The sequence below is a fragment of the Barbatula barbatula genome (assembly GCF_947034865.1).
Source record: "Barbatula barbatula genome assembly, chromosome: 13".
NCBI classification, from domain to species: Eukaryota; Metazoa; Chordata; class Actinopteri; order Cypriniformes; family Nemacheilidae; genus Barbatula; species Barbatula barbatula.
Genome location: NC_136776.1, coordinates 20,395,034 through 20,539,212, shown reverse-complemented (window position 1 = coordinate 20,539,212; position 144,179 = coordinate 20,395,034). Strand labels below are relative to the sequence as shown.

The window sequence follows — 144,179 nt, the reverse complement described above, 5'->3', positions numbered from 1 at the left end:
TCACAAAATAGCCAAAGATCAAAGGGCTATCGTATTAGGCTGATAAATAGAATGTCAGTAGTGACGTCATCTCCAGCACGAGATACTGAAAACTGTGCGGTTTACCATCACTGACAGACCCGCGGATCTTTAACAACTACAATCTCTTTCACACAAGCTAAGCATTCAAAACCATGCGCACATAGGCGTGGAAGAAATTAAGAAATGCTTGGGAAATGTGTGCATTATTAGGGGTCATTAACATCTTAAACTCCTGGAAAGCAAGGGACATTTTTAGTCATAGGAATAAACGTTTTTTAAGTGTAATGCACCACAATAGCCAAGTGACCTTCCATATACGCTACCGTGAGAGGTGGAGATGTGAGTTTCTTGGGAATCAAACCCATGAACATGGTATTCATAGCATTACGCTCCACCAGCTGAGATATGAACGAATTCAATAATAATTTTTCCACATACAAATATAAGATCATGAAGTATACTCTAATATCAATGAAACATCAGAGGGTAAACCTGCGTAAGGGTCTGCAGTGGCAATATTAGAGGTTAGCCGAGTAAAAGAGTACGTGTGTGTGCGTCTTATGAGATTTTAAGTGGTGTTCATCTTACCCCATTGCGTCTCCACCAGATTCTTGTTTCACTCCCATCGTTCCGATATCGGCCTCTGGATCTCTCAGGATATTAAACAGACAATAATGAAGGCGCACCTTTTTGTGCCGTCAGATTGGCACGGCAGGTGGCCATCTGGGGCCACAAATGTCCTGCGTCTACTCAACATTGTGCTGAATACATTTCTTAACCATCTACAAAGTAATTTCTTAATTCGCATCTGATGCCATAGGTGGTAAATTGAGATTTGGTTTGGTGTACGTTATTAACGTTAAGAAAGAGAGAGCGTAATGTCCACAAGGACACAATATAATCGAATGCAGGATTCATACAAGATGAAACGGATGACCTTATTATTACCAAATGAATATTCATTCATCTTTTGTGGAAGGCCACAATGTGACATCATCGTTATGACACATACGCAATCACACGTATAGAGCTCAAGCATATCATAGACGTAAAAACTATTAATTTTACTTTAATAATCTACAGGGTTTCCAAGTATAACTTCCTCAAGACAGCGAAACCCTGCGCAAAACAGTAGTTTATAAAAGTTGTGGCCCTATGGATTCTAATATCGTCCTTGATTACAAACCGTATGCACTACGTACTAGTAATGACACCAACATATCCATCCACATATCCATTCTGTTTGGCTCCGTGCTGGGAATATGAGTCTCTCGTGTAAATATTAAATACGCCTGCTGCTTCGCTCTGGTGCGGCCGGAAGAATAACGGACGGATATGGCACCTGCCGAGCTGTAAGCGGTTTGTGCCGTGGCCCAGAATGAATATGATTGGTGACAAAGGTCATTGGTTGAACATACAATATTATATTTCTTCATTAATAATTGTAGTTGTGCATATCTTCCCTATTCATGGTTATGCCTGTAATGTGTATAATGCATTATATATGATATGATTCATTAAAGTAATGAAACTAAAGGATTATCATTTATCAAAACTGTGATTATAATGATTTAGACTTTCTTTAAACACTTGGGTATTTGCTAGTTTGTTTCCATATTATTATGAAATAACATGTTAGACTTTCTTTAAACACTTGGGTTTTTGCTAGTTTGTTTCCATATTATTATGAAATAACATGTTAGACTTTCTTTAAAGACGTTGGTATTTGCTGGTTTGTCTCCGTATTATTATGAAATAACATGTTAGACTTTCTTTAAACACTTGGGTATTTGCTGGTTTGTTTCCGTATTATTATGATATAACATGTTAGACTTTCTTTAAAGACGTTGGTATTTGCTGGTTTGTCTCCGTATTATTATGAAATAACATGTTAGACTTTCTTTAAACACTTGGGTATTTGCTGGTTTGTTTCCGTATTATTATGAAATAACATGTTAGACTTTCTTTAAACACTTGGGTATTTGCTTGTTTGTTTCCGTATTATTATGAAATAACATGTTAGACTTTCTTTAAACACTTGGGTATTTGCTGGTTTGTTTCCGTATTATTATGAAATAACATGTTAGACTTTCTTTAAACACTTGGGTATTTGCTGGTTTGTTTCCATATTATTATGAAATAACATGTTAGACTTTCTTTAAACACTTGGGTATTTGCTGGTTTGTTTCCGTATTATTATGAAATAACATGTTAGACTTTCTTTAAACACTTGGGTTTTTGCTAGTTTGTTTCCATATTATTATGAAATAACATGTTAGACTTTCTTTAAAGACGTTGGTATTTGCTGGTTTGTCTCCGTATTATTATGAAATAACATGTTAGACTTTCTTTAAACACTTGGGTATTTGCTGGTTTGTTTCCGTATTATTATGATATAACATGTTAGACTTTCTTTAAAGACGTTGGTATTTGCTGGTTTGTCTCCGTATTATTATGAAATAACATGTTAGACTTTCTTTAAACACTTGGGTATTTGCTGGTTTGTTTCCGTATTATTATGAAATAACATGTTAGACTTTCTTTAAACACTTGGGTATTTGCTGGTTTGTTTCCATATTATTATGAAATAACATGTTAGACTTTCTTTAAACACTTGGGTGTTTGCTGGTTTGTTTCCGTATTACTATTAAATAACATGTTAGACTTTCTTTAAACACTTGGGTATTTGCTGGTTTGTTTCCATATTATTATGAAATAACATGTTAGACTTTCTTTAAACACTTGGGTATTTGCTAGTTTGTTTCCATATTATTATGAAATAACATGTTAGACTTTCTTTAAACACTTGGGTTTTTGCTAGTTTGTTTCCATATTATTATGAAATAACATGTTAGACTTTCTTTAAACACTTGGGTGTTTGCTGGTTTGTTTCCGTATTACTATTAAATAACATGTTAGACTTTCTTTAAACACTTGGGTATTTGCTGGTTTGTTTCCATATTATTATGAAATAACATGTTAGACTTTCTTTAAACACTTGGGTATTTGCTAGTTTGTTTCCATATTATTATGAAATAACATGTTAGACTTTCTTTAAACACTTGGGTTTTTGCTAGTTTGTTTCCATATTATTATGAAATAACATGTTAGACTTTCTTTAAAGACGTTGGTATTTGCTGGTTTGTCTCCGTATTATTATGAAATAACATGTTAGACTTTCTTTAAACACTTGGGTATTTGCTGGTTTGTTTCCGTATTATTATGATATAACATGTTAGACTTTCTTTAAAGACGTTGGTATTTGCTGGTTTGTCTCCGTATTATTATGAAATAACATGTTAGACTTTCTTTAAACACTTGGGTATTTGCTGGTTTGTTTCCGTATTATTATGAAATAACATGTTAGACTTTCTTTAAACACTTGGGTATTTGCTTGTTTGTTTCCGTATTATTATGAAATAACATGTTAGACTTTCTTTAAACACTTGGGTATTTGCTGGTTTGTTTCCGTATTATTATGAAATAACATGTTAGACTTTCTTTAAACACTTGGGTATTTGCTGGTTTGTTTCCATATTATTATGAAATAACATGTTAGACTTTCTTTAAACACTTGGGTATTTGCTGGTTTGTTTCCGTATTATTATGAAATAACATGTTAGACTTTCTTTAAACACTTGGGTTTTTGCTAGTTTGTTTCCATATTATTATGAAATAACATGTTAGACTTTCTTTAAAGACTTTGGTATTTGCTGGTTTGTCTCCGTATTATTATGAAATAACATGTTAGACTTTCTTTAAACACTTGGGTATTTGCTGGTTTGTTTCCGTATTATTATGATATAACATGTTAGACTTTCTTTAAAGACGTTGGTATTTGCTGGTTTGTCTCCGTATTATTATGAAATAACATGTTAGACTTTCTTTAAACACTTGGGTATTTGCTGGTTTGTTTCCGTATTATTATGAAATAACATGTTAGACTTTCTTTAAACACTTGGGTATTTGCTGGTTTGTTTCCATATTATTATGAAATAACATGTTAGACTTTCTTTAAACACTTGGGTGTTTGCTGGTTTGTTTCCGTATTACTATTAAATAACATGTTAGACTTTCTTTAAACACTTGGGTATTTGCTGGTTTGTTTCCATATTATTATGAAATAACATGTTAGACTTTCTTTAAACACTTGGGTATTTGCTGGTTTGTTTCCGTATTATTATGAAATAACATGTTAGACTTTCTTTAAACACTTGGGTATTTGCTGGTTTGTCTCCGTATTATTGTGAAATAACATGTTAGACTTTCTTTAAACACTTGGGTATTTGCTGGTTTGTTTCCGTATTATTATGATATAACATGTTAGACTTTCTTTAAAGACGTTGGTATTTGCTGGTTTGTCTCCGTATTATTATGAAATAACATGTTAGACTTTCTTTAAACACTTGGGTATTTGCTGGTTTGTTTCCGTATTATTATGATATAACATGTTAGACTTTCTTTAAAGACGTTGGTATTTGCTGGTTTGTCTCCGTATTATTATGAAATAACATGTTAGACTTTCTTTAAACACTTGGGTATTTGCTGGTTTGTTTCCGTATTATTATGAAATAACATGTTAGACTTTCTTTAAACACTTGGGTTTTTGCTAGTTTGTTTCCATATTATTATGAAATAACATGTTAGACTTTCTTTAAACACTTGGGTATTTGCTGGTTTGTTTCCATATTATTATGAAATAACATGTTAGACTTTCTTTAAACACTTGGGTGTTTGCTGGTTTGTTTCCGTATTACTATTAAATAACATGTTAGACTTTCTTTAAACACTTGGGTATTTGCTGGTTTGTTTCCATATTATTATGATATAACATGTTAGACTTTCTTTCAAGACGTTGGTATTTGCTGGTTTGTTTCCATATTATTATGAAATAACATGTTAGACTTTCTTTAAACACTTGGGTATTTGCTGGTTTGTTTCCATATTATTATGATATAACATGTTAGACTTTCTTTCAAGACGTTGGTATTTGCTGGTTTGTTTCCATATTATTATGAAATAACATGTTAGACTTTCTTTAAACACTTGGGTATTTGCTGGTTTGTTTCCATATTATTATGAAATAACATGTTAGACTTTCTTTCAAGACGTTGGTATTTGCTGGTTTGTTTCAGTATTATTATGAAATAACATTTTAATTACAATGTACATTTTAATATTTTGGTGTGTTACAGTATCTTTTCCTAAAGCTATTTAATTCCGAGCTTACCCACATCTGACTCTCCTAGCCCGTGGACTCAGTATTGAAATATGCGCTTTTTACCTGTCTTGGCATAAATCTGAGGATCTGGAATGCAAGCCAGGCTCTGTAGAGTTTGTTCAAGGGTGGAATTCGATTCGGTGTTTGAAAGGGGACAAAATGATGAATGATTTTGCCGCCGTTGGAAATTACTGAAGCAGGGTCATGTCTTAAATGGAATAATTCACACCCTATTTCAAAATCTCCCTCACTCCGCTCGCTCCTAAACACGTTGCTTCACTTTTCCATCCCCTATGTGACGAACATCCCGCTTGGTACAAATAGGTCTGATTGCAGTCCTCTTAATGTCCAATCTAGAGAAGACAAGTTCTCCGGTCATTATATTCGACCCCGTTGGGTGACATAAAGGCTGTGACCTTCCCTCAAAATAACACATGGTACAGCTCGTTCAGTGATTTGAAAGTACGAATTACTCCACCATGCAAATAAAAGGCTTTACAAAAAGGGGTGACATTCGAAGATTTATGCACTTTACTAGCATTTCTTTAGGGTTTCATGTTGGCATCTTTAAAAAACAAGTAAAAGGCATTTGAAGCAAAATCAAAGTGCATGTCTCAGAAGAAAAGCATTCGCGGTTGATGCTGTTGTGATAATGACAAGTCGTAATGAAAGTATTTCACATTCTCCAGCTGTGAGGTGATACGTGTGGGAATGTGCCGGCTGTCCTTGACTCTCACAAAGAATGCTGTACGTCGCAGATAAAAACACTTAACACGGTCAATGATGAACAGATTCATTAACGCAGCAATGTTGCGACCTGCAACAACCTGACGAAGACCAATCCGTCATCTGCAACAACTTAAAAAACCTAAAAAAAAAAAAACTTAACACAAATTGCCAAAAAACTAGGGCTTTCAAACGATTAATTGCGATAAATTGCATCCAGAATAAAATTTTGTGTTCACATAATATGTCTGTGTACTGTGCATATTCATTTTGTATTTATAAACACATACAACGACACGTGTATATATTTAGTAAATATTTGGATGTATTGGTTTACAATTTAAATTAAATATATTTTTATAATTAATAAACGTTTCTATGCATGCGTGTTCATGAATACAAAATTGACCGCAGACATATATTATGTAAACGCAACTTTTATTCTGGATGCAATGAATCGCGATTAACGCAACTACTCTGTGTTGCCGCCCAATTGGGCTTCTTTTGAACGGTTATACCAGAGAAAAATGCATTGGGCGGGTGGACAAAATTTGGGCTGCTTATTAAATAAAATCAGTCTTACTTTTCAGATTTCAATTAGACTAATCTAACTTTTTATGTAACTGACTTTAAGAAGTTCTGACCAGCCTTGAAGATGACTAACTTGTAAGGCTAGTCCAATTAGTCTATGCAACCAGCCCAAGGTCTGGGTCTGGGAGTCCGGTCAATTCATCTACTGTAGAGATGTGATGACTCATGAGTGATGAGAAAAAGGACTAGATTTTGTATAGTAGCAGCTCTCACAATACACATTGACACGTCTCCTACGAATGAAAACACTCTTATCATCACTATTTGGACTAAAACCAAGCATTTTCGCGTTTGCCCCAAAAATGACATTACTAGAAAGTCCAGATCAAGACGGCTTTATTTAGTCTTTAGCGGTCAATTATAGTTGCAAGCTGTCATGACAGGCCCAGAGCGTGAGTCACAGTTTGCTGAAATGAGCAGAAGTGTGTGTTCTAGATACTCTTTTCACATCATCAACAAAATATTTACTCAGCGATATTGGTGGATAAACCATCAGGGTTAAACTACATGAGAGGATTCAAGAGGTTTTAACCAATTTTGGGGGAAAAGTCTAAAATATTATTATTTTATGTTAAACAGTACTGTATGAAATGTTATCGTGCGAGTTTATTCTGTATACCGCACAGTGAAATATATGAGGTACATTATGTAAGATCAATGATCGAGGTTTAAAGTGCTGTGATGTAAATATATCAAGTATAATGTGCTATAAAGGAAATATGATGTCAGAAAAGTGCTGTGAAGTACATAACATGTAAATATTTGTATAAAGGGTTGTGAGGTAAATATACAGATGTGGATAAATAAGAGACCACATATAATTTTTAGGTTTTCTGAACTATTTTGTGTTTGATTAAATTATAATTTTAGCTTCCTTCTGTAAACTACTGACAGCATTTTTCCCAAATGAAAAAAATATATATTTGATTAATAAATGTTTAGATATTTTTTACACATGAGATGAGAAAAGATGCAAGGTTTGAATGCATAGAAATCAAGTTTAAACAACACAACACAAATGTTTTGCATGTATTTTAGTATCTGTTAAAAAACGATGTGTCATGTGATGGAATGAGTCAGATTTTTTACATAACTGTTGGGTGCCTTAATATCCTTCCTGGGGTATAGAGCACTGTTAGGGAAATATATGAGACAAAAAATGCTGAGAGGTAAATATGATGTAAAAAGCACTGTGAGCTAAATATATCAGATAAAGTAAATATATTTGCTAGCAAATAATCTGTGGAGGGCTGTTTCTTTGCAATGATGTGTTATGTGTGCTATTGCTCAATTAAATTCCTTGTAATGTTTACACATTTAGATTCAAGCTATAAGACACTTATATCCAAATGTCTTTAGCGGATGCATGTTACGATGTGATGTTTTCTAAAAGAGCACTATGCTGCAAAATTTAGAAGCTCTGATAGAGAGAAAACGTCTCCAGCTGATTGATGGAACAATAAATAGCCTCTGCGTCCATCATTGAAGTAAACGTCCAACATTGTAGAAAACTAGGCCAAAGCAACATTATCATCCGACTGAGAGCCATTTCAGATCTAACAGACCTCTCAGCGGGAGTCTTACGGTCATTCGTGGACTTCTCGATATCCTATAAAGGCAAGTGTGTCAGTCAACCTTAGAGATGTTAGAAAATTCTGTGATGTTTAAGAGAGTGTAACTGCAAATGGACTTAAAGCATTTACTGTAAATGTGATCTCAAGTGTTTTATCATTATATTTCATATATCTGTCGCCAACCGGTTTCAAAATTGCTGGTTGCTTTTTACCAATATTAATGCAGATTTCAAAAGGAGTAATATGACACGGCTAAAATGTAGATTATACATTTTTTAGATTCCTCTCTGAATCGCGCAGATATTTTACAAAGCTCGTCGCTCTGAAAAGCGAGGTATGCTGTGATTGGCCAGTTAACCCGTGTGTAGTGATTGGTCGAATACTGTGATTGGTGTCTAATACATGCATGGGCAACATACCACACCAAAGACACAGAAAACACGTATTTGCACCATATGACCCCTTTAGGTACCTGCTCAATAAATGATTTTTGAGTGATTTATATATATTTTTAACTACAAAAGTTACAAAGTACAGATTGGATGAGCCCCATTTGAAGCCTTTGTAAACTAGCCGATACGCACTCACCTGTGAAAATTTTATTCTGAATTAATGTGCCAATTTATGGTGTTGCTAGGCAACCATAAACTACTTGTGTTGTGCCAAAGACCCCTTAATGACAAGTTTTTGTGTTTTTTACTTGTTTATGACGCATTCATCTCTTTCTTTTTGCATTCCCTGTGTTTCTCAATAACAAGTTTAAATAAAAAAGTACATTCATATTTGTCACACAATAGAAATCCCTTTACCATCCAGCCTTATGTGCAAGTCCAGATCTATAAACTAAGCATCTTTAATAGGTGTCAAACGTGCTTTTGTGTTGCAAAAAGCTTCAACGCACACAAGTAAATCTCTTTTTTCAGGGATTTTGCTGTAACACTGTACGATTTTCAATTCATGCATCTGTTTTCTTGTCTTGCTCAGTTTGTACGCGTTCGTAGTGTCAAAGATGGCGAGTGCCGGGGAGCCGCTGTTGTCCGCCGGTTTCAAACTGTGCCTGTCTATTCATAGTATATTCAATGCTCCATTGTGTTGCTAGTGTGTTTCCAGACTGTGAATTTATAGCGTCCTTGCAAATATTTGTATTCACACAAATGCATTGGATTGACATGACAATTGTGAATCATAAGGTTCGCTAGTTTAATAACTCCTCCACCAGCCAATAATCATGAGTCATATTGCTTAAAAAAGTAATACCACACCTAGCTTTGACATGAAATAGTGATGGACAGGTTAGGCGCTGAACTTTACCTTTACATAATACTTATGGAGACACAAATCCTTTAAAGGTCTAGTGTATGAAATTTAGCAGCATCGAGCGGTGGGGTGGAGATTAGGTGGGGCTACTGTAGAAACAACATGGCGCAATCCAAGCAAGGGGACCCGCTGTGCATGTAGATAGAAATAGCTCATTCTAAGGGAAACATAGTACTTCATTTGGTAAGGCTTTATACATTCATGGTCTTTATATTTCCAGCTCAATATTCAGTTTCATTCAAAATAAGAAAGAAATACGAGCTTTTAAATCAAATTAATGAGGCACATTGAAATGGAAATGACTCTTTCCTACAGGGCTAAACATCTTAAATTAAAACTCATGTTCTCGTGTTAGATTTTGCCGGGTTTATTCCTGTATTACTTCAGAGGTTTCGTCTTAAACTCAGTCGGGAAAAAACACCTTGAGTGGCAAGGAATCTGATTGCTTGTACTTGATACGTCCAATTCTGATGGTGGTAAATCCCACACCGTGATTGCTGCCAACACATCTTGATGGCCCTTGAACGCCGTTAGTGAACTCCCGACCGCCGAGTGGTCCGTGGAGACGTTAACCCCCGTGAACGGACAACTGAAAGGTATGAGGCACATCTGAACAATGAACATCTGGGTCCATCAAAGAACCATCAAGCTTGTTGCCCATCACATCAAGAATTCGTTAAAGCATCTTAAACTAGCGTTTTATTTTCTTAAGAAATTCTGAATTGTGTCTTCACTTGCAAAGCTCAACACTATGTGGGTGTTACTGTATGTGTGGTCGCTGGGGTGTTGTCTGTGGTTGCCAAGGTGCTTGTATCTGGCTCACTAAGGTGTGCTAATGGGTTTTTAAGCATGTTGCTTAGTGGCCCAAACCTCCGAATCTGTCGTCTGTAGATTTAAGCTCAGTTAATTTTCTATTTTGCAAGTATTTAGGTGAAACTTGGATCACCAGGCTGTACACACAGAGACGGAATTACATTCCACTCGGGGACAGATTTCTCATTTTCTCTCCAATCTCTCATTGTATTTCTCATACCATTGTCTCATTCCATTATTACTCAAAACATGATGGGCCGGGGCTGGGTTTCCCACACATCCAAATGGCTTGGTTACGGGTGGCCATGGTGAGGTAATCAGTGAGGGACAGCAGGATAGTGAGGTCATTAATCTGAGACGTTATTTCTGGATGGAGATTGATAGCCCCGAAAATCCAAGATGGCAGCATGCCGGAGATAGCCCGGGTATGTGCTCCGTATTGGAGGAGCAGAGGAACGTGGGTAAAACTATAATGCGTTACAGAAGGAAAAACTTTGAAACAGTGCATTATATTCCAATAAGAAAGACAAATCACGGATGAGATCTCTTTAATATCTCAGTTATTTCTGCTGGACATCAATAATATTAAATGGAGAGCAAATAGAAGCCTTCACTTTAGTCTGCTGGGTCTCAGATATGTATTGTGAGAAAGACTTAAACATTTCCCAAACATCTTCAGACAAAAAATGTCACAAATCAATATTATTGAAGATCTCAATACGAACTCAAATGTCTCAACAAATTTACCCCAATCCACATCATTTTACCACTTCAACATTCACTTTGCACCTCTGTACTCTTCATAAGTTTCCACTGTCTTACTTTTATTACTCCTAAACAATACAGGAGAAACATCTGAGTCTATGTTGAAACTTAAATGAAACACTGAAAACTCTAAATGAGCAATATTTGAGCAATAACATTTTCAGGTCAAACATTAAAACGACACTCCGAAGCCATCTTGAACAACATTACAAATGTAAGTAGGGTAATAAAATGTTAAAATACGCCCGTCTCTCTCTCTCTCTCTCTCTCTCTCTCTCTCTCTCTCTCTCTCTCTCCCAGAGCACTCAGTTCATTAATAATGGATGTGACAATGAATCTCCAAAGACTTTTCTGATAAACATTGATTACATACAACAGCAAACACGAGAAACATGAGGGAGTAAACAACACGTCACCCGATGAACAAGTAACAAGGTAGTGAGAGTTTCTATTTGAGGCCATAACAGATACTCTAATGTTTCGTTCGCAGCTATGAAGATATTAAGGTTTCATAATGTCTTGACTAAGACTTGAAGTGAAAGATCTTCAAACGGCAGTATATCTTCATTCGGTGTTTCAGGGCAAAACAGAAACCTAACCCAGTCATTTAGCACCAGATCCGTATCAAAGCGAGTTTTCGTAAAAGTGCGCGTTTCTGAATATTTAAAGGTTTGGAGAGAAGATGGAGCAGATCTTTTGATCTTACGCTCCTCTTGATAGTTCTAGTGTAAATCAGCTCAGGGTCAACCGCTGTGTAAACCTCTTTAATAAATGCATTTACATTACATTAGGCCTAATTATTCAACGTTTCACATTCTCAAAGCTTGTTTGAAAATGGAACCGGTAATGAGATTCCAATAGAGCATTTAATTTGCATGAGAAATAATAAAATCTTCATTATGTTCAGATATTTTTTCTTTCCTAAGCACAGACACGGAGATAAAAGACGCCTTGTTCTTGAACTGATAAGAGCTTGGATTTATTTATGACCTATAATATCTAACTTTAATATCTTTGTAAGTCCCACTCTGATGTTTTTATCCCGCGCTCTGTCTTCTCACTTTAAAGGGAAGATGGGGAATGAGACACAGAATGAAACCAAGTGTAAACATGATAAAATCTACATGATTTGCTTTGTTTGCTCCGGATGAAAATGTTATTACCCATCAGGCATCAATTATATCTTGAATATGTCTTTTTTATAAAATGCTATATGTTCATAATGAAGTCAGATTTTTCAATACAAACTTATCTAAGAGAATCAACAAAGTTTAAGTAAAGTAACGTACAAAACTTTTGTCTTACAAAAGACAAAAGAGGGAAAAGCAAGAACTTGGCGATTCTGAGAACTTAAGGCACCTATTTGCTCTCTATTGAATACAATTCTCATTGTTATCTACTGTAGGAAAAACAAAGGATAAATTGGGATCTCATTTGTGATTCTTCTTTCCTCAGGGTCAGAAGAAACTGGATGCAATCTGCATCGAAATGTTTGAGCACGCACACACACACACACAAACACACACACACACACAAACACACACACACACACAAACACACACACACACAATACGTTTTATTTTTATAGTAACACTCATCTCTTGTCAACAACGGTCTGGATCTAAACTGGCAGGTGCCACGAATGTACAAATCCACCAGACTGTAACCCCCTCCTCTTACACTGAAGATTGTGGGTAAGTTCTGGGATCAAATTTGGTCACCATCGAGCGATTCCCTCTCCTCTTCATCAAAGCCGAAGATGCGTCTCTGTTCTCTTACGGCTGTGCCCTTTTTTTAGTCTGAAAGACTCTTTGATGGGTTTAATACATTTAAGGGCCCTCTGCAACAAATCAGGGAAGAAAAAAGGAATGGAGAGAGAAGAGATGACAAAATAAACCATCTTTCCTTAGAAACAGGGTCCCCGAGGAGAACACAACCTCTGCTCCATCCAGCCACACTTTTGATTGTCCTAGTCTCTCTCTCTCTCTCTCTCTCTCTCTCTCTCTCTTTGTGTGTTGTCATGTAGTATCTCAGAGTCACCTTAGAGTCTTGGGCACGGGGTTATTGAGGTGTTTGTTTTGCGAACTAGAGTAGCTGAAAGACCTCAATTGGTGGAACCCAATGCAATCTGCGGATATGCAAATTCCAATCCTTTAAGAAATCTAAATGAATCAAGCTTGTTCATGAGATTGTAACTGCATTAGATTACGTGTTAGGTTTGCATCACAAGTGTGAATGTGTGAGCCTGATGTGTTAAAATTCTATACAAACATTTCATGAGGGAAATTAGCTCAGGCAAAACAAATATTTTGGCCAGTTTTTCTTTTTAAAGATATAATGAGAGAATGATTTAGTGTTAAAACATTGTAGCCTTATAACTGTATGTCTTTATACAGCCGGAGAAAGATTTAAGAGACTTAACTTTTGTTTTATTCTGTGAACTACGAACAATATTTATTCCAAAGTTTAAATCAAAATATTGTTTCTATTTGCAGAAAGTGAAAACTGGAGAATCGTGTGAAAATAACAGAAAAGATGCTCTGTAAGAAAACGTTTATATTAACTTTTAAGAAATATAAAAATGTTTTGCCATGCTGTGAGTGTTTCACATTGCTGTTGGATTACATTATGACACTCCTAAGGTTTGATTTTGTTGAAATTCAACAAACACTGGACTGAAATACCCACAATACATCTAGAAATTAGGATAAAATAAAACATTGGTCTGAATATATACAGTATATATAAATATATATACACACACACACACACACTGACTCTTTACTCTAAAGCTCACGGATGAAACATTTTTAGATTAGGTCAGAAAGCGGCCCGACTCCAGGGACGGCGTTATTGCTAAAGGTGTTCCTGACCCCGACCAATCCGACTTACACGAGAACAATAAAGCCGAGCGGCAGAACAGAAAAATCCTGTTATAAATAACCGTCAAAACTTTTGAGGAAACCATTTATAAGGCTGTCAGCGATCGCCTTCTAACACGCCTCGAACCCTGTGATAAGGAAACTATTCTGATACTGCACATGTAGTGCTAAACTGGGACAAGGGTCACAGATGCTTTACTGTGCAGGCGTGACAAACAATATACCACTGTGAAACTGTTCAATATTTTCCACACATCCAAAATTAAGTGGAAGTGTGAATTTGAAACGCACACCTAGACTGTGCAAACACAACCTGCTACGCTTGTTGTACAATTGTTTTCTAGACATTTCAGAGCTGGGAGGAATAACAGAAGAATTTGACAAGCAAAAAAATAGAGATAAATAATCAGTTTTGGTTAAAAATGAACAAAAGTCGCAACGGCAAGGTAATATTAACGATTTATAATTTAAGCTGGTTCGTAAAATAAACAATGACATTTGACGGCATTTGGCTTAAACCCATATAAAGATAAATACATAATGGCGATAGAGAGGCAAATTTTATGGATTGCAGCTATAATCCGACAATCAAATGAGAGTAAGAAGTCACCTAGCAACCACCCAGAACACCCTAGCAACCGCATACTGCCGTGGCAATCACACATAAGACCCTACAATTATATCGGTTACTTTTGCACCACAGAAAGCGAAAAATTTGCTAGTGTTCGGTTTAAACATCACAGCATCACACGACTGACCTTTAATCCAGAGGTGAATCTCACACTGAAACCCTGTCTCATCTCTCTAAAAACAATCCCATCTACACCAGGGGTTAACCAGCCCCCAAACATCACGTCCAAATAACAGCACGCTTGTTTGTCGAGCAAGCTGTAAACATATTCTTCTCGGAGACGGCACAGTTATATCAGAAACGGAGAGGGATAATGAATTCGAAGAAGAGCCACTCGTGGAATGCAAAAACATCATTTCAGCACAAGAGTGTCCCATTTCCACCAGTCCTGTGGGTGTCCTTGAGCACGCGCTGGATATGAAGTGAAATTTGTTGTGACGTCCTGGAGTATTGGGCCGTGTTTTGCTGCTTGGCGAGACGGATAATTTTCCATCATTATATCGAACCTTCGGCTACAATTCTTTTTTTAAGTGATACGGTCCATGGTAGTGTAGGAAGAGTTGTATCGATGTTTAGGAGACGAGTACAAATAGGATAAAATGGATAATGTTTGTTTTCCAGCGTGGGATGCTGATAGCTACTGAAACGGATTTGCCTGCTCGAGGCGTGATAAGCCCCAAGTCCCTGAAAACAAGTTCCTTTATTGAAGAAAGATAGATTACGTACGTGTATTTGGGGGGAAAAAGTATAAATAGGGATATGGATATGCTTATATTTAACAGCCAGTTTGTTTGTCTTTTTTTACAGTAGACCTGGCTCTCCAGCAGGCCCCTTAGGGCCCACGCTTAAGCACCAAAGAGTTATTCCCAGAGTTCTGTACTGCTTGTGTAACATAATTCCATTTCATCTGCAGAACACAAAAGATATTTTGAAGAATGCTGGTAACCAAACAACACTGAACCCCATTGCCTTTAAATGTATGGACACATAACCACAAAAACTAAATCCTCTTTCGTGTTCCACACAATAAAGTTTTATATATAGGTTACATTGCCAGAATTTATTTGGGGTGAACTATCCCTTTAATGCATGATGCATTTCCCTAAAGGATGGCGATAGCTGTTGGAATAATCAAATGGCGCTTAAATCCCCAAAGGACCCGCTGGAGAGCTGGGTAACGTCTAAAAAAACAACATAAGCCAATCATCTTCTAACTATTTAACAAGCACATTTTCCTGTCCCAGATTACTTCTTCAAAACTTTTAAGCATTCGTACGTTCTTTTGAACGCACTTAATATATGATTGGGTCGAAGGGCGAACGAAACACTGGCCCGTAAGTAATACTCCAATTAAAAATACTACGCTTTCAGCCTCCCCGTGAGCAAGGGCAGGTGCTAATGCAAGACGGCCCGCTCACATGGAGGTCACTCACAGGCTGCTATAGGTTACACTTGGACATCTGTTCTCACTGCTGGGGTCTACAAGCTCATGGGGATCCTTACACACGCATATACTATAATATGAACATGCATATATATACACAAATGTATAAGCGCACACACTTTCTTTCCCTGTCAGGCTGGTCACTGGAGTCTTGCGGTGTAAGTGAGTTAGGAATATTTGCAGGTGGGCTAATTATTCTTGTGCTGTCATGTTTCCAACCGAGCGTGCAGGACTAACCCCAATATAATCCCCTCAACACAATCAGACTTTATTTAATTTTGCTTCTCATATCATGTGCATCCATGCAGCCCCAAGACAGCATCTCGCCAAGATTCCGAGACCCTTTCCATTTAAACAATGAGCATCAGCGAGAGAGACAGGAAACACGGGAGCAAAGGATTGCCGGCTGAAACTCAACGTTATGTGAAGGTTTTTCCAAGTGCGTCTTGGTGCACACTGAAGACAGACTCCATTAATCTGCTACTACAGGGTGGATTCACTTGACTAGATGTTTTTAATAAAGTATAAAAGACTAGAGAAATAAATGATCACACTTAAGAGTAATGCCTGTGTTCTTTTTTTTTACGTGTACGCGTATGCACAGCCTTGCAAAGTATACTGCATTGGACTCGTACACACGGGTTTTGACATATATACGCATTGTGGGCATATTGCAATACCTCTTCGTGCCTACAGGGGTCAGTTTCGTCCACTACCTTGTATCTATGCATCCAGGATGCTGTAGCCACCAGGTGGTTAAACTAATTATTGCAAGATATTAAATGCGCATACGCGACCTGCATTTACTTTGTACGCGAGGAACCAACATTCCTGCGGTGCGTGTACAGTACGCGCGTACTATTGTGATGACGAAATTTGCGTCACGTGCATTGTACGCTGTCCCTCGCATTCGCGTAAAAAGGGAACTATACTTCATCCTTAAGATTCATATACAACATGTGCGCAAATGGATAAAACACATCCAGTCACCGTAATGCAGTCAAACTTGACTAGTGGGAATGGTCAGTGGAGTCTGAATATTTCTCAACCTTTCTTATTGCCTTTAAAGGCCACCGGGGGAAAACGTTCGGAGAATATAATAAATAACAATTCCAGCTATATTACATACCATCTAAATAGGAGCAATACATTCAAACTATCCGATGCAATTCCATACATACAGTGGCAACATTTTCCAAGGTGTGTCCGAACTTTGTCACTTTGAAGGGATAGTTTACTCTAAAATGAAACATTGTTCATAATTTACTCACCCTCATGTCATTCGAACCTGTCTGACTTGATTTTGAATTGGTTGGATTCTAACCACATGCATATTTCTCATTTTCACCAGTCTAATAATATATTTAAATCAGATATGTAGACACTGATTTATAAAATATTCAAAACCACTTTCCATAACTACGATAGCTTTGATTTAACTTAGCAATAATTCATGACTAAATCGTCACAAAATTAATCAGCCCTCTTGGAATGTGTGTCGACCAATCAGAAAGCAAAACAGACAGAATAACAGGAAGATATAGAGGAACTTGCTTTCTTACCTCTAAAAGTACAAACTATGTAAATGTACAGATATTTATGCTGTCGGTTTAAAAGGATGCTGTCGAATTCATAATGCGTATCAAATCAGAGAGGTTTTGCACTCCCGGATGCTCAACACTCAGATGAGTCTAACGTATGCACGTGCATACAGACATAAACAATCAATCATTGATTGTCTGGCTGGCACTCAAAGTGAGTTACGCAGCATCTCCAAGCCTCTATATAATCACACAAGTGTTTATCCATGAAGGCGGATGTCATTAAATGCAGACTGTCTGCATATATATACAGTTACTCACCTTCACCTCGGTCTCTCTGTCTCTATCGTGTCTCTCTGGCGGTTTCCAATTTTATTCTGTCAAGCATTCTCAAAGCTTCCTCGAATCCCTATGGAAAGAAAAAGTTGGAAAATTTATATTAATCATTGTTCATTCCAAATGAGAAACGCTGTCTCTCCTGATGACATCATTTCCTTAGGGGTTTGTTGCTGTTTACGTTTAACATCTATTATTATGTCTATCATCTATTATGTACTATAATGTTGATAAGGCAATGCTCTACCAATTACGGAACTGGATGGATGGACGGGCAAAGAAAAATTCTTGTCCCCGATGATTATTCCATCATGTGGGATTTTCGTACCAAAGGACCAAAACGTACAACAACAAACAACCAACAGCAGGGTAAACAGCCCAGAACCGGCTTACTTGACAGTCTGTTTGGTATCCACAATTGTATTTACTAACAGGTTTGACTCTTAGTTCCTTCGGTTTGTGGCCACTTAAAGAATAAGATACCGTCTACATGAAAGAACAACCAGTCAAGCTTTTCTAATTCTCGCGATATGAGTCATTAGGTGTCAACGACTTCACGCATCCAATTGGCATCAAAGGAAAGCGAGAGAAAAACACCTGTTACCTGCAAAACAGGTGATGGGAAGTTTTTGTAAAGACATTGTGTTTTCTGTTAAGGGAAACAGTAGCATTATCCATTTATTTAACTATTGTAGTTACAAAATTGATATTTTTTGTCAAAGACAAACATTGAAATGCAACAAAATAAAAATATCTTACGTTATTCAGTCAGTGGAAATGTTTTTAAAACTAAATGGACTAACAGAAACAAGAAAGTAAAACTGCAAATTGCCTTCTTCGGTATTCTTGAAATGATTTATAATGCATGAATTGTATGTGAATTGATGAACTTTCAATAGATCGGCGTATGTCGCTCAGGTGCAGCGAGATCGAAACGACAGTCTACTGAGCAGTATCCTCTCGCGGTACTATGATGTCATAGGCCCAGTGCTCGATTTGAATCAAGTCTTATGGGGGGTCCCCCCTTAAGACTTTTTTTTGTGGGGGTTCATTTCGAAAATATACAATTTATACAAAATACACAATGACTTTGATCATAATATGCATAACTATATTTATTCAAAACAGGCTTACATAAAAGAACAGGCTTTTACTGTATTTTGGATCAAATCAATACAGGCTTGGTGAACAGAAATGACATTTGAACGTTTGTTTGGCGTGACAACTAGCAAGTCACATGACAACTAGCCCATAAACAAACTTAATATCAATTATTGTAAATAATGAATTCACAAAATTTGCCAAATCCATTGTATGAATTTAATCACATTTGTCAATATAATTTTTGCTCAAATAAAAATATCTGAGGGCCCCCACAAGTCTATGCTAACGGAGGTCCTGTAACCCCCCAGTCCCCCTTCAATTCGAGCACTGCATAGGCCGGTCGGTCCACGCAACTCAGCACAAACTCAAATACCACCAGTGACAGGTTTTAAACATGCCGCCTCCCTTCTCAATGGAAACTTCAATATAGTTATTTATAGAGGTTAGGTTTCCATTTTTGAGTGAACTGTCCCTTTAACTTTTTTGTGTAGCTGCAGAAGTTACAGACCGGTTTTTATTAATAATAGGTCAACTTAAAATAATATATAAACAGAATTAAAGAAAGAGAATTTGTTGTGAAAGGGATGCATTTGAATTATTTGCTAATCATTGTAATAGGCTAACCACAACCTATGAACACACCCGAGTCCATGCAGATTAGCATGGGCCAGTGGAGGTCTGGTAATGTTTTCTCGCGTCAAACTGATATTAAACACGTAAATGGTGTTTTCGGCGTCTGTAGTTTGGATTACTGGATATTACAATCCGTCGTTTACTCGGGTTTGTTGTTTACACGTTGACGCGCGTCAAGCACGCGAGAGCGTAAACTCCCGGGCGCGCTGAAAGAGGGAGAAAGCGACGCATAGTCCGCTAACATTTCTATAAAACATGAAATAGTTACTTACTTGCATCCCAGAACTGAACTCGATATCGACTTCTGTCAATAGCAACTCACGCCTTTCTTCATTTGATTGGCCAACTAAATCAGATTGACACTTATGAGCGCTGTTAAACAGCTGAGGATCGGATCAGATCTGAGATCGGTGTTTTTACTACACTGGCCTTTTTTCACGGCAAAACTACCGAGTTCTGGACCTCAATGCTGTGGCCATGGTTGCGAACTCTGCTGTCACTCCGAGAGCGACGTGAAGGTCACAGACGTCTGCATGCCTATATTTAACGATAAAATAAATAAATAACGCTTTATCCATGTTTTACACACCTACTTTTTATGGAAATTAATGTTCACGTTCATTCAAACTAATCTTTATTATATATATATATATATTAATTATGAAACATAGTAAAGGTGTATATTTTTGAGGATTGATTGTTGTTATATTACTATAGTTTTACTCTTACCGTGGTTAATGTTGCTCTTATGAAGATGAGATAATGGTAAATGCAGGGGTGTAATTTCCACTGGGGACATAAAAAAATCCAGTTCGTATCCTCCCCACTTTAAAATTGGTTTGGTATGATTTTCATCGCCCCGGAGAAGTACCTAGCAGACTGCCTGTGTCGATGCGGGCGTCAAGTGCGCACTCTACAAATAGCTCACTGAAAAAGTCAAAACATTACTGTTAAATTTACTGTTGCCCAGATTTGGGCCAGACCTGCTTTATTTGTTTTGTGTTTGGCAAATGCTTTCTTTTGTTGATATCTGGCAAACAAGGGCGGACCACTCAAGTGTCATCATTCCATGCCAAACGTGGGCCTGATGAATGTGTCCAATGTGAGCCAGATCTGGGCCACATCAATTTTGCTATCTGGGTTGTAATACTAGCATAAAGTAAAAAATTTAAGCGTTTCTTTTACAAAATCCATTATAAGGCAACAGCTTAACGTACCAAAACAATAACCACGGAAAACCAAATTAAAAAGAATTGTAGCACTGATATCAAACATAAACATGATAACACTCCAAAAGTTGTATGTTCTCGGTTAAAACAATAAAAACTGAGTTTGTTGTTTAATCAATTTAAATAATTAAAAAGCGATGCAAAAAATAGGTATTTTGAGTTTGTGATCACTTGCCGCCCTCCATCCGCACTTCGCTTACTTCATGCAGAAAATCCATTATTTCAGGGATTTTATATCACCATAGTGCCATATGTAAACTAACCTATGTAAATATTTTTCCCCATTTTGTCCCCCCCCACTTCTAAAACCAAAGTTTTTATGATAAATACCATAGTTAACCATAGTTGCTGTTGTAAAACCGAATGTTTTAACCCTTTGAATGTACTTTTGTGAATGTGTGATGCACTACTGTTGAAAATAATTAAAATGTTGACTTCTTAGGGCACTGAATTTGGCAAACAGATAACCACCTCTCTCTCTCTCTCTCTCTCTCTCTCTCTCTCTCTCTCTCTCTCTCTCCCTGTTTCTCTCTCTCTCTCTCTCTCTCTCTCTCTCCCTGTTTCTCTCTCTCTCTCTCTCTCTCTCCCTGTTTCTCTCTCTCTGTTTCTCTCTCTCTCTGTTTCTCTCTCTCTCTCTCTCTCTTTCTCGCTCTCGCTTTCTCTCTTGCGCTCTCTATCTCTCTCTCTCAGCCCAATCCTGGCCCAAATTCAACTCACATTCTACCCAGGTGTCCAATCTCATGACCTCATGGGACATTCCTCTGCCTTGGATGTAGCAAGACTGACCACACAGCCTGCTGGGTAAACTCATACACACATAAATGCACGCACGCACACACAAACATGCGCAAGCTCCAACCAGCCAACGCAATCACCCGGCAGCATTTATCCTTCACTCCAAAAATACTATAGACACTTATTTCTTATTAAGTTTTATTTATTTATTTATTTATGCTTTATTGCTTTGTCAAATAAATACAATGTCTTGATCATATTGTGTCCGCTCTCCGCCTAAACCCATTTCTTTCTCCCCATCTTGAGGGATTTCGGCGAGAACTTTGTGATGGTACACCACTGCCTCTTACAGGACAAATTCTATATCTGAATCGGTACTTAAAAACCAAACCTCCACTCAAACTTGTAGGAGCCAAGATTTGTGTGGCTTATATTCCAGTCTGCTTAATGTCCATGTACACATAATTGAGGTGCGTTAGCACACAATATTTATCATAATTCAGGGTCTTGTTGGGCATGTCTACGCCCCATTGATCTGTTAATTAGAACATTAATGTGAAGACTTCGTATTGACAGTTTGTGTGCAGTAATGAGAATACCTGAGCGATGTCGAAATCAATGACAACACCATGGGGGTTGTTTAGAGACATCACCTAGCCAAGAAAATGTATGTCCTTGTTATTCAGTTCAGTAAGTGAAGATAGAAAAGTGAATAGAGGTATAACAACAGCTCTTAATCACAAATGATCACAATGTTAGTCAACTTTTAATTCAACTTGAATAGAATCTATTATATAGAAACGACCAGCTTAACACGTTATGTTTCATTTTCACAATTTTATTCAGCTAGTTTCACATTGTAACATTCAGGCCTGAAAACATACGAAACTTGAAATTTGTTGACCTTCTGTAAGACGGTAACCATTGGCCTTTTTCACGAGCAAAACAGATTTCTCTGTGAGCGGTTTTCAAAACCATTCCTGCAAAAATAGTTGCGGTGAATTCAATACAATAATAAAAGTAAGAATGGATTTATGAACGGCTCACGCAGGAAATCGTTTGGCTTGTGGTTCATGAATGAGGCTCAATGGTTTTCCCATAAAACATACGCTTGACATCGACTGTTAGTTTAGGTTACAACTGCTATGGAACACTGCACATTCAAGAAAAAAACTTTTAATTCAGCTCTGCTTGTAAAGTCGGACAGGCAATAGCATTCGTCCATACAGACGATCCATTTTGAGAGATTGATTGGCAGCTATATGTCTTTTACGGACGGTGATAAACATCAAACAAGTTGCTTAGTAGATATTTTGAAAAGAAAGTCAATTCATGGCTTTGGTGGGTCTTTTTAAAGCAATTTGTGATTTGTCTAAGGCCTCAGAACAATAGACACCAAAGTCGATAGCAGCCTAATAGCCTAAAGCTAATCAGGAATACATTTCACAATCAGCCTGGAATTGAAGTGACAAGTGCGCCAGATCGGCCTGTTCTGGACAAAACTTTAAGGCAAAATAACAGAGCAATGATTCGACATAAAATATCAATTGCTTTTAAGGTGCATTCGAAAAACAAAACACGCCTAACGAAACAAGTTCATAAGCTATTCAAGCTACATCCTCGCCGGACCAAACCACAGTTCTATGATACGAAGAGCAAAGCAAAATTAAAGAGAAGGAATATATCGTGATTTATTAAGCTACAAAAATCTGACTATAGTGACATAAGTGCTGAATTCGACTCATTCGTCCTCATGGTGTTTGAAAAACTCATGGCAACAGATGGTAACCATGGTGATGAAGGTCATGAACTCCTGAAAGTCGCATTCCGAGTCGGCGTCGGTGTCCAAGCTTTCCATCAAACTGTCCATTGTAGCTTGATCTTTCACTTGCTGAGTGAGAGAAAAGAGATTGAAAAAGGCTATTTACGTTCGAAAAGTTCGTCGACTTTGACAAGCTTTGAATCAAAACGTAGCTTAAAAGTGAGGTCTTACCTCAATGAGGGACGGAAATTCGTTCGTGAGCAGTTCCTTGAGTTCACTTTTCTTTAGTTTGTATATGTCGCCTTCTTTTGATGAATATTTATGGAAGACCTCGATGATGGTTCCCAGGCAGTTCTCCAGATCTGACATCTTTACGTAGAGTTTAGCGATCTCTGGAATAATGACAGTATTACAGTCGACGTAGGGGTGACGCAGTCAAGATATTAAGATGTTTGAATCGCCTTTAAGCTGTTTTTCCTCAAATCATTTCTTCGTGTACATGGCTGGCAAAAGTTTTAAAGCAATATTTTGGAGCGTTTATTACGTTTCTCAACTCGTAACTTTCTCAACACTTTCTCAAGTCGTAACTTTAAGTTTGCAATATTATTCTTAGTTCAGGAAGGCTGAATTTAAAACAAGTTATAATTACTGGTTTTTATGTTAAAAGGAGTTAAAATGTTTAAAATGTATAAAAACTTACCAGCCGAGTCTCAGAATGGGGTGTTTAGAGCGGTGTGAGAAGACACATTTATAGGTTTGTGATGGAGGGGGCCGTTGCTTTGAGGTTCTGACCTGTCAATCACCAGAAGGGACCAATGAGCTTCTAACCCCATTCTCACTCCACCACACATACATAAGTAAATATCAACACACATGCACATACACTTCGCACAAAGCCTCACAACTAATGCTATAAATTATAAATGTATTCATATTTAAAATGTTGAATATGAAATCTGAAGTTTGTGAAATGTCATTAACACTGCTTGCTTTTATTTTTCCTATTTCCTTTTCTTTGGTTGTTTTTTGCTTTTATGTATTAAAACTTTGCGTTTTGATGTTTTGTAGGACTAGCAATTGTCATGTTCATCTTTCCTGAACGAAACGAACATCTTAGATTCGTTTGTTCGTATAGGTCTTCTGTTCGTCCGTCCTCAAGGCCGTGAGGATTTGTTTTCTCTCTGTTTGTTTTCCTGTATTCCTTTTGATCTGGAAGTTCTGTCGCCCCATAAGTATTTTGTTGTCGGGCATCTCTGTGGACGACAACAGTGTGTTTGAGGAAGCGAGTGGTGTGGCATGTTAATTAGTCGCTGCTTTTCTGTCATAGAATTGGTCCAGACGTGTGTTTTAAACACCGGTGGACTGTTAAACAGCACCGATGTCCACACACACACTTTTTTTGTAGTCCGCGTGTTTACATTATCAGGGTTCGCGACCTGGTACGATAAAAAGCGAATCAGTTGTTTGTGTTTGTCACCCTAGGCGAGATGTTCATCGACTGTCTGAATGCAAATGAACTTGTTTATTAGAAAAAACTGTTTGAATTGTCACGGAAATAACATAATATTATGGAAATAGAGTTTGCGTTGGACGTCGGTTAGCTAACCTGTGTTGTATTGAAAATGTTTATCTTACGAAAGTAAACACTTGCTTGTACTATACTTCACTTGTAAAAAAGTCCTGTATTTTACTGTAAAATTACACGTACCCCCCTTTTTGTTCTTGTAAATTTGCTGTGTTTTTCTGTAATTTGACAGTGTTTGTTTAGTGTATTATTCACATTTATTGATTTTGCATTCACACGTTTTGTGTCATGACCCCACAATTAACAATATCTATATATAGAAAGAGAACAGGCAAACAGAAGAGACATCAAAAATATAAACAGTGCGCTCCTGGCAATTGCCCAGCACGCCGGATGGTTGGCGATTGTCAGACAGCATTTTTTATCCGCCGTGACAAACGCGTCTTTGTGGCCTTGTGTACGCAGCACAAGCAAACCGTTGTTGACACCAAACACTGCATCTTGTGTGGGGCTCGGTGTCCTGACTGCCCCTCTGCAGGGTCAGATGGTTATAACACCCGGCGCGCAAATCAATAACCCATCTCTCCATCCTCATGCGTTGATCTGTTCATCACGTTGCCATCCGAGCGCCATTTGCGACGGACTGACTCATGCGACTGCTCAATCATGAGCGCTGTTATTTTGCCGTGACAAATCGATGATTTTGATTCAGTCTGTGATGGTGTGAGGGGGTCAGATTTTGGTCTGTGTTGGCCTGTAAGGATAGTAACACTTGAATAAAAACACAATGCGGTTTATTCTGGGACTTTTGGGTTTATTTTGTGACTTATGTAAAACTGTAAAACCTCAAATTGTTTTCCAAACATCTCCATATTTATTATAAGTAGCTTGGTAATGTTTGTGTTTGCTTTACTATAACTACAACTACAAATATTCATGTATAACACTATACATGAATAAATGAGCCTTTGTTGACCGCTGGCTTGAGGAACCAGTTTTCTCCATGCCATAGTGTCAGACATACGATTTGCTACCCAGTGCACTCGGGGATACTGGTGGTGTCCGAACAGAGAACCCATTCTGAGGACCAGCCACGCTGAATATCACATGTCCTCATTGACTGCTGTTTATTTACTACTGCATGCCAGACCGTATTTCTACCTTTTCCAATACAGAGTAGGTTTTATAAATGTGAACATTTTGCTACGATGATAATAATCATTCAGTTTAGTTCAATTTAATATAATTCATAACACAGCGGCATACATTATTGCCAATGTAGACACACATGCAACTAGCAAACTGATGGTTGGTGTTTGCACGTGTCAATCAAATGGTCAATTCTGGCCAAATACTGTAAGGTTTTGGAGATGTCGATTTAAATGAAAATGTTATATAGTTTGTGTTCAGACAAAATGTGAATGGATTATTTAATTTCTGTGTATGAAGAGAAATCTCTCATGCTATTTTGTATTATAAAAAATGTACGATATTAAATAATATATTATTAACAGTTTGTTTTCTAAATGTTTGCCGCCACACCATAGGACACATGGTACGATTTATGTGTCAAATACATCTGTGAAGAGAGTAATATATTTAAGCTTAAAGTTATAGACGGATTGCGTCATTTGAAAAACGTCATGACCTTTACGTATTGTTTCCTTGGCATATTGAATCATATCGAAAAGTGGCTAATGAGAAATACAGTACAGTTGGATATTTTCCTAAGGGTAATTGGGAAATCCACAATCATTTCCACGTTTATTTACAGTACTTTGAGTTTCAACAAGATCACATTTTACAGGAAAAGATGTGGCAACCCTCAATAGGAAATCACAGCAACGCATTTCACTGCATGACCTTTTGAACGTTTTTGTGTGTGCTTGCTCATAAGATTTAGTGCGTTTTGGCCACCTTCACTCCTGTTTTTTTCCAGCGCGCATGCGTGTCCGCCGTCAAAAGAAACGGAGCAAATGAGTTTTTTTTTGGCGTGTTCTTCATGTGAACTTTTCTTCGCATACAAATTAGTCAGCGAGATTCAGCGCCCCATCCTGTCGCTTCGGCCGTTGCCATGGTGATGACCCGATGTCGCGCTACTTGCAGCGCTACGCTCCCAACTCTAGCTGCGCAGGAAAGGTTCGCCAAAACGCTGAGTCGTACCCTGGCAACCGGCCATGGCAACGGACGATGGCAGATCTCCGGCACCTCGATTGTGATAAAACTCATGTCAGGACTTAAGAAGAAGTCCAAATATCAACACTTGACATTTGCTTGGTGCACATTTACCTCTTATGTATGACCACGTGGGGGCACCGCTGCTTTGTCCGATGAAAACAAACTATTTTTGTATGACTATAAAACATTTACAAACTAGCATTTCATAAAAATCAATCGGTTTGAGTGATTTGTGCGCTGTGCCGAACCATTTGCATGACCAAACCTGATTTAACATTATGATCAGGCTATGAATCTATAGTTGCTCATTGCTGTCTGTATAGTTCACTTGTTAGTCAACAAGTTCGTAAATATGACCTCTCGTCTGTCTCTTCTGAAACATGTGACCACTAGGTGGCAGACTTGGATTGAATACAAATTGGATCACTTGCTCATTTACTTGCCATACCAATGTGTTTACGTTGTTATGATGTTTACATGGCAAAGACATTGGTATAATTATTCTACAGAACATTTTAGTTTGACTATAATCGTTTATACAAAACAATTGGAGGACCACCTCAGTACAGCCTTGGACCTGTTGTAAAGACCCTTCTATTGCAGGGTTATAAGGGGATTTATAAAACGCTTGGTTCCTGTCCTAAAATATCTGACCTGTATGTCATCTGTTTTGTCTGGTCTGCCACACATAAACCACTTAATTTATAACTTATAACTTATGTGAGCCACTTAAACCAGTAAAACCAAGGCCACCGACATATATCCGGCAATATCTCCTACTTGGGGAAAATAGGTGAGTTTGGTTCATTTTGGGCTGCTTTCAGTGGCTCATATAAAATGTTTACTTTTTTCGAGACAAAAAGTTTGTTCATTGATATAACTTGCCAATAAATTCTTAATAAGAATAATATTATGTGTATTAATAAATTAAATCCCAGTGCGGTCCTGGTAAATCCGTCATTTGGTCACTCTTGAGCACAGAAATTTCCAATTGCACGTGGAGGCCACATTTGACTTTTATACATTGATAGTAATATCCAAAAAGTATTGTGGCCTGCTGCAATAAACTACGAAGTGAGAAAACCACATTATCACTTTATACTCCCGTATTAAAGCCTTTAATACTCCACACAGGGTTGCAGGGTCGATTGGCAGCACAAAAGCCTCATGATCGATAACTGGAGCCACCTAGAGAAAGAGGTCTGATCTGGAGCATTGAATGGGTTTGGCTGGAAATCAAGGGTCGTGTATTGGAAACAGCTGTTTGTCGGGTCGGTCTAGTGCCCACCCGTCATAGCGGTAATTACAACCGGAAGCCAGACCTAACCTTATACCTCTCAAAGATTAACGGATTACGTTCAACATCCCACGGCACAAACATACACATGCACACGCTCGCACACTAACCTACATTCTTACAAAATGTAATTGCAAACATACAATTTTTCAGATCATAAATATACAGAAATAACTGTAGTATGTAGTATAGTTTAAGGGGAGGGGTGTTCTCATTTTAGGAAGCATTTTATTGGTCAGAACGAGTGAGTGCAACATGAGTCATCAGATTTCTAATCTATGTTCTTCAAAGAAAATAGAGCATCTCAATAATAGCCACAAAACTCCAAATTGTATATTATGGAGTTTTCTTAACAAAACCACCCACCGCTGCAGAAATCACGTTTTTGCTGACACGGGCGAAAATGTTGATCAACTGTGAAATATTTGCCCATTTACTAGACATTGTTTCATTTTTGTCCCGTAGTAAACAAGATTTATATACAACACAGGCGCTATAATTAAGTCGGATTAGGCGGATTATGAGGCCCTTGTGATGCATTGGCCACCTGTTGCATTCTGGCACAAGAAAACAGTTTAGCCTGCTCTCACCTTACAATGTCAACACACGTAAAAATACACACAGTCAAGCATTTCTAATTTAAAACAAATACTTGCACGTAGTAGTCAGGATGTGAATGAAAAAAGAAATGACACACACTAAATATAAACACACACACACAAACAAAAACGTGTGTGCTCACCCAGTGGCAGGGTCACAAGGCTAGGGCAGGTGTCAACTATTCCGTTTGGTAATTGGTAGGGATAAGACAAAGTAAATCCAGGTCAGCAGACTGCTGGTCGCCGGAGGGGTCAGACTTCTGGACTGAGATAAGCTGTTTAGCCAGAGTCACTTTACTGCTGCCCGGGTCGGGGAACTCGACTGGTTGCAACATCCCGCTTACGAGTTTAAGAAAGCACATATTGAATGCGAGTGGCATCTCTGTGGCAAATGTACAGCATACACCATCATGGTGTAAGATTTGATCTGATGGATAGGTCTTGAGAACAACTTTTAATGGCCACGTCCCTACGGTAGTGTGGATAAGTCATGCATTTTTAATATGACTCCATGAGTCATTCACATTCTCACTCGAATTACAAACGTGGAAACAGTTCAAGAATGTTTAATGTCTTAGGTCACAACAAATCCAAGCAATTTAAGCTCTGCACACGCTGGGCGTGCAATAAACCAACTTCGCCGGCCCGAATGCATGCACTTTTGGTATTGAAGGAGCGTATACTTCGATATCCAGTTCAACTGATGAGTTTGAATAATAATACTTATTAAAAGGAAAATGGATATTATATTTTCTTAGTCGGGATGCTGTGAATTGTGGGATAGCAGTCATTTGTGTGGTTTCGAGGGAGAGAGTTTTGTCGGTGGAGGAACGTATAATGCGCATGGGGGGTTGTTTGCTTCATTACTTGATCCATTTTGTACAATAACGATTTAATTATTATTGAATTATTCTAAAGACAAATTGAACTAAAAAAGGAAGATTATCATCCGTTACAGGAAAACACTCCTGTTTTCACCAGTTCAGTGGTTTACATTTGTCATGGATTTAAATTGAAAACCAACAATTTATCATATACTTGTGTGTGCAAATGATATAGTCACCTCCCGCTGGCTGAACGTTTTGAATGAGATTTTGTAAGCATGTTGTTGGAACGCAATCGTTTTTTTTCGCCTGATTTCCTTTTGATGCCCCATAGCACAGATAGCCGAAAACAAATACAATTTACACGGCTCATAAAAACTGAAAGCTATTAGATTTACTAAAAAAGAAAATAAGACCATGTCTTTTGTTTTGGTATGTACTGGTTGTGCTCTTTCTTCTGTCTCTAAAGGGTGAATAATTGAAGTGTGCAGATGTTTTTATCTGTGTAGGTCTTTATTTGTTCGTAAATGCTGTAAATTTACCGTGGCCGCTTGTTTAATTTATATCTTCCATCGGAGACAGAAATGATAGTGAGCCATTTTACAAATCCATTTCACAAAATGATAACATTGTGTATAGCTGGCAGGTATGCTATAACATGAGTTTCAAGTGTCTCTGTTTTGAAAGGCGCGATGATTCTATCTATTGAATAGCACGCATTAAATAAAATGACCTTTCATGTTTTCAGGTGCGAACATCACTAGCATTTCTTGTTTTCTCAACCAATCACAGTCGTCCGTCAGAGGGCAAATAGACTCTGTTGTCAAGCTTTGATAACAGGCTGTAAATTGAGCGTGTTGCCAAATTTTTACTCGCTGCTTCACTTCTCTTAACTCCATAAGTGCAACAGGTTTATAATATTGCCGTTATGTTTATTTAATGGCCGTTGGTAAAGGGTAAAGTGCCCGGCATGCACTTTTCCATTACTGGTTCTTCATGGATTATATCCAAATGCTAAATTAGTTTTCTGAGCCAAACTGGAGGGGAATTTTCCTTACAAGGCAAAATAAGAGTCACGCAGTTTCCAGGGGAAAACGTGTACATCATATATGAGCAAGTGTGTCACACACACATCAACAAATATGAACCAGCATACAAATAAAAAAGAAGTCTAATTTGACCTTCAGACCGAATCTTTTGACCCAGGGTCGATTTCAACACTGGGTCAACATACTCAAGTGTTATTTTGTTTTGTGTTTCACACGGTGTAGTTAATCCTTGGTTAGTAATCCATATAGAAATAATGTGTGGAAAGCTTTCAAATGAGCTTCACACTTCAAATGCTCCGTCAAATGAAATCCTCAAAACAACGTAAATCTGTCAATGTATTTGTGTTTTGGGATTTTAATAAACATGAGATTGTATCTGTTCAGAATCCCGTCTGTGTTGATTTCACAGCATTGTGCACAAAACAAACACAACAGATAGCATAAATAAAATAATTGAGAAGGGGTGCCGAAACAAACACAACCTCTGTTATGACCCATTATGTCTGAGAGGCAGATATACTTCTGCATTCATGTCAGCGTGTCACTTCCTGCCTGTGTGTCACCGCGGCAGAAAAGAATTGCACCGTGGCATCAAATGATTAGCCTTTAATCCTTGATTCAGAGCTACACACACACACCTCAAAAGCTCAGAATGAGTGTGATGTAACACTAGCAGATGGCTGTGTGTTCTCTTTGTATGGAGGGAAACTGCCCACTTCCAGATGCATACAGAGGCTGGAATAAACCACGGCATCCAGTTCTGTCTGTATTCATGCTTCACTTTACTTCCAAGCGTGCCATGTTGAAGATGCATGAGTTTGTGTTCAGTTTCCTCATTTCCTTATATGTGTATGTGTGTTATTTCCCATCATAATCGTAGCTGAATAAATTAATCATGCTTTAATCTCTCCTCCATCTTTTTTCACAGATGAAAATTCTAATAATACTACACAAAATTAAAATTTTACGTAAAGTGTCCCTTTAATCACGCTCCTGTGTCAATCGTTTGTTTTATTTTATTTGTTTTATAATAAAAAATAAATAAAAAATATCATTATTTATATATATATATATATATATATATATATATATATTTGGTCACTGGTCATGAATAATGTGGCTTGAATGAAACAGTAAAACATTTTAAAACAGTTCATGCACAAGTTATGTCATTTGAGTGCATGATGGTTGGTGTTCATATATGAAATGGCTTTTTCAATTTAAAGTTGATTTTAGTATACAACGGATGAAGTGACACAAATCCAAAATAGTTTGAGAATTGTAAAAACACTGTTAATAGTGTTGGCTGTGTAATGTTAAATGGCTCGTGTTTTTAAAGGAATAGAAGTATTCATTTTGTTGTTCTGTTGAATAAAAAGAAAGATATTTGGAAGAATGTTGCTAACCAAACTGTTCTGGGTCACTACTGACTACCATACCAGAACCACTACAATGGTGCCACAGTCCTGTTTGGTTTTTGTCATGATCTGTTCTGGGTTTCCCGTTATTTTGGACTTTTATGTTACTTCCTGTCCTTTGATTTGTTTTGTAGTCCTTTGTAGTTTTTCGTGTTAATGGTTTCTCCCGGGTGTTTGTTATCGTATTATCTTATTAGTTCTCAGTGTATTTAAACCGGCAGTGTGTTTTTTAGTCTGGGGTGTGTTGTTAAGTGTATGATCTTGTCACGGTGTGTGAGTTGGATTATTTTACTTTCTAGGTTCTGTTGGTTTTTGTACTTCGCCTTTTTGTTTGATAACTCTCACTGCACATGGAGCCACTGCTGCGCCTGCCGTTGGTACAGTTTCCAACAATCTTTAAAATATCATTTTTGTGTTTAACATTATGAAGAAATGTACAGGTTTGAGTAAATTGACAATTTTAGTTTTGAGTAAACTTTGCCTTAAAATCACTTTGAATAAAAGCATCTAATTTAATTAATAGTTTCAATTATGTTTCGGAAGGGTGCATGGCAAACAACTCGACAACCACTGCTATAGACTGAGATACCTGTGCCTTTCCCTCTGTCAGACAGAACTATCAGAAAGGTTGGTTTTATCCGGTCACATTGCCATGGATTATGGATGTTACTGTGGCAACCGGAAAGAGCAGGACACCGTATGCCTCTTCCTGCATCTAAAGAAGGTGAGCAGTGATTTCTGAAGGGTGCTTCTAAGCACTGAGCCGTGCTCCGGGGTCCTTTCACTCCATCAAACAGCTGTTTATATGGTCCTGCTAGAACGAAAGACCGCATTTCTCATTTATATAGCCGGGCTTGTTAAATAAACCAGCTCCATAAGTGTGGGTTTATCTACAGTGCCCTCCACTGTTATTGGCACCCTTGATAAATATGAGCAAAGGCTGTAAAAATAATTCCCCATTGTTTCTCCTTTTGATCTTTTATAAAAATATATGTTCAAGTATCATTTAAAGAAAATGTCTTTCTCTAATGCACCCTTGAACTAAAAACTTTCTGCAATCTCCATTTGCATGAAAAACGCTTGTCTTTTGACGTTTGAAAATACATGGCAAGTCATCCGGGTCCATTCCTTCATACGGATCTCTGAAAGATCCTTCAAATGTTTCTGCTCTTATCTTCTGCTCATCTTTTTAAATGGAGTTTGACATTTCGAGTGTTGGGCAAAATGAGTTTACAGTTTTAGCGCTACATCCAGAACAAATCAAATTTTACGTGTGGAGCGTTAAGGGCTTAAACTCTCTGTCAACCCGGAAGCTTCATCTACAGTCTTCCCTGCGTCCAATTAAGATCAAGACCGTCCCATTGAAGCTTAGAAAGTGAGACAAAGAGGCCGTATCATGCATATTCACGTTGCTATGGCAGTCCATGGCCTTTTGAATAAAAGACATAAGTGCTAATTATAAGAAAAAGATTGACCAAGAAGCCCAGGCTGTACGTTCACAACAGCTTTGTGCTCCGTGTTTTACATACCAAAGAACTGCTGGTGGTTCTACAGGGTTTTATGAATTCTAACAAATCAAGCCATTCCTGGGGTTTGTGTACAACAAGTTTACTGATGTGAAAGATTAGTCAACTTGTTGGTGTTAAAGAATGTGATTTAAGGTGATGCCCACCTGAGAATTTCATAACTCGCCCAAAGTGAAATTTCTTTCAGTATTCGCTTATGTCATTTCAAACCATTAAGACCTTCTTTCTTCTGCAGAAAACAAAAGATATTTTGAAGAACGTTGGATACCGAACATAATTTGGCCCCGTTGACTTTCACTGTATGGACACGAACCACTGGGACATTTCTCTGAATGTCGTCTTTAGTGTTCCACAAACAAAGAGATAAGAAATGTTTATTAAAATCTTAAGCAAATCCTAGCACGTGAGTAGACATGTTTGTGAAGAAAAGTGAAAGATAAGCAAAAGTCTTCATTTGCTCTCCATTTAATCTCTTTGCTGTCTAGGTGAAAATGGTAATATTTAAGAAAACTAATATGCAACTGACAGGTATTCTGTAAATAGACAACACTTTATTACGCCAAACTATCAGTCTTTGCAAAAAGTGGTGACCCACGGATGATGTTTAATGACACCATTTCTCACGGCGGGTTTTAAAGTGTGACAGTGTAATTGTCTTGAAATTTATCGTAGGCGGCTTGGCAATTTGTTAGAAAAGTGACACTTTGATGGCTACGCTGTGGTGCTTTAGAGCGGATGGAGATTTAACTTTCTTTCATTGTATCTATACTGCATACGTTGCAACATTTTACCTGCTCCTTGTGTAACTTTGCGGCAGGTGGAATTTGACTGGTGTGCTTGTTTTCTCGGACCAGAGGAACCGCAAGACGGCATGTCATGTTTAATATTGCACCTTTGACATCTATCAGTGACAGTCGAAGTTTATGTTAAACATTGAGCAAATTAGATCCATGATGAGCAAATTAGATACAGAATTAAATGTTTATATAGCGGTGCTATATTGGAGAATATTTATCCTCTCCGTAAAACTGCAGCTCTACATTTTTATTTGAAGCATCGTCTCTAAAAAAAACAGAATAGAGAGAAAAATACACAAAACACGAATGACTGAGTGCTGGTAGAAAATGAGCATCTCACAAAACCAATTCATTTCGCTTCACTATAACCTTGCTTCCGCCCCCAGAGTTGACGGACCCCTCTGGAAGCTTTCTAAATGTCAGCACATCACAAAAGGCTGACGGCGAGCCATCAATATTTTCGCACGATTTCACGGGTTGGGACCCATGAATCTAAGATATAAAATGTGATAAGGTGAGATTGATTCTGCAGACCTATCAAGCCTAGCGTTGCATCTTAAAGAAATCAAATGCATTCTGGTGCAACGCAAAGTTTTACGGAGGAGTGGTTCGAAAAGCATCTCGCGTGAATATATTTCTTTTACATTCACATGCAAATTTGGAAATTACACCAGCACGAGACATTTTTCAAAAGGTGGGTTAAACTGTCAATAATTTCTTTCCTGATATCCCAGGACAGCTGTAACCATTGGGGTCTTAAGACTCAAGGCTGTTACGGGATTGGGCCATTTCCAGATGTCATTTCCCAGAGTCACGGTCACTGGAAACGCTCTCATATCTATCAGAAGTATGTGCCTCTTGTACAAAGGGAAATGAAATGGCAGCGAGGGCAATCAAATAAATCAGCACGTCCGTTCCCCAGCTCCCACAATGCATTTCAACCCCGCAGCCCATTCCTTACTAAATGGGCACTTTTACTCTAAAACATTTGGGAAAATCGGTTCAAAAACCTACAGCCATACTTTAAAGCAGTATGCAGTACTGTATGCAGCATCCTGCCTGAAATTTTACATCATGTGGCCAGCAAAAAAGCAAAAATAAAGCCCCACCCCTCAATCTAACTTTGTTACGAATTGTCATGAGATTGTTATATTTGGCATGTTTTAACTGGGTTTTTTTTGCACGTCCCTCCCACGCTTGCAATAAAATTCTCTCTCTCCTCATTAATACAAAACAGACAAAATGCTTTTTAAGAGCATGTGTTGTCCCACACATGGCTAAGCACAAACTCATAAGCAACGCTGGTTTTGTTTAAATCTAAATTGCATGGTCTTGCATCAGTGTGACTCGATTTTCCATCGCTCTGGGGTTTTAATGCTAAAAGAACTTTGGAAACATCCCAAACCCCAAACCGAGAAATACCCCGCTGAGACATGCTTTACAGATTACGATGGCCGCAGAAAGATGCCTATGCAAAAATCATTGTTGACTCGTTTTTCTTTAGCCTCCAGTTCAACAAACACCCCCGCGTTGCCAGAATATGATCACAGGATCTCTCGGGAGTCATATTTTTATCTGATTAAATTCCTATACTCAAAATAAGGCCTTTTCATACTATTGTTGTGTTTGTTTTACAGCCAGGTGCGAGAACGTGCCCGTCGCCGTATGACCTCCGAGCACAGCTCCAGATAAGGCCGCTTGAATTACACTGCCTGTTTTCCATAGTTCAGTTCCCAGACAGCGAACCTCTGGCCTGAGAATACAGCCGGGCTATTCAGAAGTACTGCAGACTGCACAAAATGGCCTCAGTGTGAAGATACGCACAGATAAAACAGAAACGGTCCGGACTGTTCTTGCTGATACTGTACTGTACATACTGAAAACGTGATGTTTACTGTTAAATACAAGTTGTGATGTGCTTTTCATTGCTGTACTAAGAACAGACATTTGCAAAAGTAAAAGAAGAAAATGTTTTGCCACACTAGTGTCATGTAAAAGAATTGTCAATTATAATATAATTATATTGTTTAATATTTTGGTTCAAGTACATTCAAATCTTTGTTCAAAATTGTCACTTTACCGTTTTGCAATGTAGGAATGTATTATAATTATGCTTTTATGGGAAATGTCAGTGTGACATTTGACCTCAGTCTAAGTAAATATAAGTATGTAAAGTAACCAAAGTTTATGTTTCAAACAGAGATGGCGATATAGATGCAAACATCACATGTTTATTATATTGCAATACTGTGATGCACAATGATGTTTTTGAATGTTTACTTTTACATTTAGTCATTTAGCAGACGCTTTTATCCAAAGCGACTTACAGATGAGGAAACATTGGAAGCAATTATAGCAACATAGGCAACAAAATACATAAGCGCATCAAAACTAGTCCATTAAAGCCCAGCACGATATACAAACCTATACTGAGATGTATGTATATAAACACTAGTGCTGTCATATCGATGAATCGATTCCAAAGCTGTGTAAGCTGTGTTCATTGATATATAAATGCACACATTTACATGTGTTTCATAAATTCAAACTTTGAAACCGGTTAATCGATTCCAAAATAAATGTTTGTGTCTATATAACATAATGTATCTTTAGATGTATATATGCGCACACAAACATAAACACAAATTGGGTATCAATTAATCGTGATGAATCCATTAGACGGCCCAGTAAAACCATTGTGTATATCGAAAGAATGACATGGTGGTAAAAGTTTTTATGAGGCTACAACAAGCGGAAACAGCTTGCATTCTTTGTATTAGGCTTCAGAAAATGTTACAATTTATTCAGCCCCGGTATTATAAAAACATCACAAGCCCAACTCAAGTCATTGTACAAACAAATAATAAAAAAAATTCAATTCATTCGTATACCCCACCGGCGTACGTGTAAACGAGGCACGTGCAGAGACCACAAATGTCAACAAAAGGACGCACACACACAGAGCTGTTTGCTGGCATGGCTGTATGCTAATTCCCCCTAAACCTTTAGACCTAAATTGTGAGCCGTTCTAGTGTGTATATTTCTGTGTGCCTTTGGTTTTATATCACCTCTGAGCTTTGACAGCTTTTCACAAATAACTTTAATGAACTGGGCTGTCTCTGCAGATGCAGAACGATGGCTGTCTTTCAAGTCGACGTGCGACCAAATCGTGTGATCCACCTTTTTTCCTCCCGCGAACAAAGTAAATCACTGCAGAGATGCCGTTCAATGATTTTATGGTGTTTGTTTGGCTTGATGCTTCTGTGAGAGATAAAGTTGATGGGTTTGTCTTCTGTGCTCTGTAAAGCCACATATTATGAGGAATTTCGTAGGCTTCTCATCCTTCTCTCACTCTCTGTCTGTTTCTCAGTCATTTTCTCCATCACTTTACAAAAACAGGCCACCCCCAGAGAAGCGAGGGCATGATTATACTGGCGAAGGGCGGTCTTTTTGTTGAAGTCTCAAAGAGATTGATGGTTCTCGTTTTTACTCCCCAAGACTGATATCAAAATCTTCCACTGAGATGCTGCCTACAAACTCCCACATATTTGTGCACATGAAGGTTTGGTAGATTTTTGGATCTTCAGACCCCGGGCTGTTTCTTTGCTTGGTTTTTTTCAGGCGTACAAAAATACTAAATACAGCATATTTCGAGTTTTACATAGACAGACAGACATACAGATTTGAATGTGTTTATGGGATAGATAGACAGACAGACAGACAGACAGACAGACAGACACAGAGATAGACAGACAAATTGATTTTTATATTGTTGTCATAGTATATAAATGTGTTTATGAAATAGATAAACAGACAGACAGACAGATTTTAATGTATTTATGGAATGATAGATAGACAGACAGATATTTATATTTTAGACAGACATAATGTATAGATTTTTGTATTGTCATATCATATTAATGTGTTTATGAAATATAGACAGAAATATATTTTTATATTATTGTCAAATCATATGTTAGATAGATTATTAATATGTTAGACAGACAGACGGACAGATTTTTATATTTTAGATAGACAGACAGATAGATTTTTATGTGTTTATGGAATGATAAATAGACAGACAGACAGACAGACATATATCTATTTCTATTTTAAACAGACAGACATAATGTATAGATTTTTGTACTGTCATGTCATATTAATGTGTTTATGAAATATAGACAGAAATCTATTTTTATATTATTGTCAAATCATATTAATATGTTAGATAGATTATTAATATGTTAGACAGACAGACGGACAGATTTTTATATTTTAGATAGACAGACAGATAGATTTTTATGTGTTTATGGAATGATAAATAGACAGACAGACAGACAGACAGATATCTATTTCTATTTTAAACAGACAGACATAATGTATAGATTTTTGTACTGTCATGTCATATTAATGTGTTTATGAAATATAGACAGAAATCTATTTTTATATTATTGTCAAATCATATTAATATGTTAGATAGATTATCAATATGTTAGACAGACAGACAGACAGATATATTTTTATATTGTTGTCAATTATATAAATGTGTTTATGAAATCGATAAACAGACAGACAGACAGACAGATTTTAATGTGTTTATGGAATGATAGATAGATAGACAGACAGACAGATTTTTATATTGTTGTCAATTATATAAATGTGTTAATGAAATCGATAAACAGACAGACAGACAGATTTGAATGTGTTTATGGAATGATAGATAGACAGACAGATGGATATTTATATTTTAGACAGACAGACATAATGAATAGATTTTTGTAGTATTGTCATATCATATTAACCTGTTTATGAAATATAGACAGAAATATATTTTTATATTATTGTCAAATCACATTAATATGTTAGATAGATTAATATGTTAGACGGACAGACAGACAGATTTTGATATTATTGTTGTATCACGTACCACATGTTTAGCAAAAGTAATAATAACAAAAAAATACATCTAACCCAAACACGATATCAAAATTAAAACACGATTATATAGTTCTCTCTAGTTTTTGCACATAAACTATGCGTCGTACGTCTTACCGTGTGCTAAATTCTTCAAACGTCATTTTATTAAAACAAACTGCTATGAAATAAGCAACCGATGAGTCGTTTAAAAGAAAACAATTGATCTTGCAAACTAAACTAATAAAGTGACTTTCCTCGAGCTCCGGCTGTGACAGATGGCGAGCCAGTGCCATCGGATCGCAGTCCCCGCCCCTTCCGTGACATCACCTGCGCTCCAGCCCCGCCCCGAAGCGATGCGAGACGAGTCTGCCAAAGAGCCACAAAGGAGCACAAAGTGAAGTCGCCAACTCCACACTAACCGCTCGATGCTCGGGATAAACATTCACGCATCGCTTTAAGACGCGCAGGGGTGAGATGCTCATGTTTCCTTTTTGTGCTCTTGAAGGCGTTTAAAATAAGGATTTTGATTTATCTCCGAAACGTTTGTTACTGTATCCATGTGAACACGCGTTTAGTGCGTTACACGCGCCGCTTGTGCGGTCGCGTCATAAGGTTGAAGTGAAGTTGCGCTCAAACGCATTCATCTGTTCGCATTGCGCGTTAAAATAATACGCATAAACTTACAGGTGAGGGTCGTGAAGACTTCGCGTGTTTGTGTCATGAGTAATGACGGGTTTAATGCTTCTCAGTGTCCCTCTCATTTCTCTATTTGCCTTTTTATCAGTCTGTTCTGTCTTTTAGCCACTTACTGTATCATGCCACATCACTTTGTTTCTTATCGATGTCTCTTTTAGGCAAAAAAGGTCAATAAACTACAAGACGAATTGCATGGATATCTTTGAATCTATTAACATAGTGGACGCATGGTTGCTACGGTAAAAGCATGATGCATTCATTCAGGGTTTAAGTGAAAACAGGATGTTGGAGTCTTGCTGTCATTTTTATTGCATAACATTGGCTTAAATTAAGTTAACAGACTTTAATTCGTGCTAAAAATGGTGAACTGCGGTTACCGTGGTAAATGTCCATAAGGAAAGCTGTTGTCATGTGGTATTTGGTTATTTGTTGCCACGGTTATCTGCGTTTGATAGTCACGACCACCCCGGTGGTCATTCCCATTGGTGTGGACATTCTATACCCCCCTCCATCGGTTCCCCACGTCCTCCACCCTCCCCTTTCCACATTCCTTTCTGGCTCTGAATGGACGGACTGACCTGTGGCACATCTCAACCAACAAGACCTCAGCTTCCCCCGCTTATATTAACAATTTATTTTCAACTTACGTGGGATATTAATTATTCATGCCTCTCTGAACAAATGGCTCCCGCTGCCTTAGATGGATGTCTGTGCGTGCCTGCTTTGTATTTTGTACAATACAGCTATATAAAAGATCCTTATCAAAAGTTACTCTAGAATATAAAAGTGTGAAAAGGACGAGGATACGTTTTATGCCGCCGATGCGATGGTGTTGAGAACTTTTTGATGGGACGAGAAGAACGTATTAGGTTTGACAGTGCCTTTACAACGGATGTCTATGGGACAAAGATATCCAATAGGGCGTTTAAAGGCTTAAAAACTGTCGTTATTTATATTCGCTCATGTCATTCACAAACTGTATGTGACTTTTGGAACACAAAAGAAGATATTTTGAGAAATGTCTCTGTGGTTTTGTGTCAATGGGGTCCGATGTTATTTGGCTGTTAACATTCTTCAAAATATACGTGTTCTGCAGAAGAAAGAAAGAATATTTTAATTTCAATTGCACATGCTTTTAAACCCTTTCTATATGGGACCTCCAGTCCATATACGTCCATTGTAAGTGATTCACTCACCGTATGAATCAAAATGACTTCTGTCATAATCCACAGAAAGTCGTGCGTTTAGATCACCCATCCGCCGAGATTAACATTTTCGATTATTAGTATTGCTTACTATACATGGAGTCATGCTAGTTCAGCTTAGAACAGCAGTGTAAAAATCCCCCTCGAGTCAGATGGTAGAAGATCGTAAAAAAGACAGGGCATAAAACGCCAGATCGTTTTACGAGGATTTAACGTTTCAGAGCTCTGGCCATCAAGGCAGATTACGCCATGAGTAAATTGAAGCTTTTTGCTGAGTTGATCCTAAAGCAAGACGGCCTGAAACACTTTCTGACTCCCGGTCACCAAATTCCTCCGGCATTTCCATTGGCTGCTCTTCTGAAGAAAATAAACACACGCGGTCATGCGATTGGAAGGCAGTATAATGCGAGTATTATAAACGGCTAGTGTTGTGATACTATGTTTATAAAGCCAATGGTTTCAGTGTAGCTAAGGGTAAGAATTACTTGGAATAACATAGAATTATATATTCCTCATTGCTTTTACTGTGTGGAGATGGAGGGAGTGTATTGTTGATGGTATCAGTGGGTGTCTTTAGCCGGGATTGTGACCAAGACTTGGGCGGTTTGTTTTCGGGAATCAAACATGAGATTATCAACAGTCTGGGGCTCAAATTTAAGCCGGTTGTCTATCCCTCTGGTCCATGAGTCATCAGTCGCAGATGTGTGTATATATAAACTACCAGTGTTTGTTCATTTGTCAATTAGAAGAGTGCTTGTAGTGGTCTATTGAGAATCGTATTTCATGCGAAAAGTATGAATAAATAGTGTTTGCTTGGGTAGGGCTACTCTACTATGACAAATAATAATCAGGATTATTTTGACCAATATTGAGATCATTCAACACGATAACCGGTTAATTTGGGAAACAACGTGTATTTGTTTACTAATAAACGAAATGACAACACAAATAAAATCTAAAGTAAAAAATAGATTTAAATCGTGCGTCCATATCTAGTATAATCATAATTAGAAATGGCACACTAAATGTTTCACCTTGATAATGTTTTTTCGTAATTGTTAAAAGCCAAAATTTAGATCATTTACGATTAAAACAGCTACATAAACAGTACAATAAAATGTGCTGCATTAAAGTACATATAAACTAGGGCTGTTCTACAATGTATTGTGATTAATTGCATCCAAAATAAAAGTTTGTTTACATAATACAAACGCTTACACGTATATTTAAGAAAAAACATAAATATACTGTATGTTTATATATCATTTAAATTAAATATGAATATTAATATATACACGCAGATATTTCCTAAATATCTCCATGTATGTGTTGATACAAAATAAATACACGCACTGAAACAGACATATAGGCCTGTTATTATGTAAACACAAACTTTTAGTCTGGATGCAAATAATCATCGAACTACCCTAGATTCCGTGGTAAAAACTTTCTGCTTACTTTACCTGGATTTTTTAGTGAATATTTATAATGTGGGATATCACATAAAGTGCACAAAATGCAATTTTATGTCTTCGACAGAGATGGCGATAAAGAGACAAAGACACAGTTTGTAACTTTTAACCATTACATTACACTATTTAGTAATTAAATCTCACTGTTCTTGCTAAATTTGTGAGAAAGTTATTTAAATTGAAACCATGTTTGGTAGTCTGTGTCATGCTGATGTACAAAACCATCACACACAATAGTAACCTCCTCACCAACATGTCACCATCATTTTGGATTCAGCTATCTGACATGTGCGTTTCGTCTGTACTTTGCCTGCATTCTTCACTGTTTCTGGTTCCTGTCTTTGCCCTTAAGGAATATCCGGGTTATAAGAGAGATTCCTGTGCTGTTTATGTACTATCAGCTGAGGAATGATATTACATTCCAGTCTGTGGCAGTCGACTTACAGCTGCAGGGAGCTTCAGACGCACTTCAGCGGGAGGGGAGGGATGGTAGCTGCTCATCAGCCAAGCATTTCCTGCCTTTCTTTCCTTTAGTTTCCTCTCTTCCCCCTTTTCTTGCTGTCTGCCAGACTCCGTCTTTTTGTTTTGTGTTCATTTTTTTCTCGCAGTCCCTCCAGAGGACTTCCTGTCATAGTGTGGCAGTTTCCTGTTTCTGTAAACAGTGAGTGGTTGTCTAGGAGAATGTCTGACCCTTCCCGAATACCTACTAGTCTTTCTTTCTTTCTTTCTTTCTTTCTTTCTTTCTTCTTGATGCGTCTATGGGTTTCGTGGCATTATGAAACTGCTTGATTCAAGCTGGAAGGGTACTTCCCATTTTCTTTAGGAAAAATCCACACATGCGATTTAATTTGGTTAATGAAGCTTGTATTTAATGAACGTATTAGTCAGACCGAGGGTGGAGGTTTGTTTAAGCATCATTTCATTCTGTTAAGTGTTTCTAAAGATAGTCGAACACAAACAAACTTTATATAAGAGAAGTGGATGAAGAGCTTGTCATATTTGTTTGCGAGACAAAATGTGTTAAAACTAGAATTTTCTTTATGTCTCAAATGTTTGTTTAGTGCATTTTAATTCCTTTCTGCATAGATCGGTAGTGTCATCTCACAAACATTTTATTTTTGAATTTTTAGATATCGAATTATTATGCAACTTATTTTTATGTTATATTAAATTAACTTTTTCCGGTCAAATTTAATTGGGGTGATAAGACACTTATCCCACGAGATGAGACCCTAGAATTAAGGGCTGTGCCATTTATCGAAAATGAATCTTAATTGTCAGTTTTGGCCTTCATCAATTCAGAGTTTTAAGTTTTTTTTCTATTTTCTATGTTGTTTTAATGGTTAATGAGTAGTCGTGTTAAATAATCGGGATCTCAAAATTGGCCAAAATAATCGCGATTATGTTTTTCATAATCATAATCGAGCAGCCCTATGAGAAGATTTGTTTACTTTTTTAAAGAAATCTTCAATGATGAAATATATAGGGAAAAATTCTTATTCCCCTTATAAACACAAAATGCAAAAAATTTTAGGCATTTTAAAATAAACTTTCAAATTAAACGTATATTTTAATGAATTATGTTACTCAGTAATAAACAATATGATAACACTGAAAAATGTTTTGTCACAAACTCAAATGATCAAATTATGCTTTGTTTTCTTAACGGGTGCAATTTTTAGTAAAGAACTGGGGTTGTTTTCTTTATTTGTAACATAGTCTAATGTAGTGCTTGTGTTCATATCACACCGTCAATCCTCCTTCCTCCACTGACTGAACCCTCATAGCCTTCAGAGAAACAATTAAAACTACATAAACACATGTTTTATGCTAACATTGCGCATAAATGCATGATCCATTTTTGAAGAGGTTTGCCCGTGAATGTCTTTAAAATAACGTAATGTGAACTTGCAATTGCTATAGTCGACTTGTGGTACAGTCCGCTGCTGTTCAACAGCGCGCTCTCAAAGTGCTGGTGGAAGTGCGAACAACGTAAACACTTGTGGGCTGCGGTCGCGAAAGATGCGTGCCAATGTTGAAACAGTCCATCTTGTGCGTATTTACATAGAAAAGCGGTGGGAAAGTAGCACTGCGGGGTTGTAATCCACGTTGTCTTAACGAATTGCCGAATCGGTCACTTTAGCTCACAGCAGGCGCATACTTTGTGTAGCGTGTTCTGTACAGTAATGAAAACCGGTCGTACCACTACAAAATGGGCACTGGCACAAATGCTCCCGAATATATTTGGAGTTCGCACAGGTTAAATTTAGGGAGCATATGACTAAATGTTCGCAACTTTAAGGCCAGTACTCCATCGTGGAAATTGCGTGCGGAAATTGTGTTCCCGCGAGACCAATTGGATCTTGCGAGATGTCGTTCGACGAGATCTCGTCACACCCCTAAATTTGAACAAACATCTTGATAAAGATTTTGCGCTCTTGGCATATGTTATGTCATGCAATACCAAATTTTGCCTGCACAGATAAGTGGATTGAAAAATATCTTAATTGTTATGTAATTGTAGACACGTGACTTGGATGCCACAACAAACACGTACAGGCAAATACACACATCCCTCGCGCCTGGTTTTAATTCAATTTCAGGCCACATTTAGTGTGTAATGTAAAGTATGATTCAGTTGCGGCATGCACATGTGAAATGATAAATGGGATAAGATTTCCTGTCAGTACTACTCTCTAGAGAAACTATGTGTGTACGTGTGTGCTGGTATAATGAGGTTTGACTCCATGGTGTAGTCTCTGCAGGGTTTCTCCTTCAGACAAGATGAAACTCACACACCCACAGATACACACTGGCTTAAACTTTGAATAGAAACATTGTAACTTTTATCTCGTAACTGGTCACCCATACGAGGAAGTGAAGGGTAGCATTGTTCTCCATTTGTACAAATTAAGCTAACTTTAAAGGCATAGTTCGCACAAAAATGACACTTTTCATCATTTGCCCACCCTCATGTTATTCCAAATCTGTATGACTTTCTTTCTTCCGAAGAAAACAAAATATATTTTGAAAAGTTGGTAACTAAACCACACTGGACAACATTACATTTATATTAACAATTATTAATTTGGCAGACGCTTACACAGTATTCATTTTGAAATGCATGAGGATGAAGATATGCTGAGAAAATGTTTTTTTGGTAATGGCCTTTAGCGTCACCTTTGTCAGCACTTAGAATAACAATAAGACAAAATGCGAAAGTCAATAGGACATTCACATAAAAGGTATATTTCTTTTACGTTTTATTAGTATGCTAGTTCTCTGGAGATCGAACCCATGACCATTCAGTGCTAACGCTGACCGAGCCACAGGAGCACTCTTCCAAAGTAAGCCTGCGAAAACCATACACACCCTTGATGTTTTATTATAGACCGTAACATAGATTTATAACACTTGGCAAAATCTCGTGAATCTGTGTGGACTAAAGTATGAACTCAGCATCGTTGCACTTTGTAGGTCTTGCGGCTTGATTTGAAGCAGACTTAATGCATTTTTTTCCCGGAGGAACGGAGCCACCCAAGAAAAAAAAGAAAAGAAAGCCACAATCGTCATCAGTTTCCAAAAAGCACAACAGAGTTGTATTTCATAATTAATGGAGATTCAGCACAAAATTCAATGCTTGTAATCCCTCTTAAACTCCCCTGGAGCTCTTGTTGTTTTGTAGGGTTTGGAACAGTTTTGGTTTAAACGTCTTTCAAAGTGTTGGGTGGTGTTTCTGTTGTGGAACGGGGTGAGCAGTCCTTATTGTTATGTAGAGCGTTTCTCGAGAGTAGACCCGACCCGGCGCGAAACGACACAGTTCATTTACTGAGGGCTCAGTTTAAGCCTTAGCTAATCCAGGCCTCTTGAAAGGAATGTAATTTAGCATCACTTTCTTTTGCCTTTGGATGGGAACATTAGGGTTTAAGAACAATTCACTGACTCAGTGTTCCTTGTTATTGTGAGTTCATTCATGTAAACTGCGTTCTGCGTGTAATTTAAATAACAATACGATGTGTTTGTTTACCACTTGTTCTTCTTTAAAGTAAACTTTATGGAACAATTAGCGTTTTAACTAGCAGAGGCGCGACCTTGTTTTGGATGTTAAACAATACAATGAGAACAGTAAACAATAACCGATGATAATAAGAGATTGTAAATTATAAAGTGGGAATGAAGTGAAATCATAAATCTTAGATAAACTACTCAATCTGCGCATATACAATGTTGTCGGTTTGTTTGCTAGTAATAAAAAATATATCATTTTAATTGAATCTATTGTTTCTTTGGCTAAAGGAACATTTAACTTTCAATAGGTTACTCTTTTGTAGTTTAGGAGATTCGATGAAGTCCTCAGTTGTGTTTAATTTCAGCTCCTAAAATTAAAATAGAAACAAATGAGACTTTGACACGCGATGTATGAATGTGTTAAATGAATGTAGGTTGTAGGGTAAAATAATCTGGGTACATTTGATGATAAATGTTCGCGTTCATATTGAGATCTCCGATACATTTTTGAGGAATGGTCACATCTGAGCTCAGTTTGTCACATTGTTGAGATCTTTTCTAAAACTTTAACGAAGACGTTTGTGAGATTTTTGTCTCTTTTTCTCAGGAGAAATAAGCGAGACTTAAAGGTCCAGTTCATGAAATTTAGCGGCATCTAGCGGTGAGGCTGCAAATTGCATCCAACGGCTCACTCCACCCCTCCCTTTCGAAGCACTATGGTATCTGTCACAGAAACAAGATGTCATCACGTTTTCGCATCTTTGTCGAAGGATAAAACGTATTCACAAATCGCACTCTGCAGAGCAGTTTGTCCCTTTAGGGCTACTGTAGAAACAACATGGCAAATTCCATGTAAGGGGACCCGCTGGGTATGTAGATAGAAATAGCTCATTCTAAGGTAATAATAACACTTCATTATGTAAGGTCTTCATACACTTAGTTTTGTATAATATATTGCATTTCTGTCAATAGATCTACCAGAAAATTACCTTTAAACTAAAGTCTCTATTCCCCCAGTTAATCTCAATGATGAATAATGTAGATGTCTGTGACTCTAAATGAAACCAGTCATTTTACAGACTCCTCTTAAATTAGCCGTAGGGACACTTTGTAATATTACCTATTTTCACGCCCGGGAACCTCAGTAAACCTTTGCTTTAGATCCCGTACTGTAGCAGGAACCGGCGAGGGCAGTGAAGGAAGAAATGACTTTGGCCTTTGCCGGAAGGGGATACATGAGGGGGCTTGTATTACAGAGCGTTGGGAAACCTTCACAAATCCCACTCTGCTTGTTCGCACAATTAGCCTGTAAAAGCATATAAAGCTCCTCCACATTATAGTGATCTAGCAAGTGTGCAAAACGACAGGTGTTTTATTGCAGGCTTTGAAATGGATGTGCATGGAACGTAGCGACTCGGATGGAATGAATGAATTCAGTCAAACAGCATTTTTATCTATTTGTCTGAGAGAGAAGATGATTAGGAAAAGCACTGGAACCGTCGCAAGATTTCCGCCCAGCCGAAAATGTATCTTAGAGAATGTGAATTCCCAGGCCTGCATTGTGAAGTATTTCCACTCATCTTCCATGCCGCATTGCAAGAAAGGACTTCTTTTGTCTTTTGCGGCACAACGAAAAGTCTTATATTACAAGCGTTTTATGTTGTAGATGGTTTCGAAGAGCCTCTCGTGGAAGTTTCTAAGGTTCAAGAGGCTACCTTTAAATTCTGATTCAGTGTTTTTTACGGTGACAGATCATTTGTCACGGGTGCCCATAAGTGCTGATTCTGTCCACACCTTATGAAGGTCTTTGTTCAATAGAAAGGGGAAAAATAGCTCACGGCACAATTCTAATACAGAGGAATCGGGTGGAGCGGTAGTTCAAGCTAAAACTGAAAACTCATAGGACTTTGTTTCTGCCGTGGAACACGAAATGTCAGATTATCTTTATCACCATCACTTTATCATTGTGAAAGGAAATGAGGATTGATGCTCCCGTAAGAAAGAACAATCACATGTGAGATCTATTTAACATCTCCGTTATTTATTCTAGAATTTCGATTGTTTTGGAGCAAATGGATACATCGTTGAAGTCTTCAACTGTGTCCAAAAAGAGCCAGAAATCTCACAAATGTCTCCTTAGAGTTTCAGAAGAGAAAATATCTGCTGTGTAAAAACATCAGATAAACGACTTTGAAAGAGCAGTTTTACATACATTTCAAATCATAAACATCTTACTATCTTCTAGAGGTCTTTTTTACACCTGACAGCCGACGGTGAGCAAGCAATCAAAAGATTATTAAAGATCTCAATATGAACTCTCATCGAATTTACCCAAATATTCTTCATGCATTTGAGCAATTGTCTCATTTGTTCCTGTTTTTATTTCTCCAAAGCAACTTTGAGACTCCTTTCTTCTGAGATGTCACAAAATAATTAAGTACAGAACCTACATTTACATTCTGTGTTGTATTTTATACATGTACGTGATGTCACAAAGCAAGCGACGCCCACACGCGTGTCCCTGCAGTTGCCACATTAATCTCTAAATTGCTGTATCACTTGCGTCTGTGCTATCCGGTTATAAAGAGAGATGGTGGATAGCGATATAGAGGGATTCTCAGCGCAGAGATGGATCGGAGAAAAAAAACTGGTAGCAGATCCCTCTTTTCCAGTTAGTAGAGCCCCAGGTGCTGTTATCCGAAAGGATGATTACACCCTTGTCAGTCCTCTAGGTTTCTAATCCATCAATCTCTTCTCCTATGTCTCCTAATACCTCCATTGACACCGCTTTGGAGTCACACATCAAGCTCCGAAGCCACGGACTCGTGGAGCATAAAATGAGGTCTTATTTTTGGATGTTGAAGAATTTGTTACAGCGGAGAGAAACAAAAATATAAAAAATGTCATAGTTTTAGGCCGAGAACGTCATTTTCTGACAGCTTGAATTATGAATAACATAAAAGCACAAGGATTTTCTTTCAGATGGACTGAAGGTAACGTATAAAAAGCCAAATGGTATTGCTGACCTACTTTATGCCATTTATTTAAGGTAGATATAAAGAAATGGATGTTGAAAGGGATGTTGAAAGTCTTTAGTGTGGAAGGATCTTTAAATATACATGTTAAAGATGCTTACCTCCTTTGAAGGGTTCATTAAACCTTCAGATGACGGAGATGAAAGCTTGTCACTCCATAACCTTCATCCTCAGACTTCGTTTCAACCGCCGTAGGGACAAAAACCTACTTATTATTTTAACTACCAAAGTGAAATGTGTATTCATCAATGCCAGATTTCAATGATAAATTGTTGCCAGCCAATCCATTGAACGTAAACCTTTTGGCCTTGCTTGATATTCATCGCGCGCTCTTGATTATTTAGTCCGACTAATTGTAGATTGTTTGACATCTCAGTGTTGTTTGCATGCCTATCACGTCAAGAGTAGATTAATGGAGCTCATCGTCTCTGAGAGAAGTTGAGTCAATCATGCATGGAAATTGAGTCTGTTCCTTCGTTCCCTAAAGCCACAACTGTAGCTTTCCTTTCCGTACATCATAACAGGAAAAAATGAAGCGCGTTTAATCCACAACAAAGTGCAGAAATTGATTGTTTTGTTTTCAGCACAGCATGAATTCCCAGGAGCTAAAAGTTTCTCGCTCGCTGGAAAAAATCCATTTTAGTATGATATTTATTCATTTTCACTCAGCAGGTGATGTAGTTTAGTTCTAATTGATGGGACCCCTGTTGTCCCATATGCATTGTAGTTTAAGGTGTCCTTTGATAACCTCGTCTTTCTTTAGAAGGTGGAAAATCAAACAATATTAGCTTCATACATTCCCTGTAGGAGTGCTTTTTACGGTATAGGCTTCCTTTATATTATTCACGCTGTGAATGACTTTTTCATAAGGATCTTTATTGCCTTGTTTGAAGTAATGGGGTTTTAAGTAAATGTGCATGTTAGGCAGTATTATTTATTTTTTCAAGTAAGTGATGGGAAAGTCAAAGTTGCTTTGTGTTATTCAGTTTACCGATTTCATGTGTAGTAGCATTATTTACAATTTAGCCTTGTTTCATCAGTACATGCATTCCCTGGGAATTGAACCCACAACCTTGATAACCAGTTTTTCTTTTTTAGTTCAGCTGTATTGAGTCAGGTTAAGTCAATAGAATGCATATGGGCAATAAGCATCTTCATTGTCAATGCTTGGATATGGGGTATACTAATTGAAACTTATTGCCACGCCTTTCAAAATTTACAAAGAGCTCCAGGCTAGAAAAAATGTCGAATGGCATTATAAACTACTTAAATAACAAAAAAATAAACGTGTTTATACACGTGTATGCTTGTCCCCAAAATGAAACGACCAAAAGTGCACGATCCTCTGCCAAGATTAAGTCTCAGTTTTAATCTCATGCGATACATTTCGAATCTCATTTTGTCCCAGTTTGTCCCTTTAGTTATACTCCACTAATCTCCAGCTGTGATCTCTCTGAAGAAGTTTGTCTCAATGTTTCCAATCTGATTGCCGTTCGTCCTTAATTCTCAAGCTTTTGTCCTCCAACACAATGCTAATCAAGACTGTGCCTCTTCTATTTGTTTCCTCAGCAGGACGAAATGGAAAACTGCCAATGTCTGATTGTCAGGTTTGGAGCGATGGTGAAATAGCATAGCCGTTGCAAGGGACAAGATGGCCGCCCACAGGATCAGAGTGACAAATAACAACAACGTGCTTCCTCGATGTAAATCGGAGGGCACGCTCATCGAACTCGACGAGGGAGTAACAGAGGCGAGTCTTATCGATATCAAAGGTAGGTTTGGGAGATTATTTCAATTTGATGAAGGAATAGTTTGCACAAAATTTTATTTTTGCATCATCTACTTGTAGTGTTGTTCAGAGCCTGCGCGATTTTTCTTTATTTATATAGGAGTAGCAGAAGTTTTAAAAACAACAAGATCTTTAGTTAATAGGAACTGGGGGCTGGCAAGCCAAAGTATAAAAAACACGTTAGAAGCATTATTAAAAATAAATAACTCCTCACCAGAAAGTCTTTTCGAGCTTTAAGTTACTTGAGAATGAATAAATGACAGAAATTTCCTTTTCGAGTGAAATGAGTTTTAAACATTCACTAGATTTTAAATCAGTACATCTTTAATATCATTATGTTTCTTCCTTACAGTGCCTTCTCCCAGTGCCTTGCGTCTGGCCCCCTCAACTTCTTTTGGGACAGCACGGGAAGTTGTCGCCATAAAGGATTACTGTCCATCCAGTTTCACCACTCTGAAGTTCTCCAAAGGAGATCATCTCTACGTGCTGGACACGTCTGGAGGGGAATGGTGGTACGCCCACAACAACAGAGAAATGGGGTACATTCCTTCAACATATGTTCAGCCAATTGGCTACAGGAACTCTTCGCTCAGCGACAGCGGTATGATCGACAATCTTGGGGACTGTTCCGAGGAGGGGGCAAAAGAGTTGGAGTTGCTGGGGGAATGGACTAGCAAGCCCATGCTGCCTTATGACAACAACAACCCATTCTCCATGCTCTCCTCAACGAACCCATTCCTCAACGGATCCATGGATGACATCCTCGATGAGAACAGCAATGCGAGGGCAAGCCAATGCAACAGTGTGGATTTGCTTTTCTTTGACTCGTTTGCACCTTCGGCCCCCATCTTTAATACCAGCAGCTACGGCACCACGAAAGGGTACAGCAATAGTGTCTTTGATGGCACGTCAACCAGCCCTGATTTTGAAGCTTTGCAGATGCAAAGATACAAAGACAACCCCTTTTTCCGGAGCAAGAGGTCTTACAGTTTATCAGAGTTATCGATTTTACAAGCTCAGTCGAATCCTCCATTGCCTTCATCAGGGTTTTTTACAGGGCTCAAGGCTCCTTCACCGGAGCAGTTTCAGAACAGGGAGGACTTCAGGACAGCATGGCTAAACCATCGAAAACTGGCACGGTCTTGCCATGACCTTGACACCTTGGGGCAGAACCCAGGCTGGGGTCAGACGCAACCAGTAGAGACTAACATTGTCTGCAAGCTAGACAGCTGTGGAGGAGCAGTCCAACTTCCAGATACAAATATCAGTATTCATGTTCCCGAAGGTCATGTTGCTGTGGGCGACACACAGCAAATCTCCATGAAGGCTCTCCTGGATCCTCCTTTGGAGCTTAATAATGACAGATGTTCAACTGTGAGTCCAGTGGTTGAAATCAAACTAAGCAACATGGAAATAAAATCATTCATAACCTTGGAGATGAAGGTATCGGTCGCAGTTCGCACAGAAAGTCAAACAGGAGAGCTTATGTGTGTCCGAAGTGATTGTAAGGAGGGTCCTTATTCTCCAGTTCCACAGGCGTATATTTACAGCGACACAATTCAAGTTCAGCTGGACAACCTTGAGCCATGCATGTATGTTGCAGTCGTAGTCCAAACTCAGCATTTGTCCTTCAATTCTACTGTTTGGGATCATATGGTAAAGAAAGTCACATTGGGGCTCTATGGGCCCAAACACATTCATCCATCTTTTAAGACTGTGGTGGCCATTTTTGGACATGACTGTGCCCCCAAAACCCTACTGGTCAGCGAGGTTGGGAAACAAGCCAAGTCCGCCCCACCTGTTGCTCTACAGCTGTGGGGTAAGCACCAATTTGCCCTTGGAAGACCTCAGGACCTGCAGATAGGCATGTACTCCAACATGTCAAACTATGAGGTCAAAGCTAACGATCAGGCCCGGATCGTCCGTGGGTTTCAAATAAAACTAGGCAAGGTGAGTCGGCTCATTTACATGATAACGTCTCGGAAGGAAGATGAGATCACAGACTTCACGTTACGTGTCCAGGTAAAAGACGACCATGATTGCATCCTCGCTCAGTTTTGCGTTCAGACGCCACAGCCGCCCCCTAAAACTGGGATGCGTAACAACGGCCAGAGGCGCTTCCTGAAGAAAAAGGAAGTAGATAAAATAATTTTGTCCCCTTTGGCCATCACCAACAAATACCCACAGTTTCAAGAGCGCTGCATCACTAACTTGAAATTTGGCAAATTGATCAAAACTGTCATCAGGCAAACCAAGAATCAGTATTTGCTGGAATATAAGAAAGGGGATATCATTGCACTGCTAAGCGAGGACAAAATCAAACTCAAAGGACAGCTATGGACCAAAGAGTGGTACATTGGATATTATCAAGGAAAGATCGGGCTTGTGCACGTGAAAAACGTGCTGGTCCTTGGAAAGGTCAAGCCCGTATACTTCTGTGGGCCAGACCTTACTACTACAATGCTGATGGAACAAATCCTTAAACCCTGCAAGTTTCTCACTTACATTTACGCCTCTGCGAGGACGATACTTATGGAGAACTTAGGGAACTGGCGGGCATTTGCTGATGCTTTGGGTTATGTGAATCTTCCCCTGACGTACTTCTGCAGAGCCGAACTAGATAGCGAACCGGAGAAGGTGGCCTCTGTGCTGGAGAAACTGAAGGAAGATTGCCTCAACATGGAAACTAAGGAGAAAAAATCATTTCAGAAGGAGCTTATGATGGTAAGTCTCATTTTTGTGTTTGGATTTGCTTAGTTTGCAGACTAAATGTATTTGCTGGTTTGGGCATAAATGCTTATCTGTTGAAAGTGTGGCTGTGTAACACTTGATATCAACCATTTTATGCAGCCTTGCCTTTCGGATTTTTCTCTTATTAATGGTTATTGCTAATTCTGTTGAGATTGCAGTGAACTGCTCTCAATTTTTGTAATCCGTACAGCTGTAGAAACCCAAACATTTTTTGGACAGACATAGCCAGAACATTACTTACATATTCTCATTCCGCTAGCATTGACCGATATCCCATTCATAAGTAAACAGGTTGGTGCACCAGATATGTCATCTTAAGGTTTTCTTATTTGAGGAGACAGGGCATGGAGAAAGAAATTTTATCACTCTGTGAGACTGAGAAGGGAGAGATACTAGTTTCAGTCATATCTTTAGGCTAAACATTAGCTTCTTATCATGCATCAACAATACAGATGAGAGATTGTCTACACATCTGAGTCCATTTGAGTACTTCCATATTGACTTTGTGATTCAGATATTTCATGTCCCTCAGAGTTAAAGGGATATATCAGGGAATCTTGGTTTCATCTTAACCTCCACATAAGCAGAGCTTTTGTTAAAAGTTAAATTATTCAGGACTCAAGTGGGTGGTAAGCAAGTTTTTACAAGACACAGCACCTCAGCAATAATTCGCATCTGTTTGAGAACGTATCTTTTTATTCCTGTTGGCTAAAAGCTAGCTTCATCGTTGTTTCTCTGTCACGCTTTTAAAATGAACACATTTATCAGGCAAAGATGAGGCTATTATTCCCAAGCCATGCTGTCAGAAGAGAGCTGCTTGTCTCCGTGGGAGTTAATCGATTTTGAAATTACAGTCTGTGGTCCCTGATGGACAACCGTCCTTTTCTTGACTCGCGCACGCCATTATTTAGCTATTTGTCTCTGTGCGTTTGGTAATTACACTCAATGCTGGTGACATTTCGAGCTATTCAGACAATGAGGTTGATATTTTTACACGACCAGCCGTGGAGCTAAGAGTAGCAATTTCCAGGTCTTCAAGCGAGTCCGCCTTTGTGTTTTGACGTAACAATTTTCTCAGTAGCCGTACGTACAATTAGCATTCTGCGCACATACAAATCCGCTTAGTCTAAATCCATAAATGTATGAATTGTCACAAGTGGCAGCCCACCGCCATTAGTCAGCAATCTGTACGTTTTAAAAGCTTGTATGATAAATGGTTCGCTAGAACTTTCCAAAGGCCTTTTGAGCTTGGCAGCTGCCTCAGCCATATCTAAACACTCCTAAAATAAAGCTGCACGAGCAGGGTGACCGGGCTTGGAAAGCAAACAGGTTAAACTGAGCCATTCCAATTTATTTGAGCTTGGGTTAAATATTTGAAGTGGGCAGAACAGCGGTTATCTCCAGCTAACAGTGAGCCACCTGCTTTGCGCTTGGGAGCGTGTAAATGTCAAAGTCACTGAAGTCAGAGGCTTCTTGTAGGACAGTGTGTTTGCATTCGTCTGTGCTAACTTTAGACTCTTTTGATGTCTAACTTGGACTTGTTAGTAACATAATTTCAGGTTATTGCATCTGTGCCTGTTCTTCAAACAGGTCTAGTCTTTAGTGTTTAAAGGGACAGCTCACCCAAAAAATAAAAATTCTGTCATCATTTATTCACCCACATGTAATTTAATACCTGTGTACGATTCTTTTTTCTGTGTAATACAAACTAAGATATTTTGAGATTTCTCAGTGGTTTTGTGGGCATGCAATGGAAGTCAATGGGGGCCCATGTTGTTTGGTTACAAACGTTCTTCAAAATATCGTTTTATTAAAGAGTATGAAGAGATTAAAATGCATCATTTATAACCCTAGGGGGGGTTAATCGATCAGCAAGACATTTTTAACAGTTTGTAGACGGAGTGTGAATCCTTTTATATTCTTTAGAAGTCAATATGGAACCTGACCTCTGCCTCTCCCTGCCCTCTGGAGACATTTGTAAAATGAGACGTTTTTTCAATGGCAGTTTTCTGCAGCATTTCCAGCCTTTATATTGAGTGTATGTAGTTTAATAATGTCTGGACGCTACTGTCAGTATCATTCAGTTTTCATATGTGAGGAGTTTTTTTTCTCACCTTGATCTCACTACTAATATCTCGTCGACAGAGGAGAAAGAGATATCCTAGGGTTATTTTGTTCCCTCCAACTCTTCGCGAGTTTTGACGAAAGATGTTTTCCATTAATTCTTCTATGAAATCTCCAGCAACTTTATAGCCCTTATTTCAAGGTTCTCGATCAAGGCTGATGATTCGGGTGTCTTGTGGTACAAATAGTCAATCCTGACAGGTGCAATCTATCTGATGATGGGGTAAACCAGGTAACTGAAGGATGCCAAGGTATGGCTGGATACATTTAGAAGTGATGACTCGCTTCTGTCATGATGGATTGTTCCGTAAATGAATGTGTGAGATATTATCCCGCCATTCCTGAACGATTTTGGGACAGGTTCATGTGGACCTAGACGTTGAGAAGGAAAGATTGAAAAGAACTTCAGGTTCAGGTAGATTTCGTTTTGATGTGTTGAGAGTTCTCACATTCCTTTACCTCACATAACTTTACCTGAAATTAATGATAAAGTGTTTTTGTTAGTTGTAGTATAAAGGTAGAGATAAGAAATCATTGGAATCCTTTATTTCATAGAAATAGTTTACCCACAAATAAAGGTTTAGTCATTATTCACCCTTCCATATTTTCAATATTTAGAAGAATGCGTAAGCTGCTCTCAATCATACAATGACAGCGGATGGTGACCAAGGGCCGTCAAACTACAAAACTAAGTTTTATTTAATAAAAATCATGCCATTCGTGGTTACTGCACTTTTATTGTAAAGAAGAGAGAAGCTTGGACATTCGACTATAAATACGCTTTTGTGTTGCACAGAATAAAGAAAGTCACATAGGGTTGAGGACAATAAGTGATAACAGGATTTTCATATGCCCTGTTACTTTAATATTGCCCGGGCCATGCAGAAAAAGCCTCTTATCTTAAGAATAAAATTTGGTTTATTGTGCTTGTCTCAGGAGAAATAGAAAATCCTTGACGGGTTCTTTTTATTCAGTTTTACAACAAACGAAGGAAATCTTCCGTCTTCCTCCAGCTCTACTTTCTTTCTTTCTTTCCAAACTAAAACGAATGCAAACTAAGAAGGACAGTGCATGGCTAAACGGTAGAAATGAGATAAGTGCTGCCACCGTTCTAAAGCATTCCACCTGTCCATCATTCCTGTCAGGGCGTCTCCAGAGAACGAGGGTGATATCGTAAGGAGAGGGAATGGCAATCCTATTTTAAAAACGTTTTATACACTTAGTCAGACATCATTTCGACGCCTCTAATGTTCTTTTTTGTTAGTGTTTGGATGGTTTCTTGTACAGATTGGTTTCCATCATACTTCTAGGTCCGGGGATCAGAATAATGAGGAATTCTGTTCAGAAGGGCCTTTACTTAAATAAAAAGAATGACAGTTTCTATCCAAATTTAAGTATATACTGGAATTTGTCATTTATGATTGTCTGTGATTGTGACTCCTGGCACCAACTGCTTGGATTACAATTTTTTTGCCAATTTTTGTTGTTATAATGTACATTTTAGTTTTAAGAGCTGAATTTCTTTGCTTTGCTCTGCACTGTCCTTTCCATGATACCTGATTCAGCAGTGTAGCCTCATTAATACAGTCACATTCCAAACAGGTGACCCCACCGGCCTCTGGAATGTTCCGCGGTCTAATTCCGGAACATTCCTTCAGTGGGGGAATTTCCTGATTGATAAGCACAGATATTCTGATGATGCCTGAGGTCCCGTTCTTCTATTAGAAATGCCAGAATCCTCATTAAATTTATGTTTTAGAAGTCATTCTGACATTCAGATCATCATTCCAGGAAGGCTATTTTGACTTTGGTATCTGATTTTGATATCACTTCAACATAGCATGTTTTCAAAGCAAACCTTGGGTTTTATGCAGAATCTTAAAGCTCAGTGGGATTACTAGTGGATTCCTTGCCCTTAGACAAGAAGCAGAACAGGCGTTGTTTCATCAGCTGTGTTTTAAAGGTTGGAGGCTTTGTCTGGTCTTTTCCTGTGATAGTACTAGTGAGATGAGTCTTCCAAGAATAATAAATTACAAGGCCATTTGGCAGGGAAGAAGCTCGGCCAGGTTTGGGTACTCATTTCATCTCCTAATGATGGTGACATTTTGCCATCTCATCCCAAATGTCAAGAATCGGCAGACCCTTTCGGCTCTGTCCACAACCCAGATGAGAATCTGTCCCTGGCCCAGATCGCAGTGAAAGCATTTGCCTGGAAGAACAGGCGTAAATCAAGCAGAAATCAAATTAAAACATGCAGAACAAATGTGAGCTGCTCCGGGAAACAAAGTAGATGGAAACTCGTTTTTTTTTCATCTAAAGCTCATTTGGACCCAGTAGTTTTAAGATATCATTAAAACAAATGTGTGAATTGTCAATTATCATGACAATAAACATTTTATTTTCATTTTGTTTTGTGTCTTTGGGCAGATTGAATGTTATGCATTGTAATGTGATTTGTCTTTTGCTGTTATACGGCATGGCACCCCATTAGGACCAAGCGTTATTTTGTGTTAGTGTGCCTTTAAAATGACACGTTTTTAAAGATTTCAAATAAGGTTTTGGATGGAGCTTGTGTCATATGTTTTGGTCCCTTTAAGAGCTTCATTGGCATTCCTTTTCGTAAGCTGCGGTTAATAAAACGCAAGTTTGTTCGATTTAGATTTACAGTAGCTTGTCAAGTCATTCCACCGCCAGTCAGTAAACATTATTTATGCGTCCCCGAAAACAAAATTCTCAATGCTCCAGAATAATAAAGTCGTAGTTCGCGAAGTCGCTCGCTCCATCTCTGAAGCCATACACTCGTTCGGAAAGTTTCCACCTTGAATGCAACATGCACACATGCCTCCAAAAAGCACATGAAGGACTTCGGCTTTATTTACCCAACAGGGAGATGTGATGCTTGTGGCCGTTCTCATAATTGTACATATCTTATCGGCGCGCTGAGATTCTGGTTTTTATTTTCCTCCCTCTCGTTCCTTCTCTTTGCAACAACAAGCATGAAGGAGAAAGGGGATTACCACTCCTTTCCATCGGGCCTCTGGGATCCCTTCTCATTCCAAACGTGTCTGTGTGTGTGGGGCGGGAAAGAAAGTCGGTCAGGCTCTTTGAAGTCACTGTAAAAACGCCAAAAAAGTCAATTTATACAGTAGACTGTGTATTGTCCGCTCTTCCTGCAGTGTGTATGCATGTGGTCGTTTTATTGGATGTCTTAAAGCCTCTCTGTTTTTAATCAGCTTAGCATGTTTTGCATCCGTGTGCATGTTTGTAACCCACTTAATTTCACTCCACTGAAATCCCTTTACAATGCATCCTTGTTGTGTGCATAGTACATAGTACCCAATTGCTTTAGAAATGTGGTCGAACTACCTCTAATCTGGTTATTTGTGTGCTTTAAAGACCCACAGACATCACTTTATAAATATCCAAAGTCTTATTAAGCTAATGAAGTTCTTAAATCGGTCACGTTAGAATGTCATTATGGGATATGACGAACATTCTTAGCCGGGCCAGAGGGCAGAATTTTGCTCACCGCATAACATGCATAGTAATTAAACATTACAGAAACGAATAAAAAAACACATGCATTCAATTCTCCAGAAGTCTGGATGTCACGTCAGCATCGTTTTCACAGATATGAAGCAGCTGTTTTTCTCTTCCAGGCCCTGTTGAAAATGGACTGTCAGGGTTTGGTGGCCCGTCTCATTATGGACTTTGTATTGCTGACCACGGCAGTGGAAGTAGCCCCTCGCTGGAGAGAGCTCGCCGAAAAACTCGCCCATGTATCCAGGCAACAGATGGAGGCTTATGAAGCACCACATAGAGATAAAACCGGCGTGGTGGACAGCGAGGTGAGACCAAACATGTTTACAACATCCCTTCCGGGCCGTTAAGTGATATAAAAGCACTTTTTACATTTTGAGAGCAAGACAATACTGTAAAAAAAGCATTTATATAGTATACAATTAGATTCAAGAATAGTGATGATCCTAACGTATAGCATTTGTAGACTCAGGATAACGATATTATTGTTTTGACCACAGGCCATGTGGAAACCAGCCTATGACTTCCTGCTCACGTGGGCAGCACAGATTGGCGACAGCTACCGTGACGTCATCCACGAGCTGCATATGGGTTTGGATCGGATGAAGAACCCAATCACCAAGCGATGGAAACACCTTACTGGCACTCTTATACTCGTCAATTGCCTCGACATGCTCAGAAGCTCCGCCTTTAGCCCCGCCCCTCAGGACGACTTTGCCATTTAGCCCCACCTCTCTTCACGGCTTCGCTCTAGTTCCACAATCCATATTACAGAATCACAGGTTTCTGTAGATGATGTCACCTCAGAGGAGCTTGATTTCAAAGATTTCACTCTTTTTTTAAAGTTACCGTGAGCTGTGATGCCCACGGGGACTTCCTGTACCCGCCCACGTCCATATGTGGCAAGCCAATCAAGCCAAAACACATAGTGTTTGAAGCGTAGCTATTTTTGGAGATTCCTAGTGGAGTTTTTCTTCGCAATATCTATATTTTTTTACGACGGATGGCACAAAGGAAATTTTTACAATCGCTTTTCAAGTATGCTTTTTTTCACGAAAAAGAACAGATTGCTTCTTTGTTTATCACTAAAAGATGAAGGTCTGTTATGTCACATGGATCCACGTTTGTTGTCCTGTCCTGCATTTCATTGCCAAACAATCAACACCATCCTTCCACGTATATATGGATTAGATTACATATTATTCAATTTATATGTTGCCTTTTGTGCACGCAAGATTGAATGTTTTCTCATTGATAAAATATGTATTGGTCTTACTAGGCTAATATGAAACTTTCGTGTGTTTAAGGGAGCTTATAGAGTGTTTAGACGGGTTATGTCACTATTCAAAGTTAGCATTTGGTTTATGATCCGTTTCAATTGTCAGTGATTTTTATTCTAAAAGAATGCGTTCATTAATAAATGAATAGACTGTTGTGATTTTATTTATGATTTTTATGTCCTGCATTTCAGTTTTTTGTACCTTGGACGTTTTATGTTTGTTTGTTTGTATGTTTTAAATAATAATCAGTTCTTTTACGGATTGAGTCCTGTACGTCGTCAATCATTGTCCTGTATGTTATTTCTGTGCTGGTTTTGAACAGCATCAACATGTAGGGAAAAAAGTGAATGTGTGTATTTATATATCTATATATTCTGTGATTAAAGTTCTTTGAGATGGATAACATGTTTTTGTGTTAGATCTTCAAAATGTTTGACAGCGGCTGTTTGAAAAGTTAGACATAATTCACGCATCGTCTTGTTTAGAAATAAAATGAAGTAAACATGCTGTCCCGTGTTGTTCCCATGGATTCAATAAAGCAGCTGTGTATTTGGAACATGGTTTACATTTTTTGTGTTTATGGATTGAATTTAAATCGATCCAGAAAATGATCGACGTAATGGGATATTATCCCGCACAACTACACTATGACTGCCAAAAAAAAGATCCTTCAAAATGTGTGTGTGGCAGTGTTTTAATTCAGTGTCACCTCTGTCTAGTTGGCAAGCAGATTTCTGCACCCCTAAGCGTTTCAGTTGAGCTGACTGTGAAAAATCAATTTACGCTATATTTAAATGCTAAAGTAATTATAAGCTTGTGAAATGTGCGGTATAAAATCAATCAATTGTGTTACGTTCATAATTAAAGAGGACTTTTACTAAAATCAATTAAGACAAAAAAAGCAGACATTCACAGACTTATTAATAATTTCCTTATCAACTTCTTTTTTAATTCTTGTTACCCAGAAGCAAAGTGACCATCTGACCATGCTATCCCATCACCAACCAAGAGCAAAGATAGACTACTTGCAGCTTTAAGTTATAGCTGGACTGGACTATTTTTCCTGCTTATAACCGTCCTCGGTTTTCTGATATCGATCACAAAATTAGATCTAAACGGTTTCTACAAATGAAATTTTCTATTTCACAACTAATAAGCGCTCCCTATTTTAATCGAAAGTCACCGAGTGCAGCTGTGACAGGTCAGAGGGGACCTGGCCCTCCCGGCTGAGACTGGTTTCTCCCAAGGTTTATTTATCATTGGAGTTTGGGTTCCTCGCCACATGCCTTGTTGGCTAGAGACTGCGTTTATTAGATATTATTTGCTATTCTATTAACACCACACAGTGTGCTGTGTTTGACCTTTTCTGTGTTTTTCAAATTTTCTCCTGTAAAGCTGCTTTGGAGCAGTGCACATTGTGAAAAGTGCTATATAAAATACATTTAATTTAATGACGTTTTAGATTTACACACCAGGTTTTTAGAAACAAGAAAAAAAATGTATTCATCATTTAGCTTAAAAGAAAATAAGCCCCTAGATATCAATAATATTTTTTTATTTTACATTGTGACAAACATTTCTTATTTCACAAACTACTAAACCAAAGACTAAACTAACGAAAACCAATGAGGATTGTGTAATTTTTCGTTATTTCCTCGTGCGTAAACAAGATGCGCTCATCAGATACGACTACGGGGGCTGGAAGGAAAACCCTGAAATGAAAAAAATGTAATTCAGGCGAAACTTAAAAATACATCAAATACAAAACCAACAGAATAAGCACTGCGTTTATAGTACTTGTAATGTTTGGCATTCTCCTTTCTTCCATTATTGTTTTTCAAGGATGAAACAGTCATGTTTTTTTCATGAGTTATTTGTTGACAGAAGTTCTTGTTGACAGAATTTATATTTTAAGTGAAATATGGGTTTTATATTGTAAATGCATAAACTCTTAATCCTTCCTCTTAATTTCTTAATGTATATACATTTTTGAACTCTTTCTTTAGATGCCCTTTGGGCTTTTGGTTTAACTTTTGAATGTTTTCTTGAGAAAGTGCACTTTAATAAATAAATAAAGTGAAGAGTGAATTAAATGTGTTTTCATTGAAGTTAACAGCCGGGCCTAAAGTTTTTAAGTTTAGCTTGATCCGCTTTCATCGTCAAACTGAGGTCTTTTCGTTTTGACAGCTTCAAACAGCCATAATCTGAGATGAAAAATCTATTGGATGAACTTCAGAAGCACTTCTACACTTCCTACACTAGTATGTTAATGTCAAACCCCTTCATCTCTGATAGACCCCCGCATCCGTGACTGAACGTGCCGGCAGGAATGCAACACGTCACGAAAATGTAACAGTACTGTAACAACGCCAAGGTCGTGGATTTGATCCCAGGGGATTGCACATACTTAGAAACAAATGTATAGGATAATGCTATGTAAGTCGCTTTGGATAAAAGCATCTGCCAAATGCATACATGTTAATGTTAAATGTTTATGGTTTATTCCCTGAAGAAAATCCCTTTTTTAACCAGGATAAAAATCCCATTGAGACATCACAGTCTCTTCTTCCAGGGAGACCTGGTCAAAACAGCGGCACACAAAGTTTCACACCAAACAAGACACCTAATACTCTTATAACAAGTAAATCAAGAAAAACACTCACATTAATCTTTTAAAACAGAATGCAAAATACATTTAAAAGTGAATAACAGTGGTAAGGACTCAATTTAAGTACACTTTGCAAATCATCGTAAACCCAAGGGGGAGAAAATGCACATTTAAAAATGCTGAGGACACTTTTGGAACTTTTAAGTGTTAATACGAGTCCTATAACTATTTGTATATAAGGTTAAAAGATTAGAAATATAAGAAGGTAATTTGCCCAGAAGTGCCTTAGCAATAAATATATATATTTATATGAATCTGCACCACACACAAAACATAATGCAAACATAAATGCATGGCAGACAATATTCAATTTCCTTAACACAGAAGAGGCCGCATGCATATAAACAATGTCCCCATAGTCAATGATAGACATGTATAGAAAATGTACTCTCTATTCATTTCTTTAACAAGTTGAATCTACAAACAGACAACATTTTTGTTTCTTTCAGACTTCTTTGAACAGAAAAGCGCCATCGTGACCATTCACACACACAGGGCCTCTTGTCTAGGAAATTTCTGTCATGCAACACCGTTCTCTTCCTCCCTCCAATAAGCTTGCGATACTGCTCGCTATCAAACGAATAAATCACGCCGATGACATAATCACCTGTCACTTGCATCCATTTCAAAATTAGGTCAATTAAACGCCCCGGCGATGCATTAAGCATCACAAAGGGCAGCTGACACTGCCTGTATCCACGGTGATGAGACAAGACCACACAGCGGGGGATGCAGGAGCACATTCCAGGTGGTTGCCAGGTTACGGGTAAACACTTGAACCTGATTGGCTAGAAAGGAAAACTTGTGAATTGAGGTCAGTTGTTATTTCAAAGGGATTTAATAGCGAATTGGTTTTGTGTAATGTTGTTTAAGGCGTCACACCGAGGTCAAGCTCATTATATGAGTCTGTGCTTTGTTTTTTATGGTAACAGAATTATATTCAAGTTTCTATGAATTTGCATGTATTGTTATTCATTTATCTAACACTAACCGTAACAGTAGTTCTCCCGGGCCTGTAGACGCCTGACTGTTCTGCTTTTTTATTCAAAATATTAAAATAAAATAACATATAGTTTGTTTTTCCTTCATTATTAGTCATATTTATGCATCAGATTGTTTTCTAAATCAGTTTTTTTAATAACGGCATATTTTATGCTGCGCTCACACCAAACACGAATGAAAGTAAATTACATTCAAAGTCAACGCAAATAGAGCACACTGCAGAATGAATATAGCGAAAACATTGTTATGTGAAAATGTCTCCACCTTTCTTGGGCCCCAAGCGCGCATGAGCCCCTGGGCCGGTTCCCATAACGCCCATTGGATAAACCGGCCCTGAGTGCAAAGAACGCGATGTTTCGTCCCGCATTCCTCACTACAAATAACTTTAAGTAACTTGATATTATATATGTAAGATTTCAACCAAATTCAACCGGAAGTGCTGATGGACCAACGTTTTATCGTGAAATCTTCAAGAAATGGTCTTATGAAAAGGTCTACATCTACATTTAAATGTTTTCGTTTATCCAAAGCAAATTTTATGTCAATTAGCTGAAATTTCAACGTCTTCATCAGTGTGTGTGTGTGTGTGTGTGTGTGTGTGTGTAGCTTTAACACTTTCAGTGATGTGGCGTCGCCATGACAACCTTGCCACACATACACACGCCTACCACTTGTCAGCAGTGTGTGAGCAATAAGGTTTCCTATTGCCAAGTTGAGGACAAAGACACACACAACCTAAAAGAAAGGCACTGAGGTAGAGAGGGCTGAATTTCCATTCTCAGAATCGAATATCCGACATCCTGCGAGTCATTATCACCCCGCATGTCTCAGGACGACTATAAAGCGCGAGTAAACATCCTCGCTTAGTATCCCAACCTGCATTTAGCTCCTAGAAATGCCCCCCTGAGAAACTTCTAATGCGAGCTGCGTCTCTTCATATACACGTTGCTGAGACTTGGGTAAGAGGGGAATACAGAAGATGAATAAGGTGTTAAGCAATGGAGAAGAGTCAGTGTCGCTCGGCTTGCCCTCGCACTTCAAATAAAGCAAATAATTAACATCATTCGATCCTGCGGAGTGCTGAGGATGGATAAGAGTCGGGAGAATAAATCTATTTCTCTCTCTTTCTCTGTCTCTCTCTCTCTCTCTCTCTCTCTCTGTGTGTGTGTGGTGGAGTCTAGACTCAGAAGGTTTAATGCTACAAACAGGTGCATACTTGTTTTCAATTCATTTTGTGGGAAGAACTGAGGTGTAGGATGTTAAATCCTAATGGAATAATGCACGAAACACACTACGATGTGAGTGGAAAAAGCTAATCGTTCATAATGGTGTTTTAATAGAATATCTGTAATGGTTTCCATTGAGTTTCTATTTAATTCTCTGGTTTTTAAAAACCATTACAAAAGTGTGTTTTGGGCATTAGTCCAGTAAGATTTAACATCTCACCGATAGAACCCATCACATACCAGTAGACACGATTACAGTTTCCATTAAAACCAATACAAATCCCTTTAAAACCATGAAAACCAGAACAACTTCTTTAATGGTTTCTATTGTTTTTTCAACGAGGGTGTTAAAGAATAAACACGATTGGATGGTTAAAAGTTAATACCACGTTTTTCTACTGTATGTGTTATTGTAATAGTATTTTGGCATAATATTTGGACTTTAATTAAACTCTCATGTTCATTTTCTACCTCTGTGGCCTTGGTTATATCTTAAAATAGATTTCCTTTCAGAGATGGACAGTTATATTAGAAATACATATATATATATATATATATATATATATATATATATATATGAATGAATCATGCAGAATAAAGGACATTCATTAATACGTCCAGTGTTAAAGGTTCAAGTTTTCTAGTTCTTGCCGTTAAACTACAGGCCTCCACAATTCAATCAACAGTGTTGACCTTCTTCTCAATCACATGCAAGTTTTATTGGAATATAACTCAACACGTCCCTTCTCGCTTTTGCGTTCCTTTCATATCACGAGCCTGTCCTCCTCATCTGCGACCGAAAAACGCTCATTTCCAATTTCACGAGGTGTCTTGGGTCGCGCCGGCCGCGCTGGAGCTCATTTCCATAATGAAAACGAATGCGGACGCTTCAGGACAATGGTATGAAAAGAAACGCACCTGGAAACAACGTCATTCCAACCGTGGGAGAAAAACATTTGGCGTCTGGGAACAGAAAGAGAGACTCTTCTCAAGCCCTGTTATGTAAAAGATGCTTCAGGAAGCGTCGCAGAAGACAAAATCGAATTATTCTCTCTCTTCTTTCAAACTATTTGTGTATCGCTGAGCTTTAAAATTGCTGTTTCTGTCATTTTCACGGCAGGGTTGGGTCACAGGGCTGGTGTACCAACATTGCTTTCAATTCCCTGGATTTATGCCTGATATAAATGAGCTCTCTTGTATCTGCAGTTTGTCACCGGGACAACCCACTTACAGATGAGTTGATTAAATATGTATTTCACGTGGGGGACGAGGGCGAATGCGACATGCCTTGATTTGTCACCACTGCTGGAGATACGATGTGGTGTGTCTGTCCTTCAGGAGTTGTCATTTTCTACTTGGTGTGTGTGGCTCTTCACACCAGAGGATTGTGTGGGCAGTTGAAAAGACTAATATACAAATATGGACAATTTTCTTACGTGCACTTCAAAATGAGGTCATGTTAAAGTACCTATATCTATAGACCACTCTGCAAGACGTAAACACTGGTTCAGAAGCACTTCCGGTTTCAGTTTTTATTGATGGATTATCAGTAGCCTATGTTTTAATCTTACTTGCATCCTTAATTCAATGTGAAAGATATGTGATATCGAACATTTTAAATCGGTTATAAATGTTTTGTTGGTTGTATTTTGTTCGTTGAACTAGCGTTCTTTACGTCATCCGAAGAGGTATATATCTTTTGGCTTGACATTGCTAGACGATTCTGATTAAATGAGCCAGAAAATAATTTTTTTCAACTTTGATTTCATTGGTACATTTTCAAAATAATTTGTTTTACTTATATATATATGTTTGTATATATATTTTTATTCAGGCTGTCAATCGCGATAAATCACATCCAGAATGAACATGTTTTACATAGCATATGTCTGTGTGCTGCACTGTTAGATGTCGCTGTAGATTAGCAGCACATTACTGTAAAAATCCACAGTACAATACTGCATCTGTATATTACAGTAAAATACTGCAGCTCATAATGCATTCTGGGTAATTTTCATTGAGCGGGAAACTTTTACAGTAAATTTTGGTCTCGCTGTAACCTCGCTGTAGCTTTGCTGTAACGTGTAACGAAAGTGCGCCACAACGTCATCACGTCAAATCACACAGAGCCCATCCTGGCTGCAGCTGGAGGAGGATAATCGATTTCTGGCAGTTTGGTAAGTTTTTAGTTTCGTTTATTTTATGTGTTTCATACAAAAAAATTATTTTGTTATTGTATTTTGCACAACAGTTTGTCACAGTGTTGTTTTAAACGTGGAATGAGAGAGATATGGTCGCCAACAAACGTTGCTTCTGCCTCAGAAATTAAACTAAGTCAGCCCACTGCTTAAACCCGTTTTACACATCTCACTTAATGAATATAGGATTATTTCAACCATTTATGAGGGTTTTGGTGAGTTTATTTTCTGTCGAATAGTTGAAGTTCGTTTATATGGCAAGCTAGGTAAACCGACTTGTATTTGGTAATAGAGAAACTCGCGTTTGTGTTCAAATAAAATAATCTTTGACCAATTTAACTAAGATTCCTCCTAAATAAATCTCATACGAAATAACAAAGTCACTGTAAAGTAGCCCACATAGCTACCAAACTGCTTCACACAAAATGAAACGTCATATTTAACTGTGATGAGTGCGATCCATACAGATTTCATTACTAACAGATTTATAAATGTGTTTGCGGCGCTTATTTCTGTATTTACGGTATATCCGCAGAAGCAGATATGATGTTCTTTAGAGTGATTTACATTCAGTTTGCCAAAAAGTTTTGTATGACAATATATTTGTAGCGATATTGCTTCCAACACCTCAAATCAATGCTCGTACTTTGTTAAAGAGCGCTGCTGACTCCGCCTTTACGTAATGACGCTGTACGGAAAGAGGAGCGTGATCAGCTTTAAATGCATTTCCAAAAACACATTGACTTTCGCTACACCAACGGTATAGAAAATGCAATCCCAAATATTTGAACTCTTAATGTTAAAGTTATACAGGGGAAAACATTTAAATGATCATTTTGCTACATTTTTGATTGACTATCTTAAGCGTATATAATAAACAGAATGGTTTCTAAATTTCAGCAAGTAACATATCATTATATATTTCTTCTTACAGCTCTAACGTCACAGTTTGGTCCACTTTGCACCCTGGGCTTATGAGTTTCTGTAAGTATTCACCATGTATTTATAATACAACTTTTATTCAAATTTGTTTCTGGTTTTACTTCTGACTTTTTAGTAACACTTACAATAAGGTTCTATTTGTTAACATAGGATGTTAATACATTTTAACATTTGGCAATACATTTTTAAATCAATCAATTTATCTCTGTTCACATTAGTTTTATTCATAATGAATTCTCAAATATTATTAATGTTGAAAAAGATATTGTTCATTTTTAGTTCATATTACCTAAACCATTAATAAATGTTATGGAATAAAACCTTATAGTAAAGTGTTAATGAATTTTCTTTCACCATTTACTTCACAATTTGTACTTATTTCAATGGCTAACAGATTTTGTTATTTTTGGCTTTTTGTGTTACAGTCTCACCATTGATATTTTGGCTGGATTTGGTCATTTTTAAACCAAGCAAGTCATCCCAGGATGTCCAGTTACAACTGCAAGTCATGTAGTTTCTCGACAAAAATACCCACACCCACACAACACCCTCACACAGCACCACACAACACTCTCACACACCCGCACACAACACTCTCACACAGCACCACACAACACTCTCACACACCCGCACACAACACTCTCACACAGCACCACACAACACTCTCACACAGCACCACACAACACTCTCACACAGCACCACACAACACTCTCACACAGCCACACACAACACTCTCACACACACACACAACACCCTCACACAGCACCACACAACACTCTCACACACCCGCACACAACACTCTCACACAGCACCACACAACACTCTCACACACCCGCACACAACACTCTCACACAGCACCACACAACACTCTCACACACCCGCACACAACACTCTCACACAGCACCACACAACACTCTCACACACCCGCACACAACACTCTCACACAGCACCACACAACACTCTCACACAGCACCACACAACACTCTCACACAGCACCACACAACACTCTCACACACCCAGACACAACACTCTCACACAGCACCACACAACACTCTCACACAGCACCACACAACACTCTCACACACGACACTCAGTTTGAATGGAACATTTTAACTACAGACCAGTGTTTTCTTTGCCAGTGTTAGATGACACCTGTCACTTTGTTGCTATTGTTTGTTTTGATATGTAATGTATGAATATTTTTGCTCACTTAAATGTTGTAATATATATAGTAGTCAACATTTGAAGTGGGTCAAAAAAGTTACAAGAATAGGTATTGTTCTCGCCTTTTTGATCTACTTTAAATGTTGACTACTGTACATAGTCATTATATGTTGTTAATGTAATACATCATTCTTCAATACTGTTTTAAATGTTTTAATACTTTTTGTTTCAATGAAATGATTCAATAAAAAATTTGCCTGGATTGCCTTTTGATTCATAATGTCAAGTATAGCAGTTTTATAATATTAATAACTACAGATTTATATCCAAACTAGCTAAAATATATAATAATATTTGTAATTATTGCCAATACGAATTAAAGAGTAATTTGTCAATATAGGTATTACAGTAAATTGCAGTAAAAATATAGCAAAAATACAGTAAAGTACTGTGTTGTCTCTATACAGCAATATTTTTTGTACTGTAGTAATCTATTACAGTACAGCACTGTAAATCAAAATACAGTAACTTACTGGCAACCGTGCTGCCAGTAACGTACTGTAAAAATACAAGCAAATCGTTAACAGTGTGTGCATATTCATTTTGTATTTATGAATGCATACACATACACATCGTGTATATATTTGAGAAAATATATGTATAATATGAATAAACATTTATATCGAATTTTAATACTGGTGACCTGCAAATCCATCTGAATATTTCCTAAATATTTTTTAATTTAATATGCATAGTACACAGACACACTGTATGTAAACACAAACTTTCTTCTGGATGTGATTCATTTTTTGACAGTCCTAGTTTTTTTATTATATAATAAAAATATAAATGTCATTTTAATTGTTATTATTATACTAAAAAATTATTATCTAATATTTGTAAGCATTTTGCAAGAATTTTAACCTAAAGTTGAGGCATTGTTCACTGTTTTTCTCTTGATGCGTTCACAGGTTTAACCGGTCCAGAGCCATAGAGAGAGAGAGCGTTGCGCCAACTCCGTTGACTTATATGGAAAAAAAATTCACAGCAATGGCGGTTATTGAGCCTCTCAATAGTTATGGAGCTGCAACAAAACAGACCGATTGTGACGTAAGTCATCTAATGGTTAAAAACAAGAAAGAAATAAAGCATTTAATCAGAAAACACAACTTCCTGGAACCATCTGAAACTGCCGCTAATCCCCTGACGTGCAAAAATGTTGCACTTCCGTTGTCGCAACTCTCTCTGCATGTGAAAATAAAATCATGCGTTACAGTGCAACCAAACAACAACTGCGCAGAATGAAGATACCTTTATAATATTACGTTAAATATATTGTGTGGTAGACTCAAAATTTGCTTTCCATTAATATAATTAATGTTGTACTTTATTGCTGACAGCTTCTAGTTTTTTTGGCTGTTCTATTATAATTTGGCATAAGCAAATATAATGTTACTTAACCAAACTCCGGTTCACTGGGATTAGAGACGAGTGCCAAGACACGCAACAAATTAATTATCAAGTTAATTAAGAAGCCGGGGAAATTAGCCAAGATGAGTCCTGATGCATCAGGCTTTTATTATAGTTCATTATGAAATGTTCTTTATGCTAACAACCACAATATGCTATATAGTTTCGGCTTTGACCTATCACCCCGATGTCAGGAACTACATCTTATTATTGTAGAGTATATATGATATTCAAGGCCTTATTTTATTGGACATAAAAGGACGGAGGTTCCTAACAACACATTGACAATATAACAATGCCCGTCACTGTAATTGATTATACTTCTGTTTTCAGTCACGTACAAAACACCTTTCTGAGTTTCTTTATGTCGAAAACAAATGAGAATCCATCTGTAGGATATTAGGATTCAGTGCAGTGAGGGGAAGCCGGCGTCTCTGGTGCGCGCTTGGATCTGTTGTGAAAAACATGAGTTTGCTCTGCTTGGTCGAGCTTTTTGAATAACAGGTGGATCGCGATGCACCTGACTGAGAGAGTGATGGAAAGGAGGAAGGAGAGAGAGAGAGGAAAGCCCTGGAGACCTAATGGAGTTGGATACATTCTCATCGTGTTTAAGGCACAGATGAAACTTTTATAGATCGATCAGCCAGATCTGATGCCTGAACGGCGATTGTCTCTCGGTTGATCTGACAACACCATCACTTACACGGCGAACGAGTCTCACGGGAGCAGAAACCAATTAGCGACGTGTCCCATTCAACCCTGTTGCTCGGATACGCGTCCACTCTGAATTTGAATGTGAACCCCACGTCTACCTGTTCCCCACGCACGGATAAAACGGGAGATATTGCGACAGCGAGTTCTTAGATCAGACGACACAAGTGGCTGCGTTAGGTTTTAAGAGAGGAGGAAGTCTCGAGTTGAGGGCCTCAAAAAATCCCACAAGAGGTCCTGGTCTCCATAGTGAGACTAGAAGATCAAGAGCAGCTGGAGTTAACTGAACCCTGAGGATTATGTCCCCTAGGTGTCTCTAAACCTCTTCAATATTCACAGCTCGAGGCGTTTTAGGATTGAGAATCCTTTGCTGTCTCAATGATGCAACAATGCTTTATTATTGTGAAAGAATGTATGGATTTGAGTTGCCAAAGCGTGTGTGCGCGTGATGTTTGTCCTCCAGGTCTCTCTCCCCGCAGTTGGCTGTCGGAGCCTCTGTCTAAGTGGACAGGAAGGGCTAAAGAGTGTCGACCCCGTTTGTGCTGATTTAAAGTCCCCGTCTTCTCCGTTCTTCCTTTATTGCCTCACTTCCTGTCTGACCTCTTCTGTACAAAAACAGGTAATAAATACTTCTGAATAGTGCATTTGATTCATCCACTTTTGAGAAGTATTTTTATTGCAGTGCATTTTGGGATTGCTTCTGTTAAGGATTCAAATTTGCCTACCTGAAGGTATCATTCTTTACAGGACGGCCTCACACCTTCTAGGTAGTCATTTTAGGTTAAGAAGTAGAGCTGTTGTGGAAAAATATATATATTGCGGCTCCTGGTCGTGTAATCTGTCGTTCGGTCTCTTTGATCCGGATTGAATTGTTCGGCCACAATAAACCATTTCATCCCCTTCAACTCGCGTGCTTTTTCCAGAACCTTTTCCTTCCTGTTGGAACTCTGTCAGAATGGCAGGAACTATAAATCCACGCTTCCTTTTGGTATCAACATCCTTGAACGCATACAAACAGCTTCTCTTTAGACAGGCGTGAGGAAACCTAGTCTTCCCATATAAATAAACACATTGGAAATTGTATTTTAGGGAAAGTGTAACGTGAATATTGAATTCTTGTCATCGTTTAAAACCTACTTGTGATAAGTGGTCGTCATTTCTTTAGATGTGAAATGTAATTCATTTTATTTAGTTGAAACATCACCTGCCTTTACTAACAGGGTCAACCCTCAACAGGGGAGTTTCTGTGTTAACTCTTGCAATCCTGACATCTTGTGGCATAACATTGATATTACACCTGCTGCAGTGAGAGATACTTATTACTTATATACTTATAGAGATTATTATAATTATAAGCCCAAAATTGAGCTATTTTTTATTATTTATTATTCATATGCGACCATGCCCGTGAAACCCCGACTAAGGTTATTCTTTTTGATTCACCGTTTTCTACATAAAACAAACCTACATATCGCAAAGAACGTTCTGATATAAAGATATAACCACGTCAAAGATTGAAATCATGGCGAGATGAATGAATGAAATCAAACATTTATGCTTGTTTTCTCATAAATGACAATGAGACTTGACCCTGTATTTCACAGGGGGCTCACACATTTTATTTTTCAAATCTCTGGGAGGTTTCTAAGACGTTTTTGGATATTCAAGTTTTAACATATTTAAGCTTTTTCTTATATTAAATTACAATGTTGTAAGCTTTTTCCTGGCAACTTTACTCATACCATTGTTTTCTGCTGCTGCTCATGTAGTGAACACTAGATGTCAGCAGACTCACGAAACTAAAACTACATGCAGTCAATCGGATTTATCGATTATCAGTTCAAATGTGTCGAAAATGTTGTGGCTTATAAACGTTACTTATATTACTAAGACATTGCTTATATAATATAATAAAACAATAAAGTGTGGTGTGTGTATATATAGTATTTTTGTGTATAGTTTACACGGCATCCCAAAATTCACGAGACGCATTCTGATATACAAGCCCACATATGTATATTTGCATAAATCATCTGTCGAATGCTTACATTGTATGTAAATTAAGATATTAAATTGCGTAAGCATAATAAAAGTGTTGACGAATAGCCTACTTTGATTATAATGAGGTTATTCAAATTATTACGCACAAAAACACATAGACGTAAATAAACGCCAAATGTATTTTTGCATGTTTGCATGTTTGCATTGCATGTCTGTACGATACACGATCCGTGCCTGTGACTTTGTGAACCCGTGTCTCTGGTGTGGGTGGAGTTCACGCGGATTTGTATTCCTCATGCACACGCACGCTCCACCAGCACAAGCGCCAGAGCTTCAATGCGCGCAGCTCCGACGCGGCGCGAGGAAACCTCCACCTGGGACCACCGTCCATCACCGAGGACACATCAGACCCCCGACTCGGATTTATGCGCATCTCCTCTTCGGATTCGTGCACGCATCGCACTGATTTGATAAACGGAGGTCTGCGGCACGTCTCGTCCCGGGAAAACCCGACGCCCTTCTCAACCCGACCATGCGTACCTGTCTCGGTTTAACGTGCGATGGAGGATGCTTTCATAGCGTGTTGACTGATGTGTGAGGATATGCAAATGACACGATTGGGCATTGATCATTTTATGGGATCATAACCTGGTGTTATTTCTCAAAGTCATCTCACGGCTGAATACATCCCAAAACACTCAAAGGCTTTGACATGCTTTTTCATAGGCGAGGCTGCTATGTGATGTATTGATCGCTTGTATATTTATCATAAGATGGGGAACAGCTTCTCCAACATTGCCGCATTTCAGTCCTTGCACATAGTCATGCTCGGTTTGGATTCGGCCGGTAAAACCACCGTGCTGTACCGGTTAAAGTTCAACGAATTCGTCAACACCGTTCCCACCATCGGCTTCAACACCGAGAAGATCAAGCTCAGCAACGGGACGGCCAAAGGAATCAGCTGTCATTTCTGGGACGTTGGAGGTCAGGAGAAGCTGAGACCCTTGTGGAAATCCTACAGCCGGTGCACGGATGGCATCATTTACGTGGTGGACTCGGTGGATGTGGACAGGCTGGAGGAAGCCAAGACTGAACTTCATAAGGTGACGAAATTCGCAGAGAACCAAGGAACGCCTCTGCTGGTTATCGCCAACAAGCAGGACCTTCCCAAATCCTTAACGGTCAATGAGATCGAGAAGCATCTGGCTCTTCATGAACTGAGCCCGTCCACCACGTATCACGTCCAGCCGGCTTGTGCCATCATTGGAGAGGGTCTGAATGAGGGCATGGACAAACTGTACGAGATGATCGTGAAAAGACGGAAATCTCTGAAACAGAAGAAGAAACGATAGATAGTGTTGGACTGTTAACTCGATTTCAGTGTTGCCATGAAAGATACGACGGGTGTGGCCTTGGTGTGATTTGGGTGAAACTTTATGCTAACTTCCATTAGTCACGTAGATTACGTTAATAACAAACGCCATGTATTACAAAACAAATCGTTTGTTGTTCATTTCATTTTCGTGAAGATTTACGTTTCAATGATTATTTAGTATTGAGATTTCTTTAAGTAAGGCCGAAAAACAAATGTTTGTAGTTCCGTTTGGAGCCACTAGTGGCGCTGCAGTTACACACTTTACTTGTATCCATTTACGATGTATTAGTGCGAGTTATTATAAAGTGTCACCCAGTACTCAAAAAAGTAATCGAAGTGCTAAATAATATTCTTATGTTTGAACCAAAAGAAAAAACGAAATGCATAGAGAAATTTAAATAGCGCTAGTTAAAAATGTAAAATGCATCGAAATAAAGATCAGATGGGCCGGACCCATATTGCTGCTTGATATTAACATTAATATTGCTTTGGATTTAACTGCTAGCCTGTGATATTTGAAGAGACACGAAGAATACTTTTGTTAAGATATCGTTCCTTTTAAAAGTACCGAATGGCGACGATTACGCACACATGCACCTGAACGTGGTTTTGAACCAATGTTTGTTTTGGTTGTACTTATTTTTGCTTTTGTTCTTTCTGAAAACATAACAGAGCATTGAACCATGCAGTTCCTGGGCGGAGTCTGCATTAGTTTTCTTTTCATTTTCTTCCTGTCTTTCTTTTTAAAAGTTGAATCGGCTGACACGGGCCTTGAACGTGATCGAATGCGTTTGGTTTTGCTGAAATGCTAGGTTCTGTATTATGAAACCATGTAGTGAAATAAAGACTGTTTATGCACATGATGCCAAAAATATTCAAAATAAATTATACTGGAATATAATCCCATAATATTTGCATACAACTTTCTGAATCAAATTTTTAGTGTTTAAAGCTGGGTTTCCTTAAAAACTTAGCCAGCAAGGTTGAGGCTATCTGTTTGTCCAACCAATGGCAGCCCTTAAAAGACCAGTTTGATCAGGTTTAACTTAAACACTTTAGTTCATAAAATTGCTCTAAATCGAACACAATGTGGTGTTTTCCCTGGATACTTTTATTCCACTTTAGTGCATGCAATGACCTTGTTTGCTGTAATTAAAGTTGCGATACGACAGTCATCACCCATAATTCCCCAGGCTGTCAGATCTGCATGATTTTACTCGGTGCCTAGCCACATAAATCCCTTTGATTTAGCTCCAGAATGGCCGGGTACCACACGTGCCTGCTTTTGGCATGGCACACTCCGGGGACCGGGATAAGGATCTTTTAGCGCTCAGCTAGATTGGAAATGGATATTAATAGGAGAACTCGCCCATTGTGTAATTGGAAAAGCCACAACGGGCCCGAGAAATGATTCTGATGGGTGACTATAGCCTAGGGGCCCGATATGTTACACATGCCATCATGTGTACACACACGGAAGACAACAACGGGTGCGTGATTCGAAAAAGCGTGCTTTTATTTTTTGAAAAATACTTTTTAAAGAGAATGTTTTGCATTTGTGTCTTTGCATGGCCATAATCTTTCATTGTTATTTTTACGAATAAGCGTTTTTTAGCAAAAACAGTGTGGCAATGTGATTTCCAGGCCTCGGTTTTATGCATTTTGTAATCGCGTGTCACGAAAACCATATAACAGGAAATTACGTCATAGGACCCTTGCAGACCCTCATGACTTTTTAAAAACATTGGAAAAGTTGAATGTAGATGTTCATTAAAGTTGTATAAATGTACTATGAACACAAAAGTACATTTCTAAGGATTTGGCAAATCAAAAAACAGACTTTTATTTGTTTGAGCTAAAAATTAATAACACTCTCTTTCTGTCTATATATTGATTCGTCTTATAGCACATAAAGAATATGCCGTAATTGAATTACCCATCATCCCACTGAATCCATCTATATGAAATCAATATCTCACAATCTGCTGTGGTCCTCAGGAGGCCTCGGGACAAGAGACGGCTTGTGAATAATACAGGAACCCACAGCGGAAAGATGAAACGGATAATTCATCTCAACATCCTCTATTCTTAAACCCCGCGGGGAGGATACGACAGCTTTTTTTGGATCAGCAGGTAATGGGGTTCTATAAATAAACTTTAATAATTAATGTGCCGCCCATTGGAAATTCTATAAGTAGCCAGAAATGGGCCATCGGTGCGTGTTAAAGCTTGTCACTTACAATAAGCTCATGTGTCGTGTTTATAGGTCTATATAAATGTGCCACACTGGTGCTGATCTCAGGTCTGTTATCGGACTGGTTGAGCTGAAGGTAATCAGATTGACTGACTCAGATCTGATGTGTGTTTACTTGAAGGCACAGATGAGTCATATGGTTATGTATGGAAAGGCAGGTGTGTTATCGCAGTGCTCAGGAAATCAGTCTGATTTAAAAGTACCAAATATTCATTCAAGACTCGGGACTTGTTTACATTTACATTTACATTTAGTCATTTAGCAGACGCTTTTATCCAAAGCGACTTACAGATGAGGAAACATTGGAAGCAATTATAACAACATAGGCAACGAAAAATACATAAGTGCATCAAACTAGTCCATTAAAGCCTAGCACAGTATAAAAGCTAAGAATAGCGAGGTTAGTAATCATTTCTTTTTTTTTTTTTTTTTTTTTTTTTTTTTTTAAAGAAGGAAAGGGAAGAGAATTAGGAAAAACTCAATCAGCAACGTGTTGACGGAAGAGATGCGTTTTTAGGTGTTTTTTAAAGATGGCAACCGAGTCTGCTGATCTTGTAGCAGCTGGTAGATCATTCCACCAATGTGGACAGATCCAGTGAAGGTACGGGAGAGTGACTTTTTTCCTTTTTGGGATGGTACCACTAGTCGTTGTTCCTTTGCAGACCGCAGTGATCTGGCAGGAACATAGATCTGCATTAGCGAGTGGAGATACGATGGTGCAGATCCGGTGTTGGTCTTGTAGGCCAGGAGCAAAGCCTTGAACTTTATGCGGGCGGCAACAGGGAGCCAGTGTAACCTGATGAAGAGCGGAGTTACATGCGCTCTCTTCGGTTCATTGAAGACCACTCTTGCCGCCGCATTCTGGATCATCTGGAGAGGTTTGATTGTGCAAGCAGGAAGTCCAGCCAGAAGCGCATTGCAATAATCCAGTTTGGACAGGACAAGAGCCTGGACTAGGACTTGCGTAGAGTTTTGGATCAGCAGGTAATTTATTATTAATTTATTGTTAGCAGTAAGTTGCACCGGATCTGCACTTGTTACTAGCAACTAAGAGAAATACATAGGAAAACAATGATATAATACAATATCAAATATTTTTATAGTTGGCTGCCGTAGTTCTCACCAAAATAGCAACTTACTGCTAACAATAAATTAATAATAAATTAATAATCATCAAAAATTATTTATAATAAAACTATTTTTTACTAAAATCATAGGAAAAATAATAAACAGATTAAAAAAAATCTATCAAAATGGATTTGTCGTATAAATGTTTACATTCCTGTTTGTTTTATTTACTAGATTTTTGCGGGCAAACATTTCCTAAAGATGTAGGGTGTTATTATATTAAAGGTCTTTCTAATGGGACATTTAAATATAAGTATATTATCAGCTTATCAACAAAGACATCATGAAAACCAATTAATAAAATCCTTATTAAATTAACAATAATACAAACACACATAATTATAAACCAATTCAATAAATAACTAAAATTGGAATCGTGTGAATTAAATATGTGTAATATTATTAACGTTTCCTAAGAATCCCATGAAAACTGTATGGTTATTATAACTACTATTAAAGAGTTTTTAAAATGGGAATAACCCTTTAAACTCTCAAAATGCAAACAAGTCTTCGGTTTCTCCCCCTGTATTCAATGTTTTGGTGCCCGAATAATAACTTGTTCGGTGTCTGCAATTGTGTACCTACATGTCAATTGTACGTTATTATACTTATAATATACACTTGTAGACAGTGCTGTTTACAATTCCCAATATTCCCTGTTGTGTCTGAGAGTAGAGAATCATGAGGCACATAAAACATGTACAGAGTACAGTAGCATCTACACTATGTAGGTCACATTGAAGGTTTCGTCTTCTAAACCTCTTTCCGTTTACGACTCCATGCTGGTTTTCCGGGAAGAGGATCCACGAGGCTTTCAGAAAACACCTGGTGTTTTTTATGTAATGAAAATAAGTTTGTCCGCTGCATTATCCTCAACCATTCTCTGTACTTGTCATCACCCGCCTTTCCGTGTAAAGCCTTTATTTTTCTCTTTCTTCCTCCTCCTCCTCCTCGTGCTCGAACAGGCATCTTCCACTTAAGCGGAAATGTATCCGTGTCCTACTTTTGCTCCCACCACCCCCTCTCACCTTCTCATCTTCTCTTGTTTCTCTACGTTCATTCAAAGCATCCTTTCCTCCTGCGCTTTTGTAAACGCAGGACACCGTTTTGTTGTCGTGTTTGCTGCGTATTGTTGAGAAGTGATTGATGCTCTTCTGTTCATCATCATCCGTGTGGGTGCATCTGCACCAGGCCAATAAATCACAGTCTGGATGAAGTCTTTGGTAATGTGTGTTATATGCTAACATCGGTGCAGCCGGGAAGAAATACAATGGTGCTTTAACGTTTTGTTGTTTGTGTCGGGCTGCTGGGAGAGATGTTGATCCGGGGTGTTTTGTTTATGGCGCGCTGTGCTGCGCCTCGGGCTGTTGTGCTGAATAAGTCAAATCAAAGGGCTTTGATTGGCAGGGGGGGGGTCATGTGACACTCGCTGCTGTCTGTCTGTTGCTATTGATGCGCCCATGTCAGAAGTTTCGTTTTTTAGTCATACAGACTGTCTGAGTGAATAAAAACAATTATATGGTGTAGACAAATCAAATCTAGTGTGCTAATACTAATATTTTAGGATAAAAATAAGAAAGTATGATTTCAGTGTTATGCACACCTTGGAAATATACTTAAAATTAGACTTAAGGATACTTCATTTATCTGGACAGAAAAGTTTATTGGCTGACCGATCTCAGCTAGTGTAGTATGCTTGTAGTTTTGTTTTCTCTTTTCATTTGACCGGCATAAATACTTTTACTACCAAAATTGTAGTTAACATAGAATACTTCAACGTTTACTTTTATAAGCAAGAGACTGTACTACCACCATCTCAACAGGATACAGTACACATGAAAAATATGTAAACTAGTTGTGTATTTAGTTCATTATATTTGCAATTACTTAAGTGCACTTTTTTTTAACTAGATTTATATTTATTGGCTCAGTGGTTAGAACATGGTGCTGGCAACGCCAATGTCATGGGTTCGATCCCAGGGGATTGCACATAGTCAGAAACAAAATGTTTTTATAACTTAGTATACTCAGTTTACTACTGTTAAAGTATTAAAATATACATTTACATTTAGTCATTTAGCAGACGCTTTTATCCAAAGCGAGGAAACAATAAGCGATATGTCATAAAAGAGCAATAGTACGATAGGTGCTAATACAAAGTTATAAGTTTCAACAAAAGTATACTTGAAAGTGTGCATTTATAAACTAAAAAGAGGACTTGCAGGTATTATTTAAATGGTACATTTACAAGTACACTAGTACACATTAGTATACTCATACTTTGTTTTTTACAAATTGAAATAGTGTTTAATTGATTTACACCTGAAGTATTCTTACAAATATTTTTTAACTTGAAATAAATGACTGTGTTTATTTTTTTGTAAGACAGACAGATAGAAATACATTTTGGAGAGGTTTTAATATAAAGAATTGAATATAAAGTGGTGTAGCCTCCTAATTCCAGTTTAAGAAGATCTAGACTCAAGTCGACTATCTAGAGTATCAAGAGATTTAACACTAACGTTTGACACGTAACACCCACCATAAGCGACGCCCGACAGACCCCACTGCTCTAGGAGGCTTAGGGAACCATCAGTTTGCAAAAGCTACAATAACATAACTCCTAACATTAGTGTAAAGACGGAAATCAAATCCTCACAGAGAAGGATTCTGTGCGTGAATTCTTAACATAACCCGGAGCGGTCGTTCACGTACGACTAATAAAAATGAGACCTTGTGTTGTTGTTAGCGAGGAGATGCTGGTTTTATAAGCCCTCAGCCAGACAAACTATTGCGACAGACCTAGTTGTTAAACTAAGAGCGCTTTGTTATAACAATCTTGTGACAGTGCAGATCAATGGCATCCTGCAAGGTCACCCCATGTTTTTTTCACCGCAGCACTATGCGAAAGAATGTGTAAAATATGTGGACGAGACATGTCAGCGTTATCTCAGTAAATGCTAGCCATTGTAGACTGTGATAGTATTTGAGAAGACGGTGTAGTCTCTTTGTGAAGGGGAGGTCTGCATCACGTCTGTGTCGTATGGCCATTGTAATGGACGCTGCGTTTCACACTTTAACTAAATGTACCCTGAGAGGTCAGAGGTCAAATTTCTTCTGTGCTGGTTAGGTTGAGTGTGCTACAAACAGTGTGCGCATCTTATTCTTCTTCGTGCATTGTTTTTTTGTTGTTGATAAAAGAGCAAACTCGTTAGTTTTTCCCCCTTTATGTAGTTTTAATCTGTTATATTTTCCGCAGAACATGCAGAATACAAAATTCAAATCATTTTTGGGTGTACTGTTTCTTTAAATAATGCATGCTGTTATTCTATCACATTTCTCCTCCAAAACTTTTATTTCACACTACTCGTAACCACGCGAGAGATGTTGACCTGAAATATGACTATTGTCTCTTTATACGGCTCCTTTGCGCTTATCAAAGCGTGTTCATACAGACCCGAGAGTTCACGGATGGGTTAATCCCTGTTTTCCAGGTGCGAGCGTATCCACATTTTCCTTGTTTTTCTGCATAAAAAGGTTTCATATGTGTCAGCGAGGCTCGTCTGAACGCCTCAGCTTTCCGCTGTATATCATTAGCACTTTAATTAGGAGAGCAAATGAATCGTTCGCTGTCCTGCTGTGATGCGGTGGATGCCGTACTAAGATGCCAGATTTATGATGGTTAAAATAGCATACCAACAAACCATCCGACACACGCTACAGGACTAGTAGGCAATTTTTATAGTTCGGGATTTTGTATTTGCTGCCCCAGGTTTCAAGAACAAACGAATTGGCTTTGCAAATTTTTAAAGGGGGTGTCTAATGTTGTTTCATGCATTCTGCCTTGTTTACACAGTTAAAAGTGTTGGATTGTCATGTTAAACATGGTAAAATTTTCAAAAAACGAGTTATAAATTATACAGGATTAATACGATGATGTATTATCGTGCTCCTGATTTCTTAGCTCCGCCCCCGGCATGCCTCCAGGAGATCAACTGTGTTCGGAAAGCAGTAATACAGATGTGTCAATCTTTTTTTTTAACTGATAAAACTGAAAACTCTTGAACTATATAAAGGATGCATAACTACTGTATATAAACTTAACACGTTTAACATGAGATTTTTTTTACGTCCATTTAACCTATTTCAACTTATTTTGATAAGTTACGTCAACTTTGACTTATTTCAAATACATCAGGTTACATCAAAAAATTGAGTTGAAATGATTTGTAAAGCCAATTTAATAAAAGCAGCAAAATAAACTATGTTGTCAAAACGTTCACACGAATATGTAAACATGCCAAATAATGCTGGTTTATACATTCCAGGCCAGTAGTTGGTGATGTCACATTGTTAAGAGACGCATGATACGCATGACATCATCGGTTTAACTAATTCACGTTTTTGTCATTTTCACAAAAATAATCGCGTTTTAAGAACACTTTTTAAAGTTCGTGTTCCCAAAATAAACAGCTTAAGGCCTATAACATTTGCTGTACTTAGTTCAAACTGTGTCATCTAAATGGTTTTTAAGTCACTGTGCCTTTAAGAATTCAAATAAAAAAATTTAATAAAAAAATATAAATAAACAAAATTACTTAAAAACAGCAAAAACAACCTTGCATCTGTCTTGTGTAATTTATAGTAACGTATGCTTTTTCCAATACATAATTAAACCCGGACATTGCATAACATCAAACAATCTGTTAACAGAAGTAACTCGTGTCTCAATTTGTCGTCGCATGTTTTCCATTTAATGCTCAAGGTCCCTTTGAGCATCTTTAATGGTGAAATCCAGGATGCTGACGGAAACGTGCAGCTGTTGTTTCTCATGTGGCTTTGGTTCTGCTGGTTGTAGTGAAGAAGTGCCTGGACCCATATGGTGACCACATTCAGAGATTACACTAATGCACATGCATTTATTTCAAAGCACATGCAATAAAAACAGTTTCACACACATTGACGTACATTTACGCCATAGCATGCATGCAGGCACAGTAAAATGAGTTCAATGAGTTTGCAACTAAATGATGACGTGAACCAGGTCGTTTCTTTTTTTGTGCTTCCTGTCAAACAAATATCACGGCTCCAGCCAGGTGTTAAGTCAATATTATTCCTGTTGACTGACTCAAGGCTTCCCAGAAGCCATGAATCAAAGTTCTTTGCTTGAAGAAACAGATTTTAGCTGTATAGCGTCGAAACCTTTATGAAGGGGGCACTGGAAACGTCAGATATATAAATTGAGTTGAATTTAAACTTCATGGCTGAGTTCAGATTGAAGAGGCTGTCCGACCAAAATGTAAACTATGATATTTTGGCCCTCTTACTTGTAAAACGTGAACGAGCTAAATCAGCAAACTATAAACAATTATGTAAAGTGAATTTATCTTTAAAGGTCCAATGTGTATTTTAAATGCAATAAAATAAACATACTTATGTCTTCAGAGGTGTACCTGAAAAATGTATTGTTTTATTTGATACACCCTTGCCCAGAATAAAAAAAACACTGTTTCTATTCTTTTGGCAGGTTCACAGATAACACCGTAACTCCCATCATGACAAATCACACCCGACAGAATCAAGCAACGGATCGTGATGCTTAGATGTATCAATTACCAAGTTTTTTTTCTTGTTTATCCGTCTTATTTTTTAGCTATCGCTCTCTTTCCATTCTTGTCAATTGTTTCTGATGTGAGACCGGGCAAACAGCCAATGACAGGGAGACGGAGGGTATTCACATGCTGATGCTGAGAGAAACATTACCTGAAATGAACTCTGGATAAATGTGAGTCACGCTGGCAAGAAACAAGACTTGACAAAAGTGCTCGAGACAGACACGTCACTCAGTATACTTTAAATATAGCTGCGTGTAGTGTAAATCTGTCCATAAAGAAGAAAAGTCTCTTTAAAATCGTATTTTTCTTGGATGACAATGTGATCAAATGGATACTTTATTGTCTATTTTCCCATGAAAACAGACCCCAGTCACAGTTTTAAACATTTTTAGACAAAATCTTAATGATGTCTTGCATTGTTTCTCCGGTTTTTCGATTTTAAGTTCGAGATTTCAATATTCAACAAACAGATTCTTCCAAGACCAAATCTGGGCAATGCTTTCCATGTCAATTGTATTGCTTTGTAAACTTGTTGTTTTCTTTATTCGTTCATTAAATTACAGAGAACTTCATTACAACTGTTCTAAGAACATGTTGCCAACTTTCCTAATATGCAATGGAAAAATAATTTCTGAATATGTTAAACTTTTCAAATAACAATAACAGAAATGCTTTGACGTCTATGCAGGTAGGCGGGACGAGAGCCGTATCACGGAGGAGATTGGGAGCATAAGAGGATGAGTGACCGGACCATCAGTGAGAGAGGACCAGGCCTGGTTTGTGTGTGTCGCCGGCAGTCGCCCGTGAGGGTGCTGCCGGCTGTCTATTTACGTTTTTATTTATAAATTAAAAGTTGTTTTCTGTTCGCCTGTTCCCGCCTCCTTCCTTCCTTTTATTGAACTGCGTTACAGTCGTTTTAGTACATAAAATGGTGTTGAAATGTTTTTTAACGTTACTGCAAAAAAGGTTTTGTTAACTTTAAGAGAACATTTAGAAAACATTAGCCAAAGTTCGGAACATGTTCCTTGTAAACTAGACTAATATTTTGTTTGGTTGGAGCTTGATTGTGACAACTTGTCTTCTCAATCTACAGGATTCACGGACGTGCAATACCGAACAATTGTTAAGGCGATATACAGCCAGCGAGATCACACATTTCCAATCAGCACAGCCCAGCCAACCAGATAGAGTTCTGACCGCCAATTAGCTAATCAAAGGAGACGGGCATGCGAGACTCGAGTGGAGTTCACTTTGAACCCCAGCAGGACCAATTACAGTGTGAGTTCCGGTTGCCAGAGATTTCGGCTGTGGGAGAGCAAATATTGAAAAGACATGCAGCCCAGCTGAGATCAGAAAGACAAAACGGAAGGTCGACCGCTCGTTCCGCTAGTGGTTTGGGTTAATCAGACAGATGGGCTCATTTTTTCATCGTGGGTTGGTTTCAGTGAGTTGCAGAATGGACCAGACGTCTCGACAGAATTTTCGTGTGATGAAATCTGAACTGTCATTGAATCCAAAACCCTTTACTCATTTGTAGTTTCTCACCAAAGCAATACGAACCTTAACAATCTTTTTATCTTCATTTTGTAGTTTTATTTAATAACGCTGCATATAGGAAATTATAGTCTGTCTGATATTTCACCTGTGTTTTGACTTGCATAACCTTATATATTTTGCTTATAGTCAATGTTTTACAATGCAAATTATAAATTTAAGCGCTATATAAATAAAGCTGACTTGACTAATTTAATGTCCCTAAACCTTTAATAAAGGTTATATCAATTCTTTATTGATCCAACTGAATAGATTATCTCGCTAAATAAGTTTCAAGAGTTTTTATTTTAATTTTCTATTTTGTTGTAGTTTTATGATTGTTTCAATTTAGCATTTACGTATTGATTTGTTTTAATTTTTATATTGTATTCAAATAAGTAAACGTACCGTTAAATGCATTTGTACTTTGCATTTTTATTTATTTAAAGTTAACATTTCTATTTTTCAGATAAAAAATTTGACTGAAATTTTAATTGATTTCAACTAACAGAAATATTTCTTTAGTTTTAGCAAAGTAACTACAGGCTTTGTTAGTATTTTTATTAATGAACGTGCTTCACATACTGCTTTTATAGGCAGCATTGTCCGGTATGCAGTGTATACTATGCAGTGAACAGGATGCTAGTTAGGATTCCAAACACATCCCTTGTCATTGTGAGTTAAAGCAATAGTTTGTTTCAAAGAAAAGGTCACAAGAATTCCTGTGTTAAGGCCTGAGTCATCTGTATTTTGCTGCTGCTTTTAAATGAATGTGGTTGTCGAGTCCAAGATGGCGTGAGGTGAATTACAGATAGCTAAACCAGAGCTAGCATGCTAATCTGGCATTTCTCCCTAATGAAGCCTTCAGGCTAGTCTACACAGAGAGCTACACTGTAAAATTACAACATGCAAAATGTTCTCCTTACAAAGATAAATACGATACTTGAAAATTGAACTTTTTGTTAGTCAAATGATTGTTTTGCATATACTAAACAAAATTACTAAACAAAAAAACTAAACTTTTGATAATACCTAGAATATCTAAATCCACCAAAGGTGGTCGAGCTTTCTCATACGTAGCACCTAAACTCTGGAATCGCCTTCCTGATATTATTCGAGGATCAGACACACTCGCCCAATTTAAATCTAGATTAAAGACACATCTTTTCAGCCAAGCATTCACTTAAAGCAAATATGCTAAATAAACCACCAGGAGATGCTGACATTAGATATTATTTACTAGAATAATTGGATTTATTATATAACACACCATGGAGTGTGTTTTACCCTTTCTTGGGTTTTTTGTTTTTCCCCTGTAAAGCTGCTTTGGAACAATGCAAATTGTGAAAAGCGCAATATAAATAAAAATTGAATTGAATTGAATTAGCCTAAATGTGTTTCTAACAAAGATAATTTTTTTGACTGGACTAAGAAGTTTTGGGCCAAAATATGGGGAGAAAAAGTCTGCCCAACTTTCAAAACCGTTTGAACAAACAATATTGTAAGAGTTTGAAAGTTACCATGATGCATTGCAGCCTGTTCACTTCTGTGTTTCTGATTTGTTTTTCTTTTAAAGATTAGTGTATTAGTTCTTGCTAACTAATACGGAATGTGTTTTCTGTGCTATAACAATTACAACAGTACTCTTAACTAACTTAACTTAATCCATGTTCTCACCATTTGACCAGTTTTTAGAAGTGGGGTGAAAATACTTTTGTCATGTTCGTTCTCTTTTGTCATCAAAAGAGAAAATCACAGACTGAAACGTTTCGATTACAGAGTTTCTTTCTAAGGTGGCACTGAAAAAAGGGAAATAGCTTGTTATTTACAAAATAATTAGCAGAAGCATCAGTGCATAAATCACAGGCAACACTGATGTTACACCTGTCAATACTAAACGCTAGGCAAGAACATGAGCGTGTTTAGACGTGCAATGCACAAAAACATCTCCGCAGGCTATCTCTGCCTGGTCACATCTGCTGCTGGAGGCGTTAAGAAACGTCTACAGGAAAACATGACCTGCCTTGGCCTGCTCTTGTTTTTCGTGAAGAATTTACAGGGCTTAATGACAGGCATCAGAATGGCCTGTTGATCCGAGTGTTAAGTTAAGCATATAATTTGGTTGCCTGCGAGACGGAGTCATAAGAGTTCCCCACCATGGAACTACAACAGGGTGAAGCCGAGACTAGGATCTTTAGCTCTCCGAAGGGGGGAAGGTGATGTTATAGTTTAGAAATTATAGATCCTCTTCTTAGCATTATTAACTCATCTCTGACACTAGGACATGTGCCTAAAGCATATAAGCCGGTTGTTTCAAGGCCCCTTGTCAAAAAAAAACCCTCAACCCTGGAGAACTTTGGAGACCGAGGTTGTATTTCCTTATTGGTGCTGCTAGACATTAGTGCTGCATTCGACACCATTGACCACAGCACGCTCCTACATAGATTTGAAAATAATGTCCGCATTAAGGGACACAATGAGGTGTCACACAAATCGCAAGTCCAGTACGGTGTACCACAGGGCTCAGTCTTAGAGCCTATGCTCTTCGCATTTACACTACATCTAGGAGATATAATAAAGTGACACAGAATTTGCTTTCACTGTTTTGGTGATGATACGCAACTTTATATTTCCTCGAAGCCTCATGAAACACAGCAATTCTGTCAAAAAGTGGTATGCATAGTCAATATAAAAACTGGATGAGCAACAATTGTTTATTTCTGAACTCGGACAAAACAGAACCAAGAATACTGCTTAACTATTGACGGCTGTTACCAAAAACCCTTATCGATTTATTCGTACTCTGTACTATGTCGCCAAAACCTATGAAATTTTGTGTGGGTGCGTCTGAATCTGTGTGTCTGTCTTCTGTGTTTTCACCTTTTTTGTTTTGACTTGCATAACCTTATATGTTCTGCCTATAGTCAATATTTTTTCTTGTACAGCTGCTTTGTAACAACGAAAATAGTAAAAAGCACTATATAAATTACGTTAACTTGACTTGATGTTTGGCTGGGTGTAAAGTGAACAGGGCTCTTCTTTACCAAGAGAGAGATGTGGATACTTGGATTCAGGTTTGTAGGGAAAAAACTTTGAGACATAGACAAGAAGAACAGCTGTTCTCTTGTAACGCTTATGCATTTCCTGTTGAAATAGGAAGTTGAAGTTTATAAATGGCCAAAATTCTATTGCTAACATCACAGCCATTACATCTTAATTTGGTAATGATAATAATAAATAATAATTCAAATATAAAATAAACCAAACATTTACAAAAAATACAATTTGAATAATGAATTAATAAAATCCCATTTAAATGAATTAAATACGAATTCTATAAAAATACAATTTAAATGTATTCAATAAAAAGATCTGTAAACAAATACTACAAATAATTAAATACTAATTCAATAAAAAAAATTATACAAATACCATTTAAATAAATGCATTACTAATCCTTTAAAAAAACATTTAAATTAATTAAATACCAATTCTTGAATCAATTTAATTCAATAATTCAATTCATGAACATCAATTTTGTTTGATTTGAATTTTTCATAAATAATGCACGGTATTACCATAGTACTGCCATCCCACTTCTGTTAAAGCCAAACATCGCTTCTGAGCTCTAAGGCAAAGTGTAACAAGCTTTTAAGACTGACAGGGGACATGGTCTAAGGATTAGGAGAAGATTTGCTGAGAACATCATTCGTATTGATGTCGTCAATTGAAGAGTTCAGATTGGTGGAAGTGCGCAGAATGCTTAACGTATTTGGGAGATAGCATTAGCCTCGTACTCTGATGATACACACACAGAGCACAAATCTCACATCCCTCATTCAATGAGTCAAGCAACTCAGTTTGGCCCACCACCACTGCCAAGTAATCCCAATTCATCTGTGAGCAAGTGTGTGTGCAGATTCCTGTCTATAAGTCTATAAGTGAAATGGCCCATGTCCATCTTTAGTGGCACGAGTTGTTATCCGCAAACCCACATGCATATGAAACATGCATGAGATACAATCGAGAGATGTTTGAATATCAGCAAGAGTCACGGCCCGAGGCTAATGAAGCCTGTTTTTCTGCTTCTGTCGACTTTTGACTGACCTCTAAAATAGGAATCCATTGGTGTTTAATGGCCGGTGTAAATTCAGTACACTTTTAATATCACGGCAATATTCAATATCAATTTTGGTAACTTTTTAAAATAGTGAATGATAATTCTCTTATTGACTTTTGCCAGGGTAAGAGGAGTGGACAGCATTTAAAATCCGAAGCAGCTCCATGTGGACCGGTCCTGTGTTTTCCATGAAACACTCATGACTGCTTTGCTTTAAATATCTGGGTGATGATGTCCAGCTAACCTCTCCACAAAGATCGTCTGGGTTGTGAATGCTCTTCAGACAGGGCCTTGCTTTGCACCTGGAGCTTCAATCAAATGGTTTCATCAGTGGTCGGGGGAAACCTCAAACATTTGCTGAGCAATGTCCATATTGAACTCATTATTCTGGAAGTGTATCACATGACCAACTAAGATTTCTGGTATAAACCAGAAGCAGCAAGGGCAACTATACATTTCCTTCCATGTGTGCAATCTCACAAAAAAAAAACTTTACCAGGTTGCAATTTGGTATGAATTGACTATACAATATTTGTGACTCATAAGGGTCAACTTATTGAAACTGAGATTTATACATCATCTGAAAGCTGAATAAATGTCATTCCATGGATGTCTGGTTTGTTAGGATAGGACACTATTTGGCCGAGATTCAACTATTTTAAAACCTGGAATCTGAGGGTGCAAAAAAGGGTCACATTTGACCAACGTCACGCATGACAAAACCAGAAAATGTACTAACAGGATACAACCAAAGCAGAAAGTTTTAGACAATATTAAAATGTACAAATTCATAATGAGAATAGTTACGAATTGTTATGTGATTGTGTTTTATCCTCTTTGGATTGACTCGGTGACAGGTTTGGCATTTTTTAACCTCAGGTTTACACCCAAGGTTAGTGGGCTGAGAAGTTAACATTTGTCAAATATTAACAACCTTTTCTGGATCATTAAATACAGTCCCATCCCAAGATTAAAACCAAGTCGATTTGAGTTTAGAATTGTTGACAACAGTGACGTTTATTTGAATGAATCAGACGTCTATACATAGTCAATATAACCTTCGTTTGGACATTAGTCCATTAAACCTTTTATCGGAATGCGACAGATTATAGATTCCTATCTGAATTTGTTATTTGAAAGATGTTTTCAGACCATAATTTTGTTAATGAAAGTGGATGGTGAACTTGATGCCACTCACACTGTCAAAAAACAGATAAAGTGAAAATTACCTGTAATTTTTCCTTTATTTTACGGACGTTTTCGTTGATACTAAAATGTAAAATACAGGTCAAACAACTGTAAAATGAATACAGAAAACAGTATATTGTGTCCTGTTTTTACAGATGTATTTTAGAATGTCGTGTAGCTTTCTACATGTTCAAATATTCTTAAAATTGTCCTTTTTATACTGTATGATGTAATAGTGTGTTTCAAGTCTTTCAATGTTCAAAGTCAGAACTGTTGAATTATCCATCAAAGCGTTTTCCAATGTTTCATCAGTTCAACAGTTCAACCACTGTAGTTGGAGCAGTAAAGAGCACGTGTGTGTCTGTGTGTGTTTACGATGTTGACTGGAGCGCGCCGTGCTTTGATCGAGCTATCGAGCTCTGTGTTCACTTATAGCCTTTGATCTTTAAAACAGTGTGGAGTAACCAGCAGTCTGGCCCCTAGAATACTCCCAAACACACACATACACACAAATGCTGGAGCAGACAGCCGGTACTGTATATATTCCAGACATACCATGTCAATTATAAAACGATTTCCAAAGATCTGGGACCTCTCCATTTCTCTCTTTCTTTTTAGCATGTCAACTTTTAACCGAGGCTAATCTACCGTGGCCACCCAACTCCATACATGAGGAATAGAGGCGTTTAGACAAAAAAATCAATATCGCAAAATGACAACCACAGCATAGACGCAACTCAGATGAAACGTTATCAGCATTGACACAAACGTAATGCACACACTTAAAAGAAAAACCTCAGTCTCAGCTTTGACATATTTCTGAGTCCTGCAGAGCAGATATGTTTTAAAGGGTTTGACATTGAGCTCAACACAGGAACACAAGGTTTTATTTAAAGACGGGTCTTCGGGCAAAACCTAAACAGGCTTTTACAGGCTGGTTTCGGCATATATCTTTTATTACCTTGTGACCTAGATGCATGAAATAAAATATATCTGTGTGTGTTTGTGGGTGCAGGTGCACATATGGGGAGGGGGAACGGATACATGAAATGAATGGAAAGTTTGTGCGTTTTATGAATAATTCTTATTTAGACGTTAAGGACACAGATTACCAGTCAACCCATTTCCAGATAAGAGTGATGTGTAATGTCTAGAAAGCCCACCTGAGGATGTTTATTAAACGTTGAAGTGCATTAAGCTCTCTCAGGGACGCAATGGCAGCTACCAGTCCCTCCGGTGCTCTTGTCTTTCAATTACTGAAGAGAAATGTTTTTCCGCAGGACCTTTTTACGCCTACGGCTGATGCTATATCCCTTGACAGCCGAAGAGTTTAGTTTGGTTTGGTCCTCCTTATGTGTCTCAAAGTTTCTAACGAAGTCAAGACAAGCATTGTAATGTTATGAAACTATGCACAATATTTGTTTGCCTGTTTAAATAGTAATATGTATATATATATATATATATATATATATATTAAATATAGACGACATAATAATCAACCAAAAATGATCATAGTGGTGAGTAAAGAACTGGACAGAGATGAAGAGATTCAGCAGGTTGAAAGTGAGGCCGTCACGGCTCTAAAGGTGTGATTGAAAGCAGATGTGCGTCTTCATAAAAGGGGGGATGGGAGGACAAAACAAAAGAAAGAAAAGACGAACGGCACATAAGCACATTTAACACCCTCTCGTCCGACAACACCCAGAGTCACATCTGGGCGTCGACCAAATATGGGCATTAACTGGGCGGGACGAGTCTAATGTAAACATCTGTATTCCCTCTCTGCGGTGTCTGAGTGGAAGATTGTTGATGTTCATTTTCTGCAAATAAATAAAAACGTGTTAGTTAGGCAGAGATCTTTGATATAGTTTTTTCCCAATGGTCGTTTTTACATGATTGCCATATAGCACATGGAATCGCCTCCTCATAAAATAAGTCAATTTTCCAGTGTCACAATTTCACAGAAAACCTGTCTGTAATTTCTCATAACACGTGCTACAGTGATACTTATAAGATTGATGCTGAAAACAACACACTGTTTTGTAAACATCTAACCTCCTGAAAATAATCAGAACAACCATATTCTTGCATATTTATAGGTCCAGATTCTTTAAGATCTTCTTTAAGAGGAGTTGATTTTTGCGGCATCTAGCGGTGAGGTTGTGAATTGCATCCACCGTTCCCTTTCGCAGCGCTACGGTGGCTGACACAGAACTAAGATGTCGACAAGTTTTCGCTTCTTCGCCGAAAGAGATAACGTATTTGCCTAATGCGCTCTGTTTGTTTAGGTCTACTGTAGAAACAACATGGCAAATTCCATGTAAGTGTATGTAGATAGAAATTCATTTTAAGATCATTCAAAAATTTATTATGTAAGGTCTTTATAGACATAGTTATGTATCTTATATTGCTTTTCTGTCAATAGATTCGCCAAAAATAAATGACACACAGCAGCTTTAAAATCACGTAATCATCAATTTGTTATCGTGCCTAAGAAATCTCAACTAAATGTGAAACCGTCCCAATATCAAAGTCATTACTCATGTTAAGTAAATCAAACATTCCAATCCCATGATTTACATTCTGTAACCTTGAGTCGAACTTAATCTCTGTCTATCAAAATTCGACCGTTCAATGCCCCAGCAATAGATCAGCGCCTTAACCGTTTTAGACCCATACCACACAAACAGATCAGTCAATCCTTAACCCGGTCACACATACACCATTACACACATTTGCATATTCAGTTCTGGCCGAGGCACAAGATTTTGATCTGCATTACACTTACGCTGTCTATAAAGTCAAATACCTACAGAAGAAAACGGATCACTCGATGCTGATGTTGCTAAACGCGTTTCTGTGTCTGTAGGTTGGATGCTTGAGCCTTGCGTTAAGGTCAAAGGTCGTAAATGTGAAGTGTTCTCTGTGAACTGAACTAAAAAGTTGCCGTCTGTCTCTCTTCCCGTCTGTCTCTCTCCTCACCTCAGCAATTTTGCCTCTTCGTCTGCAGGAGTAATTACATCCTGGCAAAAGCTGCCAGGCAGGGTGGCCCAATAAAAACATGGCAGGGAAAAGTTGTTTACCTCCATTTTGAAGATTAGTGAAACACGGATTATGATTTACTTAAGTATTTTGATTTTAGTTGAGTATTCATCGTCTTTTATGAAATCTTGTTTCAAAAAAAGCATTATTTTGTATTATCAATAGTAATTGTTTTCTGAATATGTAGTATTATATTTTTAACAGATGTCAAATACTCAAAGAAAAAAATAGCAAGACCATTAGATGGGTCACGTTTGTTAAATCATCGTGTTTATGGCACCATCTCGTGGTTTGTGTTATCAATTACATTCTTGTCTTTGGGCGCCGTCTTGCGGTCAACTGCTTCACGGTAACTTCAGATCTACATTAGATTTGTATTTTGTTAAATGCATCCCTTAATTTTGTATTCAAATGACACATTTAAGTGTAATTGGGTATATTTTATACACAACATAAAATAGACATTATGACAAAAACGTTTTTAATATCGCATTCTGATTGTCATTTGTTAATACATGTGCGTCTCAAAAGTGTATCACTGATTTTACAAATTGTGTTTAATAACTGTAATTGTGGGAAAGTTTTAATTTAAGTGTGTAAGCGATTGAATAAAAACTGTATTAAAATGCCCAATACTCGTGTGATTTGGTGTGTCAGTTTCTTTGCTTTCTGTCTCAAGGATGAAGGTTGTTCACGTCGCTGCATTTATAGTTTATTTACACCTATAAAACTAGTATCTTTGTATTAGCACCTATCGTACTATGACATATCGCTTAATGCCCCCTGAACTATTTTGATAAAAGCGTCTGCTAAATGAATAAATGTACACCAGGGGGCGCTCGGCGAACATAAATATATATATACATGAATATAAATCTCTGTGCATTTTTACTTTTAGTGCACTTGTTTGTCTACTATATAAACATACATTTAATCTTATTAACAGGTGTTTATACACCGACATCCGCATACGGAATCGCCATGATACGCAGTAACACGTGATTGGTTCATCCCGGTCAGCGTTGCGAAAAGTAGCACGCGCCGTGTGATAAAACCACGTGTTTGCGATGTAATTAATGCTTCCAATAAATCGTATTAATTATTTAATTAACAACAGGGTGAAACTAAATCGTTTTTATTTGATAAAAAAAATATTTAAGCCAAAAACGCTATTCGTTGACAACCAAAGCCCCGCCCATTTTAATCCCCCTTATATTGCCGCCCAGCTCCTGTATTTTGATCTTGCGCACTTTGCGGAAGACTCGCAACAGTCTCACAAGAATCTCAACGGGGATCGTCTGCATTTTCTGTGAGCGGTGGACATAAACTTCTGATAAAATGTCTGAACAAGCGAGAGACTTTGGCTTGATTTTCTATGTCAACGGGAAAAAGGTGCTTTTTCACGCGCGGCTACTTTGTAACTCGTGAACTGTAACATGTTGCGCAGTTGTGTTCTATGATACATTATATGACACTTTTTGCGTTTCAATGGTCTGTCACTTCTGTTTGGTTGTGTTTAGTTTGTCAAATGATTTTAATTGTTTATTTTTGTCGTGAAACTGACAGATCACGGAGAAGAACCCAGATCCGGAGACCACGTTGCTGTCCTATATCAGGATGAAACGTATTTGTTTGCTTGTTTTTGTATTTTATCATAATGGTTTTGAGCAACCAATATAGTCACATACGTGTTTATAGATATGGAAACTATTCAAACTCATATTAAAATGAATTACAACCTTTAAATAACAGTCAATCGTTTATGAACAATTATATGTGGTTATATTTATGACCATTTCAAATCAAAGTGAATGGTGTTTTCCCACTGATAATCAATGACATGCATAATAACCTGGACTGTGTGTGTGTGTGTGTAGTACGGTTAACAGGCACAAAGTACGGCTGTGGCGGAGGAGGCTGTGGTGCCTGTACCGTCATGGTGTCCAGATACGACCCTCAAAACAAGATCATCACGTATCCTTCATTTCACTGTGTTTTTCATGCAAAAGTAGAATCTGAACAACTTCGCACTTTTTTCTTCACTCTTCAGTCACTTCTCTGTCAACGCCTGCTTGCTTCCGGTGTGCCAACTCCACGGCGCGTCCGTGACGACCGTTGAAGGCATCGGCAGCACCAAAACCAAATTACACCCGGTGCAGGTAACTACTGTGCAGCATCTAGATTGTGAGATGCAAATCGCTGAATGAGATTTTCTCACGTGTGTTTGTCAGGAGCGAATCGCAAAGGCTCACGGCTCTCAGTGTGGGTTCTGCACCCCTGGAATGGTGATGTCCATGTACACGTTACTGAGAAACAACCCACAGCCCAGTTTGGATGACGTGACGGAGGCTCTCGCCGGTATGGGCGCCCACAAACATGTCTCAAACACACGGATGAGTCATGAACGCTTATTATGATGTTGTTTTGCAGGTAATTTATGCAGATGTACGGGGTATCGTCCTATCGTGGATGGCTACAGGACGTTCTGTGAGGTAAACACTGCCGGTTTGATTCGTTTTAGTGACTGAACCACGTGCCACCCGCCTGGCAAGGCTGTCTTGATCCGATTTGTTCGGCCATTCATTTCTGTAACCATCTCTAATGCGCTCAATTAATTCCAGAGGAATATGTTTTGAAATGCATACTGTGATGCAAAGTTTTTCTTTTGAACGCTTTGGGTGTATGCGGGTGTGGGTGAAAGGGATTCTGGGAAAGATCTCTTTATTTTTCAGAGTAAGAAGTGCTGTCAGGTGAACGGTAACGCATGCTGCATGGCCAATGAAAACGAATCAGAGGAACCTGCAGTGAATGTGAGTATGCCGGTGTTACAGTCACCTTAAACATTTACGCTTTGACTTATAAAATGTGACTAAAATATGGACTTTATTTATATGTTGCCAAGAATTGAGGTTTTAATGTTTGTTCCGGGGCAAAAATTGTCTGTTAGAAACATGACGTGGCATAAATCAAGTAGGTGGTCCAGATTCAGCGACTTGCGCGTAGTAGATGGGTCATATAATGGCAATATGTAAAAGACACCGGGGCTAGTTGTCACACAGCAAGAATATCAATTATTTCTTTCATTTTTTTTAATTTGAAATATATACTTTTAATGTGTATATAAAAGTTAAAAAAGACAAAAGTAAAAAAATATATATAATACATTTATTTAGAAAAATATATAATTTATAAAAAAAACTTTTCCACGTTTACCCCCAAAATACATATATATATTGGTCACTAAAATCAAGCAAACGTCAATAAATCACAACACATCGTCCATTTAAAAAGTAATCATGATTTTTTCCGTGTGTCTATCAGAGCGGACCAGAACTGTTTAGTAAAGACGGTCTTCTTCCTTTGGACCCCACACAAGATCTCATCTTCCCTCCGGAGCTCATGGTTTGTTAGCTTTGGTGTATTAGAGGTTATATAATGATGAGTTGAATGTTTTCAAAAACAGACTTTGGACTTTAGTCAGGATGATAAATCTTCCTTCATGTTATCAACGGCTTTTGCACATTTACGGTATTTTCTGTTATTCTGTTCATTTTGTGTATTTGTCCGTGTGTAGAGATTGGCAGAGACACGGGAGCGAATCACTCAGAAGTTCAGTGGAGAGAGAATGACGTGGTTCTGTCCTGGGTCTCTGGACGAGCTGCTTCAGCTGAAAACAGATTACCCACAAGCCCCTATTGTCATAGGAAACACCAACATAGGTTGCGTTTGAGAAAGAAATATAACATCGTTAATATAACATTTATAGATCAGTATTTAATTCTAGTTCAATTTGATTTTATTGGAGCAGGTCTGGACATGAAGTTCAAGGGTGTCTTCCATCCTGTTCTGATATCCCCAACACGAGTGCTAGAACTGTTTAAGGTTACAGAGAAAACAGAAGGTATGTGCGTTTGTTACATGGACTAATGTGAAACGCATTAAACTTCATAACTGGCAACAAAGTAATAGAAAAATAAATCATGTCGAGTTGAACTATGAATGAGAAACATGAAAATTGATGTTGTTTGTGCTTGTAGGGGTGTGTGTCGGCGCGGGCTGTAGTATGTCGGTTCTAAAGGCTGTGTTGGAGAAAAGCATTCGTTCTTTTCCTCCGGAGAACAGGCGCACGTTCGGAGCTCTTCTGCAGCAGATTAACCTCTTGGGCGGACAACAGATCCGTAACGTGGCTGTAAGTCACTCACATCACTCGTGTCACATGTCTTTTTAACAATCTGTTTACAGATCAGGTCAAGGTTTATTCTCGCTGCAGAGAAGTGAACTTGGTGCCTTCCCTTATTATCACATACGCTCATGGCCGGTTTATCCAATAAACCGCATTTTGGACACCGGCCCAGGGGCTCATGCGTGCATGGGGCCCAAGAAAACTGCCTTTCCTACAGCCCGTCGCTGTTATCGACTGTTTGAATGTATAAACTGGAACACATTGCGACTGTAAATATGCAAATAGTTAGAGGCTGTGTGAAAGCCAAAATCGCCGAAGATAGAGGATGTGGGGTTAAGTCAGAACTGACAATAGAAACAGAAAATATGTAAATGAAAACAGCTTTATTGTTGTAAATATAATCCCTCACGGTTGTCTTTCTCAGAAGGTAAGAGTTTTTTTACATGTATTTGGTGGTGTTTCTTTGCCAATAATGAATTTTGATATAATGTTGATCAGGTCTAACTGCCAAACTTTACAAATGTTTAGCCTTCGTAGAAAATCCATACGTCGCATAATGTTTACTTACACAGACTCGTAACGTATAGGCTAAAGAAGTATGCCTATACAAATGGTAATACATTACTCTTATAGAAAATATTTGAGAATTGCATTTAAGAAAATTCTTAAGAGCGTCCTGTAATTTATCTTCATACATTTGTTATATTCTCTCTTAAGAACTGTTAATTCGGCGTTTTGTGTGTGAATTACAAGAATCTGTGCGAATAATCTGATAGAACTGAATTAATAGGTAGATATGAGGCATCGTTGTGTAGTAAATCCTAAAGGATGGAGAATGTGTACAGGTGTTGATATTGTCCTTCAGGTTGTGATCATAATTTGGCAATGTAATCCTGTATAAAATACAGGCCCCTGTATTCTGAATCCAGGCCTGCATACACTGCAATAAAAAGAAAAATGAAACCGTAAATAAAACAACATTCATACAAGAAACACACGGACAGGATATTAAATATCAAATCTAGTTGTTTATACGTTTTTTTTTTTTTTTACTGAGCATCGTTGGGGAAATGAAATGTTTAATGTCTTTAATTCTTTAATAAATTACAGATTACATTATGTAACGTTGCTTATAAAAGAATTTGCACAAGAGTGCACAATAAAAACATGAATTACAGTTTTAATCCGTTTTTGCAAATGAACTCTTCAAATATAGTTTTAGGTTTGAAATGTAAAGGTTTGATTTGAACTTTTGAGTTCTTAAAATCTTTCTCTTATTGAAAACCTCTAGGCCATTTTGATCAATTGTACATCTCTAATAACTGTGTTTACATGAAATCTGTCATGTGTATTTTTGTAGACACTCGGTGGCAACATTGTAAGTGCGTATCCAAACTCTGACCTGACCCCTGTCCTGGCTGCCGGGAGATGCACGCTGGTGGCTCTTTCTAAAGGTGAGATCATTTGATCCCAAAAATAATCTGTCATCAGTTTCATTTTTTTGAAGGATGTTGGTGACCGAATAGCATCTGCACTCATTCACTTCTGTATAGACACAAACCAATGTCAGTGAATGGGTACCGGTTATCAACATTCTTCAAAATATCTTCTTTTGTGTTCTTCAGAAAAAGAGGTTTCTAATGACATGAGGGTCAGTAAATGATGATAGAATTGAGATTTCTTTGGTGAACCTAAACATTTAACCCTATATGTCATCACAGAGGGACGGCGAAGGGTTGCCATCGATAAAGACTTCTTCCTGGGTTTCGCAAAGACTGCTTTAAAGCCAGATGAGATCGTCCTGTCCGTCTTCATTCCGGCTTCTAGGAAGGTGAATATAATAAAAATAACTGATGCGTGGAAGTGATTCAATGTTTATTTGATGTCGTACATCGCTTTTTTTCGTCAGGACGAGGTTGTGCATGCGTTCAGACACGCCCCACGCAAGGAGAACGCCTTGGCTACGGTCAACGCCGGGATGCGCGTTTGGTTTAACGAGAACTCGAACGTGGTCAAAGAAATCAGCATTTACTATGGAGGAGTGGGGCCGACTATTGTCAGCGCTGAAGGCGTCTGCCAACAAATCATCGGAAGGTAATGTTCGGATTTCTGCTTTTAGTAAACAAAATCTTTTATACACTCATGGCATTCTAGAAAATATTTTGAGAAATGTCTCTGTGGTTTTGTGTCCACCCAACGGAAGTCAATGGGGGCCATTGACATACCAACTTTCTTCCAAATATCTTCATTTGTGTTCTGCAGAAGATATTAAGTCATACTGGTTTGGGATGAAATGAGGGTGAATAAATAATGAGAATTGTAAAGTTACATGTTTTTAAATAGTAAATATTTAAAACTCTGTTTTTAAGGCCTTGGGAGGACGCAACGGTAAGCGATGGGTACCGGGCGCTGATTGATGACATCACGCTGGAGGCGTCGGCTCCAGGTGGGAAGGTGGACTTCCGCAGATCTCTGACCCTCAGCTTGCTCTTTAAATTCAACCTGCTCATCCGACGACATCTGCAAGAGAAGGTATACAAGAACTCCTCTTGTATAAGACAAATTTGTGATTTATTTTTCATTGTGACGTTTATCAGAATTTGACACAAATGGAAATACCCAACGAGATGCAAAGCGTGATCCAGCCTCTACCTAAACACATTCAGCCCAGCTACCAGGAGTTTCAGGTTCAACATTCTTCCCTGATTCTGTTTTTATGTATATATAAATACACACACGTTTATTTACTGTCGATTATGTTGAATGGTGTTAAATTGATGTTCACAGAATGTTGTAGAAGCTCAGCCGGCGCAGGATCCAGTGGGTCGACCGGTGGTTCACCGGACGGCTTTGAGCCAGGCCACAGGAGAAGCCGTGTACTGCGATGATCTACCGCGCACCGATGGCGAACTCTTCTTGGCGATCGTGACCAGCTCCAGAGCGCACGCCAAGATCACGTAAGACACAAATGTTTTCCTGAAACAAACGTTGAGGTGCGCAGAAGCTACAATGGTTACAGAAATGTTTTCCGATACAGACATATTGACTTCAGTGAAGCATTAAAGATACCGGGTGTGGTGGACGTGATCACCGCCGACGACATACCCGGCAAGAAATTCCGAACATTTATCGGCTTCGACGAAGATCTGCTGACTGAGAGCGAGGTTCGAATCGTTCTACTACTCACTTTGTAGTTTTACCATCAAATTTAAAGGTGTTAAAAGGTGTCTATTGTGTGGTCAGGTGACCTGCGTGGGTCAGATGATTTGCGCCGTGGTTGCCGATTCCAAAGCTCACGCCAAACGCGGAGCGGCGTCTGTGAAGATCACCTATCAAGATCTGCAGGATCGCATCTTCACTTTAGAGGTGAGACTTGTCCTTTTGTTCAACGTTTTTCTTTTTTTAGTACCTGTTTTTATGAAACTTCTTGGGATCTTGTGGGCAGGAGGCCATAGAGAAACAGTCGTTCTATTTGCCTGAGTGGAACATAGAGAGAGGAGATGTTGGAAAAGGTTTGAATGAGGCGGAACAGGTCCACGAAGGTAAAATGTGATTTATATATTTCCAACACATTGAAGACTTTTTGATGATATCAAGGATACATCTATGGCCCATGTCATGTTGTGATTTTTTTTATAGGAGAGATTCGTATCGGAGGTCAGGAGCATTTCTACATGGAAACGCAGAGTTTTCTGGTCGTTCCGGTCGGGGAGGAGAAGGAGATGAAAGTGTATTTGTCCACTCAACATCCTACAATGACACAGGTATGAAATGATAGACCTCTTCAGATGATGTACACTGGCTCATCGCTGGTCCAGAAGAACTTCATGTTTCTGTTTTTAACACTACACAAATGTTTGAGCAAAATGGCGTATACCATGTTTATAACCGATTAAAACTGTTAAATGAATAGGATTTAATTATCTAACTAAAAAGCTTCACGCATCACATCTTTAATGTTTTCCAAACATCAGGTATGTTCACCTTTTTGTCGCAGGAGGCAGTAGCCGAAACATTGGGAATCCCGTCCAATCGAGTGTCTTGTCACGTTAAACGAGTGGGCGGAGCCTTCGGTGGCAAGGTCACCAAAACATCCGTCTTGGCCTCCATTACTGCCGTCGCCGCTTGGAAGTGAGTCAAAACTGGACTCAATAATTGAATGTTGTGGTGCACATGTAAATGACAAAAATAACTTTATTTGCATTATAAATTGTTTGAATATTTGTGTGTTTTGGTAAATAACACTTCCTGTCCAGGACAGGACGGGCAGTGAGATGTGTTTTAGAAAGAGGCGAAGACATGCTGATAACTGGTGGACGCAATCCAGTGTGGGGAAAATATAAGGCAAACACTATAAAAATATTATTTTCAAAATAATAATCAATAATTTATATAAAAATAATTAAAAGATAATTTAATGACTACATAAGTAATTATATAATAATAATAATAATAAATGAAAACAATAAACAAATCATTAAAAAAAATTATGGATATAATAATTATTATTGAGAAATAGTTACTTACTAACTATTAGGAAATAGTTACTTTTACGACTTATGACACTTCATATTCTTACATTATTTGTGTTTGTTGGTGCGTTCTGTTTAAAAGGTGGGATTTATGAAAAACGGAAGAATTACAGCAGCTGATTTTCAATATTACGCCAATGGCGGAAACACAGGGGATGAGTCTGTAGTGGTAAGTCTTCTTGACCTTTGTGATATGTGTAAAATTGGTATATTACAACATGTAATTTTATTGGTTTAATGTAATTTTTTTATCATCTAGGTAGTCGAGAAGATCCTTTTACATCTCGACAACGCTTATAACATTCCAAACCTGCGTGGCCGATCGGTAGCTTGCAGGACCAACCTGCCGTCCAATACGGCGTTCAGGGGATTCGGAGTGCCCCAGTGCATGCTGGTCATAGAGAATATGATCAGCGATGTCGCTCTCAAACTCGGATGTCCACCTGAAGAGGTCAGAGGCCGATCTCATTACTGTTAACATGTTTACAGTTTTATTGCTGTGGTCTGATACCATTTGTTTTTCAAAACTCTATTTATCTAATAAACATTTTTAAACACAGTTTCTTAAAATTGCAATTATCCTGAACAACTTGGATTTTAATTTTGTGTACATTTTGTTTTGCTTTTCAGATCAGAGAGATTAACATGTACAAAGAAGTCTCGCTCACTCACTACAAGATGGAGTTTGACCCCGAGAATCTCGTCCGCTGTTGGAACGAATGTAAAGAGAAAGCCAACATCCAGCGGCGACGTCAGGCCATCGACATTTTTAACCAGCAGAACCAGTACAAAAAAAGGGGAATCGCCATTGTGCCCATTAAATACGGCATTGGATTTTCCGAGGGCTTCCTCAACCAGGTTGACGTCGAAATCTCTTGTATTTTTAATGCACTTTCTCTCATTGATCCATTGTTGTTGTGATTTAAATCAAAGGCGGCTGCTCTCGTGCATATATATAAAGATGGTTCTGTACTGGTTAGCCATGGCGGAATAGAACTGGGTCAGGGAATACACACCAAAGTCCAACAGGTTATCATTTATCGCTTTCTACGCTTGTCTGCCATCATTTGAGGTCGCGCATCTATATTGATAGGGACTTTTTGTACAGGTGGCCAGTCGTGAGCTGAATATTCCAGCTTCTCTCATTCACATCTGTGAGACCAGCACTGAGAGCGTTCCAAACACCTGTCCATCTGCCGCGTCCTTCGGTACCGATGCCAACGGGATGGCTGTAAAGGTATTGTATCATGCCTTAAAATATTGAATAATATATATGTTACTGAAACGTGAACTTTATATCTGCTGAAAACATAGATTACCTTTAAGTTATCAACGATCAATGTCTTGTCTTGTTTTTTATTTTATAGGATGCCTGTCAAATTCTGTATGAAAGACTGGAGCCAATCAGAAAAAAGAATCCCGAGGGAACATGGCAGAACTGGGTAATGTAACTTTTTTTTATTGTTGTTTCCTAAACTTGGTTTAATTGTGTACATGCATCATCTTTTAATATTCTAAAATCTAATCAAATAAATGTTTTTTGTTTTATTGCATGTTTGCAATAAACTTACTAAATCTTTTCACAAAAGGTAATGACGGCATTTTTGGAAAGGATCAGTCTGTCAGCCACAGGATACTACAGGTAATTTCTTTCTACATTAGAAAATTGAGATTTCTGGAACTAAAGTCAGAGACCTCAATGGACATCTCTCATGAAATTATTTTAAGACCAAATCATTTTAGTTATTTTCGTTTTTATACACCTCCATACAATTACTACATGGAAAATTGCCTCAATTGTATATATAAATGTAAATATAAAGTTAATACAGCTGACAAATTAAGACTATGCATTAGAGCTGAAGATCTTTGCCCGAACCCGACGGGACCCGACGGGTTCGGGCGGGTTCGGGCGGGTTCGGTCTTAATTTTGATTATTTTACACGGGCTCGGGCTGGGCTCGGGCTTATGCTTGCGCTCTGGGTTGCGCGGTAAATGAGAGGTCAGGTGATGCGTTTCGATTAGCGCGAAAATGGATGCTGAGGAGGTGAAACGGAGGGTGGCCTCTGGTGATTATGTTTTAGTTGCACAGAGTAAAAAAGCAAAGTCTGAGGTGTGGAAATTTTTTGACATTGTGCATAATGAGAACAATGAGACAGTGGGATATGTGAAATGCAAAAGATGCGACATTCTGTTAAAGTACGACAGCAAAACGACAGGGAATTCGTCGCTGAGAAGGCATTTTGATCGAAGCTGTTCAACACCCGGCAGTGCCCAGGATCAACAACAACCTACAATCACATCGTTTGTTACAGCATCAAAATCCATCCCTGCAAAGGTGAAACAAACAGTGACGGAGAAGTGTGTCAGCTTTTGCTGTAAAGATATTAGGCCTTTTAATATCGTAAATGGCAAGGGTTTTGAAGAGCTGGCGCAAGAACTAATTAATGTCGGGGCAGCGTATGGCAGGGTTCCCGCAAATTCTGTTATTCCCCGCCATGTGACAATTGCGAAGAAATGCACTGACATGGCAGAAGAAAAGAGGGAAGCTTTAGTACAGAAACTTAAGACTGTGTTAAAGGATGGAACAGTCGCAATGACCACAGACATGTGGACAGAAGATTATCGGAAGATTAGTTATTTGACAATCACATGCCATTTCATAAGTGAGGAGATGGAACTGGTAAATAAAACCCTGACAACTACAATGTTCCCTTTGGAAGAGGCAAAGACGGGAGAAAATATCAGACGGGAGATACTGAAACTACTGGTGACAAAGTTTGGCCTTGACGCTTCCACTCTCAGCAAAATTGTATGGGTGACCGACGAGGGGGCAAACATTAAATTCGCTCTGCGGCCATACCAAAGATTGGACTGCATAGACCATCTCATTAATACGGTACTGCGCCATGGACTCGACATTGCCGCGTTATCGAAAGCCGACGGTGCTCCGGACATAGGAGATACCATTTCTGCTGCTAAATCATTAGTGAGGTACGTTAAACAGTCAGGGTTGGCTGCGCAACTGTCAACAACATTGCTGCAAATGGGAGACACTCGGTTCAGTACGGTGTACCTCACACTGACTTCTATACAGGCCATTTATCATGAGCTCCATGAAAAGCTGGATGCACGAGGGGAGAGCGCGCGCATTGAGAAAATAGCCCCAGACACACTGGACTTTTTGTTAAACTTTCTGAAGCCGTTCTATGAAGCACAGAGGGAACTCGAGGGAGACACGTATCCAACACTTAATAGTGTGTGTCTCTGGAGTGAGAAACTGAAACGCCACTGTCAGCCCAATGCCATGGACTCCCCTCAGCAAGCTGTCGTGCGTAAACGGCACGAAGACTGGCTCGCGCGTAAAGTGATCATACAGGACCTCCATAAGATCGCAACATTCCTCTGGCCAAAATTTAATCAGCTGAGAATGTTGTCACACTCAGACAGGAATGCCATACATGATCAAGTCCGCACTCTTCTGCAAGCCATGGTTGCAGGTGCACCAGATGTGGAGATTCGAGACCCAGTCACAGAGCTCTCCGGAGTCGAAGCCACTGACAGTCCTCCGGCAAAAAGGGCAAATTTTGCGGAGTGGGAAAATGTGAGGGAAGCTGACTGGGAAAATGACGAGGTAACTCGCTACATCGAAACGACTGCTGATATGGACAATGAGATGGATGTTCTTGGCTGGTGGAAGAGAAACAAAACATCCTACCCAAAACTTGCGAAATTAGCAAGATCGGTGCTATGCATCCCGGCCAGTAGCAGCAGCAGTGAAAGGGTGTTCAGTGCTGCCGGACGCACCATCAGCGAGCGCAGGACCGCGCTTAAGCCATCCACAGTGGATTCGATAATTTTCCTCCACAAAAACATGTAGCCTAATCTTGGTGAGTAAATGTTTCTCAAATTATATCTAAATATGAATTGAGTCTAAAATGCATAATTTAAACAGCAGAGTATAGGCTATAGGCTACATTATTCTTCTTTTATTACATTTCAGCTGCTGGTCACTGTCGCGTCGAGGCCAGCCCAGATTGTGGAAGGAAGTGGCGAAGCAAATCCTGCTTCTTTATCTTAATTTCCTTATATTATTAAGGCCCTAAAATATATATTTTTTATTATTGCATTTTTTTATTTTATGCTATTATAAATGTAGGCCTACTGTATAATAATACACTGTGTTCCCCTGTGTATGTTGTTCTGCAATAATAACAAATTAAAATAAACAAATTTCGTTATTGCCAAATACCTATTTAAGTTTAGAATGTATCTTGATTTAATTCGTTACAAATACATTTGTATTGGTGATTATGGAGACATATGCTGAAATGTTGTTACAGAAGACTTATTGTATTTCTTTGTTCTTTCCAACTTCCAATAAATTATAAAAAAAAGATATAGCCTAAATTAAATGACTCATTCTTGACTTGACAAATTAGACAAAAGAGCTGTGTCGGTGCGACGTGTGTGCGCACATTTTAATAATGTCGGGCTATAAACGGGTTCGGGCTTGTAAAAACCTGTCAATCAAATTGTACTTGTCGGGCTCGGGCCGAATTCTGACGGGCTCGGGCCTTGTCGGGCCTAACTTTTAAGGCCCGATTACAGCTCTACTATGCATATGCATTTGTGTTATATGGTTTATTAAAACTATTTTAACATTTCTGTTAATTCAAATAAAAGATGTATGCCTAAATATGTGACCCTGGACCACAAAACCAGTTTTAAGTAGCACAGGAATATTTGTGCCAGTAGCCAAAAAAAATTATAGATTTTTTTCCTTTATTCCAAAAAATCTTTAGAATATTAACTTGTTCCGTGAAGTTATCTTATACATTTCCTAGTGTAAATATATCAAAAATGTATTTTCGTGTGTTATATTCTATGCTAAGGACTTAATTTGTACAACTTGAAAGGTGATTTTCCCAGTATTTTGTTTTTTTGTACCTCCAGATTCCTGATTTTCAAATAGTTGCCAAATATTGTCCGATCCTAGCGAGCCATACATTCAGATGATGTACAAATCTCAATTTAGAAAATGGACCTATAAGGTTTTGTCGTCGAGGGTCACGTACTGTTTGAAAAAAGTAAACTGAATGAGGTTAGAAATGTTAATATATATATATATATATATAATAAACTAAAACAAAAATCTAATTATTTTGTATAGGAACATTTACAATAAATACGTAAATGGTACAAGGACAAAGGCACATAATAAAAAAGCTAAACATTTCAGTAGAATTAGCATAAAACTATGAAAATACAAGCTTATTTAAAATATTTGCAAATGAATGAGTGAAACCTAAAATGAATTGTAATAACTCCTGGGTGCATCATGAAAAAAGCTAAGATTACAGACTTCAGAGTTTCAGATGTCATTGAGGTTTTGTGTGATGTTTGTTCATGTTTTGTCAGAGGTTGTGACCTGTATATGGACTGGAAGAAGCAGAAAGGAAAGCCGTATGCTTATTTCACATACGCCGTGTGCTGCAGTGAGGTGGAGCTGGACTGTTTGACTGGAGAGTATAGAGTAAATACATTCATCATACTAAACGTCTTTACTATACTGTATGTGTTTGATTACATGTTATATTGGCAAAAGAATCGAACGCCTTTTTCATTGTAGACTTTGAGGACAGATATGGTTGTCGATATCGGCAGAAGCATAAATCCATCGATCGACATCGGTCAGGTAATATAGATACATTGGAGACATCTACATCATATGGGTCTGATATTATATTATGAGATCCAGTAAATACATCTGTTTGTATCAGATAGAGGGAGCGTTCATGCAAGGTCTGGGGCTCTTCACCATGGAAGAGCTCAAGTTCTCTCCGTCTGGCGTCCTGTACACACGAGGACCGAGCCAATACAAGATACCGGCTTTCTGCGATGTTCCTCTGAAGTTTAACGTCTACCTGTTAGCCAACTCCTCCAACCCTCACGCCATCTACTCCTCAAAGGTGACAGATTTTTGACTTCTCCTTTCGTTTCCATTGTGATGGCCTGTTTTTGTCTGTATGGAATTTCCTCTCGTTTCAGGGGATCGGAGAACCGTGTCTGTTCCTGGGCAGTTCTGTATTCCTTGCCATCAAAGACGCTGTGGCTGCCGCCCGTAGAGATGCAGGTTTGACCCAACCGTTCACCCTTAACAGCCCCGCCACCCCAGAGCGGGCATGTCTCGCCTGTTCCACTCGCTTCACAAAGATGGTATGAGAATAACACAATTCGATTTTAATTCTGATTCAATCTTAATGAAAACGTTTATATGTAGTTCAATTGTTATTTTTAAAGGTTTTGGAGAGTAAAGCTGAATCAACCTCTGGATCATCTCAACCATGGGCTTTGGACATATAATCTTAAAAGCTTCATCATTATTATCATTAGATGATGGACACCAACAAGCACTTATCAATGATTTTCATAATTTCACAGATTTCAGATTTGAATACAGTATTTTCAGTTCTTAACAGAATTAAACCTATTTACTGACTGACAATAACCACAAACATGTACCCATGTTCACATATCACAATTTGTTTTTATTAACAATTTCATGTCAGATAAAAACAATTAGTGATCACATTTACACTAACATTTGATATTGTCTGTAACTTGTTCATGAATTAAAATCTACCATAATCTGATTAGTATTGTTAGACTCTAAGGAAATATATTTCTTATTTATTTATCATGTTTAAACTATTAATCATAAAAATAAGTAATATACAGTATATAAAATGTTGTAATTTTAATGTTGCTTATTTTTCATTTTTGTTTATTCATACTTCATCATTAATTAATCATTATTACAAGGTCAACTTCTTCAACAAGAAGCATCAGAGTTTGGTTTGAGCTCTTCACACGTTTATGGCCCAGGGTTTGGATTTCTTATGCCGCGGTACCTGCGGGTTGTAACGTAAATTAAACTATAATAAACTAAAGAATTAGCATTTTTATATTAAATCGTATGAATATTCCCAACGGACTGACTCACCATCCGGGTGAAGCAGTCCTCACAGGCCATACGGATCTTTTCTGCAGTGGCTGGAGAGGAGAGGGAGAAATCGTCGCTCAAGCCTCTCTCCCTCCGTGCGGCTGCGATCGCTTCTTTAATGGCGAAGAACAAAGTGCAGCCGAAGAACACCGGCGGCTCTCCAATCCCCTTGAAAACAAAAATATTGCTTGTAATTCGGGGGGAGGGACAATGTAGATTTAAGCATTTTAATTGGTTGATGAGTTATGTAGTGCAAGATGAGTCGTCATTATTTTGGGGCCTTTTTTAGGAAGTGAAATATTGCATTGGTTTACCCTACGCATGTGCTACAAGTTTGTAAGCAGTTGTTCTGCGTCTCACCTTTGAGGAATAAATAGCATAGGGATTTTCAGCATCGCTCAGCAGGTGGACATTAAGTTGAGGAGGGACATCACACAGCGCTGGCATTTTATAATGAGACGGACCCCTGGTCAACAACACGCCCTCAGGAGAAAAATGCAGTTCCTCTATAGTGTAAAGCCCAATACCCTGAACAAAACCACCTTCCACCTGTACACACACAAACACATTCATTAAATTTACATTACAACAAATAACTTTGTATTAGCACCTATTGTACTATTGCTCTTTTATGACACACTTATTGCTCCCTGAACTCTTTGTTAGTCGCTTTGGATAAAAGCGTCTGCTAAATGTAAATGACAACTAAGCACTTGACTTTTATCAAGAAATTCTGCTTTAAAGTCCCTGTGAACCGAAAGTTGCCATCGTTTATACTTCTGTATTTTGATGCATTTCCGAGTGAAATGGAATTTCAAATGAGGAAGATAGTGGCCGTGATTTTCGTCTTTCTCTGCGATTTGATTGGATGTATAAAAACAGCCATTGCATTTTGAAATACTTGTAGTAGACTGAGAGTTGAAGGGGAGGAGTTAATGGATGCTCCGCCCAAGCTGTCTAATATGTCATTTAAGATGGATAGTCACTACCTGACCTAAATGCATTTTTAGATTTTAACTGAAGATTATAAGGGCACATGAATTCTAAAAAGAGAATGTGCCACATTGATAAACTTTTTACAATTGTATAAATAAATTGTAAATTTTTATTTCACTGGGGCTTTAATCTACTAATGTATTTCATGTGTACTTTCTAGTTCACAAGTTTGACCTTGCTAAAGCACCAACTACATACTGACTGATTCCCAAAATTACTTTAGTATATTTAAATAATTTTTATAACCTTGTTTGCTAGTTTTATAGAAAAGTATAAAAATAAAAAAATGTAATAATATGAATATTATATGTAATATTTGGTATTGTAACATAGTATTATAATATGACATAATGTGAACAAATCAAATAAATATATTATAATATATAATTTGTAATAATAATATTCTCTTTTTTAAACATACTTACATTTATTCATATTATAATTATTATTATTAATGAAATTAACTATTTAAGATTTCGGTGCAGTTTTAACTCTTCAATGCTTAATATTACAATTGCGTACCTGTCCGATGTCCAATGCCGGGTTAATACTCCGACCAACATCCATCACAATGTCAGTCCTAATGTTCTGTAAAATATAATTTCACATTCAATAAACTTAGATTTTCAGGTTTTAATGGTACATGCAAAATTCAGAAAGAATAGCCAGCGTATCTCTGAATCCAGTGACAGCAGTAAGTTATCTGCTTATACTGTATATCTTTACCCATGAAAGACATAACATTACAATACGCTCCATAGACAAATAAAATTAAAATAGAAATATGAATATTAGAAGTAGACAAGCACCTTATGATCTCCTGTCAGACAGTCGATTTCCACCTCTGAACAGCAGGCTCCAAACGTGAAGTAATAGTAAGCAGGTCCCTCACTTTTCTCCCAGTCTATACTGGTGTGCGGTCCCCTAATGTAAATACACAAATATAATTATCCCAAGCATTTTATGTTTAACATTTACACAAAAAAATCATACACCAGATGCTGTTTATGTATATGCTTGAATTAAACATTATTATTAAACACATACATGAAGAAACCAGTCGCAGACAAGCTGATCTTCTGGCAGTATGCCTCCACCACCTAGAACCATGACAAATGTATATGTCTGTCATAAAATCATTCATTCGGTTTCTATTATACGATTGGCAGAATAGATTTACGTTTACTGACCAGCTGTTGCCAGGTGTATTGGGGATGCATCTTTATAAGTGGCGCTAGGCGTCCCATGAGTTTCTCGCAAGCGTTCTGCAGGCAAAATATTACCAAACATTACAGTTGCGTACATGCACATATAAGCCAACTCATGCCACACTAATGATCTACCTTTACTGCCATTCCAACAGCATCGGTACCAAAAGACGCGGCGGACGGAGCAGCGTTGGGCACGTTTCCCGTGCAAGTCTCCTTGATGTGGATGGTGGACATGGGGACCTTCAGAATGCGACTGGCAATCTGCAGCAAAGAGAAAATTAATCCTGCATCTTTCTTTTTAGAAGTATATTGTTTTCAATTCATTCTGTTTGACAGTCTTACCTGTACGGCTTTGGTGTTGATACCCTGACCCATCTCGGTTCCACCATGAGAGACCAGAACGGATCCATCTTTGTAGATGTTTATAAGCGCTGCCCCCTAGAAAGTAACCAATGTCATGTCAGTGTGGTACATATTACTAACACATTAAAAATCTGGTAATTGTTCCTGAAAATGGTCTTTACACTAGTTTACCAAAGTAATACCAGATTTAACAATACTAAAAACATACATTTTAATACCAACAGCCTTGTGAAATAAAGCACCAATTTTCTCCCTACCTGGTTATAAAAACCCTTGGAGAATCCAATTCCAAACTTCAATGGGACGATTGAGATTCCTCTCTTCTTCCAATGGTTGTGTGCATTGAACTGTTGGATGTACAGCTGCCGCTGATGATAGTCTGATTTTACCAAGCACTCGTCCCAACATCTCACCATGTCCCGGGGTGAGAAAAGCTGCTTGTGGTGGGTGCAGCATTCCACATCCTTGTACATGTTGATGTCTCTCACCTGCGTAGTAAAGTTGGACTGAAGTTTGAAACCTTCCAGAATAATAAAGCATTTTGTAATGGTCCAAACTGACTTACGTGCACTTTCCAAAAGCAGATTTTCAACCACTACGCTACGTTATCACTCGTTCATATTACGAAAAATGTGCCCACCTGGTGTGCCGGCAAGCCGCACTTGACTGCCACCTCGTGGAGGACGCTCTCGATGATGGTCAGTCCCTGCGGTCCGCCAAACCCTCGGAACGCCGTATAAGATGGCAAATACGTCTTACACACCAGGCCTCGGCCGCGGAGGTGAGGGATCTTGTAGCCATTGTCCATGTGAAGGAGCGCTTTCTCCATGATCTGAACAGAAAATACAGGTGATTTATAAACATGAATCCATTTGACTTCTATTAAAAAAATGATATTTTACAATGTAGAAGGGAACTTTGGGAAGTTGGTACATTTTATATACGCAAGGAAAGTTTATTGCTAACAGGTTGCTTCAGCATAGCTCAGGGGTTTAAGTTCTCGGCAAGTATCAACGTTTTTTCTCAGATGTTTCTCTTCAATTTCACTATTAAGAGAATTTAAATGAGACGACTTAGCTTTAAAATGAAAAAGCGGATGGCAAAGCCCACATAATTTGATTAAGGAAAGTCTAAGCATAGTTTAAGAAACTGAACGCTGTGTCTCGTGGCTCGTGTTGTAGAAAAAAATTCTTGACATTGATGAAATATTTAGGTGACACATTCTCATCGAGGCTGAAAAAACATACAAATGAAGATTCGTCCAGGGTGCATCCTCCATTACTGTAATACGTGATGTCAGCAGCTAGGATGGTCCCGTCATTCATGTATCCAACCTGAGAAAGATGAGACATAAGATGCAATGATGCAACGTATAGTCTAAAAAAGGTCAAAAACTCGTTCACCCATAATTCCACAGTACCTTATACTTCCCCAGGAAAGGATGCCTGCCGCTGGTGATGAGCATATCATCCCCTCGCTCTAGTACGCATCGCACAGCACGGCCAGTCCTGTCATTTAGTTTGGAGTGTAGAAGACACATTTAAGTGTGTACTGTATACTCGGACAGATCGATAAATGCGTCTCATTTTTCCATACTTGTATGCAGCCGTAGCAGTGATGGCAGATAAAGTTGCAATCTTCATGACTTTTCCACCAAATCCTCCTCCGAGCCTCTTCACATGACACGTGATCTTATTAGAGTTGATCCCAAGAGTGATGCCAACTACTTCCTGTTGTTTTATACATAGAACATTGTGTTACAAACTGAGGTGTATAAATAAAACATTTATTATTAAGATATTGCTATTGCTATACATTTAATGCATTTGTTCCAGTAACTTTTAACATTATTTCTATTTGTTATAAATAGAAAATAGTGTTAATAATACTAGTGGTTAGAATTAGCATTACAAATTATATTATTAATATTATTAATTAGTATTATAAATAATACGTTTTATTATTACTGTTGGTATAGATTTAACGCATTTGTTCCAGGTAATATTAACAATCTTTTCCATTTGTTATACATAGAAAATTGTGTTAATAATTCAAGAAGTTAGTATTAGTATTACAAATGATATTATTATTAATAATTAGTATTATAAATAATACGTTTTATTATTACTTTTGCTATAGATTTAATAAATGTTTTGGTTTTAGTTTTGGTTCGTTTCGAGTTAATATTAACATTATTTATATTTGTTATACAATGAAAATAGTACAAACTCAGGTTCCTTTTGAAGATTTTGTTTACTTTGAATTCACTTAAATTTTTTCTTATGTTTTATTATAAACATTATTAATGATAATAATTACGATTATAAATCATACCTTTTTATTATATATTTTCAGTATAACTGTTGCTATAGATTACATTTTTGGCGGGGGTTTGGGTTTAACATTATTTCTAGTTGCTAAAATATTTGTTTAGTTCCAATGAAATGTTGGCATTTATTTTACTTTATTACAATTAACAAAAATGTTTTAAATAGTTTTAGTTAACTATAATCCATGACATCGAGGACAAGAATAATAGTGAATAAGAAGACCTGAGTGTAAGCTGCATGTTGACTGGCAACATACAGATCCATTTCTTCCGCCTCTCCTTTAGGAATCGCGATCAATCCTTGGGTTTCCATGTAGAAATGCTCCTGACCGCCCATATACATCTCACCTGTGACATATCATAATATATCATTATACAAACACTCTTTGGAATTATTGAAGTACATTAAATTCAAAGATTCGGATTCATGAATGCATACCCTCCAGTATGTGATCTGCTTTCTCAAACCCTTCCTCCACATTTCCTCTTTCCAGCTTTCTCTTGGGGTCAAAAAACGATTGATGTGCAATGGCTTCCTAAGAAACAAAATGAAAACATGTTTGTAACTTTCAAGAAGCATGTTTTGATATGTTAAGGCATGTTTTATGAATGTGGTTTGGTGTAGAAATACCTCTATAGTGAAAAATACAGGTTGGATGTCCTGGTAGCTAACTTGCACCTGTTCGGCTGCTCTTTTAGCTTGTTCTCTGTTCTCTGCCACAATCGCCCCAATAATCTGCCCCACACAGATCACCTGTTAAGAGCATTCAAATAAAACATAAGGAAGATCAATCATAGGCGTATGTATTATACATGACAACCATCTTGGATCTGAAAACAATAGAGTTTGTCTAGAGAAAATGACCTCCTCTTCTGCAAAAACCTCCTCTGGGTTGTTAAACCAGAGTCTTCGGTTTTGACCTGGAACGTCCTTTGCAGATATGAAGGTGACCACTCCAGGTATTGCCAAAGCTGCTGATGCATCGATAGATCTAGTTTGAAAAATAAGTGAAGAAAATCGAAACATCTAGAACATGTTTGAGTCAACAATGAACAATTCTGAAATCATTCCCACAATGCCAGGTGTAACATATTGGAATGAATGTGCTTTCAAGGCGACTCCTAGCAAAGCAAGCCCATCCACGTCAATAGATTAGACAAACACACACACTTCTGTTTCCTTAATGGGTTTTGGATTATTGGCAGAGTTTAGAGTTCCTCCCTGTAGTTAAACACATTAGACCCTGGACACCAAGACCTTCCCATAATCCCCTGTAGACCCACCTTCACAGATGAATATAAAGTCCAGGTCAGACAGCACACAGACACCAAACATCAGGACAAGAGCATCCAGAACATCTCAACACACTGAGACAACATGAACACAAGAGCCTCCTTCTCCATTCTGCTGCTGCTGTGTGGCGTCTCACAGGCGTTATTTCTCAAGGTAAAACCCAGATGAATCTTGGCTTACACAGGTAAAAAATATATTATATAAGTAATTTAATGCACTTGTCTGTAAACAGGAGCAGAAGCTTGCAGATATGTTAGTAACAGAGCCCGAAGATGTGGACATCACTACAAAGATTTTGGAATCCAACAATGGTCAGACACTAAAAATGACTTTCAGAAAGAAGAAATTCACATCTAGACATATTGTATATCTTCATCAATATCACTTTCTTTCCACACAGGATCTACTGAACTCCTGATTGAAGGAGATCTGGTGTTTCCCAAAACCAGAAATGCTCTTTTCTGCTTTAACAACAACTGTTTCTGGAAGAAAAACAGCAAGAATCTAGTGGAGGTGCCCTACACAGTGAGCAATGAATTCAGTAAGTAAACCTCCTTCATCACATCACACATTTATCATTCATATCAATGTCATTCTAAAACCATCACCCGTCTTCTCTGCAGCATATAACGAGAAGAAGATTATCGAGAACGCCTTGATGACCTTCCACAGCAAAACCTGCATCCGCTTTGTGCCCAGATCATCTCAGACAGACTACATCAGTATTCAGAACAGAGACGGGTGAGGACAATCATACCATATCAACAAGACGCATTGAAACGCTCTTAGTCCACAAGAAGAAGATCAGAACATTGATATGTGCTCTTGTTTTCTCTCTCCTCTCAGGTGTTACTCTTCTCTTGGTAGAACAGGTGGCCAACAGGTTCTCTCTCTGAACAGAAACGGCTGCGTGTACCACGGCATTGTTCAACATGAGCTAAATCACGCCCTGGGCTTCTACCACGAGCAAACCAGGAGCGACCGCGATCAGTACGTCAAGATCAACTGGGAGTACATCTCTCCTGATATGGCCTACAACTTCCAGAAACAGAACACCAACAATCAAAACACTCCATATGACTACGGCTCCATCATGCACTATGGAAGAACGGCCTTCACCAACCAGGCTGGAATGCAAACCATCACCCCCATTCCTGATGCGTCTGTGCAAATCGGACAGAGACAGGAAATGTCAAACACCGACATCCTGAGGATCAACAAACTGTACGGATGCTCTATCTGAGATCTTATGAAGACGTGATGTTACTGATCATATAATAGAGTGATAGAATTGTGTATGTAGCTAAATAAGGGAATGAGGTGATGGTCTTTATCTTTGATGGTGTTGGGTTTCTGAAATATTTGATTGTATTGGGAAAATAAAGCTAGTTAATGAAACAAATGAAGTGTGTTTGTAATTCAATGTCTCACTTCATAAATGATCAACAAATAATTTTTTTATTTTGGCATGAGCAGGTTGATATAAATCAAAAGATCTCTGCTGGAGTAGAAAGGATGTTGAAGTTTTCTTGTTGCCACAAATTGGGAGAACTGAAGGTTTTAACCTGTGAAATAATATTTGCTTAAATTGCTTAAAGGAAACTCTGTACTAGGCGGCCATATTTACAACTCGTCCATGCAGCTATTTCAGTCATTTAAGACCAATTATTTTCTAATTGAATGGGCGGAAACGAATATCTCTTAAACCACTGGCTAAAGTGACATAAAGCTAAATATGTCCAACAAACAATTAAACACGACTTAAACTTTACCATGAATTATGTTTTTTAAGCCTAAATTCCTCTAAGCTGCTTCAGTTAGGTTCACAACACTTTATACAGAATCTCTTTCCTCTTAAAATGTTAGTCTTCCTCGATCGACGATTGGCTATTTTATCTACTGAAATGCAGGACATTTGTCGCTAGAGCAGTGATATTATCTGTTGCTTTTACCACTCTTGCTTAAAACATCTATGACACCTCGTTAATATCTATAATCTTTGATTTGATGTTGTATGCAGAATAAACCATAATATACTGTAGATGTAGAGATGAGTAGGAATATCTAAATATAATGTTCCCACAATAAACCTAACTTAAAATTATTTCTATTAAATTGCTATAGAGTACAGGCCTGTTTGAGATTTAGACAGTATGATAATCTTAAAGGAGTCGTATGACACGGCTGAAACAAATATTATCATTTGTTTTAGATGCAATGCAATGTGTATACATGATTTAAGGTTCAAAAACGTGGTATTTTCCAAATACTGTGCAGGTTTGTATCTCCTCTTTGCCCCGCCTCTCTGAAACGGGCAGATATTTTACAAAGCTCATCGCTCTGAAAAGCGAGGTGTGCTGTGATTGGCCAGTTAACCAGTGTGGAGTGATTGGTCGAATACTGCAAGCGTGTGATGGATCTACACTCACCTTAAGGATTATTAGGAACACCTGTTCAATTTCTCATTCATGCAATTATCTAATCAACCAATCACATGGCAGTTGCTTCAATGCATTTAGGGGTGTGGTCCTGGTCAAGAAAATCTTCTGAACTCCAAACTAAATGTCAGAATGAGAAAGAAAGGTGATTTAAGCATTTTGAGCGTGGCAGGGTTGTTGGTGCCTACCTGAGCATTGTTTCTGACCATGTCCATCCCTTTATGACCACCATGTACCCATCCTCTGATGGCTACTTCCAGCAGGATGTCACAAAGCTCTAATCCCTTCAAATATAGATATAATGCCTCAAAGCGACGATGTCACCGATCACAATCTTATAACAGGTACATTGCGCACAGCAGGAATCAGCCCTTTAACTCGTTATCGACAGGGTAGAACAATAACATCCACTACTTAAGATAGTTTTGCAAAAAGGTTGCCAGATCTGACTCCGCTAATAACCATACCAATAAAGAAAGAATCGCTCGATGGCATGACCAGCAAATTGGGCACTATTTTCTCTAATACATTAGAAGCTGTCGCACCTATGAAGTCAAGAAAGATTAATGAGATCAATTTTGCACCATGGTACAATAGCACCACTAACGCCTTTAAAAGAGAAACACGTAAACTAGAGCGCAAATGGGTAAAAACGCAATTAGAGGTCATCAAAATGGCGTGGAAAGAGAGTGCAAATTGTTTTAAAAAGGCACTAAAAGCAGCAAAGGCTGAGCACCTCCGTAACCTCATAGAAACCAACAAAAACAATCCTAGGTTCTTATTTAGCACAGTTGCTAAATTAACAAATAAACAGACATCAACTGACCTGGCTATTCCGCCGCACCTCGGTAGCAATGAATTCATGATATTTTTTACAGAGAAAATAGAAAACATTCGCGACAAAATAGTAAAAACTCAACCTCCAAGTCTGTCCTATGAATTAGTACCAACCATCCCTCTAAAAGAAAGGCTACAGCGTTTTTTACCTATAAAACAGGAAGAGTTAATTAAACTTATTGCAACATCTAAACCTACAACTTGCTTATTAGACCCCATACCAACTAAATTATTAAAAGAGTTGCAATTGAGCCCATTTATAACATTATCAATGCGTCAATTAATCTAGGCCATGTCCCAGGACCCTTTAAGATGGCCGTCATTAAGCCTCTAATCAAGAAACCAAACTTAGATCCAAATGAACTAGGAAACTATAGACCGATTTCAAATCTCCCATACCAGTCTAAAATACTCGAAAAAGTAGTGTCCACTCAGTTGTGCTCTTTCCTACAAAATAACGACAAACACGAAAAATTTCAGTCAGGCTTCAGACCGCATCATAGCACTGAGACTGCGCTCGTTAAAATTACAAACAACCTGCTTATAGCATCAGATAAAGGTCACATCTCACTCCTGGTCCTGCTTGACCTTAGTGCTGCGTTTGATACCGTAGACCATAACATACTTCTAGATCGCTTACACAATTATACCTGTATTGAGGGACAGATACTACAATGGTTCAGATCTTACTTGTCAGACAGACATCAATTTGTCCATTTAAATGGGGAATCATCAAATCTAACACAAGTAAACTATGGATTACCTCAGGGATCGGTTCTGGGACCCGTGCTGTTCTCCATATACATGCTTCCCCTCGGAAACATTATAAAAAACATGGAATTAGCTTCCATTGTTATGCAGATGATACTCAGCTATATATCTCATCAAGACCAGATGATTCCTCCCAGCTATCCAAAATAAAACAGAAGTATTACTTATCGGACCAAAGACACGCAAACCGAATATTTCTGATTATAAACTGCAAGTTGAAGGATGTACTGTTACTCCAACAAATACAGTAAAAGATTTACGCGTTATATTAGACAGCAACCTGTCATTTCGAACTCACATCGCAAATGTCACAAAAACAGCCTTTTTCCACCTAAGAAATGTTGCCAAATTACGAAATATTCTGTGTGTTGCTGACGTGGAGAAGCTTATTCATGCATTTAGGACCTCAAGACTTGAATACTGTAATGCGCTACTTAGTGGTTGTCCTGTATCATCAATAAACAAACTACAGTTTGCCAGAGTTCTAACCAGGACCAGAAAATACGATCACAAAACCCCAATTTTATCAACCCTTCACAGGCTACCCATTAAGTATCGTATTGACTTTAAAGTTCTTTTAATCACTTCCTAACAGAGCTTCTATCACACTACAACCCATCACGCTCTCTAAGATCTCAAAACTCAGGACTTTTGATAACACCTAGAATAAGTAAATCCACCAAAGGGGGGTCGAGCTTAGCACCTAAACTCTGGAACAGCCTTCCTGATACTATTCGAGGATCAGACACAGTCGCACAATTTAAATCTAGATTAAAAACGCATCTTTTCAGCCAAGCATTCACTTAATGCAAATATGCAAAATAAACCACCAGGAGACTGCTGACATTAGATATTATTTACTAGGTGTTTATATAACAAGTTAAACTATTCATGTACTGTGTTTTACCTTTTTGTGGTTTTCTTATTTTCCCCTGTAAAGCTGCGTTGGAACAATGCAAATTGTGAAAAGCGCTATATAAATAAAAATTGAATTGAAATTGGTTTCTTGAACATGACAATGAGTTCACTGTACTAAAATGGCCCCCACAGTCACCAGATCTCAACCCAATAGAGCATATTTGGGATGTGGTGGAAAGGGAGCTTCGTGCCCTGGATGTGCATCCCACAAATCTCCGTCAACTACAAGATGCTATCCTATCAATATGGGCCAACATTTCTAAAGAATGCTTTCAGCACCTTGTTGAATCAATGCCACATAGAATTAAGGCAGTTCTGAAGGCGAAAGGGGGTCAAACACAGTATTAGTATGGTGTTCCTAATAATCCTTTAGGTGAGTGTATAACGCCATATACGCCATACTCTTACCATATTTGGAACATCTCACCTTACTTGTGTTTACATTTGGGAGGTCTTAGTCAAGTCATACCACGAACTGATGTAGATTTGTGGGGGTGTGGTTACGTGAGGCATTTCAGGCAGGTCTGGGTGAGCATTTACATTTAGGTAGAATGCATCTTTTTTTTCGATACTTTAATTTTTGCAATTTTACTTGTTTAATTCATTGATGGGCAATTTATAACACACCAAAGACATAGAAAAACTTGTATTCGTGCCATATGACCCCTTTAAGCAAACTTATCGCGGTTTCACGCTATGACTGTGTTGCATCTACTGCTTTAAAATGTGTTCTTTTCAATGTCTGCTTAAACTGCTTTTTGCCCATTGAACACAATGGTGCGGTTACTTGAACAGGGATTATTTTAGGAGGGTCTAGACCTTAGTTAAAGTAGGAGATTTAAGTTGTCTTTTAAAACATACTTTACCAAAAAACATTACTGATGTACAACAATCGCACTGATATATTCTAAGATACGTCAGTGCAACTAATTTTTTTATCAAGAAACTCACATTTAGGTTTATTTGATTTTTAAGCAACAAAAATATTTGGAACAGTAGTAAACATGTCCAGTATGCCTGGATGAATCAGTGGTTCCTAAACGTTTTGAATGCATGGCACCCCTTTCTAGCAATTTGTTTACATGCATCTCTAGTAATTAAACCTACATGCATACATATACTGTACATTTATAAATAAATTAAAGATTGGTAAACATAAAATAAGCACAAACTAAATAAAGCACAGAAACTTATGGATTCCTGTCCTCTCTGTCTGTAATGAGACATAAAAAACAGCTCATACAATATACATAGAAAACTGTAATCGGCCCATGCCTAGTATAGAGTAAGAAAATCCTCAATAATTATTCAATTGAACCCCATGAATGACTCTGAAAAAAGAACAAGTTTAAGAATAATAGACCACCTGTAAAGTACTGAAGATTCAAGATCTATGGTGATAAGAAAGAAAGCTTTACACAGCAGTATGGATAAATGAACATTTGTTATTGAATGGCACCAACATTAGTCCACTATACTTCTTGACAGCTAAATATCCAAATCCTATAAAATCTAAATCACATGATTATAAATGTTACTCAGGAAAGGAATTTCTCAATAGTTTTTACAAACAAGCATCCTTTATGAATTTGTCTTAATAAAAACATATACAACTGTTGTGGGTCACTTAATAAAATCCCAAAACTACATCATGTCCACCTCAATGGATTAGTAAAACAATCTCAAGAAGCTTCTGTAAGGTTTTGGACTAACAGGCGAGGTCAGCGTTCCTCCCTGTAGTTAAACACATTAGACCCTGGACACCATAACCAACCCATAATCCCCTGTAGACCCACCTTCACAGATGAATATAAAGTCCAGGTCAGACAGCACACAGACACCAAACATCAGGACAAGAGCATCCAGAACATCTCAACACACTGAGACAACATGAACACAAGAGCCTCCTTCTCCATTCTGCTGCTGCTGTGTGGCGTCTCACAGGCGTTATTTCTCAAGGTAAAACCCAGATGAATCTTGGCTTACACAGGTAAAAATATATTATATAAGTAATTTAATGCACTTGTCTGTAAACAGGAGCAGAAGCTTGCAGATATGTTAGTAACAGAGCCTGAAGATGTGGACATCACTACAAAGATTTTGGAATCCAACAATGGTCAGACACTAAAAATGACTTTCAGAAAGAAGAAATTCACATCTAGACATATTGTATATCTTCATCAATATCACTTTCTTTCCACACAGGATCTACTGAACTCCTGATTGAAGGAGATCTGGTGTTTCCCAAAACCAGAAATGCTATCTACTGTTTTAACAACAACTGTTTGTGGAAGAAAAACAGCAATAATCTAGTGGAGGTGCCCTACACAGTGAACAGAGAATTCAGTAAGTAAATCTCCATCACGTTCTTCACTCATATCAATGTCATTCTCAAACCGTCACTCGTCTTCTCTTCAGCATATAACGAGAAGAAGATTATAGAGAACGGCATGATGACCTTCCACAGCAAAACCTGCATCCGCTTTGTGCCCAGATCATCTCAGACAGACTACATCAGTATTGAGAACAGAGACGGGTGAGGACAATCATACCATATCAACAAGACGCATTGAAACGCTCTTAGTCCACAAGAAGAAGATCAGAACATTGATATGTTCTCTTGTTTTCTCTCTCCTCTCAGGTGTTACTCTTCTCTTGGTAGAACAGGTGGCCAACAGGTACTTTCTCTCAACAGAGACGGCTGCATGTACAACGACCTCGTTCAACATGAGCTCAATCACGCCCTGGGCTTCGAACACGAGCATTCCAGGAGTGACCGCGACAAGTACATCAAGATCAACTGGAAGTTCATCTCTCCTGATATGGTAGAAGCCTTCCAGAAACAGAACACCAACAATCAAAACACTCCATACGACTACGGCTCCGTCATGCACTATGGAAGAACGGCCTTCACCAACCAGGAAGGCAAGGAAACCATCACCCCCATTCCTGATGCGTCTGTAGAAATCGGACAGACCCGTGGACTGTCTAACATCGACATCCTGAGGATCAACAAACTGTACGGATGCTCAATCTGAATGAAAACCCGATTTCACTGATCTTTTAATTCAGTTTATGTGTCTGCATAAAAATAAGGGAATGAGGTGATGGTCTTTATCTTTGATGGTGTTGGGTTTCTGAAATATTTGATTGTATTGGGAAAATAAAGCTAGTTAAACAACTAAATGAAGTGTGTTTGTAATTCAATGTCTCACTTCATAAATGATCGACAAATTAAATGTCAAAACTTTTTTTATTTTGGAATGAGAAGGTTGATATGACTCAAAAGATCTCTGCTGGAGTAGAAAGGATGTAGAAGTTTTCTTGTTGCCTGCTGAAAGACTCAAATTTGGAGACTAAAGGATTTTACCTGTAAAATAATATTTGCTTAAATTGCTTAAAGGAAACTCTCTGTACTAGGCGGCCATATTTGCAACTCGTCGAGGCAGCTATTTCAGCCATACAAGACCGAGTCTTTTCTAATTGAATGGGGGGAAACGAATATCTCTTAAACCACTGGCTTAAGTCACAATAAAACAAAATATGTCTGACAAACAATTAAACACGACATAAACTGGACCATGACTTATGTTTCTTAAGCCTAAACTCCTCTAAGCAGCTTCAGTTAGGTTCACAACACTTTATACAGAATCTCTTCCCCCTTAAAACGTTAGTCTTCCTCGATCGACGATTGGCTATTTTTTTACTGCAATGCAGGACATTTGTCACTAGAGCGGCCATAATATCTGTTGCTTTTCCCACTCTAGCTTAAAACATTTGTGACACCTTGTTAATATCTTTAATCTTTGATTTTATTTTGTACCCAGAATAAACCATAATATACTGTAGATGTAGAAATGTATGGAAAATCTAAATATAATGTTCCCACAATAAACCTAACTTAAAAATATTTCTATTAAATTGCTATAGAGTACAGGCCTGTTTGAGATTTAGACAGTATGATCATCTTAAACAGATTATTTGCAGTTTCACGCTATGACTCGCGGTTACCTGGACAGCGATTATTTTAGGAAGGGCTAGGCCTTAGTTCATTTGGGATACTTTGGTTATCTTTAAAAAACATCCTTTACAAAAAATAACATTTCTGATGTGCTTGTTGAACCAAAACAGTTGCACTGATATATTTTGAGATATGTTTGTGTAACAGCTTTTTGATTAAGACCTCAACATTTAAATTAGATTAGATTTGAGCCCTGTCTGGAAAACTGCCCCAATATGTATTTTTTAAGCAACACAAAATATTTGGAACAGTAGTAAACATGTCCAGCATGTCCGGATAAATCAGTGGTTCCTGAAGTTTTCTAATGCAAAGCACCCCTTTCTAGCTATTTATTTACATGCATCTCTAGTAATTAAACCTTCATGCATACATACATACATAAAAAAATATTAATACATTTAACACAGATGAGCAAACAACAGATTAAACAAAAACGTAATATAGCACAGAAACTGATGGATTCCTGCACTGTCTGTCTGTAATGAGACATAAAAACAGCTCATACCTTGAGAATGGTATAACAGATTATTTTGGTTTGAAAACTGACTTTTCAAACCAAGGAAAACATTGAAACCGGTAATCGGCCCATGCCTAGTACAGAGTAAGAAAATCCTCAATAACTATAAACTTAAACCCCATGAATGACTCTGATGAAGGTACAAGTGTGAGACACATACCATCTGTAAAGTACTGAAGATTCAAGATCTATTCAAGATCTATGGTGATGAGAAGGAAAACTTTACACAGCAATAGGGATAAATGAATATTTCTAGGAGTTATTGAATGGCACCAACATTCATTATAATTCTTGACAGCTTTATATCTAAATCATATGAAATGAATTCACATGATTATAAATGTTAAGGAATTTCTCAATTGTTTTTACACACAAACATCCTTTATAAATTTGTCTTTATAAGAACATTTATACGACTGTTTTGGAGCTCTTCATAAAATCCCCAAACTACATCATGTCCACTTCAGTGGATTAGTAAAACAATCTCAAGAAGCTTCTGTAAGGTTTTGGACTAACAGGCGAGGTCAGCATTCCTCCCTGTAGTTAAACACATTAGACCCTGGACACCATAACCTACCCATAATCCCCTGTAGACCCACCTTCCCAGATGAATATAAAGTCCAGGTCAGACAGCACACAGACACCAAACATCAGGACAAGAGCATCCAGAACATCTCAACACACTGAGACAACATGAACACAAGAGCCTCCTTCTCCATTCTGCTGCTGCTGTGTGGCGTCTCACAGGCGTTATTTCTCAAGGTAAAACCCAGATGAATCTTGGCTTACACAGGTAAAAAATATATTATATAAGTAATTTAATGCACTTGTCTGTAAACAGGAGCAGAAGCTTGCAGATATGTTAGTAACAGAGCCTGAAGATGTGGACATCACTACAAAGATTTTGGAATCCAACAATGGTCAGACACTAAAAATGACTTTCAGAAAGAAGAAATTCACATGAAGACATGTTGTGTAACTTCATCAATATCACTTTCTTTCCACACAGGATCTACTGAACTTCTCATTGAAGGAGATCTGGTGTTTCCCAAAACCAGAAATGCTCTTTACTGCTTTAACAACAACTGTTTGTGGAAGAAAAACAGCAATAATCTAGTGGAGGTGCCCTACACAGTGAGCAATGAATTCAGTAAGTAAACCTCCTTCATCACATCACACATTTATCATTCATATCAATGTCATTCTAAAACCAACTTGTCTTTTCTGCAGCATATTATGAGAAGAAGACTATTGAGAACGCCTTGATGACCTTCCACAGCAAAACCTGCATCCGCTTTGTGCCCAGATCATCTCAGACAGACTACATCAGTATTCAGAACAAAGACGGGTGAGGACAATCATACCATATCAACAAGACACATTGAAACGCTCTTAGTCCACAAGAAGAAGATCAGAACATTGATATGTGCTCTTGTTTTCTCTCTCCTCTCAGGTGTTACTCTTCTCTTGGTAGAACAGGTGGCCAACAGGTGGTCTCTCTCAACAGGTACGGCTGCGTGTACAATGGCATCGTTCAACATGAGCTCAATCACGCCCTGGGCTTCTACCACGAGCAAACCAGGAGCGACCGCGACCAGTATGTCAAGATCAACTGGGAGTACATCTCTCCTGATATGGCCTACAACTTCCAGAAACAGAACACCAACAATCAAAACACTCCATACGACTACGGCTCCGTCATGCACTATGGAAAAACGGCCTTCACCAACCAGGCTGGAATGCAAACCATCACCCCCATTCCTGATGCGTCTGTGCAAATCGGACAGATGCAGGGACTGTCAAACACCGACATCCTGAGAATTAACAAACTGTACGGATGCTCAATCTGAGATCTTATGAAGACGTGATGTTACCGATCATTTAATATAGTTTATGTGTCTGTAGATAAATAGATAAATAAGGGAATGAGGTGACGGTATTTATCTTTGATGGTGTTGGGTTTCTGAAATATTTGATTGTATTGGGAAAATAAAGCTAGTTAAACAACTAAATGAAGTGTGTTTGTAATTCAATGTCTCACTTCATAAATGATCAACAAATTAAATGTCAAAACTTTTTTTATTTTGGAATGAGAAGGTTGATATGACTCAAAAGATCTCTGCTGGAGTAGAAAGGATGTTGACGTTTTCTTGTTGCCTGCTGAAAGACTCAAATTTGGAGAACTAAAGGATTTTACCTGTAATGGAAATTTTCTAGTCTAGCTTCTTGATGTGTCTATCTATATGTTTATGAAGTTTCTATCTATGTTTTCTTCTCTATGTTATCATGTTTTTCTCTATACACGTCATACCACTCTGCCTTTGCCCTCGAGCAGAGGCCAAGATGTTCTGTTTGGAATAACGGGCATCACTTCTCGGAAACCAGCTCGGGATTCTGGCTAGGGGGCAAAGGGAGGGGGTTTTCACGTTTTAATATATAAACTCTGGGTGCAGAAGGAAAGAGTGCCTTTGCTCTGCACCATGCTCATTGCTTATGATGCAGATTAAATGACAATAAAATACTTTGCAAAGTACCTGATGTCTCTGTGTGTTGCGTTTGTCAAAATTGACTCACCTTGATTAAGGAATAAGAAAATTCCACAACATACCTGTAAAATAATATTTGCTTAAATTGCTTAAAGGAAACTCTCTGTACTAGGCGGCCATATTTGCAACTCGTCGAGGCAGCTATTTCAGCCATACAAGACCGAGTCTTTTCTAATTGAATGGGGGGAAACGAATATCTCTTAAACCACTGGCTTAAGTCACAATAAAACAAAATATGTCTGACAAACAATTAAACACGACATAAACTGGACCATGACTTATGTTTCTTAAGCCTAAACTCCTCTAACCAGCTTCAGTTAGGTTCACAACACTTTATACAGAATCTCTTCCCCCTTAAAACGTTAGTCTTCCTCGATCGACGATTGGCTATTTTTTTACTGCAATGCAGGACATTTGTCACTAGAGCGGCCATAATATCTGTTGCTTTTCCCACTCTTGCTTAAAACATCTGTGACACCTTGTTAATATCTTTAATCTTTGATTTTATTTTGTACCCAGAATTAACCATAATATACTGTAGATGTAGAAATGTATGGAAAATCTAAATATAATGTTCCCACAATAAACCTAACTTAAAAATATTTCTATTAAATTGCTATAGAGTACAGGCCTGTTTGAGATCTAGACAGTATGATCATCTGAAAAGAGTCATATGGCTGAAACGAATATTATTGTTTGTTTTAGATGTAATGCAATGTGTATACATGATTTAAGGTTAAAAAACGCTGTATTTTCCAAATACCGTGAATGCTTGTATCTCCTCTTTGCCCCTCCTCTCTGAAATGCGCAGATTTTTTGCAAAGCTTGTTGCTCTAAAAAGCAAGGTGTGCCGTGATAGGCCAGTTAACTAGTGCGTAGTGATTGGTCGATTACTGCAAGCGTCTGGTGGAGATGGAATGCCTCTTACCATATTTGGAGCATCAAGTCCCAAAGCAATTGTTCTGACAGGTACGCCCACCTTACTTGCATTTACATTTGGGAGGTCTTAGTCAAGTCATACCACGAACTGATGTAGATTTGTGGGGGTGTGGTTACGTGAGGCGTTTCAGGCAGGTCTGGGTGAGCATTCACATTTAGGTAGAATGCATCTTTTTTTTCGATATTTTAATTTTTGCAATTTTACTTGTTTAATTCATAGATGGGCAATTTATAACACACCAAAGACACAGAAAAACTTGTATTCGTGCCATATGACCCCTTTAAGCAAACTTATCGCGGTTTCACGCTATGACTGTGTTGCATCTACTGCTTTAAAATGTGTTCTTTTCAATGTCTGCTTAAACTGCTTTTTGCCCATTGAACACAATGGTGCGGTTACTTGAACAGGGATTATTTTAGGAGGGTCTAGACCTTAGTTAAAGTAGGAGATTTAAGTTGTCTTTTGAAACATACTTTACCAAAAAACATTACTGATGTACAACAATCGCACTGATATATTCTAAGATACGTCAGTGCAACTAATTTTTTTATCAAGAAACTCACATTTAGGTTTATTTGATTTTTAAGCAACAAAAAATATTTGGAACAGTAGTAAACATGTCCAGTATGCCTGGATGAATCAGTGGTTCCTAAACGTTTTCAATGCATGGCACCCCTTTCTAGCAATTTGTTTACATGCATCTCTAGTAATTAAACCTACATGCATACATATACTGTACATTTATAAATAAATTAAAGATGGGTAAACATAAAATAAGCACAAACTAAATAAAGCACAGAAACTGATGGATTCCTGTCCTCTCTGTCTGTAATGAGACATAAAAAACAGCTCATACAATATACATAGAAAACTGTAATCGGCCCATGCCTAGTATAGAGTAATAAAATCCTCAATAATTATTCAATTGAACCCCATGAATGACCCTGAAAAAAGAACAAGTTTAAGAATAATAGACCACCTGTAAAGTACTGAAGATTCAAGATCTATGGTGATAAGAAAGAAAGCTTTACACAGCAGTATGGATAAATGAACATTTGTTATTGAATGGCACCAACATTAGTCCACTATACTTCTTGACAGCTAAATATCCAAATCCTATAAAATCTAAATCACATGATTATAAATGTTACTCAGGAAAGGAATTTCTCAATAGTTTTTACAAACAAGCATCCTTTATGAATTTGTCTTAATAAAAACATATACAACTGTTGTGGGTCACTTAATAAAATCCCAAAACTACATCATGTCCACCTCAATGGATTAGTAAAACAATCTCAAGAAGCTTCTGTAAGGTTTTGGACTAACAGGCGAGGTCAGCATTCCTCCCTGTAGTTAAACACATTAGACCCTGGACACCATAACCTACCCATAATCCCCTGTAGACCCACCTTCACAGATGAATATAAAGTCCAGGTCAGACAGCACACAGACACCAAACATCAGGACAAGAGCATCCAGAACATCTCAACACACTGAGACAACATGAACACAAGAGCCTCCTTCTCCATTCTGCTGCTGCTGTGTGGCGTCTCACAGGCGTTATTTCTCAAGGTAAAACCAAGATGAATCTTGGCTTACACAGGTAAAAAATATATTATATAAGTAATTTAATGCACTTGTCTGTAAACAGGAGCAGAAGCTTGCAGATATGTTAGTAACAGAGCCTGAAGATGTGGACATCACTACAAAGATTTTGGAATCCAACAATGGTCAGACACTAAAAATTACTTTCAGAAAGAAGAAATTCACATCTAGACATATTGTATATCTTCATCAATATCACTTTCTTTCCACACAGGATCTACTGAACTCCTGATTGAAGGAGATCTGGTGTTTCCCAAAACCAGAAATGCTCTTTACTGCTTTAACAACAACTGTTTGTGGAAGAAAAACAGCAATAATCTAGTGGAGGTGCCCTACACAGTGAGCAATGAATTCAGTAAGTAAACCTCCTTCATCACATCACACATTTATCATTCATATCAATGTAATTCTAAAACCAACTTGTCTTTTCTGCAGCATATTATGAAAGGAGGACTATTGAGAACGCCTTGATGACCTTCCACAGCAAAACCTGCATCCGCTTTGTGCCCAGATCATCTCAGACAGACTACATCAGTATTCAGAACAAAGACGGGTGAGGACAATCATACCATATCAACAAGACGCATTGAAACGCTCTTAGTCCACAAGAAGAAGATCAGAACATTGATATGTGCTCTTGTTTTCTCTCTCCTCTCAGGTGTTACTCTTCTCTTGGTAGAACAGGTGGCCAACAGGTGGTCTCTCTCAACAGGTACGGCTGCGTGTACAATGGCATCGTTCAACATGAGCTCAATCACGCCCTGGGCTTTTACCACGAGCAAACCAGGAGCGACCGCGACCAGTATGTCAAGATCAACTGGGAGTACATCTCTCCTGATATGGCCTACAACTTCCAGAAACAGAACACCAACAATCAAAACACTCCATACGACTACGGCTCCGTCATGCACTATGGAAAAACGGCCTTCACCAACCAGGCTGGAATGCAAACCATCACCCCCATTCCTGATGCGTCTGTGCAAATCGGACAGATGCAGGGACTGTCAAACACCGACATCCTGAGAATTAACAAACTGTACGGATGCTCAATCTGAGATCTTATGAAGACGTGATGTTACTGATCATTTAATATAGTTTATGTGTCTGTAGATAAATAGATAAATAAGGGAATGAGGTGATGGTCTTTATCTTTGATGGTGTTGGGTTTCTGAAATATTTGATTGTATTGGGAAAATAAAGCTAGTTAAACAACTAAATGAAGTGTGTTTGTAATTCAATGTCTCACTTCATAAATGATCAACAAAGTAATTATCAAAACTTTTTTTATTTTGGAATGAGAAGGTTGATATGACTCAAAAGATCTCTGCTGGAGTAGAAAGGATGTTGAAGTTTTCTTGTTGCCTGCTGAAAGACTCAAATTTGGAGAACTAAAGGATTTTACCTGTAAAATAATATTTGCTTAAATTGCTTAAAGGAAACTCTCTGTACTAGGCGGCCATATTTGCAACTCGTCGAGGCAGCTATTTCAGCCATACAAGACCGAGTCTTTTCTAATTGAATGGGGGGAAACGAATATCTCTTAAACCACTGGCTTAAGTCACAATAAAACAAAATATGTCCGACAAACAATTAAACACGACATAAACTGGACCATGACTTATGTTTCTTAAGCCTAAACTCCTCTAAGCAGCTTCAGTTAGGTTCACAACACTTCATACAGAATCTCTTCCCCCTTAAAACGTTAGTCTTCCTCGATCGACGATTGGCTATTTTTTTACTGCAATGCAGGACATTTGTCACTAGAGCGGCCATAATATCTGTTGCTTTTCCCACTCTTGCTTAAAACATCTGTGACACCTTGTTAATATCTTTAATCTTTGATTTTATTTTGTACCCAGAATTAACCATAATATACTGTAGATGTAGAAATGTATGGAAAATCTAAATATAATGTTCCCACAATAAACCTAACTTAAAAATATTTCTATTAAATTGCTATAGAGTACAGGCCTGTTTGAGATTTAGACAGTATGATCATCTGAAAAGAGTCATATGGCTGAAACGAATATTATTGTTTGTTTTAGATGTAATGCAATGTGTATACATGATTTAAGGTTAAAAAACGCTGTATTTTCCAAATACCGTGAATGCTTGTATCTCCTCTTTGCCCCTCCTCTCTGAAATGCGCAGATTTTTTGCAAAGCTTGTTGCTCTAAAAAGCAAGGTGTGCCGTGATAGGCCAGTTAACTAGTGCGTAGTGATTGGTCGATTACTGCAAGCGTCTGGTGGAGATGGAATGCCTCTTACCATATTTGGAGCATCAAGTCCCAAAGCAATTGTTCTGACAGGTACGCCCACCTTACTTGCATTTACATTTGGGAGGTCTTAGTCAAGTCATACCACAAACTGATGTAGATTTGTGGGGGTGTGGTTACGTGAGGCGTTTCAGGCAGGTCTGGGTGAGCATTCACATTTAGGTAGAATGCATCTTTTTTTTCGATATTTTAATTTTTGCAATTTTACTTTTTTTTTTATTCATTGATGGGCAATTTATAACACACCAAAGACACAGAAAAACTTGTATTCGTGCCATATGACCCCTTTAAGCAAACTTATCGCGGTTTCACGCTATGACTGTGTTGCATCTACTGCTTTAAAATGTGTTCTTTTCAATGTCTGCTTAAACTGCTTTTTGCCCATTGAACACAATGGTGCGGTTACTTGAACAGGGATTATTTTAGGAGGGTCTGGGACTTAGTTAAAGTAGGAGATTTAAGTTGGCTTTTAAAACATACTTTACCAAAAAACATTACTGATGTACAACAATCGCACTGATATATTCTAAGATACGTCAGTGCAACTAATTTTTTTATCAAGAAACTCACATTTAGGTTTATTTGATTTTTAAGCAACAAAAAATATTTGGAACAGTAGTAAACATGTCCAGTATGCCTGGATGAATCAGTGGTTCCTAAACGTTTTCAATGCATGGCACCCCTTTCTAGCAATTTGTTTACATGCATCTCTAGTAATTAAACCTACATGCATACATATACTGTACATTTATAAATAAATTAAAGATGGGTAAACATAAAATAAGCACAAACTAAATAAAGCACAGAAACTGATGGATTCCTGTCCTCTCTGTCTGTAATGAGACATAAAAAACAGCTCATACAATATACATAGAAAACTGTAATCGGCCCATGCCTAGTATAGAGTGAGAAAATCCTCAATAATTATTCAATTGAACCCCATGAATGACTCTGAAAAAAGAACAAGTTTAAGAATAATAGACCACCTGTAAAGTACTGAAGATTCAAGATCTATGGTGATAAGAAAGAAAGCTTTACACAGCAGTATGGATAAATGAACATTTGTTATTGAATGGCACCAACATTAGTCCACTATACTTCTTGACAGCTAAATATCCAAATCCTATAAAATCTAAATCACATGATTATAAATGTTACTCAGGAAAGGAATTTCTCAATAGTTTTTACAAACAAGCATCCTTTATGAATTTGTCTTAATAAAAACATATACAACTGTTGTGGGTCACTTAATAAAATCCCAAAACTACATCATGTCCACCTCAATGGATTAGTAAAACAATCTCAAGAAGCTTCTGTAAGGTTTTGGACTAACAGGCGAGGTCAGCATTCCTCCCTGTAGTTAAACACATTAGACCCTGGACACCATAACCTACCCATAATCCCCTGTAGACCCACCTTCACAGATGAATATAAAGTCCAGGTCAGACAGCACACAGACACCAAACATCAGGACAAGAGCATCCAGAACATCTCTACACACTGAGACAACATGAACACAAGAGCCTCCTTCTCCATTCTGCTGCTGCTGTGTGGCGTCTCACAGGCGTTATTTCTCAAGGTAAAACCCAGATGAATCTTGGCTTACACAGGTAAAAAATATATTATATAAGTAATTTAATGCACTTGTCTGTAAACAGGAGCAGAAGCTTGCAGATATGTTAGTAACAGAGCCTGAAGATGTGGACATCACTACAAAGATTTTGGAATCCAACAATGGTCAGACACTAAAAATGACTTTCAGAAAGAAGAAACTCACATCAAGACATGTTGTGTAACTTCATCAATATCACTTTCTTTCCACACAGGATCTACTGAACTCCTGATTGAAGGAGATCTGGTGTTTCCCAAAACCAGAAATGCTATCTACTGTTTTAACAACAACTGTTTGTGGAAGAAAAACAGCAATAATCTAGTGGAGGTGCCCTACACAGTGAACAGAGAATTCAGTAAGTAAATCTCCATCACGTCCATCACTCATATCAATGTCATTCTCAAACCGTCACTCGTCTTCTCTTCAGCATATAACGAGAAGAAGATTATAGAGAACGGCATGATGACCTTCCACAGCAAAACCTGCATCCGCTTTGTGCCCAGATCATCTCAGACAGACTACATCAGTATTGAGAACAGAGACGGGTGAGCACAATCATACCATATCAACAAGACGCATTGAAACGCTCTTAGTCCACAAGAAGAAGATCAGAACATTGATATGTTCTCTTGTTTTCTCTCTCCTCTCAGGTGTTACTCTTCTCTTGGTAGAACAGGTGGCCAACAGGTACTTTCTCTCAACAGAGACGGCTGCATGTACAACGACCTCGTTCAACATGAGCTCAATCACGCCCTGGGCTTCGAACACGAGCATTCCAGGAGTGACCGCGACAAGTACATCAAGATCAACTGGAAGTTCATCTCTCCTGATATGGTAGAAGCCTTCCAGAAACAGAACACCAACAATCAAAACACTCCATACGACTACGGCTCTGTCATGCACTATGGAAGAACGGCCTTCACCAACCAGGAAGGCAAGGAAACCATCACCCCCATTCCTGATGCATCTGTAGAAATCGGACAGACCCGTGGACTGTCTAACATCGACATCCTGAGGATCAACAAACTGTACGGATGCTCAATTTGAATGAAAACCCGATTTCACTGATCTTTTAATTCAGTTTATGTGTCTGCATAAAAATAAGGGAATGAGGTGATGGTCTTTATCTTTGATGGTGTTGGGTTTCTGAAATATTTGATTGTATTGGGAAAATAAAGCTAGTTAAACAACTAAATGAAGTGTGTTTGTAATTCAATGTCTCACTTCATAAATGATCAACAAATTAAATGTCAAAACTTTTTTTATTTTGGAATGAGAAGGTTGATATGACTCAAAAGATCTCTGCTGGAGTAGAAAGGATGTTGACGTTTTCTTGTTGCCTGCTGAAAGACTCAAATTTGGAGAACTAAAGGATTTTACCTGTAAAATAATATTTGCTTAAATTGCTTAAAGGAAACTCTCTGTACTAGGCGGCCATATTTGCAACTCGTCGAGGCAGCTATTTCAGCCATACAAGACCGAGTCTTTTCTAATTGAATGGGGGGAAACGAATATCTCTTAAACCACTGGCTTAAGTCACAATAAAACAAAATATGTCTGACAAACAATTAAACACGACATAAACTGGACCATGACTTATGTTTCTTAAGCCTAAACTCCTCTAAGCAGCTTCAGTTAGGTTCACAACACTTTATACAGAATCTCTTCCCCCTTAAAACGTTAGTCTTCCTCGATCGACGATTGGCTATTTTTTTACTGCAATGCAGGACATTTGTCACTAGAGCGGCCATAATATCTGTTGCTTTTCCCACTCTTGCTTAAAACATCTGTGACACCTTGTTAATATCTTTAATCTTTGATTTTATTTTGTACCCAGAATTAACCATAATATACTGTAGATGTAGAAATGTATGGAAAATCTAAATATAATGTTCCCACAATAAACCTAACTTAAAAATATTTCTATTAAATTGCTATAGAGTACAGGCCTGTTTGAGATTTAGACAGTATGATCATCTGAAAAGAGTCATATGGCTGAAACGAATATTATTGTTTGTTTTAGATGTAATGCAATGTGTATACATGATTTAAGGTTAAAAAACGCTGTATTTTCCAAATACCGTGAATGCTTGTATCTCCTCTTTGCCCCTCCTCTCTGAAATGCGCAGATTTTTTGCAAAGCTTGTTGCTCTAAAAAGCAAGGTGTGCCGTGATAGGCCAGTTAACTAGTGCGTAGTGATTGGTCGATTACTGCAAGCGTCTGGTGGAGATGGAATGCCTCTTACCATATTTGGAGCATCAAGTCCCAAAGCAATTGTTCTGACAGGTACGCCCACCTTACTTGCATTTACATTTGGGAGGTCTTAGTCAAGTCATACCACGAACTGATGTAGATTTGTGGGGGTGTGGTTACGTGAGGCGTTTCAGGCAGGTCTGGGTGAGCATTCACATTTAGGTAGAATGCATCTTTTTTTTCGATATTTTAATTTTTGCAATTTTACTTGTTTAATTCATAGATGGGCAATTTATAACACACCAAAGACACAGAAAAACTTGTATTCGTGCCATATGACCCCTTTAAGCAAACTTATCGCGGTTTCACGCTATGACTGTGTTGCATCTACTGCTTTAAAATGTGTTCTTTTCAATGTCTGCTTAAACTGCTTTTTGCCCATTGAACACAATGGTGCGGTTACTTGAACAGGGATTATTTTAGGAGGGTCTAGACCTTAGTTAAAGTAGGAGATTTAAGTTGTCTTTTGAAACATACTTTACCAAAAAACATTACTGATGTACAACAATCGCACTGATATATTCTAAGATACGTCAGTGCAACTAATTTTTTTATCAAGAAACTCACATTTAGGTTTATTTGATTTTTAAGCAACAAAAAATATTTGGAACAGTAGTAAACATGTCCAGTATGCCTGGATGAATCAGTGGTTCCTAAACGTTTTCAATGCATGGCACCCCTTTCTAGCAATTTGTTTACATGCATCTCTAGTAATTAAACCTACATGCATACATATACTGTACATTTATAAATAAATTAAAGATGGGTAAACATAAAATAAGCACAAACTAAATAAAGCACAGAAACTGATGGATTCCTGTCCTCTCTGTCTGTAATGAGACATAAAAAACAGCTCATACAATATACATAGAAAACTGTAATCGGCCCATGCCTAGTATAGAGTGAGAAAATCCACAATAACTATTCAATTGAACCCCATGAATGACTCTGAAAAAAGTACAAGTTTAAGAATAATAGACCACCTGTAAAGTACTGAAGATTCAAGATCTATGGTGATAAGAAAGAAAGCTTTACACAGCAGTATGGATAAATGAACATTTGTTATTGAATGGCACCAACATTAGTCCACTATACTTCTTGACAGCTAAATATCCAAATCCTATAAAATCTAAATCACATGATTATAAATGTTACTCAGGAAAGGAATTTCTCAATAGTTTTTACAAACAAGCATCCTTTATGAATTTGTCTTAATAAAAACATATACAACTGTTGTGGGTCACTTAATAAAATCCCAAAACTACATCATGTCCACCTCAATGGATTAGTAAAACAATCTCAAGAAGCTTCTGTAAGGTTTTGGACTAACAGGCGAGGTCAGCGTTCCTCCCTGTAGTTAAACACATTAGACCCTGGACACCATAACCTACCCATAATCCCCTGTAGACCCACCTTCACAGATGAATATAAAGTCCAGGTCAGACAGCACACAGACACCAAACATCAGGACAAGAGCATCCAGAACATCTCTACACACTGAGACAACATGAACACAAGAGCCTCCTTCTCCATTCTGCTGCTGCTGTGTGGCGTCTCACAGGCGTTATTTCTCAAGGTAAAACCCAGATGAATCTTGGCTTACACAGGTAAAAAATATATTATATAAGTAATTTAATGCACTTGTCTGTAAACAGGAGCAGAAGCTTGCAGATATGTTAGTAACAGAGCCTGAAGATGTGGACATCACTACAAAGATTTTGGAATCCAACAATGGTCAGACACTAAAAATGACTTTCAGAAAGAAGAAATTCACATCTAGACATATTGTATATCTTCATCAATATCACTTTCTTTCCACACAGGATCTACTGAACTCCTGATTGAAGGAGATCTGGTGTTTCCCAAAACCAGAAATGCTCTTTACTGCTTTAACAACAACTGTTTGTGGAAGAAAAACAGCAATAATCTAGTGGAGGTGCCCTACACAGTGAGCAATGAATTCAGTAAGTAAACCTCCTTCATCACGTTCATCATTCATCATTTATATCAATGTCATTCTCAAACCGTCGCCCGTCTTTTCTGCAGCATATAATGAGAAGAAGATTATCGAGAACGCCATGATGACCTTCCACAGCAAAACCTGCATCCGCTTTGTGCCCAGATCATCTCAGACAGACTACATCAGTATTCAGAACAAAGACGGGTGAGGAAAATCATACCATATCAACAAGACACATTGAAACGCTCTTAGTGCAAAAGAAGAAGATCAGAACATTGATATGTGCTCTTGTTTTCTCTCTCCTCTCAGGTGTTACTCTGATCTTGGTAGAACAGGTGGCCAACAGGCTCTCTCTCTCAACAGAAACGGCTGCATGTACAAAGACATTGTTCAACATGAGCTAAATCACGCCCTGGGCTTCTACCACGAGCAAACCAGGAGCGACCGCGATCAGTACATCAAGATCAACTGGGAGTATGTCTCTCCTGATATGGCCTACAACTTCCAGAAACAGAACACCAACAATCAAAACACTCCATACGACTACGGCTCAGTCATGCACTATGGAAGAACGGCCTTCACCAACCAGGAAGGGATGGAAACCATCACCCCCTTTCCTGATGCGTCTGTAGAGATCGGACAGACCCGTGGACTGTCTAACATCGACATCCTGAGGATCAACAAACTGTACAAATGTTCAATTTGAGGCTTATGAAGACGTGATGTTACTGATTGAGCAACGCAGTGGGAATGAAATGGTGTTTTGTCTTTTAATGGTGTTGGCTTTCAGATGTTTGGATTGGTGGGGGGGAAATAAAGTTAATCAAACCACAAGATGTACCCTGAAATGGTTTTCATTTTGTTCCTAAGTGTATTGCTTCCTAAATCGACAGATTCACTTACATAATCTTTGCATGAGCCCGGGTGCTGGTTACCATGGACACAAAGAGTTCTCCTTTAACAGAGGGGATGTCGTCATAATACACAGCTTCTCCTGTAGCCTGTTGAAGGGCGGTCTGGTGCACATTTGGGCGTCCCACTGGGTCACTTATAGACTGAGCCTCTGGAACAAGCTATAATTGAATTGATAATTAGACAAAACCATTAACTAGGAAAACTTAATACGACAATTCCAAAAAATGTCAATTCAGCTTGGTCCTGCGTAAATTAGGTACACTTACCTGAAAAGAATAGTTTCCTTGTGGTACCTCATTTGTAAATGGCTTTAGCGCACTGAGATACTCCAATGACAAATTGATGACATCAACCTCCTGTAGGAACAGAAATATAATATTAATAATACTTAAACAATTTTAAATCTTTAGATCTTTAAAATATATTTTTATAAACATTACCATACCCTCTCTTGCAGTTCTAGTAGCACCTCTATATAAAACTTAAAAAAGAAGCTGAGAACAAGAGTCTTGCGATACTCCTCCTGTCCACCGGGGGTAGTGGAGGGCACAGTGATCTCCTCCTCTAAAAGTTGAATTCCCTCAGCAAGAAGTTTGTCGTCCCATTGTCTGAAATATGAAACAATATTCATATATTTTAAGATCAAAACACTGTTAATGCATGATAATCCCACTAGTTTAGTGCATTTCAGATTTTTGATAGCAAATTGTATCAAATCATTCAAATCATTACCTTCCGATCAGCTTTTTACTGGTGTGTCTCGCTTGCACCAGAGTAGGTCCGACACCACCGTAAAATATGTCCAGATGCTCCACCACGTTTGAGTCAGGTTTAAACACAACCTTCATGCCAGCGTTCACAATTGAGAAGGCGAATTCTCTGCGTTGCGCCTGGCGAAACGCCGACATGAACTCCCACTGAGAAACACACGGATTAGAGTTTAGCTGTTGTGAATGTCGACTGATTGTGTTGGGTTGTGTAAAAATGTCTCTCAAGCCAGAATTGAATAGAAAGTAGACGGAATGACTGTATTATCAAATATTTGGGGAAACTCACCGGTTCTGAGTGAGGAATGTCAATAGCCAGAAGAATCTCGTCTGGTCTTAAAGCTGTTTTGCCAAAACCTGTGAAAAACTCCTCATTCAAAGGCATCTCTCTTGCCCCATCTGAATTGAAGAAAAATAAGAGAGACAAAAGAAAGAAAACTTCAACTGCCATGTCAAAAAAGCAAAACACGACAACTTTACTTCCAGTTTCTAGTGCAATTTAAAATAAACACATGAGAGATTTCACATTTAGAAAAATATATTATAGTAAACGAACAGTTTAGACATTAATTGTCTATTTACATCTTCTTTAGAACACAAATGTTGTAATTTTAGGCACGGGAAGTCCAAGTCACATTCACTTTCATTGTGTCATTTTTCCGTACAATGAAAGCGAAGGGTGACTGGGAATACCCGTGACTAAAATTCCAACTTTTGTGTGACTGAGGTTGTCATCCCCAACATTTTGACTGTTGTATTGCACAGAAGAACAAATATCGGATGAGTTTGAAACAATTAGATAAGGGGTGAGAAAATTCATATCTTGGTGAATTGTCCCTTTAAGAAGTAACATTCACAGACCAATAAAGGGATAGGTCACCCAAATATTAAATTCTTTCATGAATGGGCTAGTTGCACAAGATGCCTTCTATGGCAGTCAATGATGTCCCAGAAATGTCAGTTGCTAAAAAATTTCCAAATATCTTTCTTTGTGTTTAACAGTACAAAGAAATGTATACAGGTTTGAAACAACTTGGGGGAGAATAATTACATTTTTGGGTGGCTATCCCTTACCTTAAGGCTTAAAAATGATAGCTTTACCTTTAGAAATGATGTATAGCGTACACTTCGCTGCGGCGAGAATGCTGCTTAGGTCATATTTAGGGTTGGCACTTAAGATATTTCCACCAATGGTCTAAAATGAGAAGAATAACCAAAATTGTAAACTTTACCTAAACTTCATATTTCATTTGTGTGAGTATATTTTGGATTAATGCCACGCATCCTTTCATCAAAATTCACAGTTTTTACTCACTGCCATGTTGCGAATCTGTTTGCCCGCTAAACACTTCAGCGTTTGAAGGAGGGCTTGATAAACTTTGTTCTTTTCCAGGCCAATATCCTGTATTGCCTGCAGGAGGGTCTCCTTTAGAACAGACAGACTGCATCCTGCTCCCACGGTAGCACCTGCGCACAACACAGTCGAGTTTAGTTTCGGTTATTTTGAGCTTTAGTGTTTTATAAACAAGTATATGAAGATTCAACAAATGAGAAATAAAAAATTCTTTAAATTTACAATTCTTTCCCCATTTAATAGCTCTCAGCTCTGGAATATCTCCACCGTATATGACCACAGGATGGACGGCTCCTTTCAATGTCATCTTTGGTCCTATGAGACAAAAATATTTTAGATTCAAAAGACACATCTTAATTTTGTAATACATCTTGTTTCCATGAATTGCCAGTGAAATATTTGACATTTTTTAAACCAACCTAATGTTGTGTTTCCAACCAGCAGAGGTGCATTTGGATATTTAGCTTTTAGCTCGAGTAGGTCTTTTAGGTCTACTGGGGAAATCCACTTCACTCTTTCTCCCTGGAAGCAGAGATGCTCACCACGATGCTGTTTTGCCAAAAGCTGAAGTAAGGAGGACAGATTACAAATGACTGTTGCGTCAGTTGTGTTAATATTAAAGGTTAACTATACGTATGGTTGTTGAAGAACACATTCGCCGCATAACCTTCCTTTGGAATCCGACATTAGTAATGCATGGTTTAAGTTTATTTTTAAAGACGTTCCAGCTCACGTGGGTAAAACATTGAGTGTATGTTTGCTTCATTTCACCGCGGATTCCTTTGTGAACAAAGCACAGGTTGAAGCTGGATTTGCGGAAAGACTTAAATTAAAAAGCAATGCTGTGCCGTCAATATTGGACCCAACAGAAATGGTGCGGTGAGTAAAACATAGTTGTACTAAGTGTCACTATTGCTTTGTTAGAGATCGCTTGATGTGTCCTGATAATGTGTAACCTAACGTTACGTCTATAACCAAATTCACAAAAGGCTCCTACTAAGTTTACTACGCAAACTGCTATCCAATCATAGCAGTGTGCGTTTACTTCCAAGTCTTGGGCACGCCCATTAAAACCGAGCGTTAGTTTGAATGTAAAAAGTAGACCTCATAAAACAGTAAAAAACAATAAAAAAGGTCAGTTCATGACACCTTTAATGCATTATCAAACCATACTTACCAGTAGCTCTGGAGGAAAGATAAGATCCTGAGTAGGGTCAAGGGGTAGGAGATCATCCATGTTGAAAATTTCCCCAGATATCTACCAAGTGTTGAAGAGCAGAGATTAACAGATATTACTTTTGTTGTTAATAAGAAGTATTACATCTGTCTTTTGATATTGTGGTAATCTCACATCAGATTCCTTATTGTGGCAGTTGCTCTCCTCCATGCAACATTTTCCATTTTTCTCACCATTTTGGCAACAAGTCTGAGCCTGTAAACATTTGGATGAAACTGCGATTTATGCTCTGTAGTTAAATGAAATGACTTTTATTTTGTAGTAACTTTTATTTCGTGCTGAACATCTTTACCTCACAAAATGTC

The 144,179-nt window shown here is 38.0% G+C and overlaps 10 protein-coding genes across 13 annotated transcripts; 9 read left to right on the top strand and 1 right to left on the bottom strand.

Annotated features, from left to right (window-relative positions):
• Positions 1-22,311: 22,311 nt before the first annotated feature.
• Positions 22,312-24,117, bottom strand: s100b (S100 calcium binding protein, beta (neural)). The gene is made up of 3 exons (XM_079471638.1): positions 24,026-24,117; positions 23,557-23,717; positions 22,312-23,454 (listed from the first exon to the last, which is right to left on the bottom strand). The coding sequence occupies exons 2-3, from the start codon at positions 23,692-23,694 to the stop codon at positions 23,305-23,307; spliced, it is 288 nt and encodes a 95-aa protein (XP_079327764.1). The 5' UTR covers positions 23,695-23,717; positions 24,026-24,117; the 3' UTR covers positions 22,312-23,304.
• Positions 24,118-39,725: 15,608 nt separating this feature from the next.
• sh3bp4a (SH3-domain binding protein 4a) lies at positions 39,726-61,918 on the top strand. Of its 2 annotated transcripts, none has more exons than XM_079472076.1 (5): positions 39,726-39,924; positions 51,444-51,643; positions 52,013-54,384; positions 60,195-60,383; positions 60,576-61,918. In XM_079472076.1, the coding sequence occupies exons 2-5, from the start codon at positions 51,523-51,525 to the stop codon at positions 60,798-60,800; spliced, it is 2,907 nt and encodes a 968-aa protein (XP_079328202.1). In that variant the 5' UTR covers positions 39,726-39,924; positions 51,444-51,522; the 3' UTR covers positions 60,801-61,918. The 2 variants fall into 2 exon arrangements, with proteins under 2 accessions (XP_079328202.1, XP_079328201.1); XM_079472075.1 differs by having other exon boundaries at positions 39,829-39,924; positions 51,441-51,643.
• A 13,137-nt stretch (positions 61,919-75,055) lies between these two features.
• Positions 75,056-77,013, top strand: arl4ca (ADP-ribosylation factor-like 4Ca). Its single transcript, XM_079472228.1, has one exon. It carries the CDS (start codon positions 75,511-75,513, stop codon positions 76,087-76,089), a length of 579 nt encoding a protein of 192 aa, XP_079328354.1. The 5' UTR covers positions 75,056-75,510; the 3' UTR covers positions 76,090-77,013.
• Positions 77,014-96,230: 19,217 nt separating this feature from the next.
• On the top strand, positions 96,231-111,899 carry aox6 (aldehyde oxidase 6). 3 transcript variants are annotated; one of them, XR_013787419.1, is made up of 35 exons: positions 96,231-96,384; positions 96,559-96,616; positions 96,870-96,966; positions 97,043-97,151; positions 97,224-97,350; positions 97,423-97,484; positions 97,725-97,802; positions 98,314-98,394; positions 98,567-98,711; positions 98,801-98,893; positions 99,030-99,181; positions 100,536-100,629; positions 100,897-101,006; positions 101,085-101,269; positions 101,545-101,707; positions 101,773-101,862; positions 101,963-102,132; positions 102,213-102,339; positions 102,419-102,541; positions 102,621-102,717; positions 102,815-102,939; positions 103,173-103,306; positions 103,432-103,519; positions 103,790-103,876; positions 103,967-104,158; positions 104,338-104,565; positions 104,641-104,736; positions 104,816-104,944; positions 105,075-105,149; positions 105,297-105,349; positions 109,129-109,243; positions 109,340-109,405; positions 109,495-109,679; positions 109,759-109,926; positions 110,011-111,899. XR_013787419.1 is itself a non-coding variant. In XM_079470656.1 (35 exons), the coding sequence occupies exons 1-35, from the start codon at positions 96,331-96,333 to the stop codon at positions 110,071-110,073; spliced, it is 4,023 nt and encodes a 1,340-aa protein (XP_079326782.1). In that variant the 5' UTR covers positions 96,231-96,330; the 3' UTR covers positions 110,074-111,898. The 3 variants fall into 3 exon arrangements, 2 of the variants coding, with proteins under 2 accessions (XP_079326782.1, XP_079326783.1); XM_079470656.1 differs by having other exon boundaries at positions 109,491-109,679; positions 110,011-111,898; XM_079470657.1 differs by lacking the exon at positions 110,011-111,899 and having other exon boundaries at positions 109,495-109,896.
• Positions 111,900-116,990: 5,091 nt separating this feature from the next.
• LOC306903008 (hatching enzyme 1.2-like) lies at positions 116,991-118,149 on the top strand (the record flags this gene model as incomplete). Its single annotated transcript, XM_079471928.1, has 5 exons — positions 116,991-117,059; positions 117,139-117,217; positions 117,307-117,447; positions 117,530-117,647; positions 117,753-118,149. The coding sequence occupies 5 exons, from the start codon at positions 116,991-116,993 to the stop codon at positions 118,147-118,149; spliced, it is 804 nt and encodes a 267-aa protein (XP_079328054.1).
• A 5,611-nt stretch (positions 118,150-123,760) lies between these two features.
• On the top strand, positions 123,761-124,908 carry LOC306903007 (hatching enzyme 1.2-like; the record flags this gene model as incomplete). The annotated part of the gene is made up of 5 exons (XM_079471927.1): positions 123,761-123,829; positions 123,908-123,986; positions 124,076-124,216; positions 124,289-124,406; positions 124,512-124,908. The coding sequence occupies 5 exons, from the start codon at positions 123,761-123,763 to the stop codon at positions 124,906-124,908; spliced, it is 804 nt and encodes a 267-aa protein (XP_079328053.1).
• Positions 124,909-127,101: 2,193 nt separating this feature from the next.
• On the top strand, positions 127,102-128,258 carry LOC306903006 (hatching enzyme 1.2-like; the record flags this gene model as incomplete). Its single annotated transcript, XM_079471926.1, has 5 exons — positions 127,102-127,170; positions 127,250-127,328; positions 127,418-127,558; positions 127,639-127,756; positions 127,862-128,258. The coding sequence occupies 5 exons, from the start codon at positions 127,102-127,104 to the stop codon at positions 128,256-128,258; spliced, it is 804 nt and encodes a 267-aa protein (XP_079328052.1).
• Positions 128,259-131,397: 3,139 nt separating this feature from the next.
• Positions 131,398-132,554, top strand: LOC306903005 (hatching enzyme 1.2-like; the record flags this gene model as incomplete). Its single annotated transcript, XM_079471925.1, has 5 exons — positions 131,398-131,466; positions 131,546-131,624; positions 131,714-131,854; positions 131,935-132,052; positions 132,158-132,554. 5 exons carry the CDS (start codon positions 131,398-131,400, stop codon positions 132,552-132,554), a joined length of 804 nt encoding a protein of 267 aa, XP_079328051.1.
• Positions 132,555-135,285: 2,731 nt separating this feature from the next.
• On the top strand, positions 135,286-136,434 carry LOC306903004 (hatching enzyme 1.2-like; the record flags this gene model as incomplete). Its single annotated transcript, XM_079471924.1, has 5 exons — positions 135,286-135,354; positions 135,434-135,512; positions 135,602-135,742; positions 135,815-135,932; positions 136,038-136,434. The coding sequence occupies 5 exons, from the start codon at positions 135,286-135,288 to the stop codon at positions 136,432-136,434; spliced, it is 804 nt and encodes a 267-aa protein (XP_079328050.1).
• Positions 136,435-139,148: 2,714 nt separating this feature from the next.
• On the top strand, positions 139,149-140,307 carry LOC306903003 (hatching enzyme 1.2-like; the record flags this gene model as incomplete). Its single annotated transcript, XM_079471923.1, has 5 exons — positions 139,149-139,217; positions 139,297-139,375; positions 139,465-139,605; positions 139,688-139,805; positions 139,911-140,307. 5 exons carry the CDS (start codon positions 139,149-139,151, stop codon positions 140,305-140,307), a joined length of 804 nt encoding a protein of 267 aa, XP_079328049.1.
• Positions 140,308-144,179: the final 3,872 nt, after the last annotated feature.

Bases quoted from the DNA above. Each gene is read 5' to 3' on its own strand.
- s100b (XM_079471638.1), bottom strand. From the start codon at position 23,694: ATGTCAGATCTGGAGAACTGCCTGGGAACCATCATCGAGGTCTTCCAT. The intron at 23,455-23,556 runs GTAAGACCTCAC...TCTCTCACTCAG, and splicing joins AATTTCCGTCCCTCATTGAG to CAAGTGAAAGATCAAGCTAC.
- sh3bp4a (XM_079472076.1), top strand. From the start codon at position 51,523: ATGGCCGCCCACAGGATCAGAGTGACAAATAACAACAACGTGCTTCCT. The intron at 54,385-60,194 runs GTAAGTCTCATT...TTTCTCTTCCAG, and splicing joins TTCAGAAGGAGCTTATGATG to GCCCTGTTGAAAATGGACTG. The intron at 60,384-60,575 runs GTGAGACCAAAC...TTTTGACCACAG, and splicing joins CCGGCGTGGTGGACAGCGAG to GCCATGTGGAAACCAGCCTA.
- arl4ca (XM_079472228.1), top strand. From the start codon at position 75,511: ATGGGGAACAGCTTCTCCAACATTGCCGCATTTCAGTCCTTGCACATA.
- aox6 (XM_079470656.1), top strand. From the start codon at position 96,331: ATGTCTGAACAAGCGAGAGACTTTGGCTTGATTTTCTATGTCAACGGG. The intron at 101,270-101,544 runs GTAATGTTCGGA...TCTGTTTTTAAG, and splicing joins TGCCAACAAATCATCGGAAG to GCCTTGGGAGGACGCAACGG. The intron at 104,566-104,640 runs GTTGACGTCGAA...TTTAAATCAAAG, and splicing joins CCGAGGGCTTCCTCAACCAG to GCGGCTGCTCTCGTGCATAT.